General features: G+C 42.3%; 2 protein-coding genes across 2 annotated transcripts; one reads left to right on the top strand and one right to left on the bottom strand.

Moving 5' to 3' along the window:
* Positions 1-46,944: 46,944 nt before the first annotated feature.
* Positions 46,945-89,528, top strand: LOC115192079 (microsomal triglyceride transfer protein). Its single transcript, XM_029750197.1, has 17 exons — positions 46,945-47,129; positions 48,967-49,157; positions 51,450-51,593; positions 53,682-53,789; positions 54,231-54,487; positions 58,971-59,121; positions 59,533-59,690; positions 60,090-60,258; positions 61,625-61,732; positions 62,314-62,526; positions 67,726-67,937; positions 77,246-77,343; positions 77,572-77,693; positions 80,100-80,327; positions 80,671-80,795; positions 87,811-87,981; positions 88,129-89,528. Exons 1-17 carry the CDS (start codon positions 47,069-47,071, stop codon positions 88,274-88,276), a joined length of 2,664 nt encoding a protein of 887 aa, XP_029606057.1. The 5' UTR covers positions 46,945-47,068; the 3' UTR covers positions 88,277-89,528.
* A 4,326-nt stretch (positions 89,529-93,854) lies between these two features.
* On the bottom strand, positions 93,855-117,370 carry LOC115192077 (uncharacterized protein C4orf54). The gene is made up of 2 exons (XM_029750196.1): positions 112,440-117,370; positions 93,855-96,692 (listed from the first exon to the last, which is right to left on the bottom strand). Exon 1 carries the CDS (start codon positions 117,062-117,064, stop codon positions 112,460-112,462), a length of 4,605 nt encoding a protein of 1,534 aa, XP_029606056.1. The 5' UTR covers positions 117,065-117,370; the 3' UTR covers positions 93,855-96,692; positions 112,440-112,459.
* Positions 117,371-118,178: the final 808 nt, after the last annotated feature.

Here is a 118,178-nt window from a genome sequence, read left to right as displayed (position 1 = left end):
AGACAAGTCAGACAAGTGAAAATGATGGTCAGTAAAGAAAACTTTAAGCTCGTGTCTCAATTTAATAAAAAAAAAACATGTCATGTCATCCATCAAACTTGCTGGATTAATGTGATGTATCTCCCATTACCCTCATCTGTTTCCGGTCACAACTTGCAGACTTGTTTACGCTGCTGTGCGTCTTTGTTGCCGATCTTACTTTGCTACCTGACGGTTTTTAATTTTTCATTACCGTATATTTTTACTTTTTCCTTCACTCAACTTTTTTCATTCAACTTTCTTACCCCGGAGGTTTTATCTGGACATGGTTCGTCAGGACTTCAAACAGCCGAAGCTAAGTAACATTAACATGATGCCTTCTAATTGCAGTCGTTGTACTTATAATATACAGGAGAACGATCGCCTTAAGGCAAGGATAGCTGTGCTGCAAGCCCAGCTTCAGACGCAATCGTTAGGCAAGGGTAATTTCAGTGTAGGAAAGGATGAAACAGCGTCTGTGCCACCAGCAAGTTCAGATAGTTTGTCGGTTCCCCTCTTCCCACTGGGATTCTCTGCCTCTAACCCTTTTACAGGGGCTGAGTCACTGACTTACTGGTGTTCTTCCATGCCGTCCATGGGAGGGGTGCGTCACTTGAGTAGGTTGAGCCACTGACGTGGTCTTCCTGTCTGGGTTGGCGCCCCCCCCTTGGGTTGTGCCGTGGCGGACATCTTTGTGGGCTATACTCGGCCTTGTCTTCGGACGGTAAGTTGGTGGTTGTAGATATCCCTCTAGTGGTGTGGGGGCTGTGCTTTGGCAAAGTGGGTGGGGTTATATCCGGCCTGTTTGGCCCTGTCCGGGGGTATCATCGGATGGGGCCACAGTGTCTTCTGATCCCTCCTGTCTCAGCCTCCAGTATTTATGCTGCAGTAGTTTATGTGTCGGGGGGCTAGGGTCAGTCTGTTACATCTGGAGTATTCTCTTGTCTTATCCGGTGTCCTGTGTGAATGTAAATATGCTCTCTCTAATTCTCTTTCTTTCTTTCTCTCGGAGGACCTGAGCCCTAGGACTACCTGGCATGATGACTCCTTGCTGTCCCCAGTCCACCTGGCCATGCTGCTGCTCCAGTTTCAACTGTTCTGCCTGCGGCTACGGAACCCTGACCTGTTCACCGGACGTGCTTGTTGCACCCTCGACAATTACTATGATTATTATTATTTGACCATGCTGGTCATTTACGAACATTTTAACATCTTGACTATGTTCTGTTATAATATCCACCCGGCACAGCCAGAAGAGGACTGGCCACCCCTCATAGCCTGGTTCCTCTCTAGGTTTCTTCCTAGGTTTTTGGCCTTTCTCAGGAGTTTTTCCTAGGGAGTTTTTCCCAGCCACCGTGCTTCTTTCACATGCATTGCTTGCTGTTTGGGGTTTTAGGCTGGGTTTCTGTACAGCACTTTGAGATTTCAGCTGATGTACGAAGGGCTATATAAATAAATTTGATTTGATTTGATAGTAACGTTAGTATAAACCCCCTCGCACGGTCCCCGCAGCCGGACAACTTCCTCATGGCTTCTGGAGGGAAACGCTGTAGGAATGCTCAACCGGTGTCGCTTATTCAGCCGACAGAAACTTTCAACCGGTTCTCCCCAGTAAGCGAGTCGGAGTCGGAGGCCGAGACTTCTCTGGTCTCTACTCCTCCCGTTGTGGGGTCTGAGACGCCGACGGCTCCCAACATTAGCTCTGACAAATTGAAAACCCTAGTCATTGGTGACTCCATTACCCGCAGTATTAGACTTAAAACGAATCATCCAGCGATCATACACTGTTTACCAGGGGGCAGGGCTACCGACGTTAAGGCTAATCTAAAGACGGTGCTGGCTAAAGCTAAAACTGGCGAGTGTAGAGAGTATAGAGATATTGTTATCCACGTCGGCACCAACGATGTTAGGATGAAACAGTCAGAGGTCACCAAGCGCAACATAGCTTCAGCGTGTAAATCAGCTGGAAAGATGTGTTGGCATCGATTAATTGTCTCTGGCCCCCTCCCAGTTAGGGGGAGTGATGAGCTCTATAGCAGAGTCTCACAACTCAATCGCTGGTTGAAAACTGTGTTCTGCCCCTCCCAAAAGATAGAATTTGTAGATAATTGGCCCTCTTTCTGGGACTCACCCACAAACAGGACCAAGCCTGGCCTGTTGAGGAGTGACGGACTCCATCCTAGCTGGAGGGGTGCTCTCATCTTATCTACGAACATAGACAGGGCTCTAACTCCTCTAGCTCCACAATGAAATAGGGTGCAGGCCAGGCAGCAGGCTGTTAGCCAGCCTGCCAGCTTAGTGGAGTCTGCCATTAGCACAGTCAGCGTAGTCAGCTCAGCTTTCCCCATTGAGACCGTGTCTGTGCCTCAATCTAGGTTGGGCAAAATTAAAAATGGCGGTGTTCGCTTTAGTAATCTCACTAGTATAAAGACCTCCTCCATTCCTGCCATTATTGAAAGAGATTGTGATACTTCACATCTCAAAATTGGGTTACTTAATGTTAGATCCCTCACTTCCAAGGCAGTTATAGTCAATGAACTAATCACTGATCATAATCTTGATGTGATTGGCCTGACTGAAACATGGCTTAAGCCTGATGAATTTACTGTGTTAAATGAGGCCTCACCCCCTGGTTACACTAGTGACCATACCCCCCGTGCATCCGGCAAAGGCGGAGGTGTTGCTAACATTTACGATAGCAAATTTCAATTTACAAAAAAAAAAAGACGTTTTCGTCTTTTGAGCTTCTAGTCATGAAATCTATGCAGCCTACTCACTCACTTTTTATAGCTACTGTTTACAGGCCTCCTGGGCCATATGCAGTGTTCCTCACTGAGTTCCCTGAATTCCTATCGGCTCTTGTAGTCATAGCAGATAATATTCTAATTTTTGGTGACTTTAACATTCACATGGAAAAGTCCACAGACCCACTCCCAAAGGCTTTCGGAGCCATCATCGACTCAGTGGGTTTTGTCCAACATATCTCTGGACCTACTCACTGCCACAGTCATACTCTGGACCTAGTTTTGTCCCATGGAATAAATGTTGTGGATCTTAATGTTTTTCCTCATAATCCTGGATTATCGGACCACCATTTTATTTTGTTTGCAATTGCAACAAATAATCTGCTCAGACCCCAACCAAGGAGCATTAAAAGTCGTGCTATAAATTCTGACAACCCAAAGATTCCTTGATGCCCTTCCAGACTCCCTCTGCCTACCCAAGGACGTCAGAGGACAAAAATCAGTTAACCACCTAACCGAGGAACTCAATTTAACCTTGCGCAATACCCTAGATGCAGTTGCAGCCCTAAAAACGAAAAACATCTGTCATAAGAAACTAGCTCCCTGGTATACAGAAAATACACGAGCTCTGAAGCAAGCTTCCAGAAAATTGGAACGGAAATGGCGCCACACCAAACTGGAAGTCTTCCGACTAGCTTGGAAAGACAGTACCGTGCAGTATCGAAGAGCCCTCACTGCTGCTCGATCATCCTATTTTTCCAACTTAATTGAGGAAAATAAGAACAATCCGAAATTTCTTTTTGATACTGTCGCAAAGCTAACTATAAAGCAGCATTCGCAAATGGAGGATGGCTTTCACTTCAGCAGTAATAAATTTATGAACTTCTTTGAGGAAAAGATCATGATCATTAGAAAGCAAATTACGGACTCCTCTTTAAATCTGGGTATTCCTCCAAAGCTCCATTGTCCTGAGTCTGCACAACTCTGCCAGGACCTAGGATCAAGGGAGATACTAAAGTGTTTTAGTACTATATCTCTTGACACAATGATGAAAATAATCATGGCCTCCAAACCCTCAAGCTGCATACTGGACCCTATTCCAACTAAACTACTGAAAGAGCTGCTTCCTGTGCTTTGCCCTCCTATGTTGAACATAATAAACGGCTCTCTATCCACCGGATGTGTACCAAGCTCACTAAAAGTGGCAGTAATAAAGCCTCTCTTGAAAAAGCCGAATCTTGACCTAGAAATTATAAAAAACTAATCGGCCTATATCGAATCTTCCATTCCTCTCAAAAAATGTTTTTTTAAAAGCTGTTGCACAGCTTACTGAAGACAAACAATGTATACGAAACGCTTCAGTCTGGTTCATAACACTGAGACTGCACTTGTGAAGGTGGTAAATGACCTTCTAATGACGTCAGACCGAGGCTCTGCATCTGTCCTCATGCTCCTAGATCTTTTGATACCATCGATCACCACATTGTTTTGGAGAGATTGGAAACCCAAATTGGTCTACATGGACAAGTTCTGGCCTGGTTTAGATCTTATCTGTCGGAAAGATCAGTTTGTCTCTGTGAATGGTTTTTCCTCTGACAAATCAATTGTACATTTCGGTGTTCCTCAAGGTTCCGTTTTAGGACCACTATTGTTTTCACTATATATTTTACCTCTTGGGGATGTCATTCGAAAACATAATGTTAAATTTCACTGCTATGCGGACGACACACAGCTGTACATTTCAATGAAACATGGTGAAGCCCCAAAATTGCCCTCGCTAGAAGCCTGTGTTTCAGACATAAGGAAGTGGATGGCTTCAAACTTTCTACTTTTAAACTCGGTCAAAACAGAGATGCTTGTTCTAGGTCCCAAGAAACAAAGAGATCTTCTGTTGAATCTGACAATTAATCTGGATGGTTGTACAGTCGTCTCAAATAAAACTGTGAAGGACCTCGGCGTTACTCTGGACCCTGATCTCTCTTTTGAAGAACATATCAAGACTGTTTCAAGGACAGCTTTTTTCCATCTACGTAACATTGCAAAAATCAGAAACTTTCTGTCCAAAAATTACACAGAAAAATTAATCCATGCTTTTGTTACTTCTAGGCTGGACTACTGCAATGCTCTACTTTCCGGCTACCCGGATAAAGCACTAAACAAACTTCAGTTAGTGCTAAATATGGCTGCTAGAATCCTGACTAGAACCAAAAAATTTGATCATATTACTCCAGTGCTAGCCTCCCTACACTGGCTTCCTGTTAAGGCAAGGGCTGATTTCAAGGTTTTACTGCTAACCTACAAAGCATTACATGGGCTTGCTCCTACCTATCTTTCCGATTTGGTCCTGCCGTACATACCTACACGTACGCTACGGTCACAAGAGGCAGGCCTCCTAATTGTCCCTAGAATTTCTAAGCAAACGGCTGGAGGTAGGGCTTTCTCCTATAGAGCTCAATTTTTATGGAATGGTCTGCCTACCCATGTGAGAGACGCAGACTCAGTCTCAACCTTTAAGTCTTTACTGAAGAATTATCTCTTCAGTAGGTCCTATGATTAAGTATAGTCTGGCCCAGGAGTGTGAAGGTGAACGGAAAGTCTGGAGCAACGAACCGCCCTTGCTGTCTCTGCCTTGCCGGTTCCCCTCTTTCCACAGGGATTCTCTGCCTCTAACCCTATTACAGGGGCTGAGTCACTGGCTTACTGGGGTTCTTCCTTGCCGTCCATGGGAGGGGTGCGTCACTTGAGTGGGTTGAGTCACTGACGTGGTCTTCCTGTCTGGGTTGGCGCCCCCCCTTGGGTTGTGCCATGGCGGAGATCTTTGTGGGCTATACTCGGCCTTGTCTTAGGACGGTAAGTTGGTGGTTGTAGACATCCCTCTAGGGGTGTGGGGGCTGTGCTTTGGCAAAGTGGGTGGGGTTATATCCTGCCTGTTTGGCCCTGTCCGGGGGTATCATCGGATGGGGCCACAGTGTCTTCTGATCCCTCCTGTCTCAGCCTCCAGTATTTATGCTGCAGTAGTTTATGTGTCGGGGGGGCTAGGGTCAGTCTGTTACATCTGGAGTATTTCTCTTGTCTTATCCGGTGTCCTGTGTGAATTTATATATGCTCTCTCTAATTCTCTCTTTCTCTCTTTCTTTCTTTCTCTTGGAGGACCTGAGCCCTAGGACCATGCCTCAGGACTACCTGGCATGATGACTCCTTGCTGTCCCCAGTCCACCTGGCCATGCTGCTGCTCCAGTTTCAACTGTTCTGCCTGCGGCTATGGAACCCTGACCTGTTCATCGGACGTGCTTGTTGCACCCTCGACAACTACTATGATTATTATTATTTGACCATGCTGGTCATTTATGAACATTTTAACATCTTGACCATGTTCTGTTATAATATCCACCCGGCACAGCCAGAAGAGGACTGGCCACCCCTCATAGCCTGGTTCCTCTCTAGGTTTCTTCCTAGGTTTTTTTGCCTTTCTAGGGAGTTTTTCCTTGGGAGATTTTCCTAGCCACCGTGCTTCTTTCACATGCATTGCTTGCTGTTTGGGGTTTTAGGCTGGGTTTCTGTACAGCACTTTGAGATTTCAGCTGATGTACGAAGGGCTATATAAATAAATTTGATTTGATTTGATGTAGTATGGTGCCGGAGAGGAAAGCAGACGTTTTACGTGTCCTCAAACGATTGTGTTTTTTTGTTAGTTAATTTTGTGTTTCTTATTTTTTAAACTTATTTTGTACATAATGTTGCCTCTACTGTCTCTTATGACCGAAAATAATAACATCAGGACTGTGATTACTCACCACGGACTGGCAGAATCCTTTTTTCCTTTAACGCGTCTGACGAGCCCGACGCGAACAATATACTGTTTTCTTGGGAACAGGCCCAGATCCCCGTGATTTGCGTGAAGAGTAGGCGGAGAAAAAGGGGCCAGAGGGCGGGCTGCCTTCTTAAAATTCGTAGGCAATCAAATAAACCCCCACTTCCTTCCATTCTGCAAGCAAAGCTGCAATCTTTGGAGAGTAAAATCTATGACCTACGCGAAAGATTAAACTACCAACGGGACATTCAAAACTGTAATATCTTATGCTTCACAGAGTCATGGCTGAATGATGACACTATCAACATACAGCTGGCTGGTTATACGCTGTACCGGCAGGATAGAACAGCGGCGTCTGGTAAGACAAGGGGCGGCGGACTATGTATTTTTGTAAATAAGCTGTAGACCACACTATCTACCTAGAGAGTTTTCATCTGTATTTTTCATAGCTGTTTACATACCACCACAGTTAGAGGTTGGCACTAAGACAGCATTGAATGAGCTGTATTCCGCCATAAGCAAACAAGAAAACGTCCACCCAGAGGCGGCGCTCCTAGTAGCCGGGGACTTTAATGCAGGGAAACTTAAATCAGTTTTACCAAATTTCTATCAGCATGTTAAATGTGCAACCAGAGGGAAAAAAACTCTGGACCACCTTTACTCCACACACAGAGACGCATACAAAGTTCTCCTTAGCCCTCCATTTGGCAAATCTGACCATAATTCTATCCTCCTGATTCCTGCATACAAGCAAAAATTAAAGCAGGAAGCACAATTGACTTGATCAACGGTAGCGTCCCACCTGGCCAACATCTGGTTAAATTGCAGAGAGCGAAATTCAAACTACAGTATTATAAATATTTAACTTTCATAAAATCACAAGTGTAATACATCAAAATAAAGATTTACTTCTTGTTAACCTCTCTAGGGTAGGGGGCAGTATTTGCATGGCCGGATAAAAAACGTACCCAATTTAATCTGGTTATTACTACTGCCCAGAAACTAGAATATGCATATAATTATTGGCTTTGGATAGAAAACACCCTAACGTTTCTAAAACTGTTTGAATGGTGTCTGTGAGTATAACAGAACTCATATGGCAGGCAAAAACCTGAGAAGATTCCTTACAGGAAGTGGCCTGTCTGACCATTTCTTGGGCTTCTACACTCTCTTTATTGAAAACTGAGGATCTCTGCTGTAACGTGACACTTCCTACGGCTCCCATAGGCTCTCAGAAGGCGGCAAAAGGCTGAATGATGTCTTTGCAGAGTTCTGTATCTATAATTCTTAAAATAATTGTTATGTTTTTTGTGAACGTTTATCGTGAGTAATTTAGTAAATTCACCGGAAGTTTGCGGTGGGTATGCTAGTTCTGAACGTCACATGCAAATGTAAAACCACATTGTCCAATTTCAAAAAGGCTTGACAACGAAAGCAAAACATTAGATTATGTCAGCAGAGTACCCAGCCAGAAATAATCAGAAACCCATTTTTCAAGCTAGCATATAATGTCACAAAAACCCAGAATACAGCTAAATGCAGCACTAACCTTTGATGATCTTCATCAGATGACACACCTAGGACATTATGTTATACAATACATGCATGTCTGTTCAATCAAGTTCATATTTATATCAAAAACCAGCTTTTTACATTAGCATGTGACGTTCAGAAAAAGCATACCCCCGCAAACTTCCGGGGAATTTACTAACAATTTACTAAATTACTCACGATAAACGTTCACAAAAAGCATAACAATTATTTTAAGAATTATACATACATTACTCCTCTATGCACTCGATATGTCCAATTTTAAAATAGCTTTTTGGATGAAGCACATTTTGCAATATTCTGAGTAGATAGCCCGGCATCACGGGCTAGCTATTTAGACACCCACCCAGTTTAGCCTTCACCAAAATCACATTTCCTATAAAAAAAATGGTCTTACCTTTCCTGTTCTTCGTCAGAATGCACTCCCAGGACTTCTACTTCAATAACAAATGTAGGTTTGGTCCCAAATAATCCATAGTTATGTTCCATCAGCGACGTTTTGTTCGTGCGTTCTAGACACTATCAGAATGGTAAATCACGGTCGGCGCATGGCGCATAACGTGACAAAAAAAATTCTAAATATTCCATTACCGTACTTCGAAGCATGTCAACCGCTGTTTAAAATCAATTTTTATGCCATTATTCTCGTAAAAAAGCGATAATATTCCGACCGGGAATCTGCAATTAGCTAAACAGCCGAAGGAAAATACTGCACGGGGTCGAATCGGGCACGCGCCTAATTCCATTGTCCTCTGATGGGCCACTTGGAAAAGGCGATAATGTGTTTCAGCCTGAGGCTGCCTCGTCATCGTTCAGGTTTTTCCCGGGCTCTGAGAGCCTATTGGAGCCGTAGGAATTGTCACGTTACAGCTAAGATCCTGACTCTTCAATAAACAGAAGCAAGAACAACAACACCTTGTCAGACAGGCCACTTCCTGCATGAAACCTTCTCAGGTTTTTGCCTGCCATAGGAGTTCTGTTATACTCACAGACACCATTCAAACAGTTTTAGAAACTTTAGGGTGTTTTCTATCCATATATAATAAGTATATGCATATTCTAGTTACTGGGTAGGATTAGTAACCAGATTAAATCGGGTACGTTTTTTATCCGGCTGTGTAAATACTGCCCCCTAGCCCCAACAAGTTAAAAACCGGTTTTGCTATATGTCATTATGGGGTATTGTGTGTAGATTGATGAGACATTTTTTATTTAATCAATTTTAGAATAAGGCTGTAACGTAACAAAATGTGGAAAAAGCCAAGGGGTCTGAATTCTTTCTGAATGCTTACACAGACAAGTTATATTTGCATGATTTAGCTTATTCATTATTCACAATAAATTCATCATTAACGATTGGTTCATGCATGTGACCGACCAATACCTCACAAGGGTTCTTATCTCCTAGCAGAGACCTTGAAACTGAGATATCCCTTTCCATTGTCAAAACAATGTTCTGGGCGTACTGCCAAACTGAAGATATTGATAGTGAGGATTCCTCCTCTGCACTTTCAATCAGTCACTTGCATGAGCATAGAAATTGGTTATTAGAAAAGAACAAACATAACATTTTCCAATACACAATCCTGTGTCACTTTTCTTGGACTAAGAAAATACACTTTATGACATTGTCAAGAAGCATTATGACCATCATAATCATATATGCCAGATAGACCTATACGTACAGTACCATCCAGAAGTTCGGACACACCTACTAATTCAAGGGTTTTTCTTTATTTTTTACTATTCTCTACATTGTAGAATAATAGTGAAGACATCAAAACTATGAAATAACACATATGGAATCATGTAGTAACCAAAAAAAGGGTTAAACAAATCAAAATATACTTTAGATTTTAGATTCTTTAAGGTTACGACCCTTTGCCTTGATGACAGTTTTGCAAACTCTTGGCATTCTCTCAACCAGCTTCACCTGGAATGCTTTTCCAATGGTCTTGAAGGAGTTCCCACATATGCTGAGCACTTGTTGGCTGCTTTTCCTTCACTTTGTGGTCGAACTCATCACAAACCATCTCAATTGGGGAGGCCAGATCATCTGATGCAGCACTCCATCACTCTCCTTTTTGATCCAATACCCCTGACATAGCCTGGAGGAGGGTTGGGTTATTGTCCTGTTGAAAAACAAATTATAGTCCCACTAACCGCAAACCAGATAGGATGGCGTATTGCTGCAGAATGCTGTGGTAGCCATGCTTGTTAAGTGTGCCTTGAATTCTAAATAAATCACTGACAGTGTCACCAGCAAAGCACCCCCACACCATCACACCTCCTCCTTCATGCTTCATGGTGGGAACCACACATGCGGAGATCATCTGTTCACCTACTCTGCATCAAACAAAGACACGGCGGTTGGAACCAAAATCTAAAATTTGGACTCATCAGACCAAAGGACAGATTTCCACCGGTCTAATGTCCATTGCTCGTGTTTCTTGGCCCAAGCAAGTCTCTTCTTCTTATTGGTGTACTTTTAGTAGTGCTTTCTTTGCAGAAATTCGACCATGAAGGCCTGATTCACGTAGTATCTGTGAATAATTTATTTGGGTTGCAATCTGAGGTGCAATTAACCTGTTGGGGCTAGGGGGCAGTATTTGCACGGCCGGATAAAAAACGTACCCGATTTAAACAGGTTACTACTCTTGCCCAGAAACTAGAATATGCAAATAATTAGTAGATGTGGATAGAAAACACTCTAAAGTTTCTAAAACTGTTTGGTGTCTGTGAGTATAACAGAACTCATATGGCAGGCCAAAACCGGAGAAGATTCCATACAGGAAGTGCCCTGTCTGACAATTTGTTGTCCTTCTGTTGCATCTCTATCAAAAATACAGCATCTCTGCTGTAACGTGACATTTTCTAAGGCTTCCATTGGCTCTCAGAAGGCGCCAGAAAGTGGAATGACGTGTCTCCTGTCTCTGGGCGAAGAACAGCAGGAGAATTTGTGAGTGGTCAGCCTGGGGACAGTGACACTGGAGATGCACGTTCATGAGAATTCTCAATTTTTTTCTTTCAGCCTTTCATTGCCCGGTTGGAATATTATCGCTATTTTACGAGAAAAATAGCATAAAAATGTATTTTAAACAGCGTTTGACATGCTTCGAAGTATGGTAATGGAATATTTTCATTTTTTTTGTCACGAAATGTGCTCGCGCGTCACCCTTCGGATAGTGACCTGAACGCACGAACAAAACGGAGCTATTTGAATATAACTATGGATTATTTGGAACCAAAACAGCATTTGTTGTTGAAGTAGAAGCCCTGGGAGTGCATTCTGACGAAGAACAGCAAAGGTAATCCAATTTTTCTAATAGTAATTCTGAGTTTAGGTTGTCCCAAACTTGGTGGGTGTCAAAATAGCTAGCCATGATGGCCGGGCTATGTACTCAGAATATTGCAAAATGTGCTTTCGCCGAAAAGCTATTTTAAAATCTGACACCGCGATTGCATAAAGGAGTTCTGTATCTATAATTCTTAAAATAATTGTTATGTATTTTGTGAACGTTTATCGTGAGTAATTTAGTAAATTACCGGAAGTTTGCGTTGGGTATGCTAGTTCTGAACATCACATGCTAATGTAAAAAGCTGGTTTTTGATATAAATATGAACTTGATAGAACAAAACATGCATGTATTGCATAACATAATGTCCTAGGAGTGTCATCTGATGAAGATCATCAAAGGTTAGTGCTGCATTTAGCTGTGGTTTTGGTTTTTGTGACATATATGCTTGCTTTGAAAATGGCTGTGTGATTATTTTTGGCAGGGTACTCTCCTGACATAATCTAATGTTTTGCTTTCGCTGTAAAGCCTTTTTGAAATCGGACAATGTGGTTAGATTAACGAGAGTCTTGTCTTTAAAATCGTCTAAAATAGTCATATGTTTGAAAAATTGAAGTTATAGCATTTTTGAGGTATTTGTATTTCGCGCCACACGATTCCACTGGCTGTTGACTAGGGTGGGACGCTTGCTAGCCCAGGGAAATTAACTCTAATGAACTTATCATTTACTGCAGAGGTAACTCTGGGTCTTGCTTTCCCTTTGGCGGTCCTCATGGGAGGCAGTTTCATCAAAGCGGTTGATGGTTTTTGTGACTGCTCTTGAAAACTTTCAAAGTTCTTGAAATGTTTTGGATTGACTTACCATCATGTCTTAAAGTAATGATGGACTGTAATTTCCATTTGCTTATTTGAGCTGTTCTTGCCATAATAGGGGCATGATCTTTTACCAAATAGGGCTATCTTCTGTATACCACCCCTACCATCACACAACACAACTGATTGGCTCAAACACATTAAGAAAGATAGAAATTCCACAAATGAACTTTTAACAAGACACATCTTTTAATTGAAATGCATTCCAGGTGACAACCTCATAAAGCTGGCTGTGAGAATGCCAAGAGTGTGCAATGCTGTCATCAAGGCAAAAGGTGGCTACTTTGAATAATCTCAATTATAAAATATAATTAGATTTGTTTATATTTAGATTTGCTTAACACTTTTTTTGGTTACTACATGATTCCATATGTGTTATTTCATAGTTTTGATGTCTTCACTATTATTCTATCTACAATTTAGAAAATATTAAAAGATTAAGAAAAAAGCCTGAATTGAGTAGGTGTGTCTAAACTTTTTGACCGGTATGTACGTGACCGTATGTCAATCATCAGTCACAAAGAGGGTATCTTGTCCTATTTTTGAAATCTGCTCCTGCAATCCTCACAGTCATTAGCAACAGAGCATTGGGGTAGGTACATGTCTGACATCAGTGTTCGGGCAATTAAAATGATAATTTAATATGGTCAATTTCAGAAAATGTTATTTAACATAAACATACTGTTTACATGTAGGCTATGGTGTAATGGAATGGTTTGCCTTGTGTGACAGGTTTTGTGTGTTTTGGCACTCTTATGTAAGTATCATAATCAGCCATAAAACAATACAATATATGTCACAACAGGTTTTGTGTTATGACTATATTATGACAGGTTATGACAAGTTAAGTCAGCTGTTATGACATAATGACATGGCGCTAGGTGTCAAATAAAGTGTTATCGAAGCTTCTTAACCTCAGTAACACACATTATGTTGAGAATGTTTCATTGTGTAAATAGGGAAACTGGTATTTATATCTAGGCTTACACATCTTTATTTAGCTCACTTATGTTGTTTTTTATGTTTCTTCATATTCTGTATATCAGAAGAAAAATTTACATTGCAAGTTTTTAGTCATTTTTTAGTTCCTTAGGATACATGTTATAAATTATGCAAGCAGAATAATTACACTAGATGACCAAAAGTATGTGGACACCTGCTAGTCGAACATCTTATTCCAAAATCATGGGCCTTAATATGGAGTTGGTCCCCCATTTGCTGCTATAATAACCTTCACTCTTCTGGGAAGGCTTTCCACTAGATATTGGAACATTGCTACAGGGACTTGCTTCCACTCAGCACAAGAGCATTAGTGAGGTCGGGCACTGATGTTGGGCAATTAGGCCTGGCTCACAGTCTGCATTCCAATTCATCCCAAAGGTGTTCAATGGGGTTGAGGTCAGGAATCTGTGCAGGCCAGTCAAGTTCTACCACACCAATCTCAACAAACAATTTCTGTATAGACCTTGCTTTGTGCACAGTGGCATTGTCATGCTGAAACAGGAAAGGGGATACCAAGTCAGTTGTACAACTGAATGCCTTCAACTGAAATGTGTCTCCTGCATTTAACCCAACCCCTCTGAATCAGAGAAGTGCGGGGGGCTCCCTTAATCAACATCCACGTCTTCGGCGCCCGGGGAACAGTGGGTTAACTACCTTGCTCAGGGCAGAACAACAGATTTTTACTTGTCAGCTCTGGGTTTCGATCCAGCAACCTTTCGGTTACTGGCCCAATGCTGTAACCACTAGGTTACCTGGGCCTTCCCCAAACTGTTGCCACAAAGTTGGAAGTACAGAATCGTCTAGAATGTCATTGTATGCTGTAGCATTAAGATTTCGCTTCACTGGAACTAAGGGGCCTCAGCCCGAACCATGAAAATCAGCCCCAGACCAAAATTCCTCCACCAAACTTTACAGTTGGCACTATGCATTGGGGCAGCTAGTGTATCCTGGCATCCGCCAAACCCAGATTAGTCTGTCAGACTGCCAGATGGTGACGCGTGATTCAAACCCATTTCATGAAGCTCCCAACGAACAGTTATTGTGCTGACGTTGCTTCCAAAGGCAGTTTGGAACTCGGTAGTGAGTGTTGAAACGAGGACAGACAATTATTACGTGCTATACGCTTCAGAACACGGCATTCCCATTCTGTGAGCTTGTGTGGCCTACCACTTCGCGGCTGAGCCATTGTTTCTCCTAGACGTTTCCACTTCACAATAAAAGCACTTACAGTTGACCGGGGCATCTCTGGCAGGGCAGAAATTTGACAAACTGACTTGTTGGAAAGTTGGCATCCACGTTGAAAGTCACTGAGCTCTTCAAGTAAGGCCATTCTACTGCCAATGTTTGTCTATGGAGATTGCATGGCTGTGTGCTGATTTTACACCTGTCAGCGCCGGGTGTGGCCAGTAGCAGACTGGCCACCGGGAGCACCGGGTGAATTCCCGGTGGGCTGGTCAACCTCTGAGCCGGTGGGCCGCCTGCCTTATACATTTTTACTACTAATAAAAAACTTGGCAGAAGGTTGAGCGACACGGGCCAACCCCCCTTTCCCCCAGGCCCGTTGGTCTATTCCAAATGAACTTCTATGCAACCCTTAGCCCCGCCCCCTTTGTCTCACTCACACTCACATTGACACTGACAGTGACAGCTCAAAAACTAGCTACAATAGAAAATGGAAAAGCAGAGTAAAAAACGTAAGGGTGGGGCTGAACAGTTAAGAGACAAAAGAGTCAAAAGTCCCCACTCAAATGCAAGTAAATGTAAAAAGCTAACCGACTTATTGGGTATTAGTAGTACTAGTACCAGTGCCACCAACACTAACATCGAAGTGCTAGACAGGCAGGAGGAAGATGCCACAACCCGGTTCGCGTGTAAAAGAGTAGACGGAGAGGACAGCAAAGCCAAAGATGTGCAGCCGAACCTGTAGATATGTGCCTAAATGTGTTACAAATACAACATGTTATATCAGAATTTATGAGTGAAATGCAAATGCTATTGGTCAGCTACTGCTATGTAAATGTACCAGAAAGAAAGAATTGGGGTAAAGACGTACAGTAACTGGGTGTTCAAACTGGCTAGCGGAAAAACTCAAATTTGACGCCTAGCAAAGCTCTGAATGCCTAGATTTCGCCATCCTGTGGGGACTCTGTGGGAAATGGCAATCACTTGAGTGTCAGCGATTTACTGTCGTATAATTTTACATAGCTAAAATAAGCATTTTCATTTGATTCTGATTGCTTTTGCCTTGTCGTTCTAAACGCTAAATTGCATTAGACATATACAAACGTTAGCTCATTTTATTTCATATCTATACAGCCATTGGTTGCAAATAGTATACATATTGTAAAACCAATCAAGTCCTTTCCCTCTCAAATTCATATTTGGTGCAGGAGAATATGGCTACAGTGATTTGCTATCTATGATCCTCATCGCCACGGTTCCTACCACTTCACCTCTTACTAGACAATGCATTGAAAGTCATCATTATGCCAACAGTCCGGTGTGAACAGCGAGCAAAGCCACACAAAAAAACGTGTTGTGTTGTCATTCATTCACTTGATATGAAATAGTGGGGCGGCTGCTGTGTTTTTGGAGTTTTTCAAAATTAGGCCTTTATTTGTTGATTTATATATTATTTTATTCATATCCAGGTTGATGATACAGTGGGGGGAAAAAAGTATTTGATCCCCTGCTGATTTTGTACGTTTGCCCACTGATAAAGAAAGGATCAGTCTATAATTTTAATGGTAGGTTTATTTGAACAGTGAGAGACAGAATAACAACAAAAATATCCAGAAAAACTCATGTCAAAAATGTTTTTTAATGAAGGAAATAAGTATTTGACCCCTTCTCAATCAGAAAGATTTCTGGCTCCCAGGTGTCTTTTATACAGGTAACGAGCTGAGATTAGGAGCACACTCTTAAAGGGAGTGTTTCTAACCGCAGCTTGTTACCTGTAAAAAAGACACATGTCCACAGAAGCAATCAATCAATCAGATTCCAAACTCTCCACCATGGCCAAGACCAAAGAGCTCTCCAAGGATGTCAGGGACAAGATTGTAGACCTACACAAGGCTGGAATGGGCTACAAGACCATCGCCAAGCAGCTTGGTGAGAAGGTGACAACAGTTGGTGCGATTATTCGCAAATGGAAGAAACACAAAATAACTGTCAATCTCCCTCGGCCTGGGGCTCCATGCAAGATCTCACCTCGTGGGGTTACAATGATCATGAGAACGGTGAGGAATCAGCCCAGAACTGCACGGGAGGATCTTGTCAATGATCTCAAGGCAGCTGGGACCATTGTCACCAAGAAAACAATTCGTAAAACACTACGCCTTGAAGGACTGAAATCCTGCAGCGCCCGCAAGGTCCCCCTGCTCAAGAGTACATATACATGCCCGTCTGAAGTTTGCCAATGAACATCTGAACTATTCAGAGGACAACTGGTGAACGTGTTGTGGTTAGATGAGACCAAAATGGAGCTCTTTGGCATCAACTCAACTCGCCGTGTTTGGAGGAAGGGGAATGCTGCCTATGACCCCAAGAACACCATCTCCACTGTCAAACATGGAGGTGTAAACATTATGCTTTGGGGGTGTTTTTCTGCTAAGGGGACAACTTCACCGCATCATTTGACGGGGCCATGTACTGTCAAATCTTGGGTGAGAACCTCCTTCCCTCAGCCAGGGCATTGAAAATGTGTCGTGGATGGGTATTCCAGCATGACAATGACCCAGAACACACGGCCAAGGCAACAAAGGAGTAGCTCAAGAAGAAGCACATTAAGGTCCTGGAGTGGCCTAGCCAGTCTCCAGACCTTAATCCCATAGAAAATCTGTGGAGGGAGCTGAAGGTTCGAGTTGCCAAACGTCAGCCTCGAAACCTTAATGACTTGGAGAAGATCTGCAAAGAGGAGTGGGACAAAATCCCTCCTGAGATGTGTGCAAACCTGGTGGCCAACTACAAGAAACGTCTGACCCCTGTGATTGCCAACAAGGGTTTTGCCACCAAGTACTAAGTCATGTTTTGCAGAGAGGTCAAATAATTATTTCCCTCATTAAAATGGAAATCATTTTTAACATTTTTGACATGCGTTTTTCTGGATTTTTTTGTTGTTATTCTGTCTCTCACTGTTCATATAAACCTACCATTAAAATTATAGACTGATCATTTCTTTGTAAGTGGGCAAACGTACAAAATCAGCAGGGGATCAAATACTTTTTTCCCCCACTGTATGTCCAGTCCTGTTTCAGTGGAAGTGAGCATTGATGTTGATGACAGGCCCAGTCCAGTTTCAGTGGAAGAGAGGGTCTTTGGGGTTGATGACGGGCCCAGTTCAGTTTCAGTGGAAGAGAGTCAGGGAAGGCCAGGATGCCAGAACAACTTTTGATTATTTCAAGAGACCCAAGTCAGATGACCTTAAAAACATTGTTTTGTTTCCATCCTACTCAGGAATCAAGAGGGTTTTCTGTTTTAAAGACGGCACCAATCGGAAATGGCTGTCATACAATGAAGAAAGCAATGTGTTATACTGTTCAGTTTGTGTGGCATTTGCGAAGCCTACTGACAGCAGTATTTTTATGAGTGGAATGACGGATTGGAAAAATGTTCACCAAAGGATAGAAGAGCATGAGAAGAGCAGCATGCACAGAAGTAGTGCAGAGGCATACTTTTTATTAAGGTCCTTCAAAGCAGACATTCAAAGTCTGCTCAGTGTCAGTCAGGTGTCTGCCCACAGAGAGCAGTTACGCAGGAGAAGGCAGGTGCTGGAACGTGTCGTAGACATAGTGAAAGTAATTGGCAAGAGGGGGCTCAGTTACAGGGGGATGCAGTCTGAGGCTGTGTATACATTACGTCTGCTTGAAAGAACATCTCACCGAATCCATTGAGAAAAGCAGTCTGGGGTAAGAGGCAGAGGTTCTCTAATCACACTCCTCTCAAAAAATACTGTCAACACCGCCATTCACACAATTCAAAGCATTATCCAAGAGACCATGTCAAGTGTAATTGAGCAAGCTGGAATGTTCTCTGTCCAGATCAACACAACTCAGGACATAACTTCTCAAGACCAGTGCTCTGTCATTGGGAGATATGTGACAGACATCGTACAAGAGAGGCTTGTGGCTGTTGTGAAGTGTGAGGCATCCACTGGACAGTAGATGTCGTGGATTAACTAAAATTAGACATGAGCAAGTGCATTGACAATGCTAGTGTCACAACTGTCGGAAGGGACAGACCAAGGCGCAGCGGGTATAGTGATCATCTTCTTACTTTATTAGAAAGAACACTCAAAACAAAATAAACAAACGATGAAACAGTTCCATAAGGCAACAGGCTATACAGAAAATAACCCACAAAAACACAGGAAAAACAGGCTGCCTAAGTATGGCTTCCAATCAGAGACAACGAAAGACACCTGCCTCTGATTGGAAGCCATACCTGGCCACACATAGAAAAAGAAACATAGAAATAGAAAACTAGAACCAAAAACCCCTAAAACCAAAAAAAACAAAACAAACAACCCCTGACCAACTACAATTACAAATGACCCCTTTTACTGGTCAGGATGTGACAGCTACGAATGAAGCATCCAATATGTAGGGAAAATATAAGGGCTTCTCTACTCTGTTATCCTCAAAGTCCCCCAAAGAAGTGCATGTATGGTGCTATGCACATGTCCTTAATCTGGTTATGACACAACTGAAATTGTCTTAGCAAGTGGGTCACTGTTTGCTCTCCTTAACGACATTGCTGTGTTACTCCGTGAATCCTACCAAAGGATGGATGTGTGGGAGCAGAAGAGCCAGGACACTATCTCCAATCAGAGAAACACGCTGGTGGGCTAAGGATAGTGCTTTGAAGAAGGTCTTTGGATCCTTTGGAAAACCAGACCAGGGTCTCTATGTTGAAGTACTCCTCTCTATCAGCCAAGGACAGGCCAACATGAAGACAACTGTTTGGGTGAAGGCAAGAGGATTTACTGAGGTTCTTCACTGGTATGAGACGATACTGACAGCTCAAATATTTCTTCAGATATTTGAGAACACGTCACCACTGTCCAAATACCTGCAAACAAGTGGGATGGACATCGAATGGTTGTGGCTACACAGGAAAGCCTGAAAGGCATGTCAAGAGACTGACCCCATTAAGGCAGCTACAGACACATTTGTTCAGTTTGCAAATAAGAAGATCAAAGAACAGGATGAGGACACAGAGCTGGAGGAGGTGGAAGCCACTCTGCCACAAAAAGAGCAAGAAAAAAGAAAATCATGTTTGGAGAGATGGCTCAAGATGCTATGCACAAGCTTTGACAGAGGCAGAGAGTGCCTATAAAGTTCAAGTCCACAATCAAATTATGGATACACTCACAAAGAGTATCCACAGGCGATTTCTGTCTCATGGCACTCTATATGCTGACCTAGCCCTTCTGGACCGTAGAAACTTCTCCCAAATTACATCCAATGGTCTTCCAGAGGCAACCCTTCATGGGCTCAGCAAATATTTGCTTTGATTTGATAGCCGAGCAACTGTTGACAATTTGTAATGTGAGCTGAGGAGCCAGGACAGTGGAAGATGGCACTGTTGGAAATGAAGATGAGGTGGAAATGAAGAATAAATGCTGCTCATCCTGCAAAGAATGTCCACTGTGTTGTTACCAGATGCTGAGACGGTACAACCTGCTGACTGATGCATACCATATCCTTGGCCTTGGATACAAGTTCCTACTCACTCTCTCAGTTACCCAGGTAGCTTGTGAGCGAAGTTTCTCTACCTTAAAGTATATCAAGAGCAGACTCAGGAGCACTCTCTCACAAGAACACCTAGAGGCCTTCATGCTGATGGCCAACGAGAAGGACATCCTAATGGCCCTGGATACTGACATGGTGATCTACAGCCTTCCCTGTAGCTCAGTTGGTAGAGCATGGTGTTTGCAACGCATGGTGTTTGCAACGCCAGGGTTGTGGGTTCGATTCCCACGAGGGGCCAGCACAGAAAAAAAAAATGTATGAAATGAAATGTTTGCATTCACTACTGTAAGTCGCTCTGGATAAGGGCGTCTGCTAAATGACTAAAATGTAAAATGTGATCGATAGAGTTGCAGAGAAAAGTGAGCTGTTGAGAAAATTGCTCTTCCAATAAGGTAGTTGCGACATATTTCCTATAACTTGCTTACTTACCATTATTTTACTCCTACATTTCTAATATCTCTTTTTCCTGTAGGTAATATTGCTGTTCAGTACTATGCCAGAGTGAAGCCTGCTAGCTGACCCTGAGCAGTAGTTAGACAGTTCTATGTTTCAGTGAGTATTGTGGATATTATAGCATCTCTTTTTCAGTCTAGGCTTCAGTTGCTGTGATGTAATTCAATCATGACTCATGATGGCTTGTGCTGCTCTCTTACATGTTACGTTCTATTTTTGGAGAGGTGTTCAACCATTTTTTTTTAGAAGGTGTACTCCCATGACTTAAAGCCAGCCAGCTGACCCTGAGCAGCAGTTAGACAGTTCTGTCTCAGTGAGTATTGTGGATATTTTAGAATCTCTTTTTCACTCTAGCCTTTATGTGATGTGAAGTAGTTCAATCATGACAAATTCAGTGTTTGTTCTGTAGAAGTTTTATAACAATGTGCAGTGTTTGTGTGTGTGTTCTGTAGCCTTTTTAAAGTAGTACTGCAATAGTGATCAATGGTTGTGATGCAGCTAGGTGGTTGTATTAGGGGCTGGTCGTACGTGCGTGCATTAGCAGGGCGGCCGTGGTGGAGTATATGTGTGTCGGTTCTGGTGGGCTGGTCTGGATCAAAGTCCAGGGCCGTTTTTTTACTCCCAGTCCGTCCCTGGGTGTGGTTGAAATAGCCGAATCCACTAATTTTAAGGGGTGTCCACATACCTTTGTATATATAGTGTATATGTGTCATTGAGTAGTATAGGTCAACAAGCACACACCGTTGTCATGACGTGCCCTGGGGGAGGATCATAGCCCCCCTCTTTTTCTCTCTCTCCACAGTTTTATGACTTTGACAGGTCATAAATACCTGGTAGAAACTACCATGCTGTATTGAGAGAGTCTAAGAGAACAAAGACCTCTCTTGGCCAAACTCCTAATCCCCAAAACGGGAGATTTAAACAACATTTCTACTTTTGAGAATGTGGGAATGGTCCATGGACACTTAGTGGACAGTTTCATTTGGTGATCTCATGAAGGACAGGAAACACACATAACTGTATCTCATAAAGTGTACATTTCCCAGCTATCAGGTTTAAATCTAAATATTGTGAAACGTGATTAAACATGAAACTATTTGTGAAAAGATGTAATATGAGGTTAACCTTCTAAATGAGAGTATGGGTTATTCATATAAAGTTAACCAAATCAATGGCCACGCCCACGTGAGCAAAGACGTTACGTTGGCGTCATGGACCGCCCTTTTCTCTGAAGTGTATAAAACTCACTCGTGACAAAATTCACACCAGACTAGAAAACATGCAGCTGAGACAACACATGTTGAAATAGTTGGCACTACAACTCTACCAAAGGACAAGACCATACCACGTCGAGCATTGGTTACACGGCTGGAAATGGTTAAACTTTGAGACTATCGATCACTACAGAATTAGAGCAAATCTTAGACGTTTAATTACCCGTCTGCAGCTAGAAATTACATAAATCTAGAACGAGAATACAGACAACCGCCGAAGCATCTATTCTATGAGAACATTTCCGAATGGTACTCTGAAGTACCGCCTACAACCCCGAAATATATTGTGACTTCAGGGAAAGTTAACCAGAGACTCTGATGAACCCTACAGGACGATTGAGGATTCCAACAGAGAAGACAACAACGACATACGGGCGTAAATATATAAATTGCAATTATTCTCGAATGAGCGGCCGTTCATGTGCAAGGGATTAGCATTTCAATGAATATAATTATAGACTGTAGTGAATCCATTTTGCCTTTCTCAGTCCCCACCCCTTTCCTTTTTGTCTACCAAGCCGTCATATTGGCTTAGCCCACTAGGGACTTTTCTATCATAAATAATTAAGCCAATTTGTATATTGTTGATTCATTATGGAAACTAGGGTTCGTGCAGATAACCAATAATTTTACGACGTTTGGAATGAGACTAATGAGGTAACAATTAATAATCATTAATGGAAGACTAATTAATAAGATATGAAAATATCTGAAGAGTTGATTCCGGAAATTGAGACTATAAACATTCTTCTGTGGTGCCCCGACTTCCTAGTTAATTAAAGTTTACATGATTAGTTTAATCATGTATAATAATTACACATAGAGAATTGATTTGATAAAATAGCATGTAATCACATTAATGATAGTCACAGACCCATTTGACGCCCGTGTGAGGAATCTAAAATAGAATGAGGCATTTGTTTTGATTCAGCCTATATAAAATTGAAAAGCAGATTGCATTATACACCCAGATTATATTATACAGCAGGGGAGTTGTAGACAGGAATTATTGGTGTGTGTGTTGCCCATAGAAGTTGTCCCGGTGTCGCGTATCTGATAACGTCAGAGTATTGAGTTGTTAAATTTCAGATTTAGTCCTTTAGGCCAAACGTTTACTAATTTTAAACTTTCCCATATTAACCTAGACGAACCAGAGAAGTTAAAGTTTAATTCCCAGATAGCCTTCCCAGGTATGATTAATCATTATCATGGATTAATCAATTTGCTTTTGCAAAATGAATTCACATCCGACTCCCACATTACTGATACAGTACTGATGGTTAATTAATGTCTATAAATAGATTAAAATCATATTTGCAGCTTCCAATGAATTCCAAACCCAAGATAAAAAAGAAATAAAAAACTGACAATTTTCCCCCCAAAAAATTCAAATAATGTGCAAGGTGTCCGAGGGGGTGGTCCCCACTCCTCCGCTAATTAGTGAACCTCCACCCATACAAGGATTGATCTCTGACCTCAGCAGCGATACCAACCCTAAATGCCATTAGCGGAAAAACAGCAGAAATTGCGAACAACACTCTCCAATATCAACCATCGAACGCAGACTTTGTAACGGTTCTCTCCACTTTAGCCCTTATGTATCGCCATCAAAGATTGGCATTGGTCCAATACCACAGTGCACAGCTGAAGCACGTGCAAGACAAGGCTGACAGTTGGAGAGAACTATTGACAAAAGCAGGAAATGAAAACATTCTACTAGCCGAGGAACTGCGTTTGAAATCTGAACAATTAAAAGTAATTTTTAATACTTATGACGATGAACAAAATCATTTTCTACAGGAAGAAATCGATTTAGCCAAAACTAAATACGATGTAGTCCACTCCAAACTAGACAAATCTGTCGAGTTATCTACAAACAGGAGCGCACAATTTGATAACATGCAGGCAGTTTTGATGAACGTTACGTAAAGTAACAATGTTCTACTCCAAATGCTGCAGACCAAAGATGATCAGTTAATGAACACAATGACTAAGTTGGATGACCAAATTAACGATGAGAGAACAGGTGATGAGGATGGAAATATTGATTTGTAAGCAAGCAGAGGAAATCTCATCACTGAATCTCTAGCTCCATATTCAAGACCTCTATCTGCAAACTGTGACAGATATGTTTGAGACTGAAAGGAGCAAGTGCGACACTCATGTGTCCAAAATCAGTATTCTAAGCTCTGAAGTGAACTCTGCAATGCAGTAGAATACCACCCTTAGGTACAATCGGGTGGAATTCCTGAACGGTCACGAGCTACAGCGTGACTACCCAACCAAGCAACCGGAGCCCGGTACTCAAAGGAGTGAAGACGATAGAAGGTTTCAGGCTTTGTCTCCCTCATGTGTCCCTCAGTCTTCTCCTCTTAGCCATTTGGCACTGAGTAATATGGTGCCTTTTCGACCAACAAAGCCAAAGCTTGGCTTCTCCTCTTGGCCCGAATTTCCCCACAGGATGAAGCCAACCCTCTCCGCCAAATTGGCGCAGAACGCCTTGACAAACTCGTCAAACTTCCCCACCTTTGACCCAGTTCCAGGTCAGCCAAACGATACTGAGATGTTGCTAGCTGACATAGAGGACGCATTGGATGGTTACCCGAAAGCAACGGGTTCTGACAGGGTTTACCTGTGGGAGCGAACATCGAATTAACACGTGACGAGGTTCCTTCATCCACAACAGCAACATGTGTTAAACGACTACGCCAAATTTCTCCCGCTCTCACTTGAGACCCTATCCAGGGCCCGCTTGATCAAGAAACAAGCCCACAGGCTTTGTCTATAGACTCTGATACAAAGGTTACAAAGAAAAAGGTCAAAAGCTTTGTTAAAGCCAAGCCCACTCAAAATCTGAAAAGTCGATCTGCTTTCACCTTGAACAGAAATGGCACATCATGTCTTTGCGAACGACCACCCCACTTTGTGGGGAATATGTCAACTAAACGCGACTCTAAATGGCCATACCTGGAAACAGTCATGGAGGACTGCTTAACTTGTCATGCGCTAATTGAGTCGGACGCGACTATCGCTCATCTCTCAAACATTGTTCAATGATCTCAAAAGGGCTTTGAAGCCAACTAAACGTTGGTTAAAAGTGAACGATGTGAAACTACACTTCCAGGACGTATCGTTCGTTCACCCTGTGTATGTTACCAGCCTCGAATCTGAACCCCTGCTACTCGGAGCAGACTTGATGGATTGGTTACTCCCACTGATGGATTGGAAAGCCAACCATGTATGGTCACAGGCCACAGGGCCTTCTCCACTGACCACACTGTCTACCCCTAACGCTAGCTGCAACGCAGTCATCCATGAGGGGTATCTGTCGAAAGCACCCCTTAGGAAAAAGATGTTTCGAAACCTCTTGGTGCAGAATCTGATCTCGACACATTCCATCAGCAAACCTGATTCACCATTATTTTCATGATTTTGTGCAACTTCCCTCCTCCTTGGAGTCATGCAATACTGTAGTTGAGATTAACTTCTCTTGCCCTTCGGACACTTCTGCATCTCATCAAGAAAAACATCAATGCGCAGTGTACTGTGCTTCCGATGATACATCTTCCGCATACTGGGGGACTGTCACCCCTTACAATGACACTAATGGCGCTGGTCCAGCAACTGACCCGATGACTCCCACTGGTGAATCACTTTGCGATATCACAGACTGATATCCTCATCTCAGTTCGCAGGTACTGAAGAGGTTGCCACATGCGGACACAGTGGTGACTGACAGGCCTTGACATCCACTGAGCATTTTGAAGAACAAACACCAGGAGATTTGGTTGAAAGGTTACAGCCATTCTCATAACGACGCGGCTGCTGACAACTCGTACATAGGGTCTGACCCTTTCGTTTGTGCCTCGGATACCTACACCAACCACTGGTGGGGGGGGGTCCCCGATCCACAAAGGGGGGGAATAGTATCCCAGACCCATGAGGCCGGTGGTGGGGGGGGGGGGGGGGGGTCGAGACTATGTGTAACAGAGTACGAGTTCGCCAGAGCAAAAAACAAATATTGTTGTAAACTCCCCTATGAGAACAGTGAGTAGCAGACAGACCCCTCGACGGGGATAATCTTAGAGCACATCTAAGATATTACTGAGGTGTACCACACTGGTCGTAAAAACAACTGGCAAAAATAGTCATGCCTTGCCATGTGTAGGTTCAACTACAATACAAATAGTAAAATTCTCTAATCATGTGTTCCTGTAGGATAACATTTCTGAATAAATCGGTAGGATAACTGGTCCCCTTGAGTACCAGTACCAATGCTACCTCAGTCAGTCCAGCAACAATCAGTAAGAGGATTAGAGACCTCACAAGTCAAATTGCTATTGATAATAGAGACAGAGGAGTTAGTAGTCACTCAGATTGCAATACGTGTAAGGGAATTTCCAGAACACTCTTCTGATGGTCAACACACATGCCACGAATAAATAGAACCCTCCATTCAGGAGGAAAGTTATTAGAAGTCATGAACCATGATCACAACACGTACGACTGGTTCAGTGCTTAGAGAGTACTTCCGTCGTGAGGTTAGCTCCTCCGTGGTTAACATAACTATGAAATAGAGTCCTTCATACCTCTCACCGCCACAATGGTGTAAGACACAGTGACGTGCAGTAAAACTACTACAGGTCCCCTTAACATATGTCTTGAGGTCGACATGAATTCTTACTGACCTCCAGGCATCGACCTGGAAATTATCAGAAGACGTCAGACTCATTCTAAACAGGTTGCAACCTACCAGGATACTTGGTTCTTCCCCTTGGCATGTGCGCTTATGTAAGCATAAACGCACACCTACAACGGAACATTTAATGAGGATTTATGCTCAGATCATTTAAGGGTTCGAACAAAATACCAGCCTTAGTAAAGTTGAACATTTACTCTTAGGCCTTTTATACTCTACAGCTACAGTACTCACCAGTTTTCTCCACAGAGGTCCAGAGGTCATCCCAGGACCTTGGACGTACAGTATACAGAATACAGTCCAATTAGATGGTTTTGGTGCGATAACTATATTTTGTATATATTTTGTTTATGCTTTCATTCCTTTTCGTTTCAGTTACTTTGACACTTAGGTAGTGATAGAGCCATAAACAAAGTCCCCATACAATCATGACTTAGTGCCACAATGCCGCTCATTTGGGAAGAAAAGTAATTATATACTGCTCAAAAAAATAAAGGGAACACTTAAACAACACAATGTAACTCCAAGTCAATCACACTTCTGTGAAATCAAACTGTCCACTTAGGAAGCAACACTGATTGACAATACATTTCACATGCTGTTGTGCAAATGGAACAGACAACAGGTGGAAATTATAGGCAATTAGCAAGACACCCCCAATAAAGGAGTGGTTCTGCAGGTGGTAACCACAGACCACTTCTCAGTTCCTATGCTTCCTGGCTGATGTTTTGGTCACTTTTGAATGCTGGCGGTGCTTTCACTCTAGTGGTAGCATGACGTTGAACCAAACTTGTGGAGGTCTACACATTTTTTTTTCTTGGCTGAAATCTTTTGATTTTCCCATGATGTCAAGCAAAGAGGCACTGAGTTTGAAGGTAGGCCTTGAAATACATCCACAGGTACAGCTCCAATTGACTCAAATTATGTCAATTAGCCTATCAGAAGCATCTAAAGCCATGACATCGTTTTCTGGGAATTTTCCAAGCTGTTTAAAGGCACAGTGAACTTAGTGTATGTAATATTCTGACCCACTGTAATTGTGATACAGTGAATGATAAGTGAAATAATCTCTCTGTAAACAATTGTTGGAAAAATGACGTGTCATGCACAAAGTAGATGTCCTCACCGACTTGCCAAAACTATATCTTGTTAACAAGAAATTTGTGGAGTGGTTGAAAACGAGTTTTAATTACGCCAAACTAAGTTTATGTAAACTTCCGACTTCGTATGTATGTATGTATGTATGTATGTATGTATGTATGTATGTATGTATGTACACTGCTCAAAAAAATAAAGGGAACACTTAAACAACACAATGTGACTCCAAGCCAATCACACTTCTGTGAAATCAAACTGTCCACTTAGACGCAACACTGATTGACAATACATTTCACATGCTGTTGTGCAAATGGAATAGACAACAGGTGGAAATTATAGGCAATTAGCAAGACACCCCCAATAAAGGAGTGGTTCTGCAGGTGGGGACCACAGACCACTTCTCAGTTCCTATGCTTCCTGGCTGATGTTTTGGTCACTTTTGAATGCTGGCGGTGCTTTCACTCTAGTGGTAGCATGAGACGGAGTCTACAACCCACACAAGTGGCTCAGGTAGTGCAGCTCATCCAGGATGGCACATCAATGTGAGCTGTGGCAAGAAGGTTTGCTGTGTCTGTCAGCGTAGTGTCCAGAGCATGGAGGCGCTACCAGGAGACAGGCCAGTACATCAGGAGACGTGGAGGAGGCCGTAGGAGGGCAACAACCCAGCAGAATGACCGCTACCTCCGCCTTTGTGCAAGGAGGAGCAGGAGGAGCACTGCCAGACCCCTGCAAAATGACCTCCAGCAGGCCACAAATGTGCATGTGTCTGCTCAAACGGTCAGAAACAGACTCCATGAGGGTGGTATGAGGGCCCGACGTCCACAGGTGGGGGTTGTGCTTATAGCCCAACACCGTGCAGGACGTTTGGCATTTGCCAGAGAACACCAAGATTGGCAAATTCGCCACTGGCGCCCTGTGCTCTTCACAGATGAAAGCAGGTTCACACTGAGCATATGTGACAGACGTGACAGTCTGGAGATGCTGTGGAGAACGTTCTGCTGCCTGCAACATCCTCCAGCATGACCGGTTTGGCGGTGGGTCAGTCATGGTGTGGGGTGGCATTTCTTTGGGGGGCCGCACAGCCCTCCATGTGCTCGCCAGAGGTAGCTTGACTGCCATTAGGTACAGAGATGAGATCCTCAGACCCCTTGTGAGACCATATTCTGGTGCGGTTGGCCCTGGGCCCTAATGCAAGACAATGCTAGACCTCATGTGGCTGGAGTGTGTCAGCAGTTCCTGCAAGAGGAAGGCATTGATGCTATGGACTGGCCCGCCCGTTCCCCAGACCTGAATCCAATTGAGCACATCTGGGACATCATGTCTCGCTCCATCCACCAATGCCACGTTGCACCACAGACTGTCCAGGAGTTGGTGGATGCTTTAGTCCAGGTCTGGGAGGAGATCCCTCAGGAGACCATCCGCCACCTCATCAGGAGCATGCCCAGGCGTTGTAGGGAGGTCATACAGGCACATGGAGGCCACACACACTACTGAGCCTCATTTTGACTTGTTTTAAGGACATTACATCAAAGTTGGATCAGCCTGTAGTGTGGTTTTCCACTTTAATTTTGAGTGTGACTCCAAACCCAGACCTCCATGGGTTGATAAATTGGATTTCCATTGATTATTTGTGTGTGATTTTGTTGTCAGCACATTCAACTATGTAAAGAAAAAAGTATTTAGTAAGATTATTTCATTCATTCAGATCTAGGATGTGTTATTTTAGTGTTCCCTTAATTTTTTTGAGCAGTGTATATTTTGTGAGTTTGTGTGTTAACATCTGCCTAAGTTACTGCCCATATCTTCCAATCTGGACGACTAGAAGACGGGTCCAGAATGGCGATCCCAATCCGGACATCCGCTGCCCATCCTTGTGGCGGTCTGTTCCATTTGTAGAAATCCTACCCGGGTCGACCATGAGAGGGGTACTTCAACGGCAGTCACCAACAGGACATCCACTGCCCATCCTTGTGGTGGACTGCTCCACTTTCAGATAGCCTACCAAGGTAAACCACCAGAGGAGAACCGCAATGCAGATCCCCAACCAGGACATCCCCTGGCCATTCCTGTGGTACTTTGCAGCTTCCAGAAAACCTACCAAGGTAAACCACCAGAGGGGGACCGCAACGGTGATCACCAACCGGACATCCACTGCCCATCCTTGTGGTGGACTGCTCTGCTTTTAGAGAGCCTACCAAGGTCAACTACCAGAGGGGGACCGCAACGATGATCCACAACCAGCACATCACGTGGTCATTATATTTATGTTGGTTTGCAACTTAATCACAAGATTCAACCCACCAGAGGGGGACTGTCATGACGTGCCCTGCCTGGGGGGAGGATCATAGCCCCCCCCTCTCTCTCTCTCGCTCTACAGTTTTATGACTTTACCTGGTAGAAACTGCCATGCAGTATTGAGAGAATCTAAGAGAACAAAGCACCACTCTTGGCCAAACTCTTAATCCCAAAAATGGGAGAATTAAACAATATTTCTACTTTTGAGAATGTGAGAATGGTCGGGGGACACTAAGGGGACAGTTATGATGAGTGTGTTTCATTTGGTGATCTCATGAAGGACAGGAAACTACGGGGTCAATTTCACACCATATGTATTCAATTCAAAATAAAATAAATTGTGAACATGAAATATAAAGTTGAGAAAGTAAACATATTTTTAAGGACGGTTGATATAATGGATGTTGAAATCAAAAACCAAACAATTGAAAGCAAAAATAAAATAAAATAAAAGTATTGAATTGTAAGCAAAAAATAAGACATAAAAATCTAACTTGTAAGCAAATCATTTTAAAGCGAGAGCAAAACTCTATGACAAATGATTAAAAAAAAATGAAAACAAATGCAAAAATATTTTTCAGTTAAACTTTCCCAGCAACCAATCCTATTGAATACATTTTGTCTACGCTCTTGCCTGCATTTACTACCTTTGGTTACGCTACTCGTATCTTTGCTTCCCATGTCTGTTTCTTTGCTTTCACAGCCAATTTCTTCGATTGAGAGTTTTGGCATTATTTTGCCGTGAAGGGCAGGGTTTAGAGGGAGGTATAGACAATGAGCCTCCATTGGTCCACTCGTTTTGGAGTGACGGTTCATCTTAACCCAATCAATGAACATGATAGACAGCCTATTTTTCTATTGGCTACTTAACCAGATGGTCTGACGTCACCACTACGCTTCAAATCTTCCCACTATGTCCGCATGTTCTAAACATGGTGAACCAGTTAACAACACCTGCAACAAACTTTGGGTAAGTAGTTCGGTTTTTCGCAATTAAATGTATTACATTTACCCGTGACTAACAATTGTGAATTACGTTAGCATAGTTGGCTGGCTTTGGTGTCGGACTAGCTAGCCAAATGAACATGGACAATATTAAAGCTGATCCACCCCCTAGAGGACATTTTTTTTTAAATAAGCTTTTCCCATAACAATACCTGACACCTAGACTCAATTTTGCTTAAAATGTATTTTAAAGATACGCTTAATATATTAACCTGTTAAGTTACAATTTTGAAGTACGTTACTTAACTAGTTTAGTCGGCTGGCTTAAGTTGTCTGACTAGTTAGACAAATGGCTGAGACATCAGGATCCATGGTAGGCCACCTGAATCATTGACGGAGGAAAGCCAGGGTCCGACGGGTACCAGGATGACAGGGAAGCCTGGAGGAGTGAGCCCAGTCTAAACCAGTTCAGAGTTCCAGAGGTAAAGAATGGCAGGCAGGGTCAAGGCAGGCAGAATGGTCAGGCAGGCAGGAATGGAGTTCAGAAAAACAGGCAAAGGTCAAAACCAGGAGGACTAGTAAAAGAGAATAGAAAAGCAGGCGCACGGGAAAAACACGCTGGTTGACTTGAACATACAAGATGAACTGGCACAGAGAGACAGGAAGCACAGGGATAAATACACCAGGGAAAATAAGCGACACTTGGAGGGGGTGGAGACAATCATAAGGACAAGTGAAACAGATCAGGGCGTGACACTCTGTCCCTATGGAAGATTGCAGTTAGTGCATTTGTTTTATTACTAGTTATGTTTTATGAGAGTCAGATTTATTTATAAATTGAATTTTTTTGTTTGAAATGGTCAACATTAATGGTCATAAACCAACAGGGTTGGGAAGATAACTGAATGTGTTCAGTTGCTGATTACCAGTTTATAATGGTAACATCTATTGGATTACTCACCAAGTAACATAGTCCAATTACTTTGCCTTTAAAAGCCATAGAACATACTATGAACACAGCATTGTTTTTCAGGCAGGCATCGTCCCCGTCCAAGTTGTTTAAATCCTAAACATGGAAAATTATGTTAATTTACAAAACAACCACTTTTTTTTTTAGATAAGACTTAATTACATTTTCATAGTGGCTCCTTTAAATCTATACCTCCACATTGCCAGGGAAGGTGACAGGATTCTGTGCTTGTCCCATTTCCCATAGCTGGTTGGGGGTCCAATTTTGCTTGGTGTGCAGAGAATGTTTATTGGTAAAGGCGTCTAGGTCTGCTTGGAGGCATGGAAGGAATACAATGCGCACAGAATAGGTGAAGGCTGTTTGACAGGTCAGGGGAGCCCTCATCTTCCAGACTGTGTAGGACATTGTAAAATATGTTTTCCACGGTGATCCACACATCCCGCCATAACTGTTAAAACCTGAAAGCATATGAGAGAAATTTGAAGCAACATAATGAAACATTCAACATCATACCCAGTCCTCTGTCCTACACAATTCATTACTATTACTTTAACCTTTCTGAGCATAAGGAGATGTAATTTGTCAAAGTATTCTAAGGAACTTTGCATTTCTACTTCACCGTCTCCAGTTGAATTTACCTGTTTCAACCCCATCATCACTGTGCACCTTCACCACCCTGTGAAGTTCATCATAACTTATTTAATCTGTAGTCTAATAAACAGCATGGTTTCCAGAGTCATAGTGGGAGGACCACACAACACTGTATCATCGCGTGACTCCAAGTTTACTTCGATATCGTGCCATCATCAACGTCCCAGAACAACGTGGTAGCAACATAACAATGTGTGCGGCTATTTGTCAAAACAGCATCCTTCACCATCATGCAATCCTAAGCCCATACAACACTGCACACATTATCACATTTCTGGACACCCTCCACAACAGACTAATCCCTAATGACCAGGGGCCAGAGCAGCCCAGGTACGTTATCATCTGGGACAATGTTAGTTTCCACCGGGCTGCTGTAGTCTGCAAATGGTTCACATGTCACCCACTTTTCATCGCACTCAATCTCCCTCCATACTCTCCATTCTTGAGTCCTATTGAAGAATTCTTCTCTGAATGGCGTTGGAAGATGTATGATCGCCAGCCCCACCAACACATACCCCTTCCACAGGCAATGGAGGAGGCTTGTGGAGACATCGATCAGGGGTCATGCAAGAATTGTTTGCTTTAGCAAGAGATGTATAGTGTTTTGTTGGTTGTTGTAAGGTTTTGTGGTTAGTGTGTAGAGTTTTGCAAAAAATTGCCTATAGTTTCAAAGATAGTGCCTAAGCAATGAGATTTTTTTTTGCAAAACAATCAACAGAAATTCCCATTCAGTTTCTGTAAAAAGTTTGGACTCATTAGGCCTATGTGCGATGCCAATTGAATGAAATATGTCAGTGACTGTAGGAAGTCTGTTTAGGAAAACTAAGTTATTACAATAGACGTCTTATTGTGTCTCCTTTATCATAAAAAAATGGCATACTCCACTTTCATCTGTTGGACCTAACTGTCAAATCGTGGGAATTCCGATCACTGTCCTTAGTGCTGAATCCGCTTGTAGCCTAGGCTATTTTCCTATTCATTTGTTTACCTTTTACTTGGCAAAGTCACTAACAGGCCATATCAGGTGATGATGGTAGGCTAAATCTTTTAACGTTTGGGCAATGTGAAATTGTCCATGGGTCTAACATGCAGTGAATTTCCAAGCCAATAGAAACTAGATTAGCTAGCTACAACATGTTTGTTATAACTAGGCCTATTGTAGGGTTAGTGTACACCATTTAACTATATTCAATGGATAAGACAAACATCTATATCTCCTTCCAAAGAGCCCTTAGGCCTACGTGTGCACACATTGCCTCATGCTCATGGAATAATATTATGCAAAAAAAGAACAAGCATTTCAATATTGTTGTTGGTTTAAAAAAAAAAACAGATGTATGGTTTTTCGTTGAATTTGATTAAAAAGCAAATGTATTAGAAAGATTCACAATCCATGGGTTTATGGCAGTGGTGTGTATTCATGGGTGCCAAGGGAAGCATTAAATAATGTATCTCTTTGTTTTATAATTTTTCACAAGAGGCTGAATGTTATTCTCTTCCAAAAGAGTATGACATTGTTTGCCGCCCGTAGCATTGAATACAACGGAAGCCAGTGAGCATTTGGCCTCCCTTGATAAAAAAAAGTGTGAAATAAGAGCCAATCAGCGTTAAGCTAAACTGAGTTAGCTCAACTGTGAATGGTAAAACAAAGTCAAGGGAAGCCAGTTTCGATTTGGCATCACTCCTATCAAATCGCATTGAGAGCATACTTCATGAACAGAAACAACTAGAATTGTTGTATCTCGATGTGTTGTTGTCCTCAAAAGAACCCTTTTGTTACAAAGAGATTCTTCCCACCAAAACGCCAACATCCAAAAGTGGATAATGAAACAATATTTTTAACACAAATAATGTGTGACAATAATACTGGTACGAACTTGAACCCAGGCGCAGAGTAACACAGCAAGAGGTAAGGGTCAATCCAGATATTTACTAAGAGTCTTAACTAGCTAACGTTGCCCAAGAAAGGAAGTTAGGCTAGCAAGCAAGCATTTTAGACAGGTAGCCTAGGACAACAACAAAAAAGTGATAGAACCTTTTGTCAAATCAAATCAAATCAAATTTATTTATATAGCCCTTCGTACATCAGCTGAAATCTCAAAGTGCTGTACAGAAACCCAGCCTAAAACCCCAAACAGCAAGCAATGCATGTGAAAGAAGCACGGTGGCTAGGAAAAACTCCCTAGGAAAAACTCCCTAGAAAGGCCAAAAACCTAGGAAGAAACCTAGAGAGGAACCAGGCTATGAGGGGTGGCCAGTCCTCTTCTGGCTGTGCCGGGTGGATATTATAACAGAACATGGTCAAGATGTTAAAATGTTCATAAATGACCAGCATGGTCAAATAATAATAATCATAGTAGTTGTCGAGGGTGCACAAGCACGTCCGGTGAACAGGTCAGGGTTCTGTACAGTTGAAACTGGAGCAGCAGCATGGCCAGGTGGACTGGGGACAGCAAGGAGTCATCATGCCAGGTAGTCCTGAGGCATGGTCCTAGGGCTCAGGTCCTCCGAGAGAAAGAAAGAAAGAGAGAATTAGAGAGAGCATATTTAAATTCACACAGGACACCGGATAAGACAAGAGAATACTCCAGATGTAACAGACTGACCCTAGCCCCCCGACACATAAACTACTGCAGCATAAATACTGGAGGCTGAGACAGGAGGGATCAGAAGACACTGTGGCCCCATCCGATGATACCCCCGGACAGGGCCAACAAGGCAGGATATAACCCCACCCACTTTGCCAAAGCACAGCCCCCACACCACTAGAGGGATGTCTACAACCACCAACTTACCGTCCGAAGACAAGGCCGAGTATAGCCCACAAAGATCTCCGCCATGGCACAACCCAAGGGGGGGCGCCAACCCAGACAGGAAGACCACGTCAGTGACTCAACCCACTCAAGTGACGCACCCCTCCCATGGACGGCAAGGAAGAACCCCAGTAAGCCAGTGACTCAGCCCCTGTAATAGGGTTAGAGGCAGAGAATCCCTGTGGAAAGAGGGGAACCGGCAAGGCAGAGACAGCAAGGGCGGTTCGTTGCTCCAGCCTTTCCGTTCACCTTCACACTCCTGGGCCAGACTATACTTAATCATAGGACCTACTGAAGAGATAAGTCTTCAGTAAAGACTTAAAGGTTGAGACTGAGTCTGCGTCTCTCACATGGGTAGGCAGACCATTCCATAAAAATTGAGCTCTATAGGAGAAAGCCCTACCTCCAGCCGTTTGCTTAGAAATTCTAGGGACAATTAGGAGGCCTGTCTCTTGTGACCGTAGCGTACGTGTAGGTATGTACGGCAGGACCAAATCGGAAAGATAGGTAGGAGCAAGCCCATGTAATGCTTTGTAGGTTAGCAGTAAAACCTTGAAATCAGCCCTTGCCTTAACAGGAAGCCAGTGTAGGGAGGCTAGCACTGGAGTAATATGATCAAATTTTTTGGTTCTAGTCAGGATTCTAGCAGCCATATTTAGCACTAACTGAAGTTTGTTTAGTGCTTTATCCGGGTAGCCGGAAAGTAGAGCATTGCAGTAGTCCAGCCTAGAAGTAACAAAAGCATGGATTAATTTTTCTGCGTAATTTTTGGACAGAAAGTTTCTGATTTTTGCAATGTTACGTAGATGGAAAAAAGCTGTCCTTGAAACAGTCTTGATATGTTCTTCAAAAGAGAGATCAGGGTCCAGAGTAACGCCGAGGTTCTTCACAGTTTTATTTGAGACGACTGTACAACCATCCAGATTAATTGTCAGATTCAACAGAAGATCTCTTTGTTTCTTGGGACCTAGAAAAAGCATCTCTGTTTTGTCCGAGTTTAAAAGTAGAAAGTTTGCAGCCATCCACTTCCTTATGTCTGAAACACAGGCTTCTAGCGAGGGCAATTTTGGGGCTTCACCATGTTTCATTGAAATGTACAGCTGTGTGTCGTCCGCATAGCAGTGAAATTTAACATTATGTTTTCGAATGACATCCCCAAGAGGTAAAATATATAGTGAAAACAATAGTGGTCCTAAAACGGAACCTTGAGGAACACCGAAATTTACAGTTGATTTGTCAGTGGACAAACCATTCACAGAGACAAACTGATATCTTTCCGACAGATAAGATCTAAACCAGGCCAGAACTTGTCCATGTAGACCAATTTGGGTTTCCAATCTCTCCAAAAGTATGTGGTGATCGATGGTATCAAAAGCTGCACTAAGATCTAGGAGCACGAGGACAGATGCAGAGCCTCGGTCTGACGTCATTAAAAGGTCATTTACCACCTTCACAAGTGCAGTCTCAGTGCTATGATGGGGTCTAAAACCAGACTGAAGTGTTTCGTATACATTGTTTGTCTTCAGGAAGGCAGTGAGTTGCTGCGCAATAGCTTTTTCCCAAAAAATTGAGAGCAATGGAAGATTCGATATAGGCCGATAGTTTTTAATAATTTCTGGGTCAAGATTTGGCTTTTTCAAGAGAGGCTTTATTACTGCCACTGTTAGTGAGTTTGGTACACATAATCTGCTCAGACCCCAACCAAGGAGCATTAAAAGTCGTGCTATAAATTCTCAGACAACCCAAAGATTCCTTGATGCCATTCCAGACTCCCACTGCCTGCCCAAGGACGTCAGAGGACAAAAATCAGTTAACCACCTAACTGAGGAACTCAATTGGTACACATCCGGTGGATATTATGTTCAACATAGGAGGGTCAAGCACAGGAAGCAGCTCTTTCAGTAGTTTAGTTGGAATAGGGTCCAGTATGCAGCTTGAAAGTTTAGAGGCCATGATTATTTTCATCATTGTGTCAAGAGATATAGTACTAAAACACTTTAGTGTCTCCCTTGATCCTATGTCCTGACAGAGTTGTGCAGACTCAGGACAATGGAGCTTTGGAGGAATACGCAGATTTAAAGAGGAGTCCGTAATTTGCTTTCTAATGATCATGATCTTTTCCTCAAAGAAGTTCATGAATTTATTACTGCTGAAGTGAAAGCCATCCTCTCTTGGGGAATGCTGCTTTTTAGTTAGCTTTGCGACAGTATCAAAAATAAATTTCGGATTGTTCTTATTTACCTCAATTAAGTTGGAAAAATAGGATGATCGAGCAGCAGTGAGGGCTCTTCGAAACTGCACGGTACTGTCTTTCCAAGCTAGTCGGAAGACTTCCAGTTTGGTGTGGCGCCATTTCCGTTCCAATTTTCTGGAAGCTTGCTTCAGAGCTTGTGTATTTTCTGTATGCCAGGGAGCTAGTTTCTTATGACAGATGTTTTTCGTTTTTAGGGGTGCAACTGCATCTAGGGTATTGCGCAAGGTTTAATTGAGTTCCTCAGTTAGGTGGTTAACTGATTTTTGTCCTCTGACGTCCTTGGGCAGGCAGTGGCAGTCTGGAATGGCATCAAGGAATCTTTGGGTTGTCTGAGAATTTATAGCACGACTTTTAATGCTCCTTGGTTGGGGTCTGAGCAGATTATTTGTTGCGATTGCAAACGTAATAAAATGGTGGTCCGATTGTCCAGGATTATGAGGAAAAACATTAAGATCCACAACATTTATTCCATGGGACAAAACTAGGTCCAGAGTATGACTGTGGCAGTGAGTAGGTCCAGAGACATGTTGGACAAAACCCACTGAGTCTATGATGGCTCTGAAAGCCTTTTGGAGTGGGTCTGTGGACTTTTCCATGTGAATGTTAAAGTCACCAAAAATTAGAATATTATCTGCTATGACTACAAGATCCGATAGGAATTCAGGGAACTCAGTAAGGAACACTGCATATGGCCCAGGAGTCCTGTAAACAGTAGCTATAAAAAGTGAGTGAGTAGGCTGCATAGATTTCATGACTAGAAGCTCAAAAGACGAAAACGTCATTGTTTATTTTTTTTATAATTGAAATTTGCTATCGTAAATGTTAGCAACACCTCCGCCTTTGCCGGATGCACGGGGGGTATGGTCACTAGTGTAACCAGGGGGTGAGGCCTCATTTAACACAGTAAATTCATCAGGATTAAGCCATGTTTCAGTCAGGCCAATCACATCAAGATTATGATCAGTGATTAGTTCATTGACTATAACTGCCTTGAAGTGAGGGATCTAACATTAAGTAACCCAATTTTGAGATGTAAAGTATCACAATCTCTTTCAATAATGGCAGGAATGGAGGAGGTCTTTATACTAGTGAGATTACTAAAGCGAACACCGCCATTTTTAATTTTGCCCAACCTATATCGAGGCACAGACACGGTCTCAACATGTCAACATGAAAGAGTGAAGGATGGCACTAGCGTTTCTCTACAAGTAGGGCGAGTCAACAAGTTTTTCAACTTGCACGGACACACACAGACATACACACAAATAATAACCATGGACAGCCACATCATATTTAGCTTACGTTGATTGGACTAAATCGTTTTTGGTATCTTTTAGTTGTCACTGTGTTAGACTAAGTATAGGTGATTTGATGATCATGGTGCTGGAGTAGTGGAGGCAGCTCCTGTTTCTTTGCTACTTGCAGTAACTCTCTGTGGTTGTAAATCAATAGTTGTTTAGTGGCACAAAAATATTGGAAACATTAACTTGCTTGACCATGCCGTAGGTCAGTGTTCCCCAACTGGCAGCCCCCTGGCTGAATTTTATTTCATTGTTAAACATAGAAGACTGTAAAAACACCAGGAAATCAGCTCCAATTAATTTCTTTAAATTTTGTAAATCTGTTCTCAAGTATTCCCACGCATAATAGAGAGATAAAAAAAGTAAGTTAATAAAGAACAAATTCTTATTTACAATGACGGCCTACAGTGCCTTGTTCAGGGGAAGAACAACTGATTTTAACCTTGTCAGCTCAGGGATTCAACCTTTCGGTTACTGACCCAACGCTCTAACCACAATGCTCTAACCCCAAAAGGAGGGATGTGTTCATAAATTCTCTCTGTATTGCCAGAGTGCTCTCAGAGTGTGCTCTGGGCGTTTGTAAATTCAGAACGCTGTCAGATTGTTTGTAAATTCAGAGCATTTCACTCTTGGAGCTTTCAGAGCACACACTGGACGCTCTGGCCAAGGAGTAGGGTTAATCCAAGCGTACTGACCTCACAACGGCAGTGAAGCACCCAAGCTAACTAGCTAAAGTTGACTAGCTTGCAGACACAAATGAGAGAACACCTAACTCTGACAATTTTACTTGCCCTATCAGAACTGGTTAGAACTTCTTAGGGATACCGACAACATCCGGTGAAATTTGAGGGCGCGCAATTCAAATAAATAATCGTAATATTAAACATTCATGAAATACAAGTATCTTATATAATTTAAAAGCTTAAATTCTTGTTAATCTAACTGTGTTGTCCATTTGAGGACAACAAGAGATTAAATAAATCACTTACTTTTGAAGATCTTCCTCTGTTTGCAATCCCATAGGGTCCCAGCTACAACATGAATGGTCGTTTTGTTAGATAAAATCCTTATTTATATCCCAAAATGTCTGTTTAGTTGGCGCCATCGATTTCAGCAATCCACTCGTACAACATGCAGACAAAGGAGTCCAAAAAGCTATCACTAAACTTCGTCCAAACAAGTAAATCGACATTTCTATTTCATTCGCAGGTACTCTAAAATGTAAATAAACTATAATATTTAATACGGAAAGTAGTATGTTCAATAGATTGATATTGTTCCGGTGCTCTTCTCACCAAAACTCCAAATTCCTGCTTGTTTTTCAAAAAACAAGCCTGAAACCTTGAATAAAACTGTTGCCATCTACTGGAAGCCATAGGAATTGCAATCTGGGAGACGGATTTACATCGAAACAATAGGTTTCGATTATAAGAGCCTGGGAGCTCAAAAAAAAAATCTGGTGGATTTTCTTCTGACTTTTGCCTGCCATATCAGTTTTGCTATAGTCTCAGACATTATTTTAACAGTTTTAGAAACTTCAAAGTGTTTTCTATCCGATGCTACCAATTATATGCATATCCTGGCTTCTGGGCCTGAGTAACAGGCAGCTTACTTTGGGAAAGTCAGTCAGGCGGAAATTCAGGAAACTAGACCCTATCCCTTTTGAAGATTTATTATGATTATTGAATTTACAGGTAATTAAACAATGCCTCCATCCTTCAGATAAAACATTTTGAATCCATGTCTGTTGTTTCCACAGTTATCAATGACAAACAAATCTGTGTTGTCAATGATGTCACCTTTGGCCAGATGCCCCAGTGCTGTTGGGCAGGGTCCTGACCCCTGAGAAGAATCTGGTGTTGCAGTCAAAAATAAAAAAAATTGGCACCAACAGCACCTACCTCCCTATTGAGGTCCTCACGGGCCTCCAGTTCTTCCCCCTGCAGACGGATTCCCCCTCTCTGAGGTTATGTACGTTCAGACAGTCTGTCAGTCTGGCCCCAGATCTGTTTATGTCATGTCAATGGCCATAGGAGTTGGCAAGACTCCTTCAATACATCAAGTCTCTGTCAATATGAACCTTTCTCTCTTTTTTATTGTGATGTCATTTATGTACATACCAGCCCTATTGATCCTGTGACGTGGTGTTGTAAGGAAGTAGTTCTCTTGTAAAATGGATGCGCTTTGGTTCTTGCCCACCTGCATCCAGCTGTATTCCCGTGGAGTAGCCTACTGTACATTATTTAGTGTTTACAACTATAGTATGATGTACTTACGTACTGGTAAACAAAGTTATGATGACGTTCTGATTGAACCCTTAAAAAAAGGTGTTAAATTTCATTAATTTGATCTTGCATTTTAGCTGCATGTTATGCCTAGATATTGTAGTGTTGCTGAAAGTAAATACAGGCATGTAGAGTGAGAATGAAACTCTAGACCCTTACTAGACCCCAGAGCATTCTGCTACAGGTAACCAGATATCAGTGTGGCAGTTAAGCACTTCATTGTATCCATCTACCCTATGATGTTACAACTGCTGCACAAAGCAGCTCATTCAAAACAAACTATGGGATCAACTGGTAGGGACGATGAATGGGAAACAACAATTATTTAAAACTATATTCATGATGGTGGCCTAAAGACACTCAAAATCTATGTATGTATTTGTGTGTGTGTGTACTGTATATGTGTGTGCGTTTGTGTGTGCATGTGTTGTTACGCTCTCGACATTGTGTTTGGGAAATTAAGTTCCATATTGAAAGTAATTGTACAGAAAAAATACAAAATAATCACAGTACAGTGTAAATATCGAAATCACACGTATGCAGTTGTCACACATGACAAAAAATATGTTAAGATGAAATGTTATTATTAGATATTGCCCACCCAGGTCTGGGTAAATTCCTCTTCAACTCCACCACAAGAAAGGCTGAATCCTAACTGGAGATCTCTTAACTCCAGATTTTGACATCAATGAGAGAAAGTTGGAGTGGCATTGAATTTAAAGTGTATTGACCCCACAACCGCTGCAAAAAATATAGCATTTTGTTTAATAACGTGCTCCTAACGCTTAAGAGGAAGCCATATAAGTCAAAACCATTTTGGGGCCTCCCGAGTGGTGCAGCAGTCTAAGGCACTGCATCGCTTATCACAACCGGCCGTGATCCGGAGTCCCATAGGGCGGCGCATAATTGGCCCAGCGTCCTCAGGGTTAGGGGAGGGTTTGGCCGAGGGGGCTTTACTTGGCTCACCGCGCTCTATCGACTCCTTGTGGCGGGCCGGGCACCTGCAGGCTGACCTCGATCGTCAGGTGAACAGTGTTTCCTCTGACACACTGGCTTCCGGGTTAAGTGGGCGGGTGTTAAGTGCGGTTTGGCGGGTCATGTTTAGGAGGACGCATGAATCGACCTTCACTTCCCAACCTTGTTGGGGAGTTGCAGCGATGAGACAAGATCGAAACTGGGGAGAAAAAGTAGGTAAAATACCCACAAAAGAAATGTGTGTTGTTATAGATGCACATTCTGTGTCTGGTGAAAACAATTGTTGTTTGGTTTGAGGTTTAGGTTTAGTTAAGAGTTAGGGTTAAGATTAGAGTTAAGATTAGGATTGTTGGTTGTTACCCCATTGCCCTCTGACCTCCAGGCAGTGGTGTCCCCTTCTTCCCCCAGTCCAGCTGTGTGTCAGCCCTCGGGGGTTCTAGAGATGACAGAGAGGGGAACCTTAAACTACAGCTGATGGTGAGCACTAGAGTTCTTCATGTTTGAAAAAAAATCCAAGGCACTTCCCACTGGGCACAGACATCAATGTAACGTCTATTCCATCTTGGTTCAATGTCATTTCATTGACATGATGTGGAAACAACGTTGATTCACAATTTTTATGTCTTTTTTATGTTGGCATACTGTATATCTGCAAGGAATGTTAAAAACAATTGCAACTTGCATGTTTCAGTTATAGGTTGCCTTCATGATGGCCTTTGAGTTACAGCTTGTAACATGTTATGACATAGTTTGAACACTCTTATATATTGCAGGTGATTGATATGTTGTGTCAGATACTGCAGACTGAGTCTATATGGGATGTCCAGCAATGGATTCTGACAGCTGGTCAAAGAGGTAAGTGCACTGGACTGCACATATACACCAATCCATTTAGCATGCAGTCACTGTTATCTAGAGCCCTTTTCTAGTTGTTGAAATCCAGCTGCAGAGCATAGTGAGGGAAAGACAAGATTAGATAGATAAGATAGTTCTTTATTTATACCCCAAAGTAAATGTGAGAGCATCAGCCATATTAACAGTAACAAAATGGTACATTATCAAGAAACATTCTATCACAACATTAAAGTAAGACTCAGCAATTAGCATTGCCACAGGCAGAATGAACCAAGAATATTGCAGATGAGCGAGATGCACTCACACAAAGACTTTAAAAGTCCCCAAAATAGTGTTTATTGGCAGTGGTATAAAAGTACTTAAGTAAAAATACTTGAAAGCACTACTTACGTAGTTTTTTGGGATATCTGTACTTTACTTTACTATTTATATTTTTGACAACTTTTATTTTTACTTCACTACATTCCTAAATAAAATAATGTACTTTTTACTCCATGCATTTTCCCTGACACCCAAAAGTACTCGTTACATTTTGAATGCTTAGCAGGACAGGAAAATTGTATAATTCACATACTTATCAAGAGAACATCCCTGGTCATCCCTACTACGTCTGATATGACGGACTCACTAAATACATGCTTCGTTTGTAAATGATGTCTGAGTATTGGAGCGTGTACCTGGCTATCTGTAAAAAATAAAAATGGGGCTGTCTAGTTTGCTTAATATAAGGAATATGAAATTATTTATACTTTTACTTTTGATATTTAAGTATATTTTAGCAATTACATTTACTTTTCATACTTAAGTATATTTATAACCAAATACTTTTACTTTTACTCAAGTAATATTTCACTGGGTGACTTGCACTTTTACTTGAGTCATTTTCTGTTAAGGTATCTTTACTTTTACTCAAGTATGACAATTGGGTACTTTTTCCACCACTGTTAATCGGGACCATAATCCCAAGCCCCTACTAATATCCATCAGAATGTGAACATTGATCTGTCATGCCTTTAACCTGTGGTGTTATTTACTTTTGTCCAGAAAAGGACCAGGTTCTAAGTCTGCTGTGTTCCGCCCTGGCCAAGGACCCTGTCTCAGCCTATGAGGCTCCAGGAAGAGAGCAGCTGACAGTGAAGGAGGTTCAAAACTTCCCTCCTGCCTCCAGAATGGCTTTGATCAGTGAGAAGGATACCACCAGGTTAGTGTTTCCAACCAAAAAATGACATCATTGTAAGACACCTATGCCAAATGTTGTTAGCTGGGAGGATTGATTGTTGAAACATTGGTTGTGTTTTAATTGTTGGGTCACTTGAAGATGGCAAACGCTTTTAGTGGATCACAGATAAAAAAATATGTTTTGGAACCATTGTACCTTGCAAGTTGGCTGCACACTTCACAGCATACAGGCCTAAAAAAGTAATTGATGATGTGTGGGGAAAAATCCTAGTTCTTAGAGAAATCTATTTGAAATTGGATGAATGATGATGCAATGCCATGTAGCATGAAATCACCATGCTACCAAGAAATAGTACATCGAGCTATAACTATTTTCTGGCCCTTTGAACCATGTCAATATCTGGCTGCCACTTCCCCCCTGGACAAATCCTGTAAGTTGTGCACCCCTGCAGTAGGTGCTGTATATTAATACTGCTACCCACTGGCCAATACATTTGCCTATTCAAAAAGGACAGCATGTAATGCATTTACAAAATATATTATCTTTACACTTCACAGAAATTATTCCCTAGAAATGATGTCAAACTGTGACTCAGGTGAGTCTCCAAGGTTATGTGCTGACAAATAATATAATTAATTTACCTAGTAATTGATATGTTGATTGATTCACTCAAAATCTGGAGTTCTGTCTATCTATAATGCACCATTCCCAGGTAAACTGGAGGATGCAGACACAGAGAGGGCAGAGTCCAAGACCCCCAGGGAGAATCACAGCGCCAGACCCCTGAGTACCCAGAGGACCCTGGGTAGCCCCCTGTGTGTCACCTCAACCAGAAGGTGGTCCTACGGTGCACCAAGTGGGCCCTGATGCCTCACACACAACCTGAAGTGTTCCAGGCTGAATGGCCCAACTATACCCAGCAGGCACCTGGCTCACTCGTGACTTAAAACACAACTCTGGCAATACACCTGGGGCTGGTTCAGGAAGTTGCAACGTCACTGAACGTTCAGATAGAAATGTATGATGTAGAATAGATACCATTGTCTGTCATGTTGAATAGGTTATTGTATCAGCTCTAGTGATTTTATTTCTATCTGCAACACTCTGAACGTTGTGCCCTTATGAATGAACCCCTCCTGTGCATCTCAATACATGTCTTACTCAGCAATTTGTAGTCATTCTGGTAGTCATTTTGTTCTGATTTGGTTTGAATTAGATTTTGAATGAGTGTTTGATTGAGTTGGAAGGGGAGTTCAAATGGGACTTGAAATTGTGATAGACAACAAAAAATACTCAGATTTGATTGATGTCTTCTAGTTTTACTCGCTATTGGGTTACACTTTACATTACAGTGCCCTTACTACTGTGTAATTTGTTTTATGTCATTACAGTCTAATGAGTATGGTTAATTACTTATTATTACGCTCTACTTAGGGTTACTTTGGGTTAGGGGTAAGGTTAGGGTTAGGGCTAAGGTTAGGGTTATTGCTACAGTGTAATCATTAGTTACAACAATACTTTTTACACTGCAATTACATAAGTAGTTACACAGTAATAATGGCAATGTAGTGTAAGTGTTACCACATTCCACATACTGCACCACTACCAGTATTTCTACACTGACAATTGTTCAGAACAAAAGAATAACATCATCTGAAAGACTATAAAGACAATATGATCTGTACTCAATATCTCTGTATATATCTACATTTTTCCACAAATGCATGAAAAAAGAAAGTGAACCAATGAATGCCTATTAATGAATACAATAGATTGATTGGAAATCACTCAAAATTACATTCATCCAGACATCGATGAAGTAGGCTGCATGCAAAATCTAATTTAATCATTGTGGTGTTGTCGCTGATGACAGAGTTGATCTAATCAGAGAAGTACTCACCTTGAAAGGAGGCCTCCATATTCCTTTCCGAAGTGTGAGATACTTTGTATATTGTTAATCAGTAGAAGCATATGAGCTTCAAAAAATATATTTAAATAGGATTCTCCAATAAACACAATTATAAAAACGACTTCACTGTCAAGGATATTACTTCACTCCTTGATAAATCAATCCCTTTCCCTCGCAATGTAATCAACGATATGAATCATCTATAATGTAAACCCAGATCAATTTGTCCCTGATGGGAATGGGGGGTCACAGGTCACGGATCAGTCCGCGTCCCCTGCCCAGATGTCCCCACATCCATCCTTACCATTAGAGTGGGGAGACGCAAAACTGACCTCAAGTTGGTGCTTACAAATTCCCCCAAACCGCACACAAACACGGCAGAAAGCCAAGTACTTACCATTGGCCGTTATAGTGTGACGTGTATAGTCAATTTCCTTCCACCGTGTGTGAAACAATGTCAATCTGTTTATTATTGACATGCAAAATTAGGTGAAAGGTTCAATCTCAAATTGACGCCGTCTCACTACCGAGGGGTAAATGTCACCATTGTTGTAACCCCTTTAGACGTACGTTGTAAATGTAGAGTTTTATTGTTTTAAAGTTGTTGCTGAAAGTTGGGCAGAATTCGTAACTATCGCTACTGCTGTGAAACTACTGTTTTAGCCTATATGTAATTGTCTCACTGATTTTATCATGATAGGCTGGCTACTGCTTGAGGACGAAACATCGATGTCAATTCGCATTTGTGCATGCGCTGTTGATAAGCGCTGTTGATGATCCGATCATTAGGTGTCGTAACATAAATAAACTGCTCCCGTATCTCCCGGCGACAGTGGGCATTGCACCTATCGATATTTGAAGGGATTGTCAAAACTCAGCTCTACAAGTTAATGATTTGCTCTTTATCTCGTACTTAGTTCTTGAGCGTGGAGTTTGGATTCTGCCCTCCACATCGTTTAACATAATTTGAGTAGCTTCGGGTAGCTGAGCCTTTCTTTCTGGCCTGTGAGCGCCTATTCAGGAAACTTTTACCTGCAATCACCTTGCTCCTAATATAGTGCAAAATGTTAGCTCTCTTTGTGCTTTTGCTCTGCATGACATTTTCATTTTCTGCTTCAACTAGAGGTGAGTTAGTGGTTTTTTTCATGTACCGATTAGTGTTATGAATATGTTTTATATTGGGTTGGTTTGTGATTTGCTTGGAGAGTATGTTAGGAGTTGGGCTCTTGGCCTACAGTCAGTGACCTTGGAACTTCTGTCATAAAACCTTTGAATGGTTTTGCAACAGCCAAGAAACTAACAAATCACTTTCACTGGAGATGGACAAATTCCCAAAACATGTTCGTTCCTAAATTCAATAGTTAAATAGAGTTTCCTGGTGATATAATCTGGGCTCCTGAGTGGCGCAGTGGTCTAAGGCACTGCATCCCAGTGCTAGAGGCATCACTTCAGACCTTGGTTCAATTCCAGGTTGTATCACAACTGGCCGTGATTGGGAGTCCCATACGGCAGCGCACAATTAGCCCAGCTTTGTTAAGATTTGGCCGGGATAGGCCGTCATTGTAAATAAGAATTTGTTTCAAAACTGACTTGCCTAGTTAAATAAACATTTAAATACACAACCAATTGTAATTAGTCTACTAAACATTTGGGGCAACCTGCAGGGTTGATATTGTGGATATTACTGTAGTTGGTGGTGGTAAAGTTGTTTTTTGGGTGCCATATCTATTAATCATAGGCGATATGAATTAAATGATTTCATGTTCAACTTGGTCAGTAGAAACTGAGGCAGTTGACAAAGTGGTCGAATACAGCTGTCTGTGACAGATTTTGTATGTTTGATTCAGCACTTGTTGATGCAACTCGAAAGTGACACGTCAGTCTTGACTCATAGCCTAATGTCACTTCTTTTGGAATGATACACTGTATTAGAGCAATAGAGGACTTTAATAGTCCACCCACAACGTTCACTGTCTCCAGTGTTGATTGTGTCCATCAGAAACGTAGACCATAGTAGGTTTAGCTTACAAGGTTTCTTGTAATAATGACACAATATTACAAGCTGCAATTGCGCCACCACGAAGGGCTTACCTTCTCACCTTCTGAATCCAGGATGTATACATATTACTGTCTGTTTTAAATAATCTGCTACAGAGGATAAGATTTTTGGAAGTATTTTGCCCAAAGCTCCACATGGTTTTACACGTGTCACAGTCTCATCCACCTGCCTGATCTTTCTCTGTCGAACCAGTAGCAATTAGCCAGGGGACTAGGTAACGTGTATAATGGTTAAACGGTTAATTGTTGCCTAGCCAAGACATTACAAATCTAACAGCGTAATTCATTCCTCCAATCTGAACTCAAGCCTTTTTGTAATGATTGACATACAAAGGGAAGTAATTGACTGCTGAGGAAAATACCTTAATTCAATCACTGCTTAATGGTATATACCAACTATTTTGTTTAGGAGTTGTTTTGACAGACATCTCACTCAGCAGTGAGGGCCCTTTAGTGTTAATCAGCTTACTGACATTGTCCAGTTACTGATGAAAGACCTTGGTATTTATATAAAGAAACACAAGTCTAAGTGACTCCCAACCCTTTGGGGTCCTCAGGGTCTCAGTAGCCATGTTCCAACTGCTCTTAGCCTAGTGCAAACACCCTGGGTTGTCACCCAATTGTCTCCAGAAAAGTGACACAGGAATATTCTACTCCAGAAAAGTGACAGTTGTTTTCAACTAGCCAGGGTTAACAAATGCTTGTGTAAAAGGACGTTAAACTGGCCCTGGGCTAATTTTAACCCAGGGTTAAGGATAGCCCGGGGCTAAGAGAATGCAGTTTGAAAAGGCCTAGAGGGGCTCAAAAAGAAAACAGACTGAGAACCCCTGCCCTAAGTCACTCATATCACTGTGAGTTTTGATATCACGCTGTGATTCCAGCATTCCCCCTCTTGTTGTTTCAGGTGCTGGTGCTGCTGGACCAAGGCTGAACAATGACCGGTTGTACAAATTCAGCTACACCACCGAGGTGCTGGTGGACAGGGCCAAGGGGTCAAAAGATGGCAGTGCCGGCTATAGTATCTCCAGTGACGTGGATGTTAATTTAGTGTGGCGAGACCCCAGCAGCAAGGACGACCAGCTCATACAACTGGTGGTAAATAATCCCACAGCACCACCTCCTCACCCTGACCCTGACTTTGCTGATAGCTACATTGAGGGAAAATGTACTTACTATGGCTGTGATATATGGTTGTCCGACCTAGCTATCTTAAGATGAATGCACTAACTCAGTGGTCACCAACCTTTTCTGAGTCAAGATTCGCAGTCAAAAAGCAAGCTGAGATCTACTGCTCAAGTTTTCTTTTTTACATTAACCTCACACAAACAGGTTTGTAAGAATGAGGTTTGGGCAGTAGGCCTAATACATTATCACATCATATTGGCTATATGATTGGCCTGCCAATATTGCTAATCAGACCGTATTATATTTCAAAACTCGTACTTTGATAACAAAATAGATCAGTTGGTTTAGCACTGTGGAGCATGAATTGAAATAATTAGCTTTTTTATTTTACTGGACTGATGGAACCTGCATCTGATGGTCAACGAGATCAAATCACGACGTCAGTGATCTTTAGGTCGAAAAGTCGGAGCTCTAAAAAGATGCCCGAGTTTCCGACTTGGAATTCCGAGTTCAAAACGATTTTTCCCAACCGCCTCTCACGGTCCCTGCTCTCTCCTTCCTTTCCTCCAGTGAGACTGACCAGAGAGAGGGGACACCGTCTTCCACCTGATGGCAAACTGGAGTCGCACCGCATCTGCCTCATGCACAAATTCATGTTGTTCCTATGACCAGAGAAAGTTAAATATTCCTTAATATTAAAATCGACACGACGAGCTGCTAATAATAATAAAACGCAGGGCTTTCGATACTTGGCTACTCATTCATTGCAGCTGCAGCCCAAGCGGAAGTACGGAGAAGCCTGTTTTGTAATAGTGTTGAATAAAAACAGTGACAGTGCTGAATATAAACTTGAACATGAACTCACTCATAAAAACAGCTGTATTCGTTGAGTCTCTCTGTGGTCATGGTTTTAAAAGTTATTCAATCTTACGTAGGCTAGTAGCCTATTAAACTTGGCTGTGGCCAGGGTCATGGAAGCTCTGTAGCCACTGTGATTTGAGCTATCCGATTGGGCAGCACAGTAGGTGCACTTGATTTAGTCACAGATTTGCCGGGTAGGCGGAGTTTGTCTCATGGGAACACTTTGCTACCTGGTGCGCAGGACTTTTGAATCAAGTGCACCTACCGGCAACAGCGCAACACGATTTAAAAAAAGGAGCGCAAGCCTTTATCGTTCGTTGGCTTTTCTACATAAATATTTGGTGAATGACATGGAATGCCTTGAAGATTATCGACCGGTTGGCGACCACTGCACTAACTGTAAGTCGCTCTGGATAAGAATGTCTGCTAAATGACTTAAATGTATGTTGGATAGATTATCCTGAATCCCAAATCCACTGCTAAAACCCCAGCCCCTAGACCATATGTAGATCTAAGAGTATTGGATATGTGTAACTGCTTTATGGCAGTAACCCTACCTCGCCAAATGATAGCCTAGTTGGAATTTTCACCATTACACTTAGACCTATCCAGTCTTTTCAGATCTACACAAACACAGAGAGGGCAGTGAGTAGGGGGTAGGGGTTGATTTATGATTCATTCAGGGTCAGACAGAGCCAGTTTTTGTCAAACCTGGTTACATGTTTCCCTGGGATATTGAATTTTTTTTTTTTGAAAACACCTCTTGTTTTGGGAGGGTACATGTTGGAGTTTATACATGCAAAATATTGTTTACAATGTGAAAGGAAAGGAAACTCAACCACATATTGATATGATCCTGGGAGAGTGGTCCTGGGAAAGTGGTCCTGGGAGAGGTTCTTAATGTCCCCTGTAATTGGCACAAATAGAAAAAAATAGCCTGGTCTGATTGTGTAAAAATAGTACTTAAGTTCTCAGACAGGCACCTCAGGGAGTCTGTTTTTTAAATTGTATTTAAAAAGACCTGGGTTCAAATAGTATTGGGCATTCTGTTATACTTAAGTTGTGCTTAATTGTGCGTGCCTGGCCCAAAAGCAGTCATCTCAAAAGTGCCAACATGCCTGCCTGGAATTCCAGACAGGCTAAACCAAACACTGACAGTTTTTTTGAAAGATTTCAAATACTATTTGAAGTCTATACCTTCCACTCTGGTTGTATTCTATGGAGAATATTGATATTGAGCTGCTTGAAATGGCCTAAGCTTTTTAGTCACTAACTTTTCTTCTGCCCGTTGAGGAACATGCATCCATGTTATAAATTCCTCCTTTTTTTCTTAACATGACTATGTCCTCCTCCTCCTTGTCCTCCAGATCGTCTAACAAGCTCTTCCATTCCCATCCACAGATCTCAAACGTGAAGATAAAAAATGTGGCCCCACGCTCAGCCAAGAAGAATATATTCGAGGGCGCAACAACGCAAAGCCTTCTCGGAGAGAAGAAGCTGGCAGCACTGGAAAGGCCGTTCATGGTGCACCTGAAAAACGGAAAGGTAAGAGCTGTGAATGTTGGTTTGTTGCTATGGAAACAAACAGTTATTAGACGTTATAAAGGTGCTCATTCATGCTCATAACAGGTCTTAAAAATAATAAGAACTGATCATAATGCATTATACCTGCAGGTGCTAAGTAAAGTGTTACTGTATGTTTTTATCGATGTATAATGCAAAATTATTGATTGAATTTTAGGCAGTTACTAGGAACATGAATGTACTTTGGGTATACTGTAGTGGAGATTATCTGCCATAGGTAGATGTAGTAAAATGTGTAGGTAGTAGGGTGTTTAATCATTACCAGAAGGATACTAGATATACTACAAATAGCTATTTTTCTATCATTGTAGTACTTTTGTTGTTATATCTTCATAGGTCAATAGTCATAAAAGTATTGTGCAATTTTACATGTATTTCTATATCAACCATCACTTTTACTACAATCAGTTAAGATAAAAAATACTAAATCTATTATGGGAGCCATTTCCGGAGCATCCTTGACAACATCCATATTTCCGAGGACTATTAATCGAGCAGTAATTGGCAATGTGTTAGTGTGGTGACGCTGGAAGGGGAAATACCAGACAAATGGTGTGTATGTGCAAAGGTCAACCCTTCAGATTGCCGTCCGTCCGGTTATCAGATCACACGGGAGACAAGTGTGGGGGCATTGGCGTGGCAAAGTTCCTTGATGACACAGACAGGGTGAGGTGAATAGGTGAACCAGTTGATCAGTGAATGTCCTGTTGATGCATTCAACAGGACATGTGATCAGCTAAATCTGTTATCAAAATAGTAACAATTTAGCACTGGACTGTACATATTGAAACTAAATGTATCTCATAGTATTACAAACTATAATAAGTGATTACATGCACTCACCGGACAGTTTGTTAGATACACCCATCTACTACCGAGTCGGACCTCCCCTTTGCGTTCCACAGGAATGTTTCACAGGGATGTTGGTCCATGCTGACGAGATGGCATCACACAGTTGATGCAGATTGGACGCCTGTTAGCTTGCATGATTCATGCCATTCTTATTGGCCCACTCTCATCAACAAGTTGTTTTCGCCCAAAGGACTGCCGTTGACTGGATGTTTTTATTTGTCGCACTATTCTCTGTAAACCTAGACACAGTCGTGCGTGAAAAACCCAGAATACCATGCTCAAAGATGCTTAGGTCACTTGTTTTGCCTATTCTAATATTCAATCAAACAGTAACTGAATGCCTTGATGCCTGTCTGCCTGCTTCATATTACAAGCCACGTGACTCACTGTCTATAGGAGCCATCCATTTTTGTAAACAGGATGGTGTACCTAAAAAACTGTCCAGTGAGTGTAAGATTATGAACGAGTGACAAGATTTTGAAACGTTTGTGATAATGGTGACCTTAGGGTGACGATGTATTTGTTTTTACTACAATGTGATCTATTGTTTGCAACCTTTGTACTTCTGTATTGTATTTAAGACTTTTTTTCCCTGCAATCTCTGCAATGTTAGACATGGTTTTTCAAATAAAGCTTTCTATCTCTCTTGAGTTGATAAAGGCTGAATAGGGACAAATAAGGTTAAAGAAGGTTAGTCTTTAACAAATATAGTAAATAAAGCCTAATCAATCTAGTCATTTAATCTAAGCCTCAACGTGTGATTTACAGTATGATGCCCTGAGTTGAGTGGAATATGCTGGGAAAGTGAATAAGACATTTGTTTGATAGTGTCTGACTGCAGAATTTGTCTTGGGTTGCGTTCCTTGCCGTGGGCATTCCTTGACAAGAAAATGGCACTCATATTGGCCCCTGCTCAATGCCATGTGCATACCTTGCCAAGAAAAAAGGAACTCCCTCGCAAGGAACAGCCTGAAGATGCAGTTTACAGTCAGACCCTATGTAGTCAGACCCTTTTCCAATTGTTGACATCTCATCATTATCTGAGGCACTTAGATAATATTAATCTGAGGAAACTACAGCTAATTTCACTGTTCCCTGTCATTTGACTCGTGCATTGTTACTATGCACACTTTCAGCAAATAAGAAGTCACTTTCGTATCGTATTGACTTGTTTGTTGTTCCATTCCTCTGTTTCAGGTGAGCAGCTTTTACTGCTATAAGGCGGAGCCTGCTTCCATTAAGAACTTGAAGAGGGGTGTGGCCAGCCTGCTACAGGTGCAATGCAGATCTGGGAAGGTCATAGAGGTAAATGAGATCTAATACATATACAGTTACAGGTAATCATGGAAACATTTAAATGTTTTACTCTACAGTCCTATTTTAGCAGGCACTTACTAAGAGAAATTACTTTTGAGTAATTTTTAACAAACTCAATTGGTTACCAATTGGGAGGGTACATACACCACCGTGTACTAAATTGGGTGTATGTATGATTTTTGTTTCAATGATTCCTAGAGAAACCAAAAAGTAATTATAAGTGGATACTCATGTAATTGCCATTTTATCATGTCATCAAAAAAATACCAACTAAATAACGCACTGTAAAATACAATTTTACCAAACGCACAGTTGTAAGTTTGTAATGAATTCTCAATGTAAATCATTCAAACAATTGCTTAACTGTTTTTCAATGGTTTTCTGTATGAGTACTTTGTTGGCTGACTGATCTGTCTGGTCTGGGAACAGAATGACGTGTCCGGGAGGTGTACGGTAGAGTATAGGGCTGCCCAGGGCCAGGTGACAAGGACCAAGGCTTTGGAGACCTGCAAGACCGCAGAGACCGGCTTCACCACCCACATTCAGGTCCTGGGTGTGAGTGGGGAGTCCAGCTCTGTCACTGTTTTCACCCTGGAGGATGGCTTCATTAAGTCAGCCATAGCCAAGGAGACTCACATCTTAGCAGTCAATGCACGCCGCACCACCGCTGCTAAAATAGTGTCCAGGTAAGGTTGGCACAAATCAAATGTTATTTGTCATATACGCCGAATACATTACATTTACATTACATTTAAGTCATTTAGCAGACGCTCTTATCCAGAGCGACTTACAAATTGGTGCATTCACCTATAATATCCAGTAGAACAACCACTTTACAATAGTGCATCTAAATCTTTTAAAGGGGGGGGGGGTTAGAAGGATTACTTTATCCTATCCCAGGTATTCCTTAAAGAGGTGGGGTTTCAGGTGTCTCCGGAAGGTGGTGGTTGACTCCGCTGTCCTGGCATCGTGAGGGAGCTTGTTCCACCATTGGGGTGCCAGAGCAGCGAACAGTTTTGATTGGGCTGAGCGGGAACTGTGCTTCCTCAGAGGTAGGGAGGCGAGCAGGCCAGAGGTGGATGAACGCAGTGCCCTTGTTTGGGTGTAGGGCCTGATCAGAGCCTGAAGGTACGGAGGTGCCGTTCCCCTCACAGCTCCGTAGGCAAGCACCATGGTCTTGTAGCGGATGCGAGCTTCAACTGGAAGCCAGTGGAGAGAGCGGAGGAGCGGGGTGACGTGAGAGAACTTGGGAAGGTTGAACACCAGACGGGCTGCGGCGTTCTGGATGAGTTGTAGGGGTTTGATGGCACAGGCAGGGAGCCCAGCCAATAGCGAGTTGCAGTAATCCAGACGGGAGATGACAAGTGCCTGGATTAGGACCTGCGCCGCTTCCTGTGTGAGGCAGGGTCGTACTCTGCGAATGTTGTAGAGCATGAACCTACAGGATCGGGTCACCGCCTTGATGTTAGTGGAGAACGACAGGGTGTTGTCCAGGATCACGCCAAGGTTCTTAGCACTCTGGGAGGAGGACACAAGGGAGTTGTCAACCGTGATGGCGAGATCATGGAACGGGCAGTCCTTCCCCGGGAGGAAGAGCAGCTCCGTCTTGCCGAGGTTCAGCTTGAGGTGGTGATCCGTCATCCACACTGATATGTCTGCCAGACATGCAGAGATGCGATTCGCCACCTGGTTGTCAGAAGGGGGAAAGGAGAAGATTAATTGTGTGTCGTCTGCATAGCAATGATAGGAGAGACCGTGTGAGGATATGACAGAGCCAAGTGACTTGGTGTATAGCGAGAATAGGAGAGGGCCTAGAACAGAGCCCTGGGGGACACCAGTGGTGAGAGCACGTGGTGCGGAGACAGATTCTCGCCACGCCACCTGGTAGGAGCGACCTGTCAGGTAGGACGCAATCCAAGCGTGGGCCGCGCCGGAGATGCCCAGCTCGGAGAGGGTGGAGAGGAGGATCTGATGGTTCACAGTATCAAAGGCAGCAGATAGGTCTAGAAGGATGAGAGCAGAGGAGAGAGAGTTAGCTTTAGCAGTGCGGAGAGCCTCCGTGACACAGAGAAGAGCAGTCTCAGTTGAATGCCCAGTCTTGAAACCTGACTGATTAGGATCAAGAAGGTCGTTCTGAGAGAGATAGCAGGAGAGCTGGCCAAGGACGGCACGTTCAAGAGTTTTGGAGAGAAAAGAAAGAAGGGATACTGGTCTGTAGTTGTTGACATCGGAGGGATCGAGTGTAGGTTTTTTCAGAAGGGGTGCAACTCTCGCTCTCTTGAAGACGGAAGGGACGTAGCCAGCGGTCAAGGATGAGTTGATGAGCGAGGTGAGGTAGGGGAGAAGGTCTCCGGAAATGGTCTGGAGAAGAGAGGAGGAGATAGGGTCAAGTGGGCAGGTTGTTGGGCGGCCGGCCGTCACAAGACGCGAGATTTCATCTGGAGAGAGAGGGGAGAAAGAGGTCAAAGCACAGGGTAGGGCAGTGTGAGCAGGACCAGCGGTGTCGCTTGACTTAGCAAACGAGGATCGGATGTCGTCAACCTTCTTTTCAAAATGGTTGACGAAGTGATCCGCAGTGAGGGAGGAGGGGGGGGAGGGGGAGGAGGATTCAGGAGGGAGGAGAAGGTAGCAAAAAGCTTCCTAGGGTTAGAGGCAGATGCTTGGAATTTAGAGTGGTAGAAAGTGGCTTTAGCAGCAGAGACAGAAGAGGAAAATGTAGAGAGGAGGGAGTGAAAGGATACCAGGTCCGCAGGGAGGCGAGTTTTCCTCCATTTCCGCTCGGCTGCCCGGAGCCCTGTTCTGTGAGCTCGCAGTGAGTCGTCGAGCCACGGAGCAGGAGGGGAGGACCGAGCCGGCCTGGAGGATAGGGGACAGAGAAAATCAAAGGATGCAGAGAGGGAGGAGAGGAGGGTTGAGGAGGCAGAATCAGGAGATAGGTTGGAGAAGGTTTGAGCAGAGGGAAGAGATGATAGGATGGAAGAGGAGAGAGTAGCGGGAGAGAGAGAGCGAAGGTTGGGACGGCGCAATACCATCCGAGTAGGGGCAGAGTGAGAAGTTTTTGATGAGAGCGAGAGGGAAAAGGATACAAGGTAGTGGTCGGAGACTTGGAGAGGAGTTGCAATGAGATTAGTGGAAGAACAGCATCTAGTAAAGATGAGGTCAAGCGTATTGCCTGCCTTGTGAGTAGGGGGGGAAGGTGAGAGGGTGAGGTCAAAAGAGGAGAGGAGTGGAAAGAAGGAGGCAGAGAGGAATGAGTCGAAGGTAGACGTGGGGAGGTTAAAGTCACCCAGAACTGTGAGAGGTGAGCCATCCTCAGGGAAGGAACTTATCAAGGCGTCAAGCTCATTGATGAACTCTCCAAGGGAACCTGGAGGGCGATAAATGATGAGGATGTTAAGCTTGAAAGGGCTGGTAACTGTGACAGCATGGAATTCAAATGAGGAGATAGACAGATGGGTCAGGGGAGAAAGAGAGAATGTCCACTTGGGCGAGATGAGGATTCCAGTGCCACCACCCCGCTGGCTCGATGCTCTAGGGGTATGCGAGAACACGTGGGCAGACGAGGAGAGAGCAGTAGGAGTAGCAGTGTTATCTGTGGTGATCCATGTTTCCGTCAGCGCCAGGAAGTCTAGGGACTGGAGGGTAGCATAGGCTGAGATGAAGTCAGCCTTGTTGGCCGCAGACCGGCAGTTCCAGAGGCTGCCGGAGACCTGGAACTCCACGTGGGTCGTGCGCGCTGGGACCACCAGGTTAGAGTGGCAGCGGCCACGCGGTGTGGAGCGTTTGTATGGCCTGTGCAGAGGGGAGAGAACAGGGATAGACAGACACATAGTTGACAAGCTACAGAAGAGGCTACGCTAATGCAAAGGAGATTGGAATGACAAGTGGACTGCACGTCTCGAATGTTCAGAAAGTTAAGCTTACGTTGCAAAAAATAAAATAAAAAAAATAAAAACTTATTGACTAAAATGACGAAAATGATACAGTACTGCTGGTTGGTGGAGTAGGCTAGCTAGCAGTGGCTGCGTTGTTGTCTTTGTTTGAACGTGTAGCTGGCTAGGTGTAGCTGGCTAGGTGACCTCGATAGTTTCAGTACTACACCTTGTCATGATACAAAAGCAACTTTGTAGCTAGCTAACATAACACTAATCAAGACGTTCCTTTGTAATGTATTTAGTTTCTACAGTGTTACTCGTCGGTAATAGTTGGCTGGGTTTGGAAGAATGGCGTCGCGGGGGACGGCAATAGCTGGCTAGCTAACCTCGGTAATTACTAAACTACACAATTATCAAGCTATGACAAAGACAACTATGTAGCTAGCTAGCCAACACTGCACTAGTCAAATCGTTCCGTTGTAAAGTATTGGTATCTACAGCGCTGCTAGTCGGTAACGATTGGCTAGCTGTTGGCTAGCTAGCTAGCAGTGGGTTAATGATGACTAGGTGTGTTGACTACGTCTGGCGTCGCGGCTGGCTAGTTACTAATAATTACTCTAAACTACACAATTATCTTAGATGCAAAGACAACTATGTAGCTGGCTCACTAACACTACACTAGTCAAGTCGTTCCGTTGTAATGTAATAGTTTCTACAGTGCTGCTAGTCGGTAGAAGTTGGCTGGTTGGCTAGCTAGCAGTGTTGACTAGCTAGCTAGCAGTGATGACTACGTTAGGAGGACGAAGATAGCTAACTTCGATAATTACTCTAAGCTACACGATTATCTTTGATACAAAGACGGCTATGTAGCTAGCTAAGAAAAAAGTAGCTCAGATCAAACAAATCAAACCGTTGTAATGTAGTGAAGTGTAATATTACCTGTGGAGTGAAGCGTAGTGCGACTGCTCGCTCCAAACATCCTACTAAAACCAATACAACAGTAGACCTTACCATGAAATTCTCACTTACAAGCCCTTAACCAACAATGCAGTTTTAAGAAAAATAAGACACAAGGGAGTCAAATGGAATGTTAATGGTGAAAAACAATCTTGTAAACTTTGAGGCAATAGTTTATTTTCTTCTAATTTTGTTTACTACATTAATTCAACACATGCATTTTTCATTGTGAAAGTAATGTTGTTTTTTCACTTATTGATTGAATAGGCTTTCTGAGAACATCAATAGCAAGGAACAGAAACTGATTGATGGATTTGTTCGTTTATGTTGTCCTCAGGCAAAGCTTGACGCTGGTTGCAATTGAGACTGGGCCGTTTGAGGCTGCAGGGAAGAATGTCGCCAGTGTTGTCAAATCACTTGATGAGAAATTGTTTGCTGTTGGTGTGGCAGCTGAGAAGGTCAAATCCCAATGCAAGGGCTGTCAATCGGTGAGTGGTTGTGAGAAGCAATAAAGAAAAGAAATTGCTTCAGGTTGTTGTCAACCTTGGACACTGACTTTTTCCTCTGAAAGGTTCCAATATAACCTATCTTCAATTCAGCTTTTACATTGATGGTATTTACTGCCAAAACAAATGCTTAAAAAATTACTCTTTGCTAAAGAATAATTAAAAAGGGCAGAGCAGGGCAAAACTATGCTTGCCTGATTGATTGCTGGAATGGTGCTAGAATTAAATTATCAGAGTACGGGGTGTTACAATAGTGTGAAAAGCTGCCTTTATTAGTAGTCTGCATTTACCAACACTATACCACACTGTTGATACATGTCCTTGCTGACCAAACATTTAAATAAGACATTACTATTTTCCCTTTCTTTTCCTTTTCTCTGCCCGTCCCACTAGCTGTTTGAGCACTGGCAAGCAGTCCAGAAGCAGTTTGAACCAGATAGCTTGTCTAAGGCCATCGCTCCCCGAAGCTTCCTGGCTCTCATCCAGAGCATAAGGAAAGCCTCCAAGGACGCGATCCTCCAAGTGCTGAAGCACTCCAGCAAGACTGCCCTGTAATCCCTATCACTTTCCCACCTCTCTGTCTCTCTCTCCCTCCTTTTCATTCTCTTTCTGTCTGCCTCTTTCTCTAGCTCTCCTCTTTTTTTCTCTTTTTGTATTTCCCGCTTCATTCCCTTTTTCTTCTCTTTATTTTCACTTCTCTTCTATCGCTCTTTCTCTTCTTGATCTCTCATTTTCTCCTCTTTTTCTGTATGTCTTTTTTTCTCTCTCTCTCGGGCTTTGATGCTTTCTTATGAGATGTAGAGACTCCTCACCCCGTTTCTTTGCTATCAGTCTCTCGCCCCATGTTTCTTTGGGCCAGAGCCACATAGTTAACTATATAGGGAATATGGTACCATTTTAGATATGACTTCTGTCTCACCGCCTCTCTCCAACTCTCTTGGGGTCTGCAGACCTCAGGTGGTGGACGCCGTGACCTCGTCCCAGACGCCCGACTCCTTGGACGCCATGCTGCAGTTCCTCAACTTTGCCGACCCCAAAGGCCTGGTTCTGCAGGAGAGGTTCCTGTATGCCTGCGGCTTTGCCTCGCACCCCAATGAGAGAATGCTCCAGGCTTTGGTGGTGAGTGGCCAATGGCTGCCTCTTGCTCAAACTCTACATCTTAGGGTGCCTTCAAATCAAAATAAATTAATATCATGTCCAACACAGTAGGATGGGGAGAAATTCTTTGGTAAAAAGTCAGTTCAATGTTTTCAATTGTTAGACAGATATTTTATTTAACCTTTATTTAACTAGGCAAGTCAGTTAAGAACAAATTCTTATTTACAATGACGGCCTACCCCAGCCAAACCCAGACAATGGGCCAATTGTGCGCTGCCCAATGGGACTCCCAATCACAGCCGGATGTGATGCAGCCTGGATACAAACCAGGGACTGCAGTGATGCCTCTTGCACTGAAATGCAGTGCCTTAGACCTCTGCGCCACTCGGGAGCCCCAAAATGCATCATTGTGACTTCTGACGGACAGCGCAACACACCACTGTACACTCCCCCAACGCACGGCTCCCAATGAAAATCATTGACTTACTATGTTTTTTACGTATCCATTTTTTTCTGGTTTGAAAGCACCCTTATGCTCATCATCAGGGCAATATTCAGTAAGAACATTAGCATAATGTTTTATAACTTTACATTTTAGTCATTTAGCAAACGCTCTTATCCAGAGCGACCTACAGTTAGTGCATTCATCTTAAGATAGCTAGGTGGGACAACCACATATCACAGACATAGAAAGTAAATATTTCCTCAATAATGTAGCTTTCAGTAGAGTCAGAGCTAGAGGGGGGGGGGGGGGTGTCAAGTGCAAGTTTTGATACATTTATTTATTATATATACAGTACGAGTCAAATGTTTGGACACCTACTACTTCAAGGGTTTTTCTTTATTTTTACTATTTTCTACATTGTTGATTAATAGTGAAGACATCGAAACTAAAATAACATATATGGAATCATGTAGTAACCAAAAAAGTGTTAACACTTTCTTTTGGTTACAACACGTATGGAATAATGTAATTTCATAGTTGGGATGTCTTCACTATTATTCCACAATGTAGAAAATAGAAGAGAAAAAAAAGAAAAAAACCCTTGAATGAGTAGGTGTCCAAACTTTTGACTGGTACTGTAAATACTTTTGAACCTTGCCATTTGAAAATGTTTTCTCCATACTGATCATGACCCAGCGCTCTCAATGCACCCTTCATGACATTGTTGATTGTAGCATTTCTGTGGCTCAGTCTGACTATGTCCCGTGTTGCGTTAAAGGAAATAACACATACAGAATTTGTGGGGCAGTTGTTTCTCTTTCTCTTAGATTTTGTACCTACTCTCAAATGACTTCCAAAATTGCAATTTTATTTAAAATCATGTTTTTTGGGGTACTGTATGATGATAAATCATATGATGATAATGACACATTGTTTTTTCAGGACATTTCAAAGGGCAAGATTGGCAGTAAAGACATCAAAGAATCGGTGGTGATCATCATGGGTGCCATTGTGCACAAACTCTGTCAAAAAGGAGGCTGCGAGCTACCAGTGAGTAAAGTTATCGAATATGTTTAGCCCGTGTCTGCAATGAGGGGAGTTGTACAAAACTAATTCTTAAAGGGATTAAAACATTATTTTTTCTTCATATTAATAATCTCAAGCACCACCCCCAACGTCATCAAATGTGAAAATGGCGTTTTTCTATGTTTCATAGTTCAAAAGATGGAGGAATATACGTGTTTCCGATGACGTCATCTTGTTGTGCATCATATGATTTTAACCAACTATGAGTAGGCATTGTCTCGATGAATATGAAGTAAAATGTGTTTAAATGTCCCTTTTAAGCAATTGAATCATCTTCAACCAAGATAATACTGATTGGACTTTTTTAACTGAGCCATGGCTCAGTTAAAAAAGTCCAATCAGTATTATGACTCTATTGGAATGCCAGACTGGAATAGTGAAGTGAATCAGTAGTGAGAGGTAGCTGTGTCTGATAGTTTGAAAATATACAGAAATTATCCCTCTATGATCCTGTTGTGAAATGCACCAAAGAAAGTCACAATTTCTTAAAAGGAACTATACAATGGCTGATTTATGGTGTGTGTTTTGTCCCCTGTCCAACGTAGACTGTGGTTGAGGTAAAGAAGATGATTCTGGAAGGCCCCTACAGTACACAGGTGGAGTCAGACATTCAGATGTACCTGCTAGCGCTGAAGAACTCCCTGCTGCCCGAGGCCATTCCCCTGTTTTCCAAATATGCTGAGTCGGAGGTCGGGGCATACTGCACCATCTCCCTCACAGCCCTGCAGAGATACGACGTCGCCCTCATCACAGATGAGGTGAGGCCATTGGCCAGACAACCATTCATGAGGGAAGCTGGATTGCCATTCCCAGAGCCATATATTTAGATATATTTATCTTATTTCGATATACACTGAGAGTACCAAAAGTATATGGACACTTCCTGTAACTTAACAAATTGTGGAAAAAGTCAAGGGGTCTGTATACTTTCCGAATGCACTGTATATACTGTTGTATGTACACTGCATTCGGAAAGTATTCAGACCCCTTGACATGCCCACATTTTTTCCGCTACAGCCTTATTCTAAAATATATTACATTGTTTGTTTTCCTCATTAATCTTAACACAATTCCCCATAATGACAAAGCAAAAATAGGTTTTTAGAAATGTTAGCTAATTTAATTTATATAGAAGTTGGAGATTTACATACACTTAGGTTGGAGTCATTAAAACTTGTTTTTCAACTACTCCGCAAATTTCTTGTTAACAAACTATAGTTTTGGCACGTCGGTTAGGACATCTTTGTGAATGACACGTAATTTTTCCAACAATTGTTTACAGACAGATTATATCTCTTATAATTCACTGTATCACAATTCCAGTGGGTCAGAAGTTTACATACACTAAGTTGACTGTGCCTTTAAACAGCTTGGAAAATTTCAGAAAATGGTGTGATGGCTTTAGAAGCTTCTGATAGGCTAATTGACATAATTTGAGTCAATTGGAGGAGTACCTGTGGATGTATTTCAAGGCCTACCTTCAAACTCAGTCCCTCTTTGCTTGACATCATGGGAAAATCAACAGAAATCAGCCAAGACCTCAGAAAAGAATTGTAGACCTCCCTAAGTCTAGTTCATCGTTGGGAGCAATTTCCAAATGCCTGAAGGTACCACGTTCATCTGTAGAAACAATAGTACGCAAGTATAAACACCATGGGACCACGCAGCCATCAAACCGCTCAGGAAGGAGATGCGTTCTGTCTCCTAGAGATTAAAGTACTTTGGTGCGAAAAGTGCAAATCAATTCCAGAACAACAGCAAAGGACCTTGTGAAGATGCTGGAGGAAACCGGAACAAAAGTATCTATATCCACAGTAAAACGAGTCCTATATCGACATAACCTGAAAGGCCGCTCAGCAAGGAAGAAGCCGCTGCTCCAATACCGCCATAAAAAAGCCAGACTACGGTTTGCAACTGCACATGGGGACAAAGATCGTACTTTTTGGAGAAATGTCCTCGGGTCTGATGAAACAAAAATATAACTGTTTGGCCATAATGACCATTGTTATGTTTGGAGGAAAAAAGGGGAGGCTTGCAAGCCAAAGAACACCATCCCAACCGTGAAGCACGGGGTGGCAGCATCATGTTGTGGGGGTGCTTTGCTGCAGGAGTGGTGACAAATAACCTATTTATTATCTTTCTGACACCTGTGGTATGTTTCAGTTAAAGGTCTCCGCTGTGTAAATTTTCCTCCTGTAATGCGTTGGAGACATTGTACATAGTTGTAAATAAATATCCCAGGATGTTTTGCACCCTCCTCTTTGTACTAGTTGGTGCAATTCACAAAATAAATGGCATCATGAGGGAGGAAAATAATGTGGATATATTGAAGCAACATCTCAAGACATCAGTCAGGAAGTTAAAGCTTGGTCGCAAATGGGTCTTCCAAATGGACAATGACCCCAAGCATACTTCTAAAGTTGTACAAAATGGCTTAAGGACAACAAAATCAAGGGATTGGAGTGACCATCACAAAGCCCTGACCTCAATCCCATAGAACACTTGTGGGCAGAACTGAAAAGGCATGGTGGCTACAAGGTGGCTACAATCCTGACTCAGTTACAGCAGCTCTGTCAGGAGGAATGGGCCAAAATTCACCCAATGTATTGTGGGAAGCTTGTGGAAGGCTACCTGAATATTTGACCCAAGTTAAACAATTTAAAGGCAATGCTTCCAAATACGAATTGAGTGTATGTAAACTTCTGACCCACTGGGAATGTGATGAAAGAAATAAAAGATGAAATAAATCATTCCCTCTACTATTATTCTGACATGTCACATTCTTAAAATAAAGTGGTGATCCTAACTGACCTAAAACAGGGAATCTTTACGAGGATTAAATGTCAGGAATTGTCAAACTGAGTTTAAATGTATTTGGCTAAGGTGTATGTAAACTTCTGACTTCAACTGTAAGTCTTCTTAGGTGTGACTCTTAGCACACCTGTATTCGCGGAGTTTCTCCCATTCTTCTCTGCAGATCCTCTCAAGCTCTGTCAGGTTGGATGGGGAGCATCGTTGCACAGCTATTTTCAGGTCTCTTCAGTGATGTTCGATGGGGTCTGGGCTCTGGCTGGGCACTCAAGGACATTCAGATACTTGTCCTGAAGCCACTTCTGCATTGTCTTGGCTGTGTGCTTAGGGTGGTTGTCCTGTTGGAGGGTCAACCTTCGCCCAAGTCTGAGGTCCTGAGTGCTCTGGAGCAGGTTTTCATCAAGGATCTCTCTGTACTTTGCTCTGTTCATCTTTGACTTGATCCTGACTAGTCTCTCAGTCCCTGAAAACATCCCCACAGCATGATGCTGCCACCACCATGCTTCACCGTAGGGATGGTGCCAGTTTTCCTCTAGACGTGATGCTTGGCTTTCAGGCCAAAGAGTTCAATCTTGGTTTCATCAAACCAGAGAATCTTGTTTCTCATGGTCTGAGAGTCCTTTGGGTGCCTTTTGGCAACTTCAAGCGGGCTGTCATGTGCCTTTTACTGAGGAGTGGCACCCGTCTGGCCACTCTACTATAAAGGTCTGATTGTTCGAGGGCTGCAAAGATGGTTGTCCTTCTGGAAGGTTCTCCCATCTCCACAGAGGAACTGTAGAGCTCTCTCAGATTGACCATGGAGTTCTTGGTCACCTCCCTGACCAAGACCCTTCTCCCACAATTGCTCATTTTGGCTGAGCGTACAGCCAGCTCTAGGAAGAGTCTTGGTGGTTCTAAACTTCTTCCGTTTAAGAATGGAGGAATGGAGGCCACTGTGTTCTTGGGGACCTTCAGTGCTGCAGACATTTGTTTGGTACCCTTCCACCGATCAGGGCCTCGACACAATCCTGTCTGGGAGCTCCACGGACAATTCCTTGGACCTCATGGCTTGGTTTTTGCTCAGACATGCACTGTCAACTATGGGACCTTCTATAGACAGGTGTGTGCCTTTCCAAATCAGGTCCAATCAATTGAATTTACCACAAGTGGACTCAATCAAGTTGTAGAAACATCTCAAGGATGATCAATGGAAACAGGATGTACCTGAGCTCAATTTCGAGTCTCATTGCAATATGTACAGTAAATAAGGTATTTCAATTTTTCTTAAATAAATTTGCAAACATTTCTAAACCTGTTTTTGCTTTGTCATTATGGGGTATTGTGTGTAGATAGTTGATAATTATTACTTTTTTAAATCCATTTTAGAGGAAGGCTGTAACCTGACAAAATGTGGGAAAAATCAAGGGGTCTGAATACTTTCTGAATACACAGTTGTGGCCAAAAGTTGAAAATGACACAAATATTAATTTTCACAGAGTTTGCTGCTTCAGTGTCTTTAGATATTTTTGTCAGATGTTACTATGGAATACTGAAGTATAATTACAAGCATTTCATAAGTGTCAAAGGCTTTTATTGACAATTACATGAAGTTGATGCAAAGAGTCAATATTTTCAGTGTTGACCCTTCTTTTTCAAGACCTCTGCAATCTGCCCTGGCATGTTGTCAATTAACTTCTGGGCCACATCCACATCTGAGCATTCTTGCAATGCTTAGAGTTTGTCAGAATTTGTGGGTTTTTGTTTGTCCACCCGCCTCTTGAGGATTGACCACAAGTTCTCAATGGGATTAAGGTCTGGGGAGTTTCCTGGCCATGGACCCAAAATATCAATGTTTTGTTCCCCAAGCCACTTAGTTATCACTTTTGCCTTATGGCAAGGTGCTCCATCATGCTGGAAAAGGCATTGTTCGTCACCAAACTGTTCCTGGATGGTTGGGAAAAGTTGCTCTCGGAGGATGTGTTGGTACCATTCTTTATTCATGGCTGTGTTCTTAGGCAAAATTGTGAGTCAGCCCACTCCCTTGGCTGAGAAGCAACCCCACACATGAATGGTCTCAGATGCTTTACTGTTGGCATGACACAGGACTGATGCTAGCGCTCACCTTGTTTTCTCCGGACAAGCTTTTTTCCCGGATGCCCCAAACAATCGGAAAGGGGATTCATCAGAGAAAATGACTTTACCCCAGTCCTCAGCAGTCCAATCCCTGTACCTTTTGCAGAATATCATTCTGTCCCTGATGTTTGCCCTGGAGATAAGTGGCTTCTATGCTGCCCTTCTTGACACCAGGCCATCCTCCAAAAGTCTTCGCCTCACTGTGCATGCAGATGCACTCACACCTGCCTGCTGCCATTCCTGAATAAACTCTGTACTGGTGGTTCCCCGATCCCGCAGCTGAATCAACTTTAGGAGATGGTCCTGGCGCTTGCTGGACTTTCTTGGGCGCCCTGAAGCCTTCTTCACAACAATAGAACCGCTCTCCTTGAAGTTCTTGATGATCCGATAAATGGTTGATTTAGGTGCAATCTTACTGGCAGCAATATCCTTGCATGTGAAGCCCTTTTTGTGCAAAGCGATGACGGCACGTGTTTCCTTGCAGGGAACCATGATTGAGAGAGGAAGAACAATGATTCCAAGCAACACCCTCCTCCAGTCTGTTATTCGAACTCAATCAGCATGACAGAGTGATCTCCAGCCTTGTCCTCATCAACACTCAGACCTGTGTTAACGAGAGAATCACTGACATGATGTCAGCTGGTCCTTTTGTGGCAGGGCTGAAATGCAGTGGAAATGTTTTTGGGGGATTCAGTTCATTTGCATGGCAAAGAGGGACTTTGCAATTCATCTGATCACTCTTCATAACATTCTGGAGTATATGCAAATTGCCATCATACAAACTGAGGCAGCAGACTTTGTGAAAATTAATATTTGTGTCATTCTCAAAACTTTTGGCCACAACTGTATGTGTGTGTATTTTCAGATTTTATTGAAAGGATGATAGCAGTGTGGAACTATAGAGAGAAGTTGTGTTAAAGGGCAGTAGGTCGGGTTCAAACTTATGCTAACATCATAGATGTGTGCCCGCGCTAGACCAGCCTGGTCACCAAAACTGATCTTTTAAACTGTTGTCGTACCTCACTCCATTTCAGGTGAAGCAGACGGTGAACCGAGTGTACCACCAGAACCGCCGGGTCTACGAGAAGAATGTGAGGGCAGCAGCCGCGGACGTCGTCTTTAGCAGCAACCCCTCATACATGGAGGTGAAGAATGTGCTCCTGTCCATCGGAAACCTTCCCAAAGAGTTGAACAAGTACATGCTTTCCAAGGTCAAGGACATCCTCCACTTTGAAATGCCTGCCAGGTGGGTGATGGGAATTACATTTGATTTGACAATTTTTTTTGTTATTTTCATTTTATTCAGACTGAAACAGCACTAAATGAGGGGGGAGACTAGCGATTGGGCTGGGATTCGTACCCACACTGGGGTGGTGTATATGTGGTGCAGGCAGTGGCGTTACCTGCTAGACCAGCAGGCACTCATTTTATTGAATTAAAACACTAAATTGAAGGCAGGCATTACTTACAGTGAGCTCCAAAAGTATTGGGACAGTGACACATTTTGTTGTTTTGAAATTATACAATGTTTATGAGGTTAAAGTGCAGACTGTCAGTTTTAATTGAGGGTATTTCCATCCATATTAGTTGAACCTTTTAGAAATTACAGCAATGTATGTAGTCCCCAGTTTTTAGGGGACTTCAGTGTACGAAACATCAAGAATAGACTCAAATAGCCCCCCACCCCACACTCAGATTAGCCTTTATTCGTTGGGGCATTGTCTTTACAAGGTGTCGAAAGCGTTCCACAGGGATGCTGGCCCATGTTGGACTCCAATGCTTTCCACAGTTGTGTCAAGTTGGCTGGATGTCCTTTGGGTTGTTGACCATTCTTGATACACATGGGAATCTGTTGAGCGTGAAAAACTCAGCAGCGTTGCAGTTCTTGACACAAACCGGTGCACCTGGCACCTACTAACAGTCCGGTCTCGAGATCACAAATTGAGTATCTCGGTCTTGTCTCGGTGTCGGATACATTTGTACTTGGTCTTGACTCGCTCTCGGGCAGTGAGGACTCATAACTTCTTGCCGAGACCAGAGCAGTAAAAAAAAAAAAAAAAAACCCGCATAAAACTGCTTTGCCAGGCCAACTATATACACTCCTTTCTTGAAACAGTATCTTAACAGCCTTTATATCTATTATAGACATGTTTGCGAAGTGGCGAACCTATAGGCCTTCAGTGTGTGACAGGTTTGATTCTGAAGGGACAGCAACCGTAATACCAGCGCAGTCATGTAGGAGAGTGCACATTTTGTTAAACACAAAGGGCCAGTGGTGTATCCCTACGTCTTAATCCCTACTGATGCGTATCAAAGTAGTGGAGGTATACGATTGTTCAATTATGTAGTAGAATAGCGAAATCATGCACAAAGGAGCTGCTGTGATGGTCCAGAGGGTGGTTCGGTCTGCCCAGCTCATCACCAGGGACACACTGCCGGCCCTCCAGAACACCTACAGCACCCGATGTCACAGGAAGGCCAAAAAGATCATCAAGGACATCAACCATCCGAGCCATGGCCTGTTCACCCCGCTATTATCCAGACGGCGAGGTCAGTTCAGGTGCGTCAAAGCTGGGACCGAGAGACTGAAAAACAGCTTCTATCTCAAGGCCATCAGACTGTTAAATAGCCATCACTAGCCGGCTACCACCCTGTTACTCAACACTGTACCTTAGAGGCTGCTGCCCTAAATATATAGACATGGAATCACTGACCCCTTTAATAATGGAACACTAGTCACCTTAATAATGTTTACATACTGCTTTACTCATCTCATATGTATTGTGACGGATCAGCTAGTCCGAAACATCCTTGCCTGGGCTTGCCTGTTTGGCATTAATACGTGTCACATATCAATTTGCATTTGGTACATTGGGTCGAGTGTTAGCAGCAACTCACGAAACCCCCGTTTCTCGACCGTGTAAATTAGGGCCATGTCTTTGCAGATGTAAGTTGTAACAGCAGCTGTTATCTCATTCCATCTTCGTGATTTTTTGCCATATGGTGTGCCGCGGGCAAAAGCCTCTTGCAACGTCTGAGTCGGGGGTTTGTTTTGAGCACTTGACTGTACTTTTTTGGGTATCATCCATAGACTCTCCGTACAGTTTCACATGATTCTTGCATAGGTAGTAAGAATTTAGTGGTGTTTGAGCCTGTTGTCGGTTACCGGCCTGCGTAATATTTTGCAGAGGGTGGTTTTCTGGTCCATGTCAGACTTTTCATACCCAAACCAAGTCCATGCGACCGAAGTAGCCCCTCTTTTAGGTACGAGAACCATGTCTCCATGCTCTGTGTCACGTTCACTCTCCTCCATGTTTGTTTGTGTTGCAAATGTCTGCAAAGCATTGTTCAATTGACAAAACATATTGCCGTAAAGAGTGTGATTTACAACACATCGAAATAAACGATAGAGCATAATATGAAACGATATACAGTTGAAGTCAGAAGTTTACATACACTTAGGTTGGAGTCATTAAAACTCATTTTTCAACCACTCCACAAATTTCTTGTTAACAAACTATCGTTTTGGAAAGTCAGTTAGGACATCTAATTTGTGCATGACACTAGTAATTTTTCCAACAATTGTTTACAGACAGATTATTTAACTTATCATTCACTGTATCACAATTCTAGTGGGTCAGAAGTTTACATACATTAATTTGACTGTGCCTTTAAAAAGCTTGGAAAATTCCAGAAAATTATGTCATGGCTTTAGAAGCTTCTGATAGGCTAATTGACATCATTTGAGTCAATTGGAGGTGTACCTGTGGATGTATTTCAAGGCCTACCTTCAAACTCAGTGCCTCTCCTTGACATCATGGGAAAATCAACAGAAATAAGCCAAGACCTCAGAAAACAAATTGTAGACCTCTACAAGTCTGGTTCATCTTTGGGAGCAATTTCCAAATGCCTGAAGGTACCACGTTCATCTGTAGAAACAATAGTACGCAAGTATAAACACCATGGGAACACACATTATGTAGATATATTGAAGCAACATCTCAAGACATCAGTGAGAAAGTTAAAGCTTGGTCGCAAATGGGTCTTCCAAATGGACAATGACCCCAGGCATACTTCCAAAGTCATAGCAAATGGCTTAAGGAAAACAAAGTCAAGGTATTGGAGTGACCATCACAAAGCCCTGGCCTCAATCCTACAGAAAATGTGTGGGCAGAACTGAAAAAGCATGTGCGCGCAAGGAGGCCTACAAATCTGACTCAGTTACACCAGCTCTGTCAGGAGGAATGGGCCAAAATTCACCCAACTTATTGTGGGAAGCTTGTGGAAGGCTACCCGAAACGTTTGACCCAAGTTAAACAATTTAAAGGCAATGCTACAAAATACTAATTGAATGTATGTAAACTTCTGACCCACTGGGAATGTGATCAAAGAAATAAAAGATGAAATAAATCATTCCCTCTACTATTATTCTGACATTTCACATTCTTAAAATAAAGTAGTGATACTAATTGACTTAAGACAGGGAATTTTTACGAGGATTAAATGTCAGGAATTGTGAAAAACTGAGTTTAAATGTGTTTGGCTAAGGTGTACTTCAACTGTATATCGTCATATCGCCCAGCCCAACTGTATTCTATTTTACTATATTTTAGTCAATGCCACTCCGACATTGCTCGTCCTAATATTTATATATTTCTTAGCTCCATTATTTTACTTTTAGATTTGTGTGTATTGTTGTGAATTGTTAGATACTACTGCACTGTTGGAGCTAAGAACACAAGCATTTCGCTACACCCGCAATAATATCTGCTAAATATGTGTATGTGACCATTAAAATTTGATTAGATTTTTACACAATCGCAAAGCCCATAAAATATATTCACAGTTGGTTAGTGTTGGTGGACCATTTCAGATCATCAGTGATGTGTACACCGAGGAACTTGAAGTTTTCCACCTTCTCTACTGAGGTCTCGTCGACGTGGATAGGGGCGTGCTCCCTCTGCTGTTTCCTGAAGTCCACGATCAGCTCCTTCGTTTTGTTGAGGGAAAGGTTATTTTCCTGGCTCCGCCATGTCCCTCACCACCTCCATGTAGGCTGTCTGGTCTTGTTGGTAGTCAGGCCTACTACTGTTGTCTTTTGCAAACTTGATGAGTGAGTTGGAGACGTGCATGGCCACGCAGTCATGGGTGAACATGGAGTACAGGAGGGGGCTGAATAGGCACCCTTGTGGGGCCCCTGTGTTGAGGATCAGTGAAGTGAAAATGTTGTTTCCTACCTTCACCACCTAGGTGCGACCCCGTACAGGGCGGGGTTCAGACCCAGGGCCCCGAGCTTAATGATGAACTTGGAGGACACCATGGTGTTGAAGGCTGAGCTATAGTCAATGAACAGCATTCTGACGTAGGTATTGCTTTTGTCCAGATGGGATAGGGCAGTGTGCAGTGCGATGGCAATTGCATCGTCTGTGGATCTATTTGGGCGGTAAGCAAATTGAAGTGGGTCTAGGGCAGGGGTCACCAACCTTTTTGAAACTGGGTACTGAGTCATACGAAGGGCTACCAGTTTGATACGCTCTTCTGAAATAACAAATTTGCTCAGTTTGCCTTTAGTTATACGTTATTAATAATGATTAATGATACTCATCTATGTAAAGACACTGATCACGTTAATAATTTCTCACAATAATTATCAACAATGACAATAAGGTGGGAAACAGATATCAATATTCAGCACTTTAATCTCAGTAATTGTTACATTTTCAGATGATCACTTACATCACTACATTTCATAGGAAAAATGTCCCATTTTCACTAGCCACTGACAAACCCTTTTTAACAAATCATGAACTATGTTTCAAAAAGTTATCAATTATGTAATGTTAGAAAAACCAACTTATTTTTAAATAAATCTTGTCACATTTTGAACTAATGACCAAATCTGCTGCATTTAACGCACTTTTAAATTGAACACAATTCTTCAATATTTTAATTCAACTTCGCCATGGCACTGCCATGTTGCCACTGACAACATCTGGTATCTGTTTCTTTGTTAGTGGGAAGACTGGCATTGCATGCTGTTCACCAGTGTATTGTAATCTGGTGTGTAACTTGACACTGCAATTGTGAGTCAGTCTTTCAGATGTGCATCAGTGAGGCGTGTTCTGTGTTTGTTCTTGATGAAGTTCATGTCAGAAAGCACTGATTCACAGAGATAGGTTGAACCAAACAGGCTAGCAACCTTCATAGCTGCTGTGCATACTCCACTGTACTTCTCTGTGTCAACAAGGCACCAAAAGTTTGGTGTAGGCTTTGAGGTGGAGGTCATTTTGCAATGTAATGATTTCAATCTCCACCTGTCCAGCATCCAAGTTGAACGTTGCACTTAGTTGCTCAGCAAAGAATGTTGTCCACATTCATGAAAGGATTGGAAATGAATGACACACATGGCTCAAGCTGATGAAGGTCACAAAACCTATTCTCAAACTCTTGCCCAAGTCTGTTTATGACTTCACAGTACTTTTCTGCAACTTTGTCAAATGTCTCAGATGCAGAAGCATTGTCTTTCAGCACCGACTGCACAGAGGGAAAGTGCAGCACCTTTTTTTCTGTAAATCCACACAGAAAATGTTCATCTTAGCTTTAAATGCATTTAAAGCACTTATCAGATCAACAACAGTCTTACCTTTGCCTTGCAGCTTGCAGTTCAAGTCGTTTAGTTTCCCAGTAATGTCCGTCAAAAATGCAAGGTCCACTCTGTGTCCTCTAGCAGTGAGACGTCTTCGCCTTTGGACTGCTTGAACTCTTTGATTTCACCCAAAAGTGACAAAAAACGAAGTAAAACTCGTCCTCTGCTGAGCCATCGGATTTCCGTGTGTAGCAGCAGGTCACCATATTCAGCTGACATCTCCTCCAATAGCACCTTGAAAATCCTGTGCTGTTTTGCTTTGGAGCGGATGTTGTTTATGATTTTTACAATGGGAGTCATCACGTGCTCAAAGTCGATCACTTTTGCACATAACGCCTGCTGGTGAATGATGCAGTGGTAATGCAGAAATTTTGGGAAGTCTGGGTCACTTTTACAGTGAGCGATGAAACCTCTATGTCGGCCGATCATAGCAGGAGCCCCGTCTGTAGTCACCGCTACCAGCTTTTCCAATGGTACCTTTTTCTGCACGAAAAACTCCTTCACCGTGTTATAAATGTCAACTCCCCTTGTAGTTGTCTTTAAGGGCAGTAGTGCCAGGAGTTCTTCTCTTGTGGAGAAATCTTCAAACACCATCCGGATAAAAACTAACAGCTGCGCTATACTGCTGCTGTCCACGGACTCGTCGCACTGGATGCTAAACCAGCTGCACTTCGCCAGAAACTGCATTCAGCGACCACCTTCGCTGCGCCCGCTAGCTTACTCTCCACGAGCACTGTTTTTTTCGAGCGCACAATACTGACCTTTGAACTAGAGTAGGTCAGAGTTCACCTAAACTTATCTAAACTAATGTATAATGAAAATATTTTTAAGATATTGTCATTTTTAAATGTATATAAATGCAAGTGTGATTAAAAAGAATAGCAACAGAATACAATTAAATTTCAGACGCTGCTCACTAGTGAGTTGTGCTATTTTTAGACCAGGCCTGCGGGCGACTCATGTGGTCCCTGGGGGCGACCTGGCGCCCGCGGGCACCGTGTTGGTGACCCCTGGTCTAGGGTGTCAGGTAAGGTGGAGGTGATATGATCCTTAAATAGCCTCTCAAAGAACTTCCTGGTGACAGAAGTGAGTTCTATGGGGCGATAGTCATTTAGTTCAGATACCTTTGTTCCTGTACCAAATAAAGAAATGGTGGACATTTTGAAGCAAGTGGGGACAAAAGACTGGGATAGGGAGAGATTGAATATGTCCGTAAACACTCCGGCACATGCCTTGCGAGGGTTAAACTGCTTAAATGTCTTACTCACATCAGCCATGGAGAACAAGAGCCCACAGTCCTTAGGAGCAGGCTGCGTCAGTGGTACTATGTTATCCTCAAAACGGAGAAGAGGGTGTTTAGCTTGTCTGGGAGCAAGACATTGTGTCTGCGACGTGGCTGGTTTTCCCTTTGTAGTCCGTGATTGTCTGTAGACCCTACCACATAGACCCTGCCACATACGTCTCGTGTCTGAGCGGTTGAATTGCGACTCCACTTTGTCTCTGTATGGACGTTTTGCCCGTTTGATTACCTTATGGAGGGAATAACTACACTGTTTGTATTCCACCATATTCTCAGCCACCTTGCCATGGTGAAATGCGGTGGTTTGTGCTTTCAGGTTTGCGCGAATGCTGCCATTTATCCACGGTTTCTGGTATGCGTAGGTTTAAACACCGTGGGAACAACATCCCCTGTACACTTCCTGATGAACTCAGTCACCTTGCCGTGTAAACGTCAATGTTATTCTCTGAGGCTACCCAGAACATATCCCAGTCCGCGTGATCAAAACAATGTTGAAGCATGGATTCTGATTGGTCAGACCAGCGTTGAATAGACCTTAGCACGGGTACTTCCTGTTTGAGTTTCTGGCTATAGGAAGGGAGGAGCAAAATGCAGTCGTGATCAGATTTGCCGAAGAGAGGGCTGGGGAGGGCCTAGCAGTGATCAGTGCAGTGATCTAATCTTTTTGCTGAGTGAGGACTACAGTCAATTTGTTGATAGATCTTCGGTAGCTTTTTCCTCAAATTTGCATTGTTAAAATCCTCAGCTACAATAAATGCGGCCTCAGGATATGTGGTTTCGTTCGAATAATGTCCAGTGTAGTTCCTTGAGGGCCGTTGTGGTATCGGCTTGAGGGGGAATATACACGGCTGTGACTATGACCGAAGATAATTCTCTTGGAAGGTAATACAGTCAGCATTTGATTTTGACGTATTCTAGGTCGGGTAAACAAAAGGACTTGAGTTTCTGTATGTTATCAGAATCACACCATGAGTAGTTAATTATGAAACATACACCCCTGCCTTTCTTCTTCCCGGTGAGTTCTTTATTCCTGTCTGCGCAATGAACTGAGAACCCAGCTGGCTGTGTGGATGGGGAGAGTATATCCCGAGAGAGCCATGATTCCATGAAACAGAGTATGTTGCAGTCCCTGATTGTCTTTCTGGAAGGAGATCCTCACCCTGAGCTCGTATACTTTATTGTCCAGAGACTGAACATTAGCGAGTAATATACTCGGAAGCGGTGGAGGGTGTGCCCGCCACCTGAGTCGGACTAGAAGTCCACTCCGAATTCCTCTTCTCCGCCGGCGGTGTCTTGGAGCAGCCACTGGGATAGGTTCAATTGCCCTGGGGGTTACGAACTCAGGATCCAATTCTTCTGATGGCCTAGCTAATGGATGACTTAGCTAGCTAGCTAGCTTTATCTCCCCAGAGACCCCCCCCCCTCGGCCTTGGTCTTGACTCGGACTTGATTTGCTCCGGTATTGGTCTTGAATCCGTCTCGCTTTAGGTGGTCTCGAATACAACACTGCCTACTACCATACCCTGTTCAAAGGCACTTAAATATTTTGTTGCCTATTCACTCTCTGAATGGCACACATACACAATCCATGTCTCAATTGTCTCAAGGCTTAAACATTATTCTTTAATCTGTCTTCTCCCCTACATCTACACTGATTGGGACATCAATAAAGGATCATAGCTTTAACCTGGATTCACCTGGTCTGTCTATGTCATGAAAAGAGCATAGTGTTCATAATGTTTTGTACACTCCATGTATTTATATTTATTATGGATCTCCATTACTCTTCCTGGGGTCCAGCAAAATGAAAGCAGTTTATGCAATTTTAAAAACATTACAATACATTCACAGATTTCACAACACACTGTGTGCCCTCAGGCTACTCCACCACTACCACATATCTACAGTACTAAATCCATGTATAGTGTGTGTGTTTGTGTGCCAATGTTTGTGTTGCTTATTGTTGTCTTGTGTATTGAAGTAGTCAAAAGTTTAGTATTTGATCCCATATTCCTAGCACAAATGATCCACCACACAAAGGACATCCAGCCAACTTTACACAACTGTGATAGACATTGGAGTCAACATGGCCAGTATTTGGTCCCATATTCCTAGCACACAATGATTGCATCAAGCTTGTGACTCTACAAACATGTTGGATACATTTGCTGGTTGTTACATATTATTGTGTGCCCAATAGAAATGGGTAAATAATGTATTTTGTCATTTTGAAGTCACTTTTAAATAAGAATACAATATGTTTCTAAACACTTCTACGTTAATGTAGATTCTAGCGTGATTACGGATAATCTTGAATGAATCGTGAATAATGATGAGTGAGTTAAAGTTATGGATGCACAAATATCATACCCCAAAGACATAACCTCTCACCATTTCAATAAAAGGCGAGGTTAGCATTTTGGGTGGGTATGATATTTATGCCTCTAACTTTCTCACTCATCATTACAATTCATTCAGAATTATCCGTAATCATGCTAGCATCCACGTTAATGTAGAAGTATTATATTCTTATTTACAATAAAAGTGACTCCAAAATGACACAATGCATTATTTACCATTTATTTCTATTGGTCGCTACAATTTCCAGCAAAATTCTACGGAAAGCCATGAAGGACATGATCTCCCACAACTATGACCGCTTCTCCAAGGTTGGGTCATCCTCTGCTTTCTCTGGCTTCATGGCACGTAAGTGGCCCCCACCTTTCTCCTGTTCAATATAAATGAAAAAGTACTTTCCACATGAAGGATTTTTTTTGTACATTTTAAAGAATAATCGATACAGCTATGTGATATAATCATATATGGATAAAGTTCATAGTCTTGTTGATTAGTCATTGCTGCCATGAGGCACAGTCACAGGTGCCATTTTATGTACTGTATAATTATGTTTATAACTAAATCAACTTCCTGCAGGTACCGCTGATGCCACTACCACCTACAGTCTGGACATTCTATACTCTGGCTCTGGAGTCCTCAGGAGGAGCAACATGAACATCTATGGAGCCAGTAATGGCGCCCTGCTACATGGCCTCCAGGTAACGAGAATGAATTTGTGAATTGATAATGAAGAAATGATTATATTTACAGTGCCTTCATAAAGTATTCCAGGGTTCGCACAAGGTGTTTGAGGTGCTGAAAGTACTTGAGTTTGGCACTCTGACATTCAAGTACTGGAATACCTTAAATCAGACATTTTCTCAAGTTGGTAGTTGAAAATACTTGAATTAAAATGAGAAGAGAACAGAAGATGATCAAATATGTTAATATGAGATATGATCTAATTTCCATGCAGACTGGTTGCCAGGCGAGCTCACTCATTCCACCCACACTGTCGCCAGACAGCTACAGAACTGACTGATTAGGCGCTGCCAAAGGTCAATTTGATAGCTAAAATGCCGGGCAAATGTAGCTATTATAATGAATAATCCTTCCACGCAGGATATTGATGTTTATGAATGGGGTTTGCCAGACCCAACCAGGTGGAGGGTAAACACCATTTACGCACCTTTTTATTTGTGAAATAGCGTTTACGCACCTTTTTATTCCGTTAATTATTGTTTACCCATTTATTATTGCGTTCCCAGCATTGATCGACGCTCAGGAGGCTTCTTGATCTGAGTTCTTATCATGCCTACCTCTGCGAACGACTGGAATCATGAGTAATTCATGTATGCTCATTATGTTTGCCTTTTCCCCCGGAATTGGCTTGTTGGCAGCGCATTAATTCACTACTCTGTCCAACGGGAAACTCCGCCCAGGACATAGAAAGGTGAAATGAACTAGCTCACCAGAGACCTACAGTAGCAAGTGGCAGAGAGACGCCGTTGACAGTCAGAATTTTTTTTACATCCCTCGTCTCCTGCCGTGTCAACAGATATCCCCCAAACAAAACCCCCCTGACACCTGGAGAATGAGTGTACAACTGGTAAATAGTCACAGATATTTCAGTCAGTTAGGTATCTCAAGGGCTGACTATTAGCCAGGTATCTAGCTATAACTATACTGAACAAAAATATCAACTCAACATGTAACAATTTTCAACAATTTTACAGTTCATATAAGGAAATCAGTCAATTGAAATACATTTGTTAGGCTCTAATCTATGGATTTGCACTGCTTCTTGACACAATGCCCATCTAACCCGGAAGCCAGCCGCACCAATGTGTCGGAGGAAACACCGTACACCTGGTGACCTGGTCAGCGTGCACTGCGCCCGGCCCGCCACAGGAGTCGCTAGTCCGCGATGAGACAAGGATATCCCTGCCGGCCAAACCCTCCCTAGCCCGGATGAAGCTGGGCCAATTGTGCGCCGCCCCATGGGCCTCCCAGTCGCGGCCGGTTGCGACAGAGCCTGGGCTCAAACCCAGAATCTCTGGTGGCACAGCTAGCACTGCGATGCAGTGCCTTAGACCACTGCACCACCCGGGAGGCCTAATTGTCATTTTTTTTGTCAACGACCTACATAAAAGACTCTGTCAAAGTGGGGGGGGGGGGATTCTAACATTTGTAAACACAGAAATAATATGAAAAATAAAACACTAATATATCTTCATTAGATAAGTAATCAACTCCCTGAATCAGTACATATTAGAATCACCTTGGGCAGCGATTACAGCTGTGTGTCTTTCTGGGTAAGTCTCGAAGAGCTTTCCACACCTGGATTGTGCAACATTTTCCCATTTATTCTTTTCAAAATTCATTTTGGTTGTTGATCATTGGTTGTCTAGCATTTTCAGCTCTTGCCATAGATTTTGAAGCAGATTTAAGCCAAACGTAACTTAGCCACTCAGGAACATTCACTGTCTTTTTGGTAAGCAACTCCATTGGAGATTTGGCCTTTTTAGGTGTTTTAGGTTATTGTCCTGGTGAAAGGTGAATTTCATCTTCCAGTGTCTGTTGGAAAGGTTTCCCCCTCAAACCAGGTTTTCCTCTAGGAAAATGCAGTTTCTGACGTTTTTTAATTATTTTTGGAATAGAAATATTCCAAAACATGCATCCTGTATGCAACAAGGCACTTAAGTAATACTGCAAAAAAACTGCAAAGGAATACACTTTTTTGGCCTAACTGCAAAGCCTTAATGTATGGGGAAAACAAAACACATCACTGAGTAACTGCCTCATTTTCAAGCATGGTGGTGGCTGCATCATGGTATGGGTATGTTTGACATCGGCAGAACTGTGAAGGTTTTTAGGATAAAAAGAAAAGCGATGGCTTTAAGGACAGGCAAAATCCTAGAGGAAAATCTGCTTCAATCTGCTGCAATTTACCAGACACTGCAATTTACCTTTCAAAAGGACAATAACCTACAACACAAGGCCAAATCTACATTGGAGTTGCTTACCAAGAAGACAGTGAATGTTCCTGAGTGGCCAAGTTACAGTTACAGCCGACTTGTTGACAGTTAGGATCTGACTGCCATATTTGATCTCTCGCTGTCCAGGTGGCGATTGAGGCCCAAGGCATGGAGTCCCTGATCGCGGCCAAGCCGGACGAAGGTGAGGAGGACCTGGAGTCCTTCGCTGGGATGTCGGCCCTGCTCTTCGACGTCCAGCTGCGGCCTGTGACCTTCTTCAAGGGCTACAGTGACCTCATGTCCAAGATGTTCTCCATGTCCGGCGAGCCCATGAACGTGGTAAAGGGCCTGATCCTGCTCACTGACCACTCCCAGGTTGGTACCCTTAAATCAATTAATCAACCAACCAATCAGTCAATCGATCAATCAAACTTTATTTAAAATGTATTTTTTTAATGACAACACACAAATTAACTTGTTCTTCTGTATCATATAAAGTTGCTGATACCTCAGACATTTTTAACAAATCTCTTCATATAGACTCAGAAACTATTATAGGTGTTGGTATCCGCCTAGGCCACATTTTGGTTGTCAGTGCCTTCTTCAGCCACTTGGTTTCAAACCATTCTGACACTAGCACTCACTGGCCCGTACGGTCAAGCAGCTATTGTGTTTTCACTCCTGTTTTCTCATTCTCTCTTCTCCTACATCATTTCAGGTCATCCAGCTTCAGTCTGGGCTGAAGGCCAATGCCGAGTTCCAGGGTGGCTTGGCCATCGACATCTCAGGAGGCATGGAGGTCAGCCTATGGTACAGGGAGTCAAAGACCAGCGTCAACAACAAGTAGGGAACCTGGGTTCAATAGTGATGGGCAGGATGATAACAAAAATACGTTTTCAATTTGATCATTCTCGTATGTTGCCTGAATGTACTCAGTCATGCTTATCGTTGTCTACCTTTTGTCACGATCATGACAAAAGGTAGACATCTTTTTGGTGGGCTCGGATTTGAGAAAAAGGCCAAGATTCAATCCAATGCGTGTTATAGAACAACTGAATTTTAAAGGTAAGTTATGCTTAAGCCGACATGCACAACATTTATAAACTCAATTGGTAATACATGATTGACAATGGTGAGGTTTGACGTTAACTACACAATTTAAAATGACGACTGATTCATTTCATACACTTATTCATAGAGCATGCTCGTGAATGGTGACGTGACTATTCTTGTCTCATCAGATATATGTAAAGGTGACATTTCATTCAGCTCTAGATTAGAGTAGTTGACTGAATGATGCTTGCTGTCAATGCAAACACGATAGCCATTTCAACCAGAGAACATCAATCAATCAAATGTATTTATGAAGCTCTTTTTACATCAGCCGATGTCACAAAGTGCTGTACAGAAACCCAGCCTAAAACCCCAAACAGCAGGCAATGCAGATTAAGAATAACGGGGGCTAGGAAAAACTCCCTAGAAAGGCAGTAGCCTAGGAAGAAACCAAGAGAGGAACCAGGCTCTGGGTGGTGGCCAGTCCTCTTCTGGCTGTGCCGAGATTATAACAGTACATGGCCAAGATGTTCAAACGTTCATAGATGACCAGCAGGGTCAGATAATAATAATCACAGTGGTTGTAGAGGGTGCAACAGGACAGCACTTCAGGAATAAATGTCAGTTGGCTTTTCATAGCCGATCATTCAGCGTTAGAAATGGCAGGTGCGGTAGAGAGAGTCCAAAACAGCAGGTCCGGGACAAGGTAGCATGTCCAGTGAACAGGTCTGGGTTCCATAGCCGCAGGCAGAACAGTTGAAACTGGCCAGGAGGAGATGAGAGACGGAATACTTAAATTCACACAGGACACCGGATGAGACAGGAGAAATACTCCAGATATAAGACTGACCCTAGCCCCCCGACACAAACCATTGCAGCATAAATACTGGAGGCTGAGACACTGTGGCCCTGTCCCACGATACCCAGGCAGGGCCAAACAGGCAGGATATAACCCCACCCACTTTGCCAAAGCACAGCCCCCACACCACTAGAGAGATATCTTCAACCACCAACCTACTACCCTGAGACAAGGCCGAGTATAGCCCACGAAGATCTCCCCCATGGCACGAGCCTGAGGGGGGCGCCAACCCGGACGGGCAGATCACATCAGTGACTTAACCCACTAAAGTGACGCATGGAAGAGCACCAGTAAGCCAGTGACTCAGACCCCGTAATAGGGTTTGAGGCAGAGAATCCCAGTGGAGAGAGGGGAACCGGCCAGGCAGAGACAGCAAGGGCGGTTCGTCGCTCCAGTGTCTTTCTGTTCACCTTTACACCCCTGGGCCAGACTACACTCAATCATAGTACCTACTGAAGAGATGAGTCTTCAATAAAGACTTAAAGGTTGAGACCGAGTCTGCGTCTCTCACATGGATAGGCAGACCATTCCATAAAAATGGAGCTCTATATGAGAAAGCCCTGCCTCCAGCTGTTTGATTAGAAATTCTAGGACAGTAAGGAGGCCTGCGTCTTGTGACCGTAGCGTGTATGTACGGCAGGACCTAATCGGAAAGATAGGGAGGAGCAAGCCCATGTAATGCTTTGTAGGTTAGCAGTAAAACCTTGAAATCAGCCCTAGCTTTAACAGGAAGCTAGTGTAGAGAGGCTAGCACTGGAGTAATTTGATCACATTTTTGGGTTCTAGTCAAGATTCTAGCAGCCGTGTTTAGCACTAACTGAAGTTTATTTAGTGCTTTATCCGAGTAGTCGGATCCATCATTTTTGGACAGAAAGTTTTTTTTTTGCAATGTTACGAAGATGGAAAAAAAGCTGTCCTTGAAATATCCTTTGTTAGTCAAAAGAGAGATCAGGGTCCATAGTAACGCCGAGGTCCTTCACAGTTTTATTTGAGACGACTGTACAACCATCAAGATTAATTGTCAGATCCAACAAAATATCTCTTTGTTTCTTGGGACCTAGAACTAGCATTTCTGTTTTGTCTACGTTTTTAAAAGTAAAAGATTTTCTGCCATCCACTTCCTTATGTCTGAAACACAGGCTTCCAGGGAAGAGAATTTTGGGGCTTCACCATGTTTAATCGAAATATACAGCTGTGTATCGTCCGCATAGCAGTGAAAGTTAATATTATGTTTCCGAATGACATCACCAAGAGGTAAAATATATAGTGAAAACAACAGTGGACCTAAAACGGAACCTTGAGGAACACCGAAATGTACAGTTGATTTGTCAGAAGACAAACCATCCACAGAGACAAACTGATATCTTAAGGTGGTAATTTACCACCTTCATGAGTGCAATCTCAGTGCTATAATGGGGTCTAAAACCAGACTGAAGTGTTTCGTATACATTGATTGTCTTCGGGAAGGCAGTGAGTTGCTGCACAACAGCTTTTTCAACAGTTTTTGAGAGGAATGGGAGATTCGATATAGGTCAATAGTTTTTTATATTTTCTGGGTCAAGGTTTGGCTTTTTCAAGAGGGGCTTTATTACTGCCACTTTTAGTGAGTTTGGTACACATCCGGTGGATAGGGAAGCGTTTATTATGTTCAACATAGGGGAAGGCCAAGCACAGGAAGCAGCTCTTTCAGTAGTTTAGTTGGAATAGGGTCCAGTATGCAGCTTGAAGGTTTAGAGGCCAAGACTATTTTCATCAATGTGTCAAGAGATATAGGATTAAAAAACTTAAGTGTCTCCCTTGATCCTAGGTCCTGGCATTGTTGTGCAGACTCAGGACAACTAAGCTTTGGAGAAATACGCAGATTTAAAGAGGAGTCTGTAATTTGCTTTCTAATGATCCTGATCTTTTCCTCAAAGAAGTTAATGAATTTATCACTGCTTAAGTGAAAGCCATCCTCTCTTGGGGAATGCTGCTTTTTAGTTAGGTTTACGACAGTATCAAAATTAAATTTAGAATCGTTCTTATTCTCATCAATTAAGTTGGAAAAATAGGATGATCGAGCAGCAGTGAGGGCTCTTCGATACTGCACGGTACTGTCTTTCCAAGCTAGTCGGAAGACTTCCAGTTTGGTGTGGCGCCATTTCCGTTCCAATTTTCTGGAAGCTTGCTTCAGGGCTCAGGTATTTTCTGTATTCCAGGGAGCTAGTTTCTTATGACAATTTTTTTTTGTTTTTAGGGGTGCGACTACATCTAGGGTACTACGCAAGGTTAAATTTACTTCCTCAGGTGGTTAACTGATTTTTGTACTCTGACGTCCTTGGGTAGGTGGAGGGAGTCTGGAAGGGCATCCAGGATTCTTTGGGTTGTCCGATAATTTATAGCATTTTGATGATCCTTGGTTGGGGTCTGAGCAGATTATTTATTGCGATTGCAAACGTAATAAAATGGTGGTCTGATCTTCCAAGATTATGAGGAAAAACATTAAGATCCACAATATTTATTCCACGGGAGAAAACTAGGTCCAGAGTATGACTGTGGCAGTGAGTAGGTCCGGAGACATGTTGGACAAAACCCACTGAGTCGATGATGGCTTCGAAAGCCTTTTGGAGTGGGTCTGTGGACTTTCCCGTGAAATTTGCTATCGTAAATGTTAGCAACACCTCTGCCTTTGCGGGATGCGCAGGGGATATGGTCACTAGTGTAACCAGGTGAGCCCTCATTTAACGCAGTAAATTCATCAGGCTTAAGCCATGTTTCAGTCAGGGCAATCACATCAAGATTATGATCAGTGATTAGTTCATTGACTATAACTGCCTTGGAAGTGAGGGATCTAACATTAAGTAGCCCTATTTTGAGATGTGAGATCACAATCTCTTTCAATAATGACAGGAATGGAGGAGGTCTTTATTCCAGTGAGATTGCTAAGGCGAACACCTCCAGACACGGTCTCAATGGGGATAGCTGAGCTGACAACACTGACTGGGCTTATGGCAGACTCCACTAAGCTGGCAGGGTGGCTAACAGGGTGCATGCCAGGCAGCAGGCTATCTCATTGTGGAGCTAGACAGGGCTCTAACTCTTCTATGTTCATAGATAAGATGAGAGCACCCCTCCAGCTAGGATGGAGTTCATCACTCCTCAGCAGGCCAGGCTTGGTCCTGTTTGTGTGTGAGTCCCAGAAAAAGGGCCAATTTATCTACAAATTCTATCTTTTGGGAGGAGCAGAAAACAGTTTTCAACCAGCGATTGAGTTGTGAGACTGCTGTAGAGCTCATCACTCGCCCTAACTGATCCAGTAGATATTAATGTGACATCATGCAGTGATAAAATGGAGATAGAATTGTTAGAATCTAGATGGGTGCTTTACAGTTTCAAGGCTTTACAGGAATCAGGGACCATATTCATAAAGGGCCTGATTTTAGTAAATGTACACCTTTTCCTTCGCACGCCTTTCCTACGCACTTCTCAGAAGTTGGTATTCAGACTTACCTGGTGTGTAACAGGCTTTGCAGGCTTGGTTCCCTTTTGTGCGATGAATCAATTTGAATTCAACTGCTGAAACACTCCCGCTGGCCAACAGATTTTCTCTTGGAGTTTTCATTCAATAGGGTTCAATAGGGTTCATTTACATTTATCTAAAGCCATCCCTTTAAATTTGGTGTACCTTTTTAATTAGAATTTTCTCGACAGACTCAGTAGAATGTATGGAGAGATCGGTTCAGAGTATTAGGGATCAATGAAAGAAAACCATGTAAATACACACATATTCATCTCCTTTTAAGCACCAATTGGTAGATGAAAGAAATACTCTGATCTTGTATATCACTTAGGGTTAGGAAATTATTTATGAATAAGACAGAAAAAAATGGTTTGGACAGCCTTTTAGGCAGAAAATATATTGGTGAATCAAAAATACAGTGGTTTGATTCATCCTGAAAGTTGGCATATTCAATTGTTAAATCCCTGAAATATTGGAAGGTGAGAAAAGTGTACAATTGGTGTTGAACAGTAGTCGTAAAAATCTACCCTAATAATCCTCACTAATCATGGAACTGTGATGAAGACGGTCCAGTCATCGTGAGCCAGGCTCCAGGTTTTAACTGCTGGTCTGCGTTCCAGAATGATTCAAATAGGCTACATGTCCCAAATTATTGCACAACTTGTAATATGTTAGCTTAATATGATCCACTATTGCTAGCGATCCTCAGGAACAGCCACGCTAATGTGATTCAGGAAAGATGGGTAAACTAACGATGTAATGGAATGATACAAAATGTAAGAAAACGAATACTAAAGTCAGTGACCGTTATGAATGTATGTAGGTAGAACTGATGGTGGCTACCGATGGTGGCTACCGATGGTGGCTACCGATGGTGGCTACCGATGGTGGCTACCGATGGTGGCTACCGATGGTGGCTACCGATGGTGGCTACCGATGGTGGCTACCGATGGTGGCTAATATTTTACACAATACAAATTGTAAAAAATACAGTGAAAGGTATATTATAATATATATATATTATAACATTTTTGAAATCATAAATCAACTCAGTAGGTTTGGCACTATACTGTAATTTGCGCATGGCTACAGAAGCCTATAGCTGGGTCTCCAAATTTCATCCTAAGTTTAAGGCCAGCATTTCATCAACTTCACTGTGGAAAAGGTGATATGTTGATATGCTTCAGTTTGCTGCCAAATGACTTGTTTTGCATTTGTCTCCAGCGTTCATAAGGTAAAATATATCTAAAACAAGTGTCATTTATATTTACAATCCACTTATCCAAATGGTTTACTCATTTACCTAGCTCTTATCAATAGCTCTTAACAATTTCTGTAAATTACAGTGCATGGACAACGGTGTTAATTTTTTCACAAAGAATTAAGTAGATGTTCCACATGGAACCGACAGATTCCTCAACCTTATTCATCATTTCATCGTGCATAAAGGTGGTAAAGGTCAGAATACAGTGTAGACACACCTCCGCCACACCTTCATTTCTTTGATCTAAACCCCAAACAAATAACGGGTGAATAACATGCTATTCTAATGCTAACCCTCATTTAAAGGTCGCAACACGCATAGAGAGGAAAGTGCATAAAAGGGAATTACGTTCCATTTACACATGCTTAACTCTGGTCGGAATTCCCCCCAAAGCGTCTCAGACTAGGATAGGTCTCCCCTGTCCATGTTGTAATCTTATTCAAAAAGGCAAAACTGATCCTAGATCAGCAATCCTACCATGAGGCATTTAATTCCAGTGCTTGAATCACCTATTTGAGCCTAATGCTCTTGTCTCGACAATGTCAAGTTGTGTCTAGTCAAAATTATGTTACCCAAGATCTGATTTGGTTGGTCTGATCTTAGTGCCATTGGGATTGTTCCTTCAAATATACTAGTTGAAGAAATGAAATTAGCTTGATTCATGACTTCCTATACTTGGAACACTGATCCAGATCCTGTAGATAGACTCCTGCTGCTTTCTTGGTTTTTGTTTTGCAATGGCATTTTAGATGGCATTCTGTGTTGGCTCAAAGTCAATGAGGGGAATGGCAGAGGCAGGTGTATGGATCAGGGGCAGTCATAATGTACCTCCTCTCCTCTGATAATAGACCAGCAGGCTATCTATAGGAGCAGAACAAACATCTTTGCCAAGGCATGCTTCCACAGACAGACAGACATACAGGTTTTTCAGATGGCTTGGCAGTGGCCATTTTGATTAGAAATTTTAAGCAGACTAATATGACGATAGCGGTTTCATATTCAGCCATTCTCAAATTTGTAAGAGATTTTGTCACACCTCTGTCCACCATCAGTCACCACTTGTTCATTTTATGTTGAGTTAAAAGGCATTTTACTGGTCAAAGACTTTTAAAATGCAATTGAATCTTAATTTGAGAAAATGAACAATTTATTCTCATCCACCCATGAGTGTGTCTATTTTCAGGGGAGCCATGGTGGTGACTGGGAATGTGACCGTGGACATGGACTTTGTGCGCACTGGGATGGAGGTGAGCTTTGAGACAGAGGCGTCTCTAGACTTTATCACCACGGTCCAGTTCTCGGAGTACCCTTTCCTGGTGTGCATGCAGATGGACAAGACCGCCTTACCCTTCAGGTAGGCCAGGGCTAAGACCAATTGCAGCCTAGTGAATTCTACATTGTATTTTCAGTGAATTATGAAGGAGTTAATGGCTCATTATAATCCCACTCTGTGCTGTCTCTGATTACATAGCTCATGAATTGACATGGTCCCTTATTGCAGTGAGTCCCTAACAAAATACGAGAGCCTGCCATCGGGGAAGAGCTACGTGTCGCGCAGGGGCCACAAGCAGCTGTTGCCTGGCTCAGAGTTCCCTCTCCACCAGGAGAACTCCAACATGTGCAAGAGGGTGTTTGACTCAGACTGGTAGTCTTCTCCGGGTCAATCCATCAGTAAGAAGATGGAAGATCTTTTGCTGAGTGTGGAGAGTTATGGGCCAACAACTCTATTTTGTTATTACGTCAGTGTAAACAGCGTGTTGTATGAGGCAGATAAATGGACGTTAGCTAGCTAAGATATGATCATTGTAAAATGTGTGCCTTTTTTGTTGATCTGATTGGAAAATGGGCAAATTTTTTCAGCGCTTACATCAGAGTTCAGTTTACTGAAAAATTGCTAACTAGAGGCTAACTTGCTAGCTGTTTACTACTATTTATCTCCCTTTCGATCCCACAACACAATGCGTTATTTACAGTGTGACAATAGTGGAATAAGGTTATTCTTTTAATGAGTCCTACTTGAAATTCTGTCTGGAGAGTTATTTATTATTATTTTTTTAAAGCTATCCAGGAACACCTACTGTATCACACCACAGGCAAAAAACATGAAATTGAGTTTTTTATTATTTTATTTTTTTTACAACATAAACATGTTTACATTTTTAATTCAAAGTTTTTATTTCAAATCAGGAATTTCTCTGGTGACTTTATGAATTTGTTTGCATATCTATTTATATGGGTAGATGAGTATCATATACATTATGTGGTATATACCCAATATAGCTAAGTGATACAACACCATATTCACCTATGTAAATATGGTACATAGCATTGGGTGAGTTGATGCTATAGTTGAATTTACATACATGCTCACATTACAGTTTCTAGTTTGTTTGTTTAATTGAATACATGAATGTGGTTTCCAAGGCTACAGAGATTGAATTACACTAAAGTCATTGCGTAACAATGTAAAATAATGTATACATTACTTGATTCACTCTGTAACAAGCTTGAAGGAGCTGTTACATGAGACCAGATAACGCAGGGTTAATTTATTGAATTCATTTCTATGATTTTAACTTCTGGATGTTTAACATGTATATCAATAGGAAAATGTATGATGAATTTATTTACATTTGTAATTGTATTTACATAATTTGGTTCTGTATCCCTAAGAAATGTGACTTGATATTATAATTATTACATTAAACCTTTGATATATTTTTTTGTACCATAGTTTGAGATTAGTTTGTTAGGTTTGTTCTTGACCAACAACAAAGAGTGCACTGGAACCACTATGCCCCATTGGCTTGTAAGTGTATAAGAAATTGTACATACAGTATGCAGTGCTTTTCTGGCATTACACTAGTGTAAGATTATTTTCAATAAAGATATGAAAAACAATTTCCATTCTGGTTGTCTTTTGACCTTTCCCACTAACATTACTGACCTGCACATGGCCGTTGTGCCTACTTGGTTAAGCTATCAGAACACTGGCTTACCTGACATGTCTTTTAGATAATAATAGATTTTCTGTGTGGCTTGTTCAGGTTGACAATTTTAACGCATGTCAATCATAGTAGAAAGTTATGGCAAGATGTATAGTACATAAGGGATATTTACAGATAGTGCCTTCAGAAAGTATTCATACCCCTTGATTTATTCCACATTTTCTTGTGTTACAGCCAGAATTGAGAATGGATTAAATATTTTTCTCTCTCACCCATCTACACACAATACCTCATAATGACAAAGTGAAAACCTGTTTTAAAACATTTCTGCAAATGTATTGAAAATGAAATATAAATTATCAAATTTACATAAGTATTCATGCCCCTTTGCTATGACACTTCAAATTGAGCTCCAGTGCATCCAATTTCCTTTGATCATCCTTGAGATGTCACTACAACTTGATTGGAGCCCACCAGAAACTATACCATGAACTCCAAGGGACTGTCTGTAGATCTGCAAGATGATAGAATTGTGATGAGGCATATATCTGGGGTATAAAACCATCTATAGAGTTTCCAAAAGCACAGTGGTCTCCATCATTGTGAAATTGAAAAAATATGGAACTACCCAGACTTTGCCTAGAGCTGGCCGTCCGACCAAACTGAGCAACCGGACATGAAGGACCTTGGTCAGGGAGGTGACCAAAAACCCAATGACAACTCTGCCAGAACTAGAGAGTGCTTTGGCAGAGAAGGGAGAACCTGCCAGAAAAACAACAGTCTCTACAGCACTTCACCAATCTGGACTTTATGGGGGAGTGGCCAGACGGAAGCCACTCCTGTGAAAAAGGCACATGACAACAGTTTGCAAAAAGGCACGTGAAAGACTCCAAGCATAAGGCAAAAAATTCTGTGGTCTGATGAGACAAATATTACGCTGTGGCATGAATGCAAAGCTATGTCTGGAGAAAGCCAGGCACAGCTCATCACCCATCTAACACCAACCCTAACGTGAAGCATGGGGATGCTTTTCAGGGGCAGAGACGGGCAAGGATAGAGGGGACAAATAACGGAGCCAAATACAGGCAAATCCTTAATGAGAACCAGCTTCAGAGTGCACAGGAAGATTTACATTCCAACTGGACAATGACCTCAAGCATACAGCCAAAGCAATGCTGGAATGGCTTCAGAACAAGAATGTGAAAGTCCTTGAGTGGCCCAGCCAAAGCCCAGACCTGATTCCCATTGAAAATCTGTGGAAAGATTTGAAGATTGCTATTCACCTCCCTCCCCTGTTAACAGAGCTTGAGAAAATCTGCAAGGAAGAATGGGAGAAATTCAGGCTTTAACACAGCAAAATGTGGAATAAGTCAATAGGTAGGAATACTTTCTGAAGGCAATGTAATGTTTAACCACAGGATATGGTTAAAAATAATTTCACAAGCCTATTAACGTTGCACTTTAGTAATGATTTATAGTATAAAAAAAACATCAAACGTGGGAAACCAAGTCCTGTTATGTTTTTAACACTTTGTGTTGATGGCATGTAGCATAAGCAAAGTATGTCAACCAGGGGAGAGCATTGATTCTGAATCCCAAATTGACCCCTAACCCCTACAGCAGGCGGTCCTGTCAATCTGAGATATACAGTAAGCATCATTGAAATCGCTTCATCTTGCTTTATGATTGGCTGGGTGAAAATGTCGCCATCTCACCTCCACCTATCCAATCCTGTCAGATCTATGGAGTGGCTAGGGATTAAGGGCCAGGGGTTGATTTGGAATTTAGCATGCCGTGAGTGAGTGTGTGAAGGAGCACTGAATGAGTAGTGCACCCATTTGCTGACCCAGGTGAGGCAATAAATCGTGTCTGGCCTTGTGTCGCAGTTGTGACATCAGAGCCCTCGGTTGGCATCCAAGCACAACATCAGGGCCTTATAGGAGATTCTTTAGGAAGTACAGAGAGCAGCTGGGAGAGAGGGGTTGTCTGCCAGTCTCACTGCCTCCATGGCAATGATGTAAACACACCAGCAAACTGTCAGGTTGAACTTAAGCCCGGGCCGGGTGAGGTTTCATGGCCATCAGAAAGCTAACCTTGCACCCTTCGGCAGACTCCAACACGTTTATGTGTCTCTCCAAGTAAATCAATTTGCTCCTCTTGTTTTTCTCGGGATACATTTTTTCAGGAGCAGATTCAGTAGAGCAGAAAGTTGCTAAAAAGGGTTGGGGGGACATCATATTTCCAGCAACAGAAATTATACAAATTGACCAGAAAAACACTGGTTGGGACACCACTTAGTGTGTTTAAAGATAGCTGTGATTCCCAACGATTTGCTCACTGTCAATATGTTATGGAAGTACCTTAGAAAAGAAAATGGACACAAGCAAGACAACCATGATGAGCAACATACGCAACAGACAATGTTAATTAGCTTGCAATTTGATTTATTCCAAACACTTGTAGGCTTTTGGGCCTAGAGTGTGTTCTTTTCACCTCAGTCTACTTGTCATATTTCATCACCGTCACCTTGCAAGTGCAAACATGGCACTGCTTCATCTAACAAACAAACTCTGCATTGACCTCCCGGTCTCATGCTCCTTCTTAGGCCGCCATCTTAAGTACGTAAAGCACAATACTTACACAACACATACATAATGTCCCTTTTGTATGACTGTGTTGCAGACACCAAGGCTAATGTAGCCACTCAATCATAATAGCGCCATTCTTTCTCATGCATTCGTTCACGTACATTTCTCCCATCTCAACATTACTTCCCCATCAGTCTGTCATTCTTTTCAACATCTTTCAAAAAACAAGCATTTACACAATGTTTCTTTCATTGGGCATCAGGGAACATGAAAGCCAGTAGATTTATGGGCTTTGGGAGGGATGTTGTGCTTAGGTGAAGCTGTAAACTGAGATTTCTTATTCAATGACTCATAATTTATGCTACAGTGTGTCTGGGTAGTTCTTTACTAAATTATGTTATCACTTTGACCAAGCTTAACATATATCATGTCACATCATGACTGTTCATGTTAGTGACAAATTATAACTCCGTAAGTTATGAAATGCTAGCATCAGCTAGCTAAGTTGAGCAACAGACAGTGTAATGTCATTTTTCAGAAATGGACATACAATGAAGAGACATAAAGGTAATGACAGTATTACACATATTTCTGTTGTAGTCAGCTAGACTAGAACATCTAACATTACCAAATGAAATACACATATTTACTCAGTGCCTTCATAAAGTATTTATAACCCTTGACTCATTCCACCCTTTCTTGTGTTACAGACAGAATTCAAAATTGATGAAATAGATTTTTTTTCTCACCCATCTACACACGGTACCACTTAATGACAAAGTGAAAACATGGTTTATGAAATGTTTGCTAATTTATTGAAAATGAAATACAGAAATATCTCATTTACATAAGTATTCACACCCCTGAGTCAATACTTTGTAGAAGCACTTTTGGCAGCAATTTCAGCTGTGAGTCTTTCTATGTAAGTCTCTAAGAGCTTTCCACACCTGGATTGTGCAACATTTTCCCATTATTCTTAAAAAAAGTATTCAAACTCTGTCAAATTGGTTGTTAATCATTGCTAGACAACCATTTTGAGGTCTTCCCATAGATTTTGAAGTAGATTTAAGTCAAAACTGTAACTCGGCCAGTCAGGAACATTCACTGTCTTCTTGGTAAGCAACTCCAGTGTAGATTTGGCTTTATGTTTTAGGTTATTGTCATCTTCCAGTGTCTGCTGGGAAGCAGACTGAACCTCTGCTTAGCTCAGTTCCGTTTCTTTTTTATCCTGAAAAACTACCCAGTCCTTAACAATTACAAGCATATCCATAACACGATGCAGCCACCACTATGCTTGAAAAGATGGAAAGTGGTACTTAGTAATGTGTTGTATTGGATTTGCCCCAAACATAACACTTTGTATTCAGGACCTAAAGTGAACTGCTTTGCCACATTTTTTACAGTATTACTTTAGTGCCTTGTTGGAATATTTTTATTTTGTACAGGCTTCCTTCTTTTCACTCTGTCAATTAGGTTAGTATTGTGGAGTAACTACAATGTTGTTTATCCATTTTATCCTATCACAGCCATTCAACTCTGTAACTGTTTAAAAGTCACCATTGGCCTCATGGTGAAATCCATGACCGGTTTCCTTCCTCTCCGGCAACAGAGTTAGGAAGGATGCCTGTATCTTTGTAGTGACTGAGTGTATTGATACACCATCCAAAGTGTAATTAATAACTTTACCATGCTCAAAGGGATATTCAATGTCAGATTTTTTTACCCATCTACCAATAGGTGCCCTTCTTTGCGAAGCATTGGAAAAACTCCATGGTCTGTGTTTCCAATTCACTGCTCGACTGAGGGACCTTACAGATAATTGTATGTGTGGTGTACAGAGAGGATGTAGTTATTCAAAAAATCATGTTAAACACTGTTATTGCACACAGAGTGAGCCCATGCAATTGGAAAAAAAGAAATAGTGAACATTTCTAAACATATTATTCCACTTTGACATTGTGTGACACAAAACCTCAATTTAACCAATTTTAAATGCAGGCTGTAACACAACAAAAATGTTGGAAACGTCAATACTTTCTGAAGGCACTGTAAGTAGTGTGAATGTATTGTTCAGAAAAATGTGCTACAGAATTCAATTAGACTACATTCTAGTATTCAACAATTCATCAGGATAATGTGTAACGAATTTCCTTTTGAAGGACAAGAAACATCATCAACCAATTTTCAACTGTTATAGTATGCACTGCTATTGGTTGGTGAATAAAATCATTTAGCTGGCCTGACAAGTGCACAAACGTGCCCAACAGCAGTTACACACCCTTAAGAAGGAAATTCAGTTTACATACCACAGTATATGAACCATTTCATAAAAACCAACAACACAAGAAATAATATGTAAAAAAAAATATATATATATTGTCTTCTCTGGTTTGACATTTTGAAAGGTATCATGTTTGACGTTTGATTCCAAATGTTTGCATGATAAAGGTGAAATACCATAAGTCAATTTAATACACCCTTTTGTAGCAGGTGAACATTTTTTAAATGTTATAGATCCATGGCCCAGTGGGTTGTACTGTGACTATACTTTATTCTACAGTGGAATCAACTCACAGGGTACTTTTTTATACAGTATGTTGTCACAGACAGAAAACTCAAATATATTTTTTACACAATTCAGGTTCATAGACTGACCAGCAGCTCCAAATACCTTGTATGTATGTTAAAATTTGTAAAACAAGAAAAACAGCAACCTACAGTATGCATATTTAAAAATGAAGAAAGCACCATTGCACTAAGCATGAGCGTCTGTTGTTGCACTGCATAATTGTTCAAAAGGAAAGAACAAGATTAGTGTTTTAAATTTGATTTCAAATCATAACCTGAAATGACAGAATTGAAATTTGAATTCAACCCAACCCTGGACCTGATTGAATATGAATATAAGCATTATTTACAATTGGCATTCAGAATTATTCTAAAAGCATTCAGAATGGGCATGAATTGGCAGTATCCATTATTTTTTAAATAATTGCCATTTAAGAAAAGGATGAAAGGGAAAGACAATTCCTTTCCCGTTCCTGTTTACAAGTAGGCAACTACCCAAAACATTGTGAAAACGTAAATAATACTCATGTATGAATGAATGATCGACTGATGCATTTCTAATTTATCTGAGCCCTCTGTATTCTACTTCTATGCCCTCTTTAACGCTGAAGTAGCACGCCAGTCTGTTCACATAATGCATAATACCTCACAATTACTAAACACCTACAGTGCATACACACACAGGCACCATATCATTGTCCTCTTACACATGAGTGTAAAAGTTAGCCAAAACCTATAGAGGAGGTTATCCCCTAAAAGGTGTCAACTATAGCTGGCTCCCCTAAGCCTAAAGCTACTTGGGAAATGTTTGCCCCAAATACACTATATAGCCAAACTCTGACCCTGAACAACCACTAAATATGTGGCAGGTCCCAGGGTTCCAGCTTTTCTCGGCAACACACTTAGTGTGTTTCTCTTAAAGTCTATCCTCGTATTATTTGCATACAAAGAGAGTGCCATACGAATGTCATATAAAAGCACATCAAATCACACAATGCAATAACTGTGTGGCCATTACCTGCAAAATTAGGAAACAATGGGTGCAGCTAGTTCAGAGAGAGAAAGAAAAAGGTTTTCTACGTCTACAGGTCACCTAACAGCCAAGAGAAAAAGGAAACGCCTCAGTTCAGAGAATAAAAAAAAAAAATCCCTTATTAAAAATCCTTCCTGGATTGGATTTTGAATTTATATGATGCATTAAATTGGAATTGACCCACGTGCAAATGCAAATGTTTTCCAATGTATGGTGTAATAGGGTCTACTGATGTCTACTGTCTACTGATTATGTCTACTGATTAAATATTTTTGTTGGGACAATCACACCCGCGCACGCGCACACACACACACACACGCGTGTGTGACATTTATGGGCCTTCCATTTAAATTGAAATGTTTACTTATTCTCCCATTAATCATAGCAGCTTGTACATTGAATGTTACTGTATGATGAATGATACTGTATGCTGCAATATATTTTTTCAACAATAACTGTGAGAAAGAAAAATATATCTTGTTTGTTCTGAAATCAAAAGAGATTTTTGCTTCACAGGAAGGGAAACATGCTGAATTCAATGTTTGTGGACCCAATAAAGTGTCTAAAATGTTGAATCTTAATAGGAAAACAGTCATTATTTCCTTTTGAATCACAATATTGCAGTCCCTGAATCCAATTGCTTTTGAACAAAAGGGATGGTCTGTAATCTAAATACAGATCCGAAAGCAGTCTTACAAAGCAATTAGCTACCTTACAAACAAGCAGTAGGCATAGCTTTACAGATACAAACATGCTGCAACGACCACCGGCAGGATAGAGTTGGAGGGGGCGGTGATGGTGGCAGGTGGTTGGGCTTGGAAACATTGTGGGTTCAGGTGGAATTTGGTGGACTGGGTGCGAAGAAGGGTGTGAGAAGATTACCATAAAATATCTACTTATCACTGGACAGGCTCCTCAAGAAGCACTCCTGTGTAGAAAAACAACAAAGGATTGTGGTCAGGACACATGTAATAAAACTTAATCAGTGTAAGGGTCAATTTGAAAAGGCTTGAATTTGTTTTTGTTTTCTTGGCAAACCTCACACACAATATTTTGACCACATCCACTTTTGCAACAATGGTGCAGTGAATCACATTAACTATTATACCTGTGTGAAACTAATTATTCAAGAAATTGTATTCAGAGGCTAATTCAGTGGCCTTGTGATTAGAGTGTCCTCCCTGACATTGGAAGGTTTGGGGTTCAATCCCAGAGCATTGTGCGTGCTGTAGTACAGTGTTTCCCAACCAGGGGTACTAGGACCTATCTACAGGGGGTACTTGTAACGACTCATGAGACCATAGGCCTACAGGTAAAACACACATGAAGGGGGTTCTTCTAGGGTAGTCCAGGCAGAGCAAAATTAAGTTGGTGGTACAGTAACCGAAAAAGGTTGGGATCCACTGCTGTAGTGGGTCATGCCACAACAATAACATTGTACTAGCATGCTGTTATTTAAGTCATAATGCCCTCGAAGCCGGTGTTTGGAGGATATATTGGCATGGGTGTTGTCAGCCCTGAGACAAAGTATTATCATTTTTATACAACGGGTTACCAACATATTCAAATAATGATTTACATATTTTCATTTAAAAAGTTATTTTGGTTAATTTATTCATGCTAAACTCAGCAAAAAAAGAAACATCCTCTCACTGTCAACTGCGTTTATTTTCAACAAACTTGTGCAAACTTTTAACATGTGTAAATATTTGTATGAACATAACAAGATTCAACATATAAGACATAAACTGAACAAGTTCCACAGACATGTGACTAACAGAAATTGAATAATGTGTCTCTGAACAAAGGGGGCGGGGTCAAAATCAAAAGTAACAGTCAGTATCTGGTGTGGCCACCAGCTGCATTAAGTACTGCAGTGGATCTCCTCCTCGTGGACTGCACCAGATTTGCCAGTTCTTGCTGTGAGATGTTACCCCACTCTTCCACCAAAGCACATGCAAGTTCCCGGACATTTCTGGGGGGGGGGGGGGGGGGGGGGGGGGGGGGAATGGCCCTAGCCCTCACCCTTCGATCCAACAGGTCCCAGACGTGCTCAATGGGATTGAGATCCGGGCTCTTCACTGGCCATGGCAGAACACTGACATTCCTGTCTTGCAGGAAATCACGCACAGAATGAGCAGTATGGCTGGTGGCATTGTCATGCTGGAGGGTCATGTCAGGATGAGCCTGCAGGAAGGGTACCACATGAGGGAGGAGGATTTCTTCCCTGTAACGCACAGTGTTGAGATTGCCTGCAATGACAACAAGCTCAGTCCGATGATGCTGTGACACACCGCCCCAGACCATGACGGACACTCCACCTCCAAATTGATCCCGCTCCAGAGTACAGGCCTCGGTGTAATGCTCATTCCTTCAACGATAAACGCGAATCCGACCATCACCCCTGGTGAGACAAAACCGCGACTCGTCAGTGAAAAGCACTTTTTGCCAGTCCTGTCTGGTCCAACGACGGTGGGTTTGTACCCATAGGCGACATTGTTGCCGGTGATGTCTGGTGAGGACCTGCCTTACAACAGGCCTACAAGCCCTCAGTCCAGCCTCTCACAGCTTATTGCGGACGGTCTGAGTACTGATGGAGGGATTGTGCGTTCCTTGTGTAACTCGGGCAGTTGTTATTGCCATCCTATACCTGTCCCACAGGTGTGATGTTCATATGTACTGATAATTGACGATGCAATTACAAAGCAACTACTAAATTAACTTATAATATAAAACAACATTATTACTTGAGTAATTACAGCGTTATTACATAGGTCTAACATTTCATATAAAGTATTACCCTTTTGACATGGTGAAAATATTTGGTGTGAGGTTCAGTGTGGTGTTATTATACAGGAATAAGAGCAACTTAATTTAAAGTGTGACCATTAAAAGATACAGTAAAACGCAGTAAAAGTATTTAATCCCTTTATGTAAGAGCTGGAGGTCAGCACCACTCCACCTCCTCCCATTTTTGGAGAGAGGGGCGACCTATAAAAAGTTGAACCTGCTGCCCCCCCCCCCCCCAGCATTTGATCTCTCCCAGCAGCTGTCCTCCTCCTGCCTCAGCACAACAAATACTTTACATTGCCTGACCTTTTCTCTCCCGTCGCTATCCCAGCCGTGCCCAATGCTACAACTCAACCCCATCTGACGCCACTGACCCAGCTGACATGTATCCCTCACGCAATTGTCTCAATACACCGACACGTGTGTGTGTTTGTGAAAGAGAAGATGAGGACAGAAGGGGTAGGGGAGGATGCGCAGAGGTGAAGAATTATGAATTGATTTTGAGTTTCAATATATCCACAAATGTCAATACACAAATCTCCATTCACATATATGATCAATTTAATATTGAGGAACCCAAATTTGAGTTTATTTCCTTACAAAAATGTAATTAAGTTAAATGTAGACGTAATTCATAAAATTGTGTGAAATAAATATTCAACATTTAAACTGTATTTTGTCACAATAACCAGGTTTCCATCCAACCTTTTTATACCCGTAAAGTACGTGCCGGATAAAAAATGTCATGACAGGCCTGATGGAAACAGCAAATTTGTCATAAACTTTCCAAATGTCAACAAAACAAAATACGCTAGACAAAGTGGGATTCTTTTGTGTCTGTAAAATTAATAAGTGCTAAAGTTATTTTTATGTGCACTTCTTCTCATTAAATAAAGAAGATGAGCATACACATTCCCGCTGCGCCTTGGTCCCATCTTTACGACGTACGTGACAGAACTACCCACCACCAACGGACCAAGCAGCGGAGGAAGGAGCAGCAGAGGAGCTATTTGGATTTAGGGACCTGGGAGGAGATTTTGGACGGGGCAGGACCATGGCACCAGGCTGGGGAATACCGACGCCCTAAGGAGGAGCTGGAGGCAGCCAAGGCGGAGCGGCGCCGTTACGAGGCATTATACGTGCCGATTGGCAAACCCGAGAGGCACCCACAATAATCTTTTTTGGGGGGGCACACGGGGAGTGTGGCTAGGTCAGGCAATAGACCTGAGCCAACTCCCCGTGCTTATTACGGGGAGCAGCGGATCAGAAGAGCGCCGGTCTATGCGGAAGTGCGCACGATCTCGCCCATGCGCACGCACAGTCCGGTGCGAGCGATTCCAGCCCCTCGCAAGTGCCGTGCTAGAGTGGGCATCCAGCCAGGTAGGAGTATGCCTGCGCAGTACATCTGGCCACACGCGCGTCTCCTAGGCCCAGGCTACCCTACGCCTGCTCTACGCACGGCAGCCATCAGGCCTCTGCACAGCCCAGTTCGCCCTGTGCCAGCACTCCGCTTGTGCAGGGCTACTGTTACCACCCAGCCAGGACGGGTTGTGCGCTCCAGACCTCCAGTGCTTGTTCATAGCCCGATGTATCCAGTTCCTGCTCCTCGCACTAGCCTTGAGGTGCGTGTCTCTAGTCTGGCATCTCCAAAGCCAGCACCACGCACTAGGCTTCCAGTGCGTCAGCGCAGTCCAGTATGTCCTGTTCCCGCTCCTCGCACTAGCCTTGGGGTGCGTGTCTCCAGTCTGGTACCTCCAGTACCAGCCCCACGCACCAGGCCTCCAGTGCGTCAGCCCAGTCCAGTATGTCCTGCTCCTGCTCCTCGCACTGGCCTTGAGGTGCGTGTTACCAGTCTGGCGCCTCCAAAGCCAGCCCCACGCACCAGGCCTGTAGTGCGCCTGTCCAGTCCAGAGCTTCCGGCGACAGTTCCCCGTCTAGAGCTTCCGGCGACAGTTCCCCGTCCAGTGCTTCCGGCGATGTCCTACAGCCCGGAGCCTGCAAAGACGGCCCACAGTCCGGAACCGACAGAGACGGCCCACAGTCCGGAGCCTGCAGAGACGGCCCACAGTCCGGAGCCTGCAGAGACGGCCCACAGTCCGGAGCCTGCAGAGACGGCCCACAGTCCGGAGCCTGCAGAGACGGCCCACAGTCCGGAGCCTGCAGAGACGGCCCACAGTCCGGAGCCTGCAGAGACAGCCCACAGTCCAGAGCCTGCAGAGACGGCCCAGAGTCCGGAGCTCCCAGAGTCGCCCTTCAGTCCGGAGCTCCCAGAGTCGCCCTTCAGTCCGGAGCTCCCAGAGTCGCCCTTCAGTCCGGAGCTCCCAGAGTCGCCCTCCAGTCCGAGGTCTCCAGCGACGCGCATCAGCCCGAGGTCTCCAGCGACGCGCATCAGCCCGAGGTCTCCAGCGACGCGCCTCAGCCCGAGGTCTCCAGCGACGCGCTTTAGCCCTGAGCTTTCAGAGGGGGTGGACAGGTTAGGTTGGGGACTAAGGCCAGAGCCTGAGCCACCTCCATAGTGGAGGATTGGGGAGGGGGGGTGTAGCACAAGAACCGTCGGTGACGGTGGCCACCCTCCCTTCCATAGTTTGTGATTATTATTTTTTTTAGTATTTTTTTTAGGTGCATCCGGGGTCTGCACCTTTGGGGGGGTACTGTCACGTCCTGACCAGTAAAGAGGTTATTTGTTATTGTAGATTGGTCAGGACGTGGCAGGGGGTGTTTGTTTAATGTGTTTCGGGGTTTGTTGGGCAATGTTCTATGTTAGTCTATTTCTATGTCTGTGTCTAGTTTATCTATTTCTATGCTTAGTTTATTGGTTTGACCTTCAATTGGAGGCAGCTGTTTCTCGTTGCCTCTAATTGAAGGTCCTATTTATTAGGGGTGTTTTTTCATGGGTTTTTGTGGGTAGTTGTTCCTTGTGTAGTTGTGTTCCTTACAGGACTGTTTCTCGTCGTTGTTTTTTGTATTAAGTGTTTTGTTTCGTTTTCTTCTCATTAAATAAAGAAGATGAGCATACACATTCCCGCCGCGCCTTGGTCCCATCTTTACGACGTACGTGACAACTACGTCATCATGCACATACTTTTATCTGCAACTAGTCAATTTGATGGAAACACATCTCTGGTGGGAAAATGGGCATATTTTATTTATGCAGATTTTTGAATATTCGCATGAAAATCTGTCAGCCAATTGGATGGAAACCTAGCTAGTGTGGCATTGTATAGCCTATATTGTAGATTACATGTCACTAAGCATTTCTACACCTATTGTATTTGGCACATGTGACAAATACGATTTGATTACAAGCCTACTATTAACATTATTCCAATGTACTGTACATAAGGATAACACTTTTTTGTGAGTCCTTATAAAATGCTAGTTGTGCATTCTTTCATAAGGTTTTAGTGCAGTGATGTTTAACTATAAATAGAAATCTCCAAAAATATCGAACTAAGGCCGCTAATTGATGAAATTATGAACTATTGTAAGTGGTATATAAGCACTGAGTGATTTTTTTTACTCTTAAAATGATACTTACGGCTTTATTCAATATGTATTGCTGAAGCGTTACAGATTGTGTATAGAAATGTGAAGGTAATTCATTGAGCTAACATATGCAATGTTTCCCGTGAATGCAGTCTCAGCTAACATTGCCTTTAAATTTCAATCACGCTGTAATGCTGAACTTCGCCTATATGGATTAAATAGAGCCCTTAGTCTAATCCATCATAATAATTTATTAAACGTTTATAGTGCATTTCATTACAGACAGAAAGCACTTGTTAAGCAAAATAAACAAGAAATATAGGCTACAACAGCAACTAGATCAAGTCTGTTTGAGTGCTTCTTGAAGCCTCCAGCAGTTGGGCAGCCGCAGTCATGAACGGATCTGGAAGCTCATAGTCAGCAGAGGTGGGGACCGGAGGTGGTGGCAGGCCATCTCAGCCTTTTGCAGCTTTTCTCTACTGGGACTTTGTGGCGAGATCCCCACAGAGTACAGCCCACTCCTTACTTCAGAAGCTGGCCCTCTGTCAACTCTGTATGCATAGCCTCCTCTTGAGTCCCCATTGTTGAAAAACAACCCAAAGGTGTCGTTCTAATGAAAACACACACCTGCTAGCTAGCATACTTAAGAATGGAGCTATATACAGGGAGTACCAGTACCAGATCAATGTGCGAGGTATTTGAGGTAGATATGTACATGAAGGCAGGATAAAGTGCCTAGGCGTCAGGGTAGATAATAATAAGAGCAAAATAAAGAACAGAGTTGCAGCAGCAAATGATGAGTGTAAAAGAGGGTGAGTGTGTGCGTCTGTGTGTAATGTGTATGTATGTGTGTTTCTGTTATGTGTGTGTGCGTAGTGTATGTGAATGTGTGGGAGTGTCAAAGTAGTGAGTGTGCGTAGCGTCAGTGCAAGATACAGTCAGTGGAGATAGTTTTGGTACCATTCATTGACTATTTAGCAATCTGGCTATTCAAATTACCAGATTTAAGATTATATTGTCCCACTGTCAGGTGTCAGTTGTGCAGAGATGAGGACGGAGTCAGGCGCAGGACACAGAACTGAGTAAAATAGCGTACCTTACTTGGGGAAAAAAATCGGCCAAATAAATCCACACAGGGATAACAAAACCCTAACACAAAAGACTAACACAAACCAGGAAACAATCATGCACAAAACATAATGAGAACCAGAGGATTAAATAGGGAAATAATAATAACGTAATGGGAGCCAGGTGTGAACAATCAAGACATAACAAATCGAAAAAGAAACGTGGATCGGTGGCAGCTAGAAAGCCGGCGAAGACGAACAATGAGAGGCACCAACTCCGGTGGAAGTCGTGACACCCACCAATCAATATAATCTTAAACATTACAATTTCTAAAATAGAAAACTGATTCCACATCACCACTCCTACTCTAAGACGCTTTGCGAATACTTTACTTCGAAAGTATAGGGTAAATTGAAAACAACACAGAAATAAATGTTTTCTTTCTTTAGAATTCACTAAAACAAGCACCATCAAGTAGGCCTACCAATTGTGTATAATTATTTAAAGTAAGTACCAGAAAGTATTGTTACCACATCATTTTCTAGTAAACACCAGATAACTCATTTGGGGCCAGATTCAAATTTAGGAAATGTATGCGTTCCCTACGCTCGCCTTCCCTACGCTCGCCTTCCCTACGCTCGCCTTCCCTACGCTCGCCTTCCCTACGCTCGCCTTCCCTACGCTCGCCTTCCCTACGCTCGCCTTCCCTACGCTCGCCTTCCCTACGCTCGCCTTCCCTACGCTCGCCTTCCCTACGCTCGCCTTCCCTACGCTCGCCTTCCCTACGCTCGCCTTCCCTACGCTCGCCTTCCCTACGCACTTCTCAGTAGTTGATGTAGGTGCGTAACAGGCTTTGCAGGCGTGGTTCCCCTGCGCGTGCTGAATAAATGTAATTCAACCACTGAAAACTCTCCCACTTGCTGGCCAACAGATTTTCTCCTGGAGTTTTCATTCAATATGGTTTTCAGTACATTTATCTAAAGCCATCCCTTTAAGTTTGGCGTACATTTAATTTGAATTTTCTCCACAGAGTATACTACAATATATGGAGAAAACAGTTCAGAATATTAGGGATCAATGAAAGAAAGTCATGTAGGCCTAAATACACGCATATTCGTCTACTTTTCAGCACCAATTGGTAGATTTAAAAATACTCTGATCTTGTATGTTATCTATTTAGCGTTAGGAAAGTATTCATGAATATTTAAAAAAAAAAAAAGGTTTGGAGAGACTTTACGTACTAAATATATTGGTGAATCAAAATTACAGTGGTTTGATTCAAAGTGTACAATGGGGGTTGAACAGTAGTGCTATAAATCTACCCTAATAATACCCACTAATCATGGAACTGTGGTGACAACATTCTGGTCGTCATGAACTCAGCGCCAGGCAAACTAATTTATACTGCTAAATATGTAGGCTACATGTCCCAAATGACTGCAGAACTTGTAATACATTAGCCTAATATGAGCAACTATTGCTAGCGATCCTCAGGAACAACCACACAAATGTGACAGAGGAAAGAAAGGTAATCTAAGTGTGTAATGGAATGATGCAAAATGTAAGGAAATTAACACTAAACTGACAGTTATGAATGTACAATATGTGGGTATAACTGATGGTGGCTACCGAACGTGGCTAATTGTTTAACATGATACCATTTTTTGTTATACATTGAAAAGTTGAGGCAAAAATTAAAACATACTAGAAATCACAAATCAACTCCGTGGGTTTTCCCCTTTAAAGTAATTTGCGAATGGCTACAGGAGCCTATAACTTAGGGCTCCAATTTTCATCCTTGCGATTAATAAGGCCAGCATTTCATCAACTTAACCGTGGAAAAGTTGATATGTGACCCGATTCAGGAAACTAAGCATATGTCGTGACTTCACAGGAGAGCTGTTTGAATGTAAAATATATATTTTTTAATCTAAATGCATTTTTTGGCAGAAATGCCTTCGTGAACATGTGAACATTCATGTGCCTTAATAACAAACTTGTATGCCATCTGTATATACGAAAATAATTGCTAAATTACGAGCCTTGTTGGTAAAGTTGCAGAAAAAGTTAACAACCTTCCCACTAGCCATTATTGGCTGAGATAATGAGTGGGCTGGACATGCCGAGAGAGGAGTTCGGATTGGTCTGCCATATTGAAGGCGTTTGTCTATTTGAGCTCGTCAGTCTGTGTTGGCAATCCTGTCGAACACTGCTTTTTAAAAAATTTATTGTGTAGTGGAGCTGCATAAGTGTTGCTCTCCATTTTCTGGAGGATCAAGTTTTGAAATCAGTGGAATTAGAGGATGATAGTTAAAGAGATGGAGAAAACACCTGTCTCTGGATTACATCTTTAAAACTAAGGGCAACCGTGGTATGGCATTCCTAACAGGGAGACGCGTCCATGGTGCATGTTGATGTATACAGGTAAGATAGTCTAGCGTTAGCTAGCTACATTTTCAGATATATCAGGTTTCTAATTTTGACAGAAAGTGGTTTCATTTCAAGTTAGGCTTGCTCCCTATCTGACGTTATTATTTATTTCCCAGAGCCATTTTCTTTTCTAGTTAAAGCCTAATGTTAGCTAGCTAACACTGGACCTGGTTGGTTAGCTCCCAGCACTGTGGCATTGTTGCCACTTTGTTCATTGTTGTTTAACTAGCTAATGCTATCTGGCTAGCTCGTTAGCTAACGTTACGTGACGTGGGTGATCTTAAACTTTGTTTACCTAGCAAGGTTCATTGTTTACTAGATGTCTTAAGATAAAGTGTACTGTTAGCTAGCTAACGTTAGCTGACTGGCTCCCTAGCCGACATTATTATTTGTTTCCTAGAGCTGTTTGCTTTTCTAGTTAGAGGCTAATGTTAGGCATTGTTGGCACTTTGTTCATTATTGTTTAACTAGCTAACGTTAGCTGGTTGGCTCGTTAGCTAACTTTATGTGACGTGTGGTCTTAAATGTTGTTTACCTAGCTAGGTTCATTGTTTACCTGGCTAGCTAACTATATGTCTTTAGCTAAAGTGTACTGTTAGCTAGCTAGTTAACGTTAGCTGGCTGGCTCCCTAGCAGACGTTATTATTAGTTTCCCAGAGCTGTTTGCTTTTCTAGTTAGAGTCTAATGTTAGGCAGTGTTGGCACTTTGTTCATTGTTGTTTAACTAGCTGGCTGGCTTGTTAGCTTGTTAGCTAACGTTATGTGATGTGTGTACAACACTCATTGAATACGGCCGGTGTCAGTAAACGTCTGCAAAAAAGGGTAATGAAATTGTTGCCAGTAGAGCTGATTAGGCTGTTTTCATGTTATCAAGAGGTAAACAAATCATCGGCCAGAGCGTCAAGTGTGCAATCCGAGATCGAAACAAGATGGGTGGGGCAAAATCTTAAGAGGGTGTGAACGATGCTGAATGGGTGTAGACAAAGAAGAGCTCTTCGCTAAACATTCAAAGGCCATTTTCTCAAAAGTTAGTTTACAAGTTGATCAATTTTCAAAGCAGAATTACTTTCCCATTGTTCCTCAAATGCAGTGTGTGATATAGCATTTTGTAGCTCTGAATCTCTACTTTTATCCAATGTAAAAAACACCATTTCACATTTTGCTAAATAAGACCAAATCCAGGTGGTGAGTCACATATGTTGATATTCTTCAGTTAGGTGCCATATGACTGTAATTACAGTGCATGGAGAATGGTGCAATTTCTATCGGAAAAAAATTAAGTAGATTTTATTCCACTTGGAACCAACAGGTTGCTCAACCTTATTCATTGTTTCAATCAGCCAGTGGTCCATGGAATAATGATCAGCTTAGCCTGCATAAGGGCACTGTTAAGAGCACAATTGTGCAGGTCACCTTTATGTGACAAGTGTCAAACCCTGAGAATAAACTTGTAAACACACACTCGTCTCGTACTATGGAAATAGCCCGCCAGTGTGTAATGCAGAGAAAGGGAACTGTCTATCCCGGACCACAAGTCCAACCAGAGCCCACCAAGAGTCGAATTACCCCTGGGGTGTCTCGTAAAACTAGCAGTGTCAATTAGCGCCATTTGTTACGGGCACAACTCAAACACGCTGGCCGACATGATGTAGTACATCAAATCATCTGCACAAAACCACATGCCTCTAAACGCTGGGCTGGCCCACATCCATGGGCTCAAACATTGACAACATCGGTCTCATACTAGAAATGCATTCATTTGAGAGTTCTGAACATGGCATGTGTGTAAATGTAATATTAATCAAAAAGCCCTTTTGATTGAGCTTTATATAATTGCACACAGATTACCAGATATTTACTACAAAATTGTATTGTTAGATGGTACTTATGGTACATAGCAATAACCTATGAATTACACGTCTGTTACTTAGCCTGTTAAACTCTGAGCAGTTGTTTTGGGCCCTGTACATTTTTTTTGTTGAAAATAGAAAGTGACATATCATTTGAAAGCTACAGCCCTTGTCTTTTTGGGAATTGAACTCAAATCTTACTGCTGGCAATGTTATAAGAAACCCTCCGTGACACCCCTACCCCTACCTCTCCCCGTAAAGGCCATAAATCATGACCTATATTCGTAGTATTCAATGTAGTTCAAGTTCAAAACTGCAAACATTTAGTATGCATGGAAAGGGTATACCTTGATGTTCATTGTAAAGCAATGCATTTCCTTCTCCACCCACATTACCTTGTATGCATTCTCCACATGTGCCGTTGATCTGTCTCAATTGTTTTACAATAGGGAAAGTGAATTGGAAAATAAGTTAGACATTTCTTCACCTGCCCGTATCTTATTTCAATAAACAATCTCGATACCTTGAAAGGCCTGATTGCTAGGGTGAATTTAAGATGTCAGGCTTGAAAATCCATTCAGCCATTTTGGCACAGTGACTCACTACCCAAACCAGACACAACTGGTTTAATGTGGCCAAGAGACATCATGTGATCACCTACTGCTATCTAGTACAGGGGTTCCCAAATGTTTTCACTCAGGCCCCCCTTCCAGCACAGGGGAACATCCCGTGCCCCCTATGCGCGTGCCACATCTATTTCTATGGGCACAAGCACTGTTCATGACATACTGTAAACCGTTCACACCGATCTTGTTGGCGGAGAGAACATTTTGCAGGTTTAAAATCTTATTTTATGCAATTCAACACATTTTATCAAGAGGTGTAGAGAACATGTTGCAGTTTTAAAGCAAATTATCTTGCAATTCTATACATTTTGCCATGTCTATTGTGTATTCATGTGAAATATGAGTTACTCGAACATTACAACAAAATCTATGGGCTAAAAAACCTAGCAAAAAAACTTTAGTTGACATGGGCTAGTTTGATCTTGTCACGTCCTGACCAGTATAGAGTATATTTGGTTATTGTAGTTTGGTCAGGACGTGGCAGAGGGTAGTTGATGTATGTATTATGGGGTTTGTCACTGGTCTATGTCTGTGTTTCTATGTCTAGTTGATTGGGGTTGGACTCTCAAATGAAGGCAGGTGTGTGGAGTTGCCTTTGATTGGGAGTCCTATATAGTAGGGTGTGTTTGTCTTTGTTTTTTGTGGGTAGTTGTTTGAGAGCACTGCTTTTTGTTGAGCCTGCTTTCACTGTTTCATGTCGCTAGTTTGTTTATTGTTTTCTTCCGTGGTGTTCGCATTATTTTATAAATAAATATGTTGAGCACGAAACCCGCTGCGCATTGGTCCCTTTCTCTCTACGACGACAATCGTGACAGATCTGGACATTTCTGGAAAGTTATAAATAACTATCTAGGTATGCAATGATTGACATGACAAGAGGATTCTACTAGTGCATTATACTGTTACAACATTCAAGAGTAAGTTGAAAAAATAAGTTCCTAAAAAATAAAAACAGCATGGAACCACTGGTCTAGTAGGTAAACTGGGAATCAGACATTCCTATGGGAATTTGTGCATGTTTAGAGAGATACCATTAGGTTAAAGATCGTACATTTTTTTTAATAAATAATAATTTTGGAACAGTAATTGGTTAACATATTTAATATAAAACCCAGACTTTTAAATCTCTTATTCCCCAACATGGGGACAATCGGGGGGGTACATTTCAGGATTTTTGGCCTGCTGTATCTCGGGCTATGTAGTAGTCACATTGACACTTTTATCAGAATCCCTCAGTTCTTACCTTTCTAACAGTACTAAGCATGTGTTTGTAGGACATAGTTTTGGAACCGAAATGTACTTTGTGAGGATAGTATACAATATTATGCATTGTTTAGAAAATGCCACCAGAGGGCATCAGAGTTTAAGACACCTGGTACCACGTAAACACCTGCTACCAGATAGTTACCAATTTTGTTTACTTATTTGAAGTAATTACCAGAAAGTACCCATTGTTACCATATCATTTCTTAGTAAATACCAGCTAAATACCAATGGAGACAGCAATGTAAAAAAAATTCAGGGGACTTATATCATAAGAAAAGTGTAAAAAAAAGTGCCAAGTCAATCTGGTCTCATCATTCATTATAGTTCCAAGTAGATGGGAGGGAGGGCGGGGGGGGGGGGGGGCATGGCACTTTTAACACTAATGCAATAATGGTGCGTTAATTAGTCTTTCTGAAAGGCTTCAGGAAAACTTGCAAACCCACTTACCAATTTTTTTTTAATTACAATATAAATTGAAAAAATAAATACTCCCCTGCAATTCGTATATGTTACGAATTCCAATTCGTACAATATGTTATGAATTTGGAAGTGCTTAAGATTTCGTTCAATATCTTTAACCAACTAGGTGGGAATTGTACATTTCTTAATTTCTTCACACTAATCTCAAACCAAATCTTAACTATTATTTCTCATAAGGCTCATAAGGCCCGATTCCGACCCAAGTTAAGTGCACATAAATGCACCATAATTCCGTTTATATGCACTTTTCTCTCTATTCTGACCTTGAACTTAAGCATGAGAATGGCATGCTATTCACCTGCTATTCATTCGGGGTGGAGATCTAAGAAATTAAGGTGTGGTGGAGGTGTGTTTACAGATACATCGTATTTTGACCTTGACTTAATTCTCTCATAATTCCACCACCTTTACGGGCACGGAAACCATGAATAAGGTTGAGCGATCCTGATGGTTCCAAGTGGAAAAAGCATCTACTTTATATTTTCCAATAGAAATAACAGCATTCTCCATGCACTGTAATTTACAACTTGATATAGCTAGGTAAATTAGTAACCCATTTGAATAAGGGAATTGTAAATATAAATTACACTTGTTTTAGATCTATTTTACTTTATAATCGCTGGAGACAAATGTGACACCTGTCATATGACAGCAAACTGAAGCATATCAACATATCAACTTTCTCACAGTAAAGTTTATGAAATGCTGTGCCATTATGCAGAATTGAAATTTTACAGCCTTTTAACTTGCAGGGATGGGCACTCTTGAATGTCTGAGTTATAGGCTACCCTGGCTTTCTCTGTTTCCTATTTCTATCACGTTAAATATTTAGCCACTGTCAGTATCGACGGTCAGTAACCGCACATATTCAACTGTTAATTTACTGTTAGTTCCCTTCAGTTGGGAAAGCCTACATTATCATTCCATTTAATTACGTTGTTTCATTAAACTTCATTTGCTTCCTCTGTAAACGCTGTCATGGCGGAGTGGTTGTTGCTGAGGATCATTAGTCACAGTTGATAATGTAAAAAAAAGACATGCAGGCTAATTAAAATATTATGGAGTGGAGCGCAGACCAAGCCATAACAGTTTGAACCCAATGCCTGGCACAGTACTTGGCCGTGTCATTACACAGTTCCATGGTTAGTGCAGGCAATAGACTAGGGTATAGCCTACTATTGTACACTATTCTCCATATTATAATTATATGTACACTAATATTCCAACATTATCATGGGTCGAATAACTGAATTTGGCCATTTTCAGAATTAAAGCTACAATATGTAACTTTTTGGGTGATCTGACCAAATTCACATAACTATGTGTGTAACATATCTGTCATTCTCATTGAAAGCAAGTCTAAGAAACATTATATATGCTCTATGTGTGCTATATCTATGCTTCCAGTTCATACGTTTCGTTTTTGCGTCTTTTACTTTAGTTTTTTTTACACCAGTTTCAAACAGCTGAAAATACTTTTGGTACTGGAAAAAAATATTTCACAGTGGTACAATGATTCTCTACACTATACTTGCTTGTTTTGTCACATAAACTCAAATTAGGCGAACTCTTCGAATTTTGCAACCAGGAAATGCAACCTGGTCTCAGAGAATTTCGTATTATTCTGTACGTAAATCTGAGTCACTCCACTTAGTATGATATGTTATGTTTCATATGGTCTGAATTAATTTGTGGATGTCCATCCCCCATTACATATGATGTGTTACAAATTACAATTCATAGTATATGTTATGAATTGCAGAACGTACAATATGTTACGAATTTGCAAACTAATGATAGGGTTAAGGTTAGGGTTAGGGGAAGAGTTAGCTAAAAGGGTTAAGGTTAGGTTAGGGGAAGGGCTAGCTAACATGTTAAGTAGTTGAAAAGTAGATAAAAAGTAGTAAGTAGTTGAAAATATGCTAAATAGCTAAAATTCTAAAGTTGTCCTTTGGGTTGCTAAACATTCGCGTTATACGCCCACCCATCCACCCCGACAACAACCCTACTTTAGTTTTTGCCTAAACTAACCATCTATCTTATGTAACCATACCAAACGTAACATATCATACTAAATGGATTATCTCGGATTTAAATACAGAATAATACGAAATGCTTTGAGACCAGGTTGGGAAATGGCGGAGCATCTTTAATCAAACCATAGTTTTCTTTATTTTGTGAGTAAAGGATCTCCAAACCTGTTTTTTTGATTCATAAATACTTTCCTAAAACTAAATAATCTAAAAATCAGAGTATTTTTTCATCTACGAATTGGTGCTGAAATGGAGACGATATGCATATAGCCTATTTAGATGGCTTTCTTTCATTGATCCCTAATATTCTGAACCCCTCTATATATTCTATTGAGTGTCGTTAAAATTCTAACTAAAAGGAACACTGTATTTAAAGGGATGGGTTAAGATAAATGACCTAAAAACCCTATTGAATGAAAACTCCACGAGAAAATCTGTTGGCCGTCAAAAAGTGGATTTTAAACAAAGACACTATGTAAACATTTTAATGGCATGTTTGGTGGTATTCCAATACAGAGTGGGGTCTTTGCATGTTGTCAATATAATATATCTATACGAGTTATTTAAGGTTGTATTCCAGCCACAGACTGTACAGCTTTGAAGTGGTACAAGCATGAGTGAGAAGGAAACACTCAATGTGACTCACTGTGTATATTCCCTTAGTGGTTATCGATGCTCCACCACGAAGCTCATGGTCGTCCCATCAAAGGAGGGTGGTGCGATGATTCTCGGGCGTTGCTGCGACGTGATGCTGATGACCGCTGGTTTCCCTTCTGACGTCACCGCACTCCCCTGGGTGGTGACGTGGTGGCCCAAGATGACGGGCACTGACGCTGGCACTGACTCTCCTGTAGCACTGTAGTAGGGGCTCTCTGCCCCCATCATGTTACCCTCCTGCACCAGGGTGTATTTCCCTTGAGCCATCTCCCTGCTCTTGTCCTCTAATTGGGACGCCATGTGGGTTGCAACCTGGGGTGCCATCACCGTCTGGGCAGTAAGTGTGGGTGAGAGGAACCCCGGGTAGATCATGTAGGTGGGTGCGTACACCCCTCCCGGGTTCAGCGCCAGGGGGGATACGGAGGTCACTGGCTGTGGCTGGGGCATAGGCATGGGCATGTCCACATACTGGCCCATCTCAGGGTCGAAGAGACACTGGGTGACTGGCTCAATCGGCGTGTCTACCAGGTAGTATTGTCCGTTGGTGGGATCAAAGAGCATCTTCCTCTGGGTAGGCTGGAAGGGGTCTCCCCCCGAAGGGGTGGTGAGCAAGGGAGCAATGGAGGGGGAGAAGCAGAACACCTGCGGCTGGGGGTTTCCTTGCTTGACCACTGGTAGAGAGTGGTGGTAGATGGTGGCGGTAGTGGGGGTATCCGGGGGCCGCGTCTCTATGACAACAGGGGACCGTTTGAGGGACTGGATAGAATTATGCTTGTGTCTCTTGGTGTCGGTGATGCCAGGTTGACTGGCGGCAGGGCTGCTTGGGAATACCTGCTCTTGAATGGGCAGTTTCATTTGACTGACACTCCTGCCTTCTACAGGTATTGTTAAGTAGTTTTCAGTGTCTGGGTTGCCAGATTTGATGGGCTGTGGTGGAGTCTCTGTGGTGGGGCTGCTTTTGAACCTTCCCCTGTCCACAAGGGCTCGTTTTGGGGGGGAGATTTTCAATGACAGTGGAGCTTTCGGGGTCTTACAGCTAATGCTTTTCACCATAGAGGTTGCATGTGATGGAGAACAGGTTTGTGGCCCATTCCAGCTATTAGTGCTGCTGCTACTGACAGCTGTCTTAATGCTGTTCCCCAAATGGAACACGCTTTTGTTACTAAACGTTTTACTTTGTTGTGACTTGGTTTTAAAGGTGTCCTCTGTGAATGGGACATTGATTATTCTTAGACAACCTTTCTCTTCTTGAATGTTGCATGTTTCTGGCAACCTGTCTGTGTTTATCACTGTACTAAGCCTCTCTCTGCCACCTGTTGCACCTAGCTCCTCGGGGCCACCATGCTCCTCCCTAGCAATAAGTGACAGAACATGACTGTCTGTAATAGGCCAGGGAGCCTGGCTCTTGCGCTTCCATTCATTTCTGTCAAAAACATAAAGCTGTTCCATTGTTTTAACGGCCGCCTTTAGTTTCTCTAATGCCACCTGTTTTGGTATTTTTGACTCCGGTTTGCGTTCACCTGCATCGACCATTTTTTCCTGCTTTTGTTTAGCCTCGGACTGATCTGTGTTGGGCTGTTTAGCGAAGCCAATTGGAGGTCTGCCTGTCGCCCTGTGCAGCGACGTGGGTTCATTTTTGGCACATTCTGGAGATGGTTTGGGGGATGACCTATCGTTCTCAATTTGTCTCCGCTTTGGAGCCTCGGTTACCAGCACACGCTGTTTAGTACTACTATTTGTATTTACAGACTGACATTTTATTACAATTGAAGAGGGAGGCGATTTCTTATCAGGTTCTTTCTTAGAAGATTTATTATCTTTGCGTAATGAGGCAGCAGCAGTGGCGACTGCACCTTTACTCTCGCTGTTATCCACTGAGACTAAACGATATGAACTCTTGACCAATTTACGCACGTCTCTAACCTGATGAATTGGCGTCTGAAACTTGCACTTATTGTCCCTTATATCCCTAACCGTAAAGTGTGGCACTCTGTCTGACGCTGGCAGCACCTGACATTTGGAGTCACCTGCTGACTTTATTGGATAACTTATATTAGGGGTTAAGAAGTTGTCAATATTTAGCGGATTGCATTTGTTTTCTTTTAGGGTCCTCAGACGTATTTTTATCTCGGGTGCCTTTGACCCTTTCACGATTCCTGCATTGTTGTCAGGTCTAAACTTTCTCTCCCCGTACCCCCGTTGCTCTTTTTGCGCACCGACTAAAGTACTGTCTGACACCTGTTCTTTCAATTTATTTTCTTTAGGGAGAAGCTGGGAACTTGGAACAAACAAGTGTGATAATTTAGTTAGCTTGCTACTTACAGCTCTGGAGTCTAACTCCCTTTCCCCCATATTATCAGTTGTCGAGGGTGTCCCATCTAAAATGGTACGAATTTCATGTTTCTCTTGGGGCTCTGGCTCACCATCCCTCCATGATTTGAATGCGCTGTTTTGGCTATGGCTCAGGGATCCTCTTGTGGGCTCGCATGCATCCTTTTGAAAATCTAATCGTGCCTCATTTATAGTCTGAAAGCTTTCTAATGCCTCAGTAAGCTCTTCTTTGGGGTCACACGAATTAGGTCTACGGTCCACAGCCCCTTGTTCATCAGAAGAATTGCTTGTGTATCCCGAACCCGATTCTGAGGTTTGACTATGCACGCCTTTCTCTGTATCCCTCTCTCTTACCCCATCTTGATCCTTGCATTGAAAGCATGGGGAGTGCGTGGGATGCGTGCCCCGTATTTCCCCCCTCTCCATCTTGCGCTCCTGTTCAAATTGCATTTTTTTGGATATGACATTTTTTAAGAGACTTGATGCAAAACTTGCCTTCTTATGTGTGCCTTCCATGCTATCACCTGCGTCAATGTGTTGGTAGCTCACTTCATATCCTGGCTCTGCTGGCAAGGTGCCGGGAACTTCATCCATGGAACGTGCTCCTGACGCATTTTCTGAATATTTGGGAGGCTTCCCGCGTTCAGGTGACCCCGCTTCAACATTACAGCGAAAATCCAATGTCTTTGTCAAAGTGATAACCTCCCTGCCTGGTTCAAATGGGCCTGTAAGCTCTACATTTTGGGTAGAGGAAGATGCATGTTGTGGACTAGATCTTTTTGCATTCAAAGAAAACATATTTGTTTGGGGACCTTTCTTACTGCTTATGGCAATACCATTTATACTCTTATAGTCTGCGTTCTTGCTCATTTCAAAAGTTGCAGTTGCACTCTTATGGGCGATTAGATTTTGGTCTCTGCCCTGTGACATGTTACCATATTTAAGGTCAACGAAAGCTGACCACTTGTTTAAGCCAAGCCCATATTCTGACATTGAAGACTCACTTGAAGTGCTCAAATGTATAGCATCGAAATAGGGACATGCTAAACTCCTAAATGATTTGGCGGTTAAATTACGCACTTCTTTATCAGCGTCGTCCAGTTCACTTATCGAACTTGACGCACCGCTGGAATATTCGTTAACATCTTTCCCTCTTAATTTAGTTGCAAAGTGTTGACGTCCCGGGGCTGGGATAAAATATTGGGATCTATCGCACAAGGCTTCCGCTCTGGCGTCAGTGCTTGTAAAGAAGAAGTGGCTCCTGTCTCCCACATGCTTGGTATGATAACAAATGTTTTCATTCTCAATGATATTGTTATAGTCCTTTATCGCTCTGGATGAGGTCTTGATTGACAGGTGAATTTGCCCCGCCGAATTCCCACTACCGTTTTGGTTTTTACAAATGCTTTCATCTGAGCTGGGGCATTTGTCAGAGTCACAAAACTCACTCTCAGTGCTGACAACTGCACAACCAGCAACACTTTGGTGAACATTATTATATTGCGCCTTACTGCTTTTCACTTTCGCCTGGCTCCTACCATCTACCAGGCCTATCAAAGTCCCCTTTGTTGTTTCATCGCTTTCAAAAGAGGCATAATCCACAAATGAATAAACCAGATTATCGTCCTCAATATCCCAACAGCTTCCCCGTCCCAAATCATAATCGACATCATGGTCAAGCTCTGTCAGTTGGATTTCGTGCGTTGTAATGTAGTGCGATTCGTCTATTTCGGTATCAGGCGCACAATGGTCCGACAATACTACGCTCTCACAGTCGTCCGATTCGGTTTTACTGTTCAAATACATGTCTGTGTATTGTAACTCCTCACACTCGCTGGGGACATTATAATCACGAGGCACAATTTCGCTCTGGAGTTCTGTCATATTGTCATTCTCCAAGTCCACATTGCTGTTAAATTCTGTCAAATACGTGTCCATGGGGGGATCTTCCGATACAGGCCTATCTGCTGACTTGTCCTTCGATTCTTCCTCATAGATTTTATCCACATTGTCATCAATCTCGCGAATCCAGGGGCTCCTCTCTCCGGACGTATCACTGTTGCATTTGAATACCGCCAGTTGGTTACCGTCACCGGTAAAAGCCACTTTAACAGTTTTTGTGACCTCTGATTTCATATCAATTAAGTCATCTAAATCAACATAATTGGATTCGTCACTTTTTGTTTTAGGGTTGCACTTGTCCTTGTCTTTATTTCCAGGGAGCAGCTTTCCATAAGGTCCGGTGTTGTCTCGGTAAGTGAGAGTTTTCTCAACTGCTTCCATTTGTGCCGTTTCTTACTGCCAGAAATGCTCTTTGTTAGCGATGTTATCCAGACACAGGACGGAAAACTCTGTGCGAGGGAGAGACTGGAGTGAAGGAGGGAGGGAGAGTGAGGGGGGGGGGTCAGTCTAGTTGCCTTCGGAATCCCAAGTGCACGCTCTGTTGAATATTCTGCTGTCCGTTCTCAGCAGAGGCTGGGGTCAAACCTTCGCCATAGCGTGCGAATTTAGGACTACATCCTAATCTCCTTGATGCTACTCTCTTTGATAAATAGCGGTGCACAATCAATTGCGCAGTTGAGAGAGAGAGAGAGAGAGAGAGAGAGAGAGAGAGAACCATGTGGATTTAACGACCCTTATGGAATGCGCTTGAACATGATCTCCCCTGTCCCAAATTACAATAAATTATGCACAGCGACAGAATACCCAAAGTGTTACTGTATTTTCTAGTAAATATTTTGTGCGCCCATGCAGTCTATTAGATACTAAAACGTAAACATCAAAGCTCTATAGTGTTGCCTTAAACACTTGCATATGTGACAAATAGGCTATAAAAGATGACGGAATGGAAGACACGCTATTTTTATCAGCCGTGCATGGAGCTAAATCTCAGTGCCGCACAGCACAGCCACTCGCTGACTGCGTAGTAGGCATACTCTTTTTGAAAAATATTAGGTCCTAATTTAACTCCTAATTAAAATGTTTAAAAAAAAGTTTTTTCAAAATATGTTAAAGGGGTTTAACTTTAGCTTCCTCCCATTTTCAAGAGAATTGTCGCGTGTCAGCTTCTGTATGCTCAAAGGACATGGAATGTGCATTACCTTTCCTAGAACAGCCCATTTTCTTAGAAAACTGCAAAAACTTCTATCCAGATCTTTCTTTCTTTCATTCTATACTTTCTAAATAAATACCTTCTAAGTAAATAAATACATTTCGGAAGGAAAGATTTTCTAAAGAAAGGGAAGATCAGAAATGCAGAGCATCAATGTCTCTAACAAATTAACAAAATTGCTAGACTACTTTGATATTAGAAACCGAAACAGCTTTCAGCTCTTATTCGCTGTATTTATGTGATAGCTGCAATACATTGGACTTCAAATATTTTTTGACAGCTGAA

The sequence above is a fragment of the Salmo trutta genome, chromosome 4 (genome assembly GCF_901001165.1).
Source record: "Salmo trutta chromosome 4, fSalTru1.1, whole genome shotgun sequence".
Lineage (NCBI taxonomy): Eukaryota > Metazoa > Chordata > Actinopteri > Salmoniformes > Salmonidae > Salmo > Salmo trutta.
The sequence above is the reverse complement of the archived record's forward strand: the minus strand, read 5'-3'. Positions and strand labels throughout refer to the sequence as shown.

Coding starts and splice junctions, on each gene's coding strand:
- LOC115192077 (XM_029750196.1), bottom strand. CDS start 117,064: ATGGAAGCAGTTGAGAAAACTCTCACTTACCGAGACAACACCGGACCT.
- LOC115192079 (XM_029750197.1), top strand. CDS start 47,069: ATGTTAGCTCTCTTTGTGCTTTTGCTCTGCATGACATTTTCATTTTCT. Junction 51,594..53,681: donor TGCACCTGAAAAACGGAAAG/GTAAGAGCTGTG, acceptor CCTCTGTTTCAG/GTGAGCAGCTTTTACTGCTA. Junction 77,694..80,099: donor CCCTGCTACATGGCCTCCAG/GTAACGAGAATG, acceptor CTCGCTGTCCAG/GTGGCGATTGAGGCCCAAGG.